The following is a 144,179-nucleotide window of genomic DNA, read 5'->3' on the forward strand; positions in this document are numbered from 1 at the left end:
AAACTCCAATCCAGGTAACACTGGAATGGCTAGTCTCCAAGTGGGATCAACAGTGTGCCCAGAGCAAATCAGGGTCCACACTGAAGCTACTCTAGTCTCTGAGGGTGGGGTGGATTTAGCCACACTAGCTGCCTGGCCCCCTAACATGCAAAAATACAGGCAGCAGCTCTTTATTAATGGGACAAGTGTAGAGGGCCTGAGGGATACAGGTGCCAGTGTCACCATGGTGACAGAGAAACTGGTTTCCCCTGGCCAATACCTGACTGGAAAAACGTATACAGTCACCAATGCTGACAATCAAACTAAAGCACATCCCATGGCAATGGTAACTTTAGAATGGGGAGGGGTCAATGGCCTGAAACAGGTGGTGGTCTCCTCAAACATCCCAGTAGACTGTCTGCTTGGAAATGACCTGGAGTCCTCAGCATGGGCTGAGGTAGAACTAAAAATCCATGCAGCCATGCTGGGTATCCCTGAACTGGTGTGTGTAAAAACAAGAGCACAATGCAAGGCACAGGGTGAAAAAGTAGAGCTGGAGTCTGGAAAAATGGCCCAGCCTACCAAGAGAAAAGGAAAGTCAGTTGGGAAGCCAACTGCAACACAGTCAGAAAAAGGGAACCTCTCTTCTCAGGAAGAAGTTCTGCCCTCTGAGGGAACTGAGCCTTTGGAGCTTGAACCTTATCAGGTTGAGCTCTTAGGCCCAGGGGGACCCTCAAGGGAGGAGCTGTGTAAGGGACAAGAAACCTGTCCCTCTCTTGAAGGCCTTAGGCAGCAAGCTGCTGAAGAGTCCAAGGGCAAGAAAAATGGAACACATAGGGTCTACTGGGAAGATGGACTCCTGTACACTGAGGCCAGAGACCCCAAACCTGGTGCCACTAGGAGAGTGGTAGTGCCTCAGTCGTTCAGAGAGTTTATTCTGACCTTAGCCCATGATATTCCCCTTGCTGGGCATTTGGGACAAACCAAGACGTGGGAGAGGTTAGTCAACCACTTCTACTGGCCCAATATGTCCCAGAAGGTTAAGGAGTTTTGCCTCTCCTGCCCCACCTGTCAATCCAGTGGTAAGACAGGTGGACATCCAAAGGCCCCCCTCATTCCACTTCCAGTGGTGGGGGTCCCCTTTGAAAGAGTGGGTGTGGACATAGTTGGTCCACTAGAACCTCCCCCAGCCTCAGGAAATATGTATATCCTAGTAGTAGTGGATCATGCTACTAGGTATCCTGAAGCTATTCCCCTTAGGTCGACTACTGCCCCTGCAGTAGCCAAGGCCCTCATTGGTATCTTTACCAGAGTGGGTTTTCCTAAGGAGGAGGTGTCTGACAGAGGTACCAACTTCATGTCAGCATACCTAAAACACATGTGGAATGAGTGTGGAGTGACTTACAAATTCACTACACCATACCATCCACAAACTAATGGCTTAGTTGAGAGATTCAACAAGACATTAAAAGGCATGATCATGGGGCTCCCAGAAAAACTCAAAAGGAGATGGGATGTCCTCTTGCCATGTCTGCTTTTTGCTTACAGAGAGGTGCCACAGAAGGGAGTAGGATTCTCACCCTTTGAACTTCTGTTTGGCCACCCTGTAAGGGGACCACTTGCTCTTGTTAAAGAAGGCTGGGAGAGACCTCTTCATGAGCCTAAACAAGACATAGTGGACTATGTACTTGGCCTTCGCTCTAGAATGGCAGAGTACATGGAAAAGGCAACCAAAAACCTTGAGGCCAGCCAACAGCTCCAGAAGTTTTGGTATGACCAAAAGGCTGCACTGGTTGAGTTCCAACCAGGGCAGAAAGTCTGGGTTCTGGAGCCTGTGGCTCCCAGGGCACTCCAGGACAAATGGAGTGGCCCTTACCCAGTGCTAGAAAGGAAGAGTCAGGTCACCTACCTGGTGGACCTGGGCACAAGCAGGAGCCCCAAGAGGGTGATCCATGTGAATCGCCTTAAACTCTTCCATGACAGGGCTGATGTGAATCTGTTGATGGTAACAGATGAGGATCAGGAGGCAGAGAGTGAACCTCTCCCTGATCTTCTGTCATCAGACCCAAAAGATGGCTCAGTAGATGGAGTGATCTACTCAGACACCCTCTCTGGCCAACAGCAAGCTGATTGTAGGAGAGTCCTACAACAGTTTCCTGAACTCTTCTCCTTAACCCCTGGTCAGACACACCTGTGTACCCATGATGTGGACACAGGAGACAGCATGCCTGTCAAAAACAAAATCTTTAGACAGTCTGACCATGTTAAGGAAAGCATTAAGGTGGAAGTCCACAAGATGCTGGAATTGGGAGTAATTGAGCGCTCTGACAGCCCCTGGGCTAGCCCAGTGGTCTTAGTCCCCAAACCTCACACCAAAGATGGAAAGAAAGAGATGAGGTTTTGTGTGGACTACAGAGGGCTCAATTCTGTCACCAAGACAGATGCTCATCCAATTCCTAGAGCTGATGAGCTCATAGATAAATTAGGTGCTGCCAAATTCATAAGTACCTTTGACTTGACAGCAGGGTACTGGCAAATAAAAATGGCACCTGGAGCAAAAGAGAAAACAGCATTCTCCACACCTGATGGGCATTATCAGTTTACTGTTATGCCCTTTGGTTTAAAGAATGCCCCTGCCACCTTCCAAAGGTTGGTGAATCAAGTCCTTGCTGGCTTGGAGTCCTTTAGCACCGCTTATCTTGATGATATTGCTGTCTTTAGCTCCACCTGGCAGGATCACCTGGTCCACCTGAAGAAGGTTTTGAAGGCTCTGCAATCTGCAGGCCTCTCTATCAAGGCATCCAAATGCCAGATAGGGCAGGGAACTGTGGTTTACTTGGGCCACCTTGTAGGTGGAGGCCAAGTTCAGCCACTCCAACCCAAGATCCAGACTATTCTGGACTGGGTAGCTCCAAAAACCCAGACTCAAGTCAGGGCATTCCTTGGCTTGACTGGGTATTACAGGAGGTTTGTGAAGGGATATGGATCCATTGTGACAGCCCTCACTGAACTCACCTCCAAGAAAATGCCCAAGAAAGTGAACTGGACTGTGGAATGCCAACAGGCCTTTGACACCCTGAAACAAGCAATGTGCTCAGCACCAGTTCTAAAAGCTCCAGATTATTCTAAGCAGTTCATTGTGCAGACAGATGCCTCTGAACATGGGATAGGGGCAGTTTTGTCCCAAACAAATGATGATGGCCTTGACCAGCCTGTTGCTTTCATTAGCAGGAGGTTACTCCCCAGGGAGCAGCGTTGGAGTGCCATTGAGAGGGAGGCCTTTGCTGTGGTTTGGTCCCTGAAGAAGCTGAGACCATACCTCTTTGGGACTCACTTCCTAGTTCAAACTGACCACAGACCTCTCAAATGGCTGATGCAAATGAAAGGTGAAAATCCTAAACTGTTGAGGTGGTCCATCTCCCTACAGGGAATGGACTTTATAGTGGAACACAGACCTGGGACTGCCCATGCCAATGCAGATGGCCTTTCCAGGTTCTTCCACTTAGAAAATGAAGACTCTCTTGGGAAAGGTTAGTCTCATCCTCTTTCGTTTGGGGGGGGGTTGTGTAAGGAAATGCCTCCTTGGCATGGTTGCCCCCTGACTTTTTGCCTTTGCTGATGCTATGTTTACAATTGAAAGTGTGCTGAGGCCTGCTAACCAGGCCCCAGCACCAGTGTTCTTTCCCTAACCTGTACTTTTGTATCCACAATTGGCAGACCCTGGCATCCAGATAAGTCCCTTGTAACTGGTACTTCTAGTACCAAGGGCCCTGATGCCAAGGAAGGTCTCTAAGGGCTGCAGCATGTCTTATGCCACCCTGGAGACCTCTCACTCAGCACAAACACACTGCTTGCCAGCTTGTGTGTGCTAGTGAGAACAAAACGAGTAAGTCCACATGGCACTCCCCTCAGGGTGCCATGCCAGCCTCTCACTGCCTATGCAAGTATAGGTCAGTCACACCTCTAGCAGGCCTTACAGCCCTAAGGCAGGGTGCACTATACCATAGGTGAGGGTACCAGTGCATGAGCATGGTACCCCTACAGTGTCTAAACAAAACCTTAGACATTGTAAGTGCAGAGTAGCCATAAGAGTATATGGTCTGGGAGTCTGTCAAACACGAACTCCACAGCACCATAATGGCTACACTGAAAACTGGGAAGTTTGGTATCAAACTTCTCAGCACAATAAATGCACACTGATGCCAGTGTACATTTTATTGCAAAATACACCCCAGAGGGCACCTTAGAGGTGCCCCCTGAAACTTAACCGACTGTCTGTGTAGGCTGACTAGTTCCAGCAGCCTGCCACACTAGAGACATGTTGCTGGCCCCATGGGGAGAGTGCCTTTGTCACTCTGAGGCCAGTAACAAAGCCTGCACTGGGTGGAGATGCTAACACCTCCCCCAGGCAGGAGCTGTAACACCTGGCGGTGAGCCTCAAAGGCTCACCCCTTTGTCACAGCCCAGCAGGGCACTCCAGCTTAGTGGAGTTGCCCGCCCCCTCCGGCCACGGCCCCCACTTTTGGCGGCAAGGCTGGAGGGAACAAAGAAAGCAACAAGGAGGAGTCACTGGCCAGTCAGGACAGCCCCTAAGGTGTCCTGAGCTGAGGTGACTCTAACTTTTAGAAATCCTCCATCTTGCAGATGGAACATTCCCCCAATAGGGTTAGGATTGTGACCCCCTCCCCTTGGGAGGAGGCACAAAGAGGGTGTACCCACCCTCAGGGCTAGTAGCCATTGGCTACTAACCCCCCAGACCTAAACACGCCCTTAAATTTAGTATTTAAGGGCTACCCTGAACCCTAGAAAATTAGATTCCTGCAACTACAAGAAGAAGGACTGCCTAGCTGAAAACCCCTGCAGAGGAAGACCAGAAGACAACAACTGCCTTGGCTCCAGAAACTCACCGGCCTGTCTCCTGCCTTCCAAAGAACTCTGCTCCAGCGACGCCTTCCAAGGGACCAGCGACCTCTGACTCCTCTGAGGACTGCCCTGCTTCGAAAAAGACAAGAAACTCCCGAGGACAGCGGACCTGCTCCAAAAAGACTGCAACTTTGTTTCAAGGAGCAGCTTTAAAGACCCTGCAATCTCCCCGCAAGAAGCGTGAGACTTGCAACACTGCACCCGGCGACCCCGACTCGGCTGGTGGAGAACCAACACCTCAGGGAGGACCTCCGGACTACTCTACGACTGTGAGTACCAAAACCTGTCCCCCCTGAGCCCCCACAGCGCCGCCTGCAGAGGGAATCCCGAGGCTTCCCCTGACCGCGACTCTCTGAAACCTAAGTCCCGACGCCTGGAAAAGACCCTGCACCCGCAGCCCCCAGGACCTGAAGGACCGGACTTTCACTGCAGAAGTGACCCCCAGGAGTCCCTCTCCCTTGCCCAAGTGGAGGTTTCCCCGAGGAAGCCCCCCCTTGCCTGCCTGCAGCGCTGAAGAGATCCGTTGATCTCTCATAGACTAACATTGCAAACCCGACGCTTGTTTCTACACTGCACCCGGCCGCCCCCGCGCTGCTGAGGGTGAAATTTCTGTGTGGGCTTGTGTCCCCCCCGGTGCCCTACAAAACCCCCCTGGTCTGCCCTCCGAAGACGCGGGTACTTACCTGCAAGCAGACCGGAACCGGGGCACCCCCTTCTCTCCATTATAGCCTATGCGTTTTGGGCACCACTTTGAACTCTGCACCTGACCGGCCCTGAGCTGCTGGTGTGGTGACTTTGGGGTTGCTCTGAACCCCCAACGGTGGGCTACCGTGGACCAAGAACCGAACCCTGTAAGTGTCTTACTTACCTGGTAAAACTAACAAAAACTTACATCCCCCAGGAACTGTGAAAATTGCACTGTGTCCACTTTTGAAATAGCTATTTGTGAATAACTTGAAAAGTATACATGCAATTGAAATGATTCAAAGTTCCTAATGTACTTACCTGCAATACCTTTCAAGCAAGATATTACATGTTAAATTTGAACCTGTGGTTCTTAAAATAAACTAAGAAAATATATTTTTCTATAACAAAACCTATTGGCTGGATTTGTCTCTGAATGTGTGTACCTCATTTATTGTCTATGTGTATGTACAACAAATGCTTAACACTACTCCTTGGATAAGCCTACTGCTCGACCACACTACCACAAAATAGAGCATTAGTATTATCTCTTTTTACCACTATTTTACCTCTAAGGGGAACCCTTGGACTCTGTGCATGCTATTCCTTACTTTGAAATAGCACATACAGAGCCAACTTCCTACACTGTCCCACTGCATTGACCCTGTCGACGATTCTCTGCCATAGCTCCATCTTCCTAGCAATGGATGTCTGCTGCACCTGTGATCCGAATAGCTGTGGCTCTACCCGGATGATTTCCTCCACCATGACCTGAGCTCCTCCTCAGAGAACCTGGGGTGTCTTTGAGGTGCCATGATGTGGTGTGGGTGATGTGTGAGGTGCTGTCTGTTGTGATGTGTGAGGGGATGTGTTGGTGAGTGTTGTTTGAGGTGCGTGGATGTTGTATAAGTGATGGTGTGTGAATGTGGATGATGGTGTGGTGTTAGGTAATTTCTCTCTCTGGCCCTCTTTCAAAATTTTGGTTGTAAGGGTTTGTGGGTGATGTGAGTGTGTGCTTTATATTGGATTGGGTTTGTGGGTGTGGTGTGTGTATGTGTGTCAGGTGTGTGTATTTTGAATTGTCCAATGTGGGGGTGTTTTGTAAATGTGTGTGTATTTTGAGCGTGGCGGTGTGTACCGCCAATGGATTACTGCGGTTGAAAGACCGCCGTGTTGATTCGTGGGTCGTGATACTGTGGGCATATTCCTGTTGGCGTGACAGTGTAGGTTTTTGTATTGCCAGTTTATCACTGACATTTGGTGTGGCGGACTTGTGTGGGTGTCTGTATTGTGGCGGATTCCGAGCTGTGAGTCATGATACCTGTAGCGGAATTCTGCAGCCGCAACGGTAGGTTGGCGGTCTTCTGCCCGGCAGAAAGCGTGATTTACTGCCAGGGTTGTAATGAGGGCCTTAATGTTTTACATGTCCTGGCATTGAAAAACCTCCAAAGTCATTTCTCACTGGGGTAAGGCTGGCTCCCCAACATGGAAGAACTGAGTTACATTATAATAATGTATAATGCTTAATTTCAGTTTGGGAGCAGGCAGAGAAATAGTAGTCATTTTAATTGCAATTTAAAATCCAAGTTATATTTTATATTACTATTAAGAAAAAACACTTTAGCAAGCTTTCCCTTTCCTGTCTAAAACAAAAGGCCCTTTTGCTGGTGTACAGCTGCCAGCTGACTACTGATGTCTCCTTTGGGGTGAGATGTGTATTGGTCCCAGACAGTGGGCAAGGGCCCGGGTTGTGGGGAGTGAGTTTCCCTCCTCAACAGGCTGGCCCGGAAGAGGGGGTTTTCTCAGCCCCATCCTGAACTCCAAATGTTGACAGCCTGTCACCGGCGAATGAAGCTCCACCTAGGCCTGCATCCATTTTCTCTTTCTAGTCAGCTGGCCCTAAACCCAGTGGGGGAATGTCCAGAACTGGTTTAGAGGGTGGACAATGGGTTGCCCCCACCAACAGACAGGCAGGGTTCATTAGACACAATTGTAGTGAAGACAGTGTCTTCCAGAGAGAATTGGACCAAATGAATTTGCGCTTCCGACAAAGGGGCTACCAACAAAAAACTCAAAATAAAGCAAATTACAAAATCAGCAATATCAAAAGAGCAGACCTTCTGACCACATCTAAAAGGAAGAAAACACATAGACAACTATCCCTCATCACTCCCTACAGTGCACTAAGTTTGCAGATCTACAGAATTCTACTCAAACATTGGCCTTTCTAATTGGCTGACAATTGGCTTAAAAGGGGTCTCACAAAAAACCCTAGTATCACTTACAGCAATGGACCCACACTACGGGATTCCTCATGTCATAGTTTCTTACCACCTACTACCACTGACAATTGGCTACCCAAACTACCTCTGGGATCATACAAGTGCAGTCACTGTAACATTCATTGCTACATCAAAGACAAGTTATTGCACTTCCAATACAACACTAGGGTCTCATACAAAATCAACAAATTCATCAACTGCAACACTAGATTTGTGGTATACTGTTTAATCTGCATTTGTTGTCGAATATACACTGGAAGTACCATCAGTTCATTGAAAGAGAGAATTCAAGAACACATTAGAGCCATACTCACAAACAACACAAACTATCCCTTTGCAGTACATTACAACACCACCCATGGCCAAAGCGAACTTTTAGGGATCACTGCACACAGTATAGATGTGGCTAACACCTCACCTCGTGATGGTAATAGAACTTTGGCTCTTAGGCGCCTAGAGAGTAATTGGATAATTAAACTTAGGGCAGTTGAGGAGGGACTGAACGTCGAAAAAGATTTACATGTTTTTTTATAATCAGAACACTGGCTTAACAATGCCCTCATTAGATATCTACTATGCAATATTCAGTTGTGTTTGACATTACAACGATGTATTTATTATACTTTTGGCTTCTCTTTAAGATCTCTGTGATTTGTATGCTATGGCCTTTGATGTTGTATGTCAACTTGGATAAACTGAATTACCCTTAATGTTCTACCACGTAGCAGGCCATAATGGTGATTTTCTCATTTCCAACCTTAAATACATATTCTTGATCAATACCAATTGAAATCGCGGTAGAGTATATATCTCAGGTTTTTCCCTGCTCTGAATCTTACTGGTCTTTCTTCATCTACCCATAGTGATGTTTCTACATCAACTTTTACAACGGGTTTTTTTGTTCTTAGTTCTCCAGCTTTCTCTCTTCTCTCTACTTGGTGGCCATCTCATTTACATACTCTAACATTCTGTATTTCTCGTTATTTACACTTCACTACATTACAAAATGGCACTCACGTTTCCCCTGGCTCTCCCAAGGCACGTTGAACTTAGTCCTATTTCCATTTCTCCTAACCGGGAGGTTTAAATCACCTCTGCCGGCACCACGCACTGGGTACAGTCGAATCGGACGCCTTGCGGCATGGACTAACTTTCTACGAGGTGAGCACTAACATTAATCCTACCTCTTCCACTCTGAAGTAGGAGATACACCCCTTACTCGCGCTTCCATGGGATTTGGAGAACATTTTTCAATTTGGGGGGCGTCGCTTGATACTGAGAGAGCGTAGCTTATATAATCAATAATTAACATGAAATGTTTATGAACTAATATATAATAATGACGCATGTAAAACTGAATTAAAATTTTTTGCTAAAACGTGCACTTGAAATTTGACCACGGGGAGTGGCCGCCAATGTATACGTGGACTAATGAAAATGACTAATGTTTATGAATCACTGCATTTAAATAGTTTTATACTGATTATTAATGATTATGTTATTAAAGTTTTGCTAATAAATCTTGTCGGCCTTAGTTAGCATGAGTTGAGGCCTAGCTGCCTGACTCTTATATTAAATGTACTTTTCTAACGTGCAGTGTGCTGACTCGCAAAAGGACATGAACTCTTTTTTTTCCCCTCCAAACTAGAAGCTGAATGTAACCATAGTAGATCAGTTCCCATGAAATTCATATTGCTTGTAGAAATGTACTAGCTAAATGCAACAGTGTAGACTAATGTTAAATACAAGGTCGACCAAACTGGTACAGACAATGGAGCTACTGACCGAAGATGCGCAAAGAATTACAAAAGGATGAAATCATACCGGACATTCTACCTCTGAAGACGTCAATCATATGGACCAATAAACTGCCTGAGAACTAATGCGGGGTGAAAGATTGAATAACATAGGTGGTCATTACAACCCTGGCGGACGGTTTTAAAGTGGCGGTAAGACTGCCAACAGGCCGGCGGTAAAAAAATTGCAATTACGACCGTGGCAGAAATCGCCAACAAAGACAGCCACTTTAACACTCAGACCGCCACGGTGGTACAAACAAACAGCGCGGCGGTCACCGCCAACAGACAGGCGGGAGACAATGTACCGCCCACACTATTATGACCGGCCAATCCGCCACCTTTTCAGGGGTGGATTCACCGTGGATAAAAACATGGCGGAAACAGGAATTTTCAAAGGGAAAACGCTCACCTCTACACACTCCACGAGGATACCATGGAACCGGAACTCCACATTCTCCCTGCGATAGTCTTCCTGCTCCTCTACCAGGAGCACGAACGCCGGCGGCGAAGACCATGGTGAGTACAGCTCCTACGACACAGGGGAGGGGGGAGGCAAGAAACAGGGACACACACACGCAACACCCCCACCCCCACCCTCACCCACCACAACACACACACTAATGTATATCAATACATCACAGTTACACCCCCAAAAACCCCCGGGAAGAATGCAAAGACCAAAGAAAATGAGTGTAACCATCGGAATATATTAAAAACAAGTAGGCAGAAATACATATATATATATATATATATATATATATATATATATATATATATATATATATATATATACACCATGTACAAAATAAATACCAGGCATAGTAGTCCAGGTACTGCACAAGGAAAGTCCGTGGAACACTGGGACCACACGGTATGGGCGAGGCCCACACAAGATCCCCGACCATGACGGAGAGAACACTGCAGGGGCATCAGACAGCAAGAAAACAGGCACCTCAGGGGGAGGGAAAGGGGGGCACGTCAGCCGCTTGAGTGCACGACGCCAAATCCACGAGGGGGCCACATGCCCACTGTTCAATCCTGGGGAGTGCAAAGCCACAGTCACCTCAAGTCTCTATAGTGGGTGGGTTGCCCACTGTTCAATCCTGGGGAGTGCAAAGCCACAGTCTCTCAAGTCTCTACAGTGGGTGGGTTACCCACTGTTCAATCCTGGGGAGTGCAAAGACACAGGCCCTCATTCCGACCCTGGCGGTTTGAAACCGCCAGGGTGGAGGGCAGAGGAAGCACCGCCAACTGGCTGGCGGTGCTTCCCGGGCCATTCTGACCGCGGCGGTAAACCCACCGGTTTACGCCTGGCCCAGCGAATCATCCATGGCGGCGCTGCTTGCAGCGCCGCCATGGGGATTCCGACCCCCTTCCAGCCAGCCTGTTTCTGGCGGTTTACTCCGCCAGAACCAGGCTGGCAGGAACGGGTGTCGTGGCATGGGCCCACTAACTGGCATGGGCAGTGCAGGCATGGGCAGTGCAGGGGCCCCCTAACAGGGCCCCACAAAGATTTTCAGTGTCTGCTTTGCAGACACTGAAAATCGCGACGGGTGCCACTGCACCCGTCGCACCCCTGCAAATCCGCCGGCTCCATTCGGAGCCGGCTTCCTCTTTGCAGGGGCTTTCCCGCTGGGCCGGCGGGCGATCTTTTGGAGATCGCCCACCGGCCCAGCGGGAAAGTTAGAATGACCGCCGCGGTCATTTGAACGCGGTGCGGTCTTTTGGCGGTTTCCGCCTGGCGGGCGGCGCCCGCCGCCCGCCGGGGTCGGAATGACCCCCACAGTCTCTCAAGTCTCTACAGTGGGTGGCTTGCCCACTGTTCAATCCTGGGGAGTGCAAAGCCACAGTCTCTCAAGTGGATGACAGTCTGCACTGGTTCTGGAGGGGGACTGGTGCCCAGAGTGCTTCATCCTGTGAAGGACAGAGGTAGTGGATGACAGTCTCCACTGGTTCTGGAGGGGGACTGGTGCCCAAAGTGCTTCATCCTGTGAAGGACAGAGGTAGTGGATGGATCTCTCCACTGGTTCTGGAGGGGGACTGGTGCCCAGAGTGCTTCATCCTGTTAAGGACAGAGGTAGTGGATGACAGTCTCCACTGGTTCTGGAGGGGGACTGGTGGCCAGAGAGCTTCATCCTGTGAAGGACGGAGGTAGTGGATGGATCTCTCCACTGGTTCTGCAGGGGGACTGGTGCCCAGAGTGCTTCATCCTCTGACAGACAGAGGTAGTGGATGGAACTCTCCACTGGTTCTGGAGGGGGACTGGTGCTCAGAGTGCTTCATCCTGTTAAGGACAGAGGTAGTGTATGACAGTCTCCACTAGTTCTGGAGGGGGACTGGTGCCCAGAGTGCTTCATCCTGTGAAGGACAGAAGTAGTGGATGGATCTCTCCACTGGTTTTGGAGGGGGACTGGTGCCCAGAGTGCATCACTCACCCCGTGACGGACCCAGTTGTGTCAGTGCCCCTGCCGCTCATGGGCTAGTGGTGCTTGATATGGCGGTGCCCTGTTCAGCGGTGCTTGAGATGGCGGTGCCCTGTTCAGCGGTGCTTGAGATGGTGGTGCCATGTTCAGCGGTGCTTGAGATGGCGGTGCTCTGTTCAGCGGGGCTTGAGATGGCGGTGCCCTTTTCAGCGGTGCTTGAGATGACGGTGCCCTGTTCAGCAGTGCTTGAGATGGCGGTGCCCTGTTCAGCGGGGCTTGTGCTGGCGGTCCTTCATGGCCCAGAGGGGCTTGTGCTGGTGGTCCTTCATGGCCCAGCGGGCTGGTGCTGGCTGTCCTTCATGGCCCAGCGGGGCTGGTGCTGGCGGTCCTTCATGGTCCAGCGGGGCTGGTGCTGGCGGTCCTTCATGGCCCAGCTGGGCTGGTGCTGGCGGTGGCCTCCTGGGCAGCTGAGCTGGTGGTCCTTCATGGCCCAGCGGGGGGGGGTGCTGGCGGTGGCATCCTGGGCATCTGGGCTGGGGCTGGGGCTGGCGGTGGCCTCCTGGGCAGCTGGGCTGGTGGTCCTTCATGGCCCAGCGGGGGTGGTGCTGTCGGTGGCCTCCTGGGCAGCTGGGCTGGGGCTGGCGGTGGCCTCCTGGGCAGCTGGGCTGGGGCTGTCGGTGGCCTCCTGGGCAGCTGGGCTGGTGGTGGCCTCCTGGGCAGCTGGGCTGGGGCTGGCAGTGGCCTCCTGGGCAGCTGGGCTGGCGGTGGCCTCCTGGGCAGCTGGGGTTGGCGGTGGCCTCCTGGGCAGCTGGGCTGGGGCTGGCGGTGGCCTCCTGGGCAGCGGGGATGATGGCGGTCTTCTACGCCGTGCTGCTCTTCCCAGACTTGCCGGGTTTCTTGTGGCCCTTCCCCACCTTGGAAGATGTCACAGCTGACTCCACACTCCCAACGGAACCCCTGGGAGCGGCTTTGGTGGCTGGATTCTTCCCCCTCTCCCGCCGTGCACTGGCCAACTTCTGATGCTTTACAAGTGGGGGACTGTTTGTGCTGTGGCTTTGTGCCACACTGGCTGTCCTGGTGGCCGGTGTACTCCACATACCGGTGACCACTGGTCCTGGAGATGTTGTGGCTGAGGTGCAACTTGGGGACCTATGAGATGGACGGGGTGGGGGAGGTGTGGGAAAAAGGTCAAGGGTGGATGTGAGAAAGTAGCCTCTTTCTAGCCTTGTTACCCCCACTTTTGGCCTGTTTGCGAGTGTATGTCAGGGTGTTTTCACTGTCTCACTGGGATCCTGCCAGCCAGGGCCCAGTGCTCATAGTGAAAACCCTATGTTTTCAGTATGTTTGTTATGTGTCACTGGGACCCTGCTAGCCAGGGCCCCAGTGCTCATAAGGTTGTGGCCTATATGTATGTGTTCCCTGTGTGGTGCCTAACTGTCTCACTGAGGCTCTGCTAACCAGAACCTCAGTGGTTATGCTCTCTCATTTCTTTCAAATTGTCACTAACAGGCTAGTGACCAATTTTACCAATTTACATTGGCTTACTGGAACACCCTTATAATTCCCTAGTATATGGTACTGAGGTACCCAGGGTATCGGGGTTCCAGGAGATCCCTATGGGCTGCAGCATTTCTTTTGCCACCCATAGGGAGCTCTGACAATTCTTACACAGGCCTGCCACTGCAGCCTGAGTGAAATAACGCACACGTTATTTCACAGCCATTTTACACTGCACTTAAGTAACTTATAAGTCACCTATATGTCTAACCTTTACCTGGTAAAGGTTAGGTGCAAAGTTACTTAGTGTGAGGGCACCCTGGCACTAGCCAAGGTGCCCCCACATTGTTCAGGGCCAATTCCCCGGACTTTGTGAGTGCGGGGACACCATTACACGCGTGCACTACATATAGGTCACTACCTATATGTAGCTTCACAATGGTAACTCCGAAAATGGCCATGTAACATGTCTATGATCATGGAATTGCCCCCTCTATGCCATCCTGGCATAGTTGGCACAATCCCATGATCCCAGTGGTCTGTAGCACAGACCCTGGTACTGCCAAACTGCCTTTCCTGGGGTTTCACTGCAGCTGCTGCTGCTGCCAACCCCTCAGACAGGCATCTGCCCTCCTGGGGTCCAGCCAGGCCTGGCCCAGGATGGCAGAACAAAGAACTTCCTCTGAGAGAGGGTGTTACACCCTCTCCCTTTGGAAAATGGTGTGAAGGCAGGGGAGGAGTAGCCTCCCCCAGCCTCTGGAAATGCTTTCTTGGGCACAGAGGTGCCCAATTCTGCATAAGCCAGTCTACACCGGTTCAGGGGACCCCTTAGCCCTGCTCTGGCGCGAAACTGGACAAAGGAAAGGGGAGTGACCACTCCCCTGACCTGCACCTCCCCTGGGAGGTGTCCTGAGCTCCTCCAGTGTGCTCCAGACCTCTGCCATCTTGGAAACAGTGTAACCATCGGAATATATTAAAAACAAGTAGGCAGAAATACATATATATATATATATATATATATATATATATATATATATATATATACACCATGTACAAAATAAATACCAGGCATAGTAGTCCAGGTACTGCACAAGGAAAGTCCGTGGAACACTGGGACCACACGGTATGGGCGAGGCCCACACAAGATCCCCGACCATGACGGAGAGAACACTGCAGGGGCATCAGACAGCAAGAAAACAGGCACCTCAGGGGGAGGGAAAGGGGGGCACGTCAGCCGCTTGAGTGCACGACGCCAAATCCACGAGGGGGCCACATGCCCACTGTTCAATCCTGGGGAGTGCAAAGCCACAGTCACCTCAAGTCTCTATAGTGGGTGGGTTGCCCACTGTTCAATCCTGGGGAGTGCAAAGCCACAGTCTCTCAAGTCTCTACAGTGGGTGGGTTACCCACTGTTCAATCCTGGGGAGTGCAAAGACACAGGCCCTCATTCCGACCCTGGCGGTTTGAAACCGCCAGGGTGGAGGGCAGAGGAAGCACCGCCAACTGGCTGGCGGTGCTTCCCGGGCCATTCTGACCGCGGCGGTAAACCCACCGGTTTACGCCTGGCCCAGCGAATCATCCATGGCGGCGCTGCTTGCAGCGCCGCCATGGGGATTCCGACCCCCTTCCAGCCAGCCTGTTTCTGGCGGTTTACTCCGCCAGAACCAGGCTGGCAGGAACGGGTGTCGTGGCATGGGCCCACTAACTGGCATGGGCAGTGCAGGCATGGGCAGTGCAGGGGCCCCCTAACAGGGCCCCACAAAGATTTTCAGTGTCTGCTTTGCAGACACTGAAAATCGCGACGGGTGCCACTGCACCCGTCGCACCCCTGCAAATCCGCCGGCTCCATTCGGAGCCGGCTTCCTCTTTGCAGGGGCTTTCCCGCTGGGCCGGCGGGCGATCTTTTGGAGATCGCCCACCGGCCCAGCGGGAAAGTTAGAATGACCGCCGCGGTCATTTGAACGCGGTGCGGTCTTTTGGCGGTTTCCGCCTGGCGGGCGGCGCCTGCCGCCCGCCGGGGTCGGAATGACCCCCACAGTCTCTCAAGTCTCTACAGTGGGTGGCTTGCCCACTGTTCAATCCTGGGGAGTGCAAAGCCACAGTCTCTCAAGTGGATGACAGTCTGCACTGGTTCTGGAGGGGGACTGGTGCCCAGAGTGCTTCATCCTGTGAAGGACAGAGGTAGTGGATGACAGTCTCCACTGGTTCTGGAGGGGGACTGGTGCCCAAAGTGCTTCATCCTGTGAAGGACAGAGGTAGTGGATGGATCTCTCCACTGGTTCTGGAGGGGGACTGGTGCCCAGAGTGCTTCATCCTGTTAAGGACAGAGGTAGTGGATGACAGTCTCCACTGGTTCTGGAGGGGGACTGGTGTCCAGAGAGTTTCATCCTGTGAAGGACGGAGGTAGTGGATGGATCTCTCCACTGGTTCTGCAGGGGGACTGGTGCCCAGAGTGCTTCATCCTCTGACAGACAGAGGTAGTGGATGGAACTCTCCACTGGTTCTGGAGGGGGACTGTTGCTCAGAGTGCTTCATCCTGTTAAGGACAGAGGTAGTGTATGACAGTCTCCACTAGTTCTGGAGGGGGACTGGTGCCCAGAGTGCTTCATCCTGTGAAGGACAGAAGTAGTGGATGGATCTCTCCACTGGTTTTGGAGGGGGACTGGTGCCCAGAGTGCATCACTCACCCCGTGACGGACCCAGTTGTGTCAGTGCCCCTGCCGCTCATGGGCTAGTGGTGCTTGATATGGCGGTGCCCTGTTCAGCGGTGCTTGAGATGGCGGTGCCCTGTTCAGCGGTGCTTGAGATGGTGGTGCCATGTTCAGCGGTGCTTGAGATGGCGGTGCTCTGTTCAGCGGGGCTTGAGATGGCGGTGCCCTTTTCAGCGGTGCTTGAGATGACGGTGCCCTGTTCAGCAGTGCTTGAGATGGCGGTGCCCTGTTCAGCGGGGCTTGTGCTGGCGGTCCTTCATGGCCCAGAGGGGCTTGTGCTGGTGGTCCTTCATGGCCCAGCGGGCTGGTGCTGGCTGTCCTTCATGGCCCAGCGGGGCTGGTGCTGGCGGTCCTTCATGGTCCAGCGGGGCTGGTGCTGGCGGTCCTTCATGGCCCAGCTGGGCTGGTGCTGGCGGTGGCCTCCTGGGCAGCTGGGCTGGTGGTCCTTCATGGCCCAGCGGGGGTGGTGCTGTCGGTGGCCTCCTGGGCAGCTGGGCTGGGGCTGGCGGTGGCCTCCTGGGCAGCTGGGCTGGGGCTGTCGGTGGCCTCCTGGGCAGCTGGGCTGGTGGTGGCCTCCTGGGCAGCTGGGCTGGGGCTGGCGGTGGCCTCCTGGGCAGCTGGGCTGGCGGTGGCCTCCTGGGCAGCTGGGGTTGGCGGTGGCCTCCTGGGCAGCTGGGCTGGGGCTGGCGGTGGCCTCCTGGGCAGCGGGATGATGGTGGTCTTCTACGCCGTGCTGCTCTTCCCAGACTTGCCGGGTTTCTTGTGGCCCTTCCCCACCTTGGAAGATGTCACAGCTGACTCCACACTCCCAACGGAACCCCTGGGAGCGGCTTTGGTGGCTGGATTCTTCCCCCTCTCCCGCCGTGCACTGGCCAACTTCTGATGCTTTACAAGTGGGGGACTGTTTGTGCTGTGGCTTTGTGCCACACTGGCTGTCCTGGTGGCCGGTGTACTCCACATACCGGTGACCACTGGTCCTGGAGATGTTGTGGCTGAGGTGCAACTTGGGGACCTATGAGATGGACGGGGTGGGGGAGGTGTGGGAAAAAGGTCAAGGGTGGATGTGAGAAAGTAGCCTCTTTCTAGCCTTGTTACCCCCACTTTTGGCCTGTTTGCGAGTGTATGTCAGGGTGTTTTCACTGTCTCACTGGGATCCTGCCAGCCAGGGCCCAGTGCTCATAGTGAAAACCCTATGTTTTCAGTATGTTTGTTATGTGTCACTGGGACCCTGCTAGCCAGGGCCCCAGTGCTCATAAGGTTGTGGCCTATATGTATGTGTTCCCTGTGTGGTGCCTAACTGTCTCACTGAGGCTCTGCTAACCAGAACCTCAGTGGTTATGCTCTCTCATTTCTTTCAAATTGTCACTAACAGGCTAGTGACCAATTTTACCAATTTACATTGGCTTACTGGAACACCCTTATAATTCCCTAGTATATGGTACTGAGGTACCCAGGGTATCGGGGTTCCAGGAGATCCCTATGGGCTGCAGCATTTCTTTTGCCACCCATAGGGAGCTCTGACAATTCTTACACAGGCCTGCCACTGCAGCCTGAGTGAAATAACGCACACGTTATTTCACAGCCATTTTACACTGCACTTAAGTAACTTATAAGTCACCTATATGTCTAACCTTTACCTGGTAAAGGTTAGGTGCAAAGTTACTTAGTGTGAGGGCACCCTGGCACTAGCCAAGGTGCCCCCACATTGTTCAGGGCCAATTCCCCGGACTTTGTGAGTGCGGGGACACTATTACACGCGTGCACTACATATAGGTCACTACCTATATGTAGCTTCACAATGGTAACTCCGAAAATGGCCATGTAACATGTCTATGATCATGGAATTGCCCCCTCTATGCCATCCTGGCATAGTTGGCACAATCCCATGATCCCAGTGGTCTGTAGCACAGACCCTGGTACTGCCAAACTGCCTTTCCTGGGGTTTCACTGCAGCTGCTGCTGCTGCCAACCCCTCAGACAGGCATCTGCCCTCCTGGGGTCCAGCCAGGCCTGGCCCAGGATGGCAGAACAAAGAACTTCCTCTGAGAGAGGGTGTTACACCCTCTCCCTTTGGAAAATGGTGTGAAGGCAGGGGAGGAGTAGCCTCCCCCAGCCTCTGGAAATGCTTTCTTGGGCACAGAGGTGCCCAATTCTGCATAAGCCAGTCTACACCGGTTCAGGGGACCCCTTAGCCCTGCTCTGGCGCGAAACTGGACAAAGGAAAGGGGAGTGACCACTCCCCTGACCTGCACCTCCCCTGGGAGGTGTCCTGAGCTCCTCCAGTGTGCTCCAGACCTCTGCCATCTTGGAAACAGAGGTGCTGCTGGCACACTGGACTGCTCTGAGTGGCCAGTGCCAACAGGTGACGTCAGAGACTCCTTCTGATAGGCTCCTTCAGGTGTTGCTAGCCTATCCTCTCTCCTAGGTAGCCAAACCCTCTTTTCTGGCTATTTAGGGTCTCTGTCTCTGGGGAAACTTTAGATAACGAATGCAAGAGCTCATCCGAGTTCCTCTGCATCTCTCTCTTCACCTTCTGCCAAGGAATCGACTACTGACCGCGCTGGAAGCCTGCAAAACTGCAACATAGTAGCTAAGACGACTACTGCAACTCTGTAACGCTGATCCTGCTGCCTTCTCGACTGTTTTCCTGGTGGTGCATGCTGTGGGGGTAGTCTGCCTCCTCTCTGCACTAGAAGCTCAGAAGAAATCTCCCGTGGGTCGACGGAATCTTCCCCCTGCAACCGCAGCCACCAAAAAGCTGCATTACCAGTCCCTTGGGTCTCCTTTCAGCATGACGAGCGAGGTCCCTCGAATCCAGCAACTCTGTCCAAGTGACTCCCACAGTCCAGTGACTCTTCAGTCCAAGTTTGGTGGAGGTAAGTCCTTGCCTCCCCACGCCAGACTGCATTGCTGGGAACCATGACTTTTGCAGCTACTCCGGCCTCTGTGCACTTCCGGCGGAAATCCTTTGTGCACAGTCCAGCCTGGGTCCACGGCACTCTAACCTGCATTGCACGACCTCCTAAGTTGTTCTCCGGTGACGTGGGACTTCTTTGTGCGACTTCGGATGAGCACCATTTCACACATCCTTGTAGTGCCTGTTTCTGGCACTTCTCCAGATGCTACCTGCTGCTGACAGGGTTCCCTGTCTTGCTCGACGTCCCCTCTCTCTCCTGACGCAATTTGCGACATCCTGGTCTTTCCTGGGCCACAGCAGCATCCAAAAACGCTTACCACACGATTTGCTGCTAGCAAGGCTTGTTGGCGGTCTTTCGGCGGGAAAACACTTTTGCACGACTCTCCACGGCGAGAGGAATCCGTCCACCAAAGGGAAAGTCTCTAGCCCTTTTCGTTCCTGCAGAAACCTCAGCTTCTTCTGTCCAGTAGAAGCTTCTTTGCACCCACAGCTGGCATTTCCTGGGCATCTGCCCATCTCCGACTTGCTTGTGACTTTTGGACTTGGTCCCCTTGTTCCACAGGTACCCTAGATTGGAAATCCATCGTTGTTGCATTGTTGGTTTGTGTCTTTCCTGCATTATTCCCCTATCACGACTTCTTTGTCCTTTGGGGAACTTTAGTGCACTTTGCACTCACTTTTCAGGGTCTTGGGGTGGGCTATTTTTCTAACCCTCACTATTTTCTAATAGTCCCAGCGACCCTCTACAAGGTCACATAGGTTTGGGGTCCATTCGTGGTTCGCATTCCACTTTTGGAGTATATGGTTTGTGTTGCCCCTATCCCTATGTGTCCCCATTGCATCCTATTGTAACTATACATTGTTTGCACTGTTTTCTAAGAATATTACTGCATATTTTGGTATTGTGTATATATATCTTGTGTATATTTCCTATCCTCTCACTGAGGGTACACTCTGAGATACTTTGGCATATTGTCATAAAAATAAAGTACCTTTATTTTTAGTATAACTGTGTATTGTGTTTTCTTATGATATTGTGCATATGACACTAAGTGGTACTGTAGGAGCTTCACTCGTCTCCTAGTTCAGCCTAAGCTGCTCTGCTAAGCTACCATTATCTATCAGCCTATGCTGCTAGACACCCTATACACTAATAAGGGATAACTGGGCCTGGTGCAAGGTGCAAGTACCCCTTGGTACTCACTACAAGCCAGTCCAGCCTCCTACAGTGGACAGGAAAAGTTTTTGGGACACACTGGGATGGGTAGCTGGAGGGGGTTTGGGAGTGGAGGAAGAGGTGGTGGTAGTAGGAGGTGTACGTTTCGTGACTTTGGGTGAAGGTGCATGCGCTGGAGGCTGTCGTGAGGTGGGTGGCTGTTGGGTGGGTGTGAGACTGCGTTTGTGTATCTTGGGAGGGAGCATCACAGACACACTGGGAGAGGACACAGGGGACGTGTGAATGGTAGTGGGGGTGGTGACTGCACGTGAGCGGGGTGTGCTGGTGGGTGTGCTGGTGAGGGACATAGTGGCTGTAGGGGTAGTGCATGCAGGTGTGAGTGTAGACGAGACTGGGAGGGAGGAGGGAGACGACGAGGAGGGTGTCACAGTGGAGGCAGTGGATATTGGTGTGTCTGCATGTGTGTGTTGCTTGCATGAGTGCCTGTGGGATGTGTGGTGCTTATGTTTGCATGAGCTTCCCTTGTGTGTTGAGGTGTGTGCAGGCTGGTCTGATGGTGTGCTTGGGATAGGCAGTGGTACAGGGGATTGGGCCTCGTTGGAGGAAGTTGGAGGGGGGAGGCTAGAGACGGGGACAATGGCTGCCATCAGTTCTGAGACCAGAGTCTGAAAAGCTAAGTGAAGGGCCGCCTGATCAGAATGAATGCCCTCCAGGAATGCATTTGTTTGTTGCAACTGCCTTTCTACACCCTGGATGGCATTCAAAATGGTAGACTGCCCAACGGTGAGGGACCTGAGGAGGTCAATTTCCTCCTCACTGAGGGCAGCAAGGGTGACTGTGGCAGGGCCTGAGGTGCCTGGGGCGAAGGTGATGCCCACCCTCCTGGGTGAGCAGGCACGGGGCGAAGGATGAGGGGCTGCTGGGAGGGAGGGTCTGGTAGGGAGGGTGGCGGCTGTACCTGTAGATGCGGGGACACAGATGTTGCCACCACCACAAGGGAGCTCCCATCAGAGAACGAGTCTGTGTCGCTGGTGTCAGCTCCTGTCCCCGCCGTGAAGCTCCCCTTGCCCTCCGTCACACTGGTGAATTCTGAGTGCGTAGTCTCGCCCTTCAGGGCCATGTGAGATGCAGCTCCCTCATGCTCCGGTGCCACTGCTTCTCCGCCTGATGATGCTAATGCACACAAGAACAGGGAGACCACAAAAAGGGGGGGGACGACAGAAGAAAGACATGTTGAGTGTATGGATTACCGCTACCATTGGTGGACACGACAGATACAGAAGCCCACTGCACTACGCCGCGCTCTTGGGCTCCACTGTTCAGCTCCTGGGAAATGGCCTACAAGGCTATGTACGACATCTGCACACATAGATGACACAGGGGCATGAATAGCTGTACTTGGCACTCTACAAAGGTGGGGTGGGGTGCCATATGGCCTGCCTTACGGAGGGGCCTTGCCTACGGAACTCGCCCTGGCCTAGGGAAACCCACAGCCTTCCTCCCACACCCAGACACCTGCACTGCGCGCAAAGTCAGCAGAATGAGAGTGTACTCACCCCCTTGCGTCTGCTGTGATGCCCTCAAGCGCCCATCCAACTCCGGGTAGGCCACAGCCAGGATCCGGACGTCTTTGGCGATGGCACGCCAAATATCTTTCTTCTGGTGGGCGCTGACCTACATGAAATGTACAGGGGAAGAAGAGAAGTCATTACCAACTGCACCGTCAAAGTGATTGGCCCCCATCCCTACCCTTGCCATGTGGCACATGCATTCACCGTCTTTCATGCACGCAGCACTCTGCCCCCTTCCTTCTTACATCCAGCACTCTCCACACAGGCATAGCCCATACAACATGCTCCCTGTGTACTTACCTGTTTGTCTGGAGGACCGTAGAGTAGGTGGTACTGGGGGAGGACCCCATCCACGAGTTTCTCCAACTCCTCCGATGTGAAGGCAGGGGCCCTTTCCCCAGACGCACAAGCCATTGTCTCTTCCAGACCGAGGTCACAGCAGCACTTGCATGGTAGGTCCTCTCCTGTCGAAGATCAGGTATCGAGTAATTGAACAGATAGAAAATGGCGGTCATGTCCGCGGCGCTGCGTACCGTCACCGCCGGCGTACATCGTCATTGGCTCCTGGGACCCATAGGTCCAATGTTAACCAATGCAGCATTGCGCCGCGGTCTTCGACTACCTACTGCGACGGTGTACAACGCCAGCGCAGTTACCTCACATCCCATTGTCCCACTTTAGAGGTCAGGCAGCCGCCATTTCAGGGGCTCACATGGCTTCATTTTCAACTGCCTCACACATACCTAGGCCTAGACTCAACACACATACAGGCCACCTTTTGTGTATGGATGGTGTTCTGTGTAAACTGTGGGTACGTACCTCTGAGTTGGTTGACTCTGTGCTCGCTGTTGTCCTTCATAGGCACCGTCCGGTGGGACATGTGAGGAGATGGCGGCATCCTCCGGTGTACCGACAGTTTGTGGACCTGTCGACAATGGAGGAGCGAAATTTGATAATCAACTACAGGCTTGACCGTGCCATAATCCAGGAACTGTGTACCCAGTTGGAGCCAGACCTGATGTCAGCAATCCGCCATCCCACAGGATTACCCCCTCAAGTGCACGTTCTGTCAGTGCTCCATTTCCTTGCAAGTGGCTCTTTTCAAACAACTGTGGCCATGGCATCAGGGATGTCCCAGCCTGTTTTCCAACGTATTTTCCAGAGTGTTGTCTGCCCTTCTGAAACACATGCAGAGCTACATCGTTTTCCCTCAGGTGGAGGATTTGCCTACAGTGAAAGGTGATTTTTATGCCCAGGGACATATCCCCAACATCATAGGTGCCATTGATGGGACCCATGTGGCTTTGGTCCCCCCCCACAGGAGTGAACAGGTGTACAGAAACCGGAAGAGTTATCATTCTATGAATGTACAGATGGTATGTTTGGCAGGCCAGTAGATCTCCCATGTGAATGCCATGTTCCCTAGCTCAGTGTATGACGCCTACATCCTGCGGAATAGCAGCATCCCTTATGTGATGGGTCAACTCCAGAGGCACTGCGTGTGGCTATTAGGTGAGCACCTGGAAGCAAGTCATTGGGAATGGTTTTCTGGGTCTGGGGTTATCCCTACAGGTTAGTGTGTGTCTAACAGTTGTCCCTCGCCATTTGCAGGTGACTCTGGTTACCCCAACCTGTCATGCCTACTGACCCCAGTGAGGAATCCCAGGACCAGGGCAGAGGAACGCTACAATGAGGCCCATGGACGAACTCGGAGGGTGATCGAGCGGACCTTCGGCCTCCTGAAAGCCAGGTTCAGGTGCCTCCATATGACAGGTGGATCCCTATTTTACTCACCAAAAAAGGTGTGCCAGATCATCGTGGCCTGCTGTATGCTTCACAACTTGGCTTTGCAACGCCAGGTGCCTTTTCTGCAGGAGAATGGTTCAGATGGCGGTGTTGTGGCAGCTGTGGAGCCTGTGGACAGTGATGAGGAGGAAGCAGAGGAAGAAGACATGCACAACAGGGAGTCAGTGATCCTGCAATATTTCCAGTGAGACACAGGTAGGAATCCAAACCTGCCTATTACATGTACTTTGACACTACTACCTCTCTCCTGACTGTCGTTTTCACCCAGTGTATGGTCACTGAGTTGTCACTTTCCCTTACGATTTCACAGATGTGGGTCCCACTGTGTGACATCTGCTTAGATTCCTCATGGACTAGAGCTATGTGACATAGGTATGTTGACATTACTATTTAAAAAACATTTTAGCACTGTAATTGCTAATACACTATTTTGAAATCACAGACAGATTCCAGATCGTTTTGTGCTTTAGGTGTGTTTATTTAAATGCTCAATATAGGAGGGGGGTAGTGAAATGGTGAGGGGTGATGGCGGAGGAGTGTCCATGGCAGATGCCAGTTTATTAGTCTTAATTATGGACAGGGTGACAAAGTGGGACAGTAGGATGACAATCAGGGTGGTCTCATTTCTTGGCGGGGGTCTTGGCATCGTGCTCTGTCTTTGTCCTGGATCTCAGGGACCGTTTGCGGGGTGGTTCTCCGTCTGCAAGAGGTGGGGTGCTGGTGTGGTGGTCCTGTTGCGGGGCGTCCTGTCCACTAGCCCCGGCGGAGGTGGTGGGCAGTTCAACGTCCATGCTAGTGTCAGCGGCCCCTTGTAGTGCCACAGTGTCCCTCCTGGTGTTGAGTAGTTCCTTCAGCACCCCTACGATGGTGCCCAGGGTGGAGCTGATGGTTCTGAGTTCCTCCCTGAAGCCCATATACTGTTCCTCCTGCATGCGCTGGGTCTCCTGATACTTGGCCAGTACCGTTGCCATCGTCTCCTGGGAGTGGTGGTAGTCTCCCATGATGGAGGAGAGGGCCTCGTGGAGAGTGGGTTCCCTTGGCCTGTCCGTCCCCTGTCGCACAGAAGCCCTCCCAGTTCCCCTGTGTTCCTGGGCCTCCGTCCCCTGGACTGTGTGCCCACTACCACTGCCCCCAGGTCCCTGTTGTTGTTGGGGTGGTGGGTTATCCTGGGTTCCCTGTAGTGGTGGACACACTGCTGATTGACGTGTCCTGGGGAAGGAGGTGTGGGCCCGCTGGGTGGGTGCTGTGCTGTGCTGGTGTTTCCAGAGGGGGGAAGGTCTGTGGTGGCCTGTGCCTGTGTGAGGGGAACCGACGGTCCAGAGGTCCCCGATGGTCCAGGCTGGTCATCTAGATCCAGTTGGACAGAGATGCTGTCATCACTGTGGGCCTCTTCTGTTGGTGGTGTGGACATGTGTGGACCCTCCTGTCCGGTGACGTTGGGTAGGGGTCTTGCAGAGGTATAAAAGGATGGTTATTAAATCTGTGTGTGTAATGGTGTGCAATGGGTGGGTGACCGTGTACCCCAGTGCTAGCATTCCTGTGTAGGAGCTTGCGTGATGATGGTTTAGGGGGGTGTATTGGTATGTGCAGTGGGCATGCTTTGGTGATGGGTGTCCATGCTTTGTTGTTGCATGCAGGGCTTGGTGTTGGGATGTGTGGTTTGTGATGTTGGGACATATGTGAGGAGTTGAGGTGCTGGGGGTGAGGGTGGGGGTATGTGATAGCATGCAGGTAGGGTGGGGGATGTAATAGTAAAGCTTTGACTTAGCAGAGTCCATTCCTCCACCTACTCCGGCGAGGCCCTCAGGATGCAGAATCGCCAAGACCTGCTCCTCCCATGTTGTTAGTTGTGGGTGAGGAGGTGGGGGTCCGCCGCCAGTCCGCTGAACCGCCAGGTGGTTTCTTGAGACCACGGAATGCACCTTCCCCATAGGTCGTTCCACCTCTTCCTGATGTCCTCCCGATTTCTTGGGTGCTGTCCCACTGCGTTGACCCTGTCCACTATTCTTCGCCATAGCTCCATCTTCCTAGTTATGGAGGTGTGCTGCACCTGTGTTCCGAATAGCTGTGGCTCTACCCGGATGATTTCCTTCACCATGACCCTGAGCTCCTCCTTTGAGAACCTGGGGTGTCTTTGCCGTGCCACAGGGTGGTGTAGGTGATGTGTGGGGTGGAGTGTGTGGTGTTAAGTGTGGTGATATGTAGTGGTGTGTTGTGTGAGGTGCGTGGAAGTTGTGTGGGTGATGGTGTTGTATGCCTGTGGATGCTGTTGTTCTTGCTGGTGGTGTCTCTCTCTGGCCTTCTTTCGGAATTTTTTGTTGTGGGGGTTTGTGGGTGATGTGGGTGTGTGTTTTATATTGTAATGGGTGTGTGGGAGTGGTGTGTGTATGTGTATCAGGTGTGTGTATTTCGAATTGTCCAATGTGGCTGTGTTTTGTAAGAGTGTGTGTATTTTGAGCGTGGATTCGTGTGTCATGATAGTGTGGGCGTATTTCTGTTGGCGTGACGGTGGAGGTTTTGTTTTCGCCAGTTTATCACTGACCTTTGGTGTGTCGGACTTGCGTGGGTGTCTGACTTTTAGCGGATTCCGAGATGTGGGTCATAATAGCTGTGGCGGATTTCCGCGGCCGCGGCGGTGTGTTGGCGGTCTTCTGCACGGCGGTAAGCGGCTTTTACCGCCAAATTTGTAATGACCACCATAATGTGTTTTTTGATTGGTTAAAGATAGTGGGGTGCAAACTTTGTCCAACCAGATTTTAGGGGAATGTACAACGAAAAGGGGATAAAAACCCCTGTCACCAGGAAGTGAATTAGAATTAGGAAGTAGGAGACTAGGAGAGGGAGAGATGCTGATGCTATATTTTATGATCCAGAAAGTTTGTCACTTTTATTAGTGACTGGCTGACTTATCTAGAACCATACTTGTCCATACTTAGATTGCCCATTTAAGCTTTACCTCCTTATGAGAGAAATGCCCCTTACTGAACTGGGAGCTGAATTCCTGACTGATGACGAATCAACTGATGTCCTGAAGACGAAGACCGAACCTGAGTGCTGACCTAAACCTTGGAGGGTAACTATATGACAATGAAATTGTGATTATCTGTTTGCTTTTCCTTTCTAGGTACCAACTGCTTTGCTTTTAACAGAGACCATAGTTAGATGTTTTCAAATTGGTGTTACTAAATTGTTTTGCGTGAGGCCCAACATGCCAATGCTAATTAGAGGTTAGGTGAGGGGTTTCCTAAAATTGACGCAAACGGACAAATCACTGAATCTATGCTTTGTTGAACACTGCGCTGATATACTTTGCTAATGATAGTCTATGTTAACACCGTGCTATATTCTGATGTTTGTGATTCTTGCTTTGATGAAATCTTATCAGAGTTGCCATATCGTGACTATGCTATTGTGTTTCTTGGCTTTGAGATTAATAAATCTGCTAGTAGTATTGTTATAAATAGGGAATAAAAAAATCAATAAATTCATACTAAATTGGTGTGTTTATTCATGCCTGCAAGGTCATGGTGGTGTCCTGAACTTGATTAATGTCTTTGACCAAAGTGAAATGCATTGTTGTGATAGATATTGATGACATTATTGACGTATTGATTGACATGTTGATTAGCTATCTCGTCCTAAGGTGTCTCTCAACAGGGTCAAAAGATTCATTGGCCTAAAACTAGTCCCAATATGTATTAATTTGTCATAAAGGGACACGTTAACAGTTCTGGTAGTAGAGCAACGGTTTAGGCCCTTTGGGGCCCTAGGACGGAGAATTATTGTTTAGACTGATTTTCTGAGATAATGTAAATTGGAGGTATGATGCATTTCTAAATTCCCCATGACTTTCCCGGGATCTCAGAAGCCTGCCTAAGTGAGTTGGGAATGTTCTCGGCATTTTAGTATGTGTGGTATAGAATTTGCGCTTGCTTAGCTTATGCATTTTGCAGGAGTTTTGTGAAGTCTGTGTGGTTTAAGCCAGGTAATGTTGTTTTAGTAGGAGTGGGCGTACTCCACAGTCTGAGAGTAGGGAAGTCGGCGTACTTCATATGAGTGTGGCACTTTATGCAAAAAAATGATCCACGTGGTTGGTTGGTAATGTACGGACCTGATGCGGTCTAAGACTCCGGAGTATATTGACAAGTGTAGGAGACACTTGGGTTTATGTTGTAATTTGTGCGGTTTAATAGGTCAATCGGGTGTAGTTGACAAGTCGAGTTTGAGTCAAATTGTGTGTCTGAAACCTTCGATGGAGATTTGGCAAGTTCTATAGTGCACTAGGACGAACCTTTGACAAGTCGAGAGTAGGATTTGCGGGTTGAATTCTGCTTGCGAGTGCGGGAGCTGAGAAGGAGAGATTAGCGGCCGAGGCTTCAAGTGAAATCTCTGTGAAGTTCTGAATTGAATGTGTTACCCTTCCTGTAGTAAACTGACAAATTTGAGTTGTTGTTATTGTTAAAGGGGCTTGCAATATATTGCATTAGTTTGGTGTTAATCCAGTGTGAGGAGGACAAGCCGCAAGACTTTGTCAGCTGCAGTGTGTGAGTGTGACATCAGTGGTGCCGTGCTGGGATAGGTCAGTTGCTGAGAGGGGTCTCGCACGGATTGGCAGCCATCCGTGAGAGGCAATGGGTTGAGAAGAGGTGGGTGAAGAGTGTCCTGGGAATTAAAGTCACTTCCTGATTAGATTCAAAACAAAAGTAAGAGACGCAAAAATGAATTTTCTTAAAGCTTTAAGGAGCGCTCTGAAAGGAGACGCATACATTATGGCGAGTGAGGGAGACCCGACACCGCCGGAAGGTAGTCCAGCTTATATAATAATGGAGGAAAAGGGAGTCGCGCCTTGCCTATGGATGAAACAGTGGCGCAAATTAACAGAGAATGAGGGATGTTTGGCATTTCCGGAACAAGGAACGTTCAATACGAGAATTTTAGAGAATTTGAGGTGGATGTTGAGTGTACAAAAGCCACCTCTGAGGCCAGCTCAGTATGAGGCATTAGCAGTCTGGGATTTAATGGCCATACGACAAAGAGAGCAGAAATTTGAAAGGAGAATGAAGAGGGCAGAAAAGACTTTAGCCGAGGCTAGATGGGACAATGAGAGTAAAATATGGAGAAGGGGAATAGTTGACGGACTCAAATGTTTTCCAGCAATAACACAGGAGGACGAAACACAGGGAAAGAAAGCTACTTGTGAGACAGATAAGGACTCTAATAAGCCTAAAGAGACTAAGAGGTCTTGGATAGATGAAGATGATTCAGACGATGAAGAGTTTCTTAGCCAGTTATTGCATGATCGCCCGCCACCATATACAATAGATGACAATGCCCCGAGCACTAATGCGGGTCCTGGGAACCAGATGCAGGATAAAGAAGTTACAAATACAGTGCAGACTAGTGATACGGTTTTGATACAGAATGGTGTCAGTGTACCTACTGCACCAGACATGCAGATACAGTTGCAACATCCGCCGCCGATACAGAGGATTTATCCAGACGTCCCAGTACTAGAGACTACTACGAGTTTGATGGTGCCACCCTATCCGATATATACAAAATCAAGGTTAGTGCACATTAATCCATCTCCGCAGTTGCTGCCCCAGCCTCAGAAACAGCTGATTCCTGGTTATAGTCCAGCAGCAGGACCTTCGTTTGTACCTGCACCAGTTTCAGTGAGCCAAGCTCTGGGAGTTACCGCTCCACGGAGTTTGGGACCAGGTCAGACACCAGCTGCCATATCACTACCTATTACGGTTGGTCCTGCGGTACATTTGTATAGGCAGGGTAAGCCTGGTATGTGTGATCAGGGAGTGATGACCCAAGAGGCAATAAGAGGAGGGTCCATAGGAACTCCCCAATTAATGGCACCAAGAGAGCAATCAGCTGAAGGACCCAGGTCCTTGATAGACCTTAGTCCGAGTGAAGCCCCTTTAGAGGCCATGAGACAAGCAGGGTTAGGTGTGATGACCCCACAGACAATAAGTACCAACTCGTCACAGTCGCCAATGATGCATGCAGGGAATATTTCACTGCAAGGTTTCGGTGCAACAATTGAATGAGTGGTTAGAAAAGACCTATGCTTCAGAAAATACTGCAGTAACTGCAGAGAAGCCAGAAAGGGAAGAATACCTAAATTTAGTGAGACTGGGAGTAGAAGCCGCAGAACTAGTGGAAGGAACAATGGGGATAAACAGATTGGAATCATACACAGAAGCAGAATTGAGATATCTGTGCCCCAAAATCACTAAAGAAGTGGGTAAGGTACATCAGAGGTTAGCGAACCTGGCAGACAAATACAATTTAGACATTGAGAATACTTAACATTTGAAAAAAAGCTACAGACTAGACTTTGACTCTAAGGATTTTGAGCACATGAGGTCTGCCGGAATGAAAGTGCATCTTAAAGAAATACTGCACAATGCACAGATCTGGGGAGCTTTAGAGAAGTGGGAAGGCAGATGGGCAAAGAAAAGAGATAAGGAGAAAAGTGACAGTCTGGAATCAAGTCAGACTAAAGCCACACCGGACACGGGAACAGTAAAGATGTTACTGATGAGAAAAACTGCTGGAGGGGTTCTGGTCCATGTACCATGGTCTAGGGGAGACATCCTGTCATTTACAAATGATTATCCCAGGTTGAGGGAGAAGCCGATAGAATGGTACCAGCAGACAGATAGGTTTGTGAAGCTTGCAAAATGTCTCTGGGAAGACTTGAATACCCTGTTTGAGATTATTGTGCCACCAGACTTATGGCTTGAGTGCAAAAGGGGTGTGGACTAGCCAACACAGGAGCCGGCAAGGGATGAAGTGACTGGAGCACAATCCGAGGAGGTGATGAAGTACTATCATAAAGTGATTGAGTTTTTTAAGCAGAAAGTGTCGCCAAAGGTGACTGATTGACAGAAAATCGATCGAACCTCACAGGAGGTTAAAGAGTCTATTCATGCTTACTATGAGAGGTTGTTGAAAGCGTTCAAGCATTACAGTGGCACTGAGACTATTGAGCCGAAAGACATGAACCATCTTGTGTTCAGATTTGTTGAAGGGTTAAGACCAGAGGTTAGCCAGATGATTAAGAATCATTTGATCTGTTGGCAAGCAAAGGCGATTGATGAGATGTTACAGTATGTGAAATACTGCAGTGATGAGATTGAGCTGAAGCAGAGAAAGTTGAAGGAAAAAGTGATGATAATGCAGATTAAGGCAGCACAGGCAGGTATGCAGAGGAATGGAATCCAACAGATTGTACAGCAGCAACCGCAAGGGAATGGCATGTTTCAGGCACAACCGAGAGGCCGAGGTCGGGGTTTTGTGAATCGCGGTCCAGACTTGAATACTGTTGTGGTTCAAAATGATGTGCAGGGGATGAAAAAAATTTCACCATGTCACGCATGCGGGGGCGTGGGGCATTGGAAGCGGGAATGCCCAAATGTGGTGCATGATGGTGTCGTTCAACAAAGCACTGATGTCGGTACATTTCAAAATATGAGGGGTCAAAAATCGACAGGTCAAAATCAGAACTTCCAGAATAACATGGTTCAGATGCAGGGGTTACAGCCCATGCAGCAAATACAAATGCAGAGTGTTCAACCAGCACAAATGCAGCAGGTACAACAGAAGGTTCCCATGGTACCTAGACAGCAAATGCAGTTACCATTAGCTCCAATGGGACAGCAACAGGTGATGCTTCCTCAGCAGGTCACAGGTCAAATGATGAGTCAAAATAACACAGTGCAGCAATTCCCATTGCGTGGTGAGGATGGATTGAATGATGAATGGTCGGATGACAGTTCTGACAGTGAGGAGTGCAGGCTTGCAGCGTCTTTAGAAGTAGATCAGAGGGGACCCTATGTAGAGGGTAAAGTGAAGGGTCACAAGGTTTCATTCCTAGTTGATACAGGAGCTACACGCTCTACAGTCAGAAGTGCAGAGGTTCCGAAATTACCACTTTCAGGGCGTATCATAAGAGTGGTAGGAGTAGCAAATCAGTACTTGACAAACCCGATTACAGACCCGGTTCAGGTTGAGATTGGAAAGTTCCAGGGACTGCATAAGTTTGTAGTCTGTGATTCTAGTCCTGTGTCCCTATTAGGAAGAGACTTACTGTGCAAGACGAAGTGTTCAATTACCTGTTCTAATGAAGGGATTGAGGTGCAGACAAACAGTGATGATGAGGGGGATAATGGGCAGTTGTCAGATTTGGAGACAGAAACCGTAAATGAGGATTACCCTTTGATAACCTTATTCCCGATGCTTACAGTGTCAGACTTACCAGCTGAGTTGCAGGGAACAGTAACAGAGAAAGTGTGGGACCTGACAGGAAAGGAAGTGGGACTGATAAAAGGAGTAGAACCGGTTAAAGTACAGGTTAAACAGAATGCAGTGTTTCCTCAGGTGCCGCAGTACCACATGGCACAAGATGTCCTCATCCAGGTGTCACAGATAATTGCAGACTTTGTAAAGCAGGGAGTCCTGAAGGAGGTATTAAGCAGCCCGTGTAATTCACCAATAATGGAGCTACACCCCCACTAAAGCCCTAAACGATAACAATAATTATCACTAGCAATAAACCAAAACAGCCTGCGTTACAAATGTCAAATCTAAAGATGACTAATACACCATACCAATGTCAGTTACTCAATCAACCTGCATAGTTACTCACAAAATATATGAAATGAGTTTCAAAATACATATAATGGTTCTTTTCAAATTGTTATACAAGCAAATTTATTTTAATGTATTTAGCACAAAATCCAAGTTCGTCACACGCTAATATAATGTCCAATTAATGTCCAAAAATCAACACAAAATCCTTAGCAAATTTCCATTATATCCATGGTTATGAGTTCAATCAATGCAGCCGTCCATTAAGCCAAGCCAACACGTGCTTCGTCTTGGGAGTGCCCTTTGACTTCCTCAGGACTTCCTAAACGGCATTTACATAGGATATGCATTAATTGCAAATTCACAAAAGTTATGAGTTCTTCTATTGTAAATTCCATGCTCTCTGTGTGGAAACCGTGAACTTTAAACCAAACATTTCAACCAATTAGTACAATGAATGTGCCACCCTAAAACATGCTGTAAGTTAATATTGTTAACCCAACGCATTATACTCCACTCATTATTGCCTATTAAACCTAAGTGCAATTATCCAATTAAAGGTGTACTGAAGGACTATAATGTGCCTATTTCAGTGCAGTCCCTGGCCAAACTGTAATCTGCATATTATGTTTAGACAAACAAGTCTCGCAACATACCTTCAAAAATGAATTTCAAGTTTTTACCCCTCTATTTGCATAAATTGTCAAAGTTTTCAAGCAGTTTATAAATCTAAAATAGGTGAAAAAGCTTGTTATCAGCAAGCGTAACCGTTTTAATTGTCAAAATAGATACAGGCATTTAGCCCGTGTACTCCGTCTTACCTTGAAGTGTAGTGTCGCATAGTAAATTGTTTGAAATGGTTTATAGTGATGCCGGCTCCGTCAAGAGTACGTTTGGAGCTTGATAGAGAAACCAGCCATGCTTCTCATCGGCGGTCAAATAGACGGCCTCGTAAACATGAAAAGAGGACTATTTGGCAAATAAAATAGAAAACGGACGAACAAAACGTACCCAACAATATGGACACGCTGAAATCTACCTCAGCGTGTGCCATATTTAAGAGCTGCTCAGTGCAGAAACCGAGCAACTTAATGCTTAATTCCAGGAAACTATGTTTTTAGAAGGCTTGTGATTGGAAACTAAATTTAATCTATAAAAAAGAAAGATTTAAATTGTTGATTATTACAACGAACAAATGTAACGCAATCAAAATTAAAAAAATTAGAAAAAACATTTTTAGAAAAAAAAGTTTTTTTGAAAAAAATTATTAAAGAAAGGAGGGTTAATTCATAAGAATTAAAACTTGCAAACTAAAAAATAAAACAAAAGGATAAAACAATATAAGGTAGGAAACAACCCATCTTATTAGTATATCCCAAAGTTACTAACATAAGCATATCCACATATTCTCTCGATTCCTACCTGAACCAGTCAATTGATACCAGTACCCATACCAGTACCAGAATATCAATGCTAAATAGGGCATATTCAAGATTACTACCCTAGACTCTATCCCTTAAATGAAATCTGTCTGAACTATTTCATCCATCAACAAGAAAGTACTCCAATTCATGATCGGAATTCAGACCTAATTCCACTGCCTCTAATCGCATTATCCACAACAATTCTTTCCTCCGTAAGGCCAACTCTCTGTTCCCACCTTGGGGGTTCTGTGCACAAAGATCAAAACCAAAGAGCTTATATTCTTTGTGAGTACCTTGTTTCTCACACATTTTCATATGGAGGGCAATAGGATACCGTTCATCCTCCTGTTTCATCGCTCTCCAATGTTCAGAAATTCTCACTTTCAAGGGACGTATACTGCTGCCAACATATATCTTACCACATTTGCAAGATAATGTATATATTGTAAATTTAGTATTGCAATTCAAATGTGACCTAATGTTCTACTCCTTACCTTTAGCATCATAAAAAGTATTTTTCGCTTGCCAAGCCCATTTGCACATGGCACAGCCACCACATTTGTAAAAGCCCAAGTTGTGAGAATCCAGCCAACTGGATTTAATAGTATCTGGCAATTAGCTGGGACTGAGAATATTACTAAGTGTACGGCCTTTTCTGTATGCTACCTCTGGCTTGTTGCCAATGTATTTGTGAAGAGTTTGGTCTTGTGTACGGCCCAATGTTTTTTCATAATCTTCAGTAGTGTATGTGAATTTTTAGTATAGTCTAAAATTATCCTGACTTTCCGAGAGTCCTTACTCTTATTCTCCTCAACCGTAGGACTATGATGCAGTAGTGTCCTAGATCTAGATATTTTAGAGGCCTTATGTTGTGATTTCGTTACCACATCCTCTGAATAGCCTCTATTGATAAATCTCCTTCCCATGTCCATGATACATTCTTGAAAATCACTGTGCAAACTGCAATTACGCCTAGCTCGTACCATCTCTCCAAAAGGGGTGGCTTCTATTTGATATTTCAGATGTGCGTTTTTCGCATGTAATATAGCATTGCTAGACGTTGGTTTACAATATAACTTGCTTTCAATCTTATCATTAACCACAAACAGTTCTACGTCCAAAAAATCTATACTAGTCTTGCTATAGTTGTATGTGAATCTGATATTGACATCATTGTGATTAAAATATTCACAAAATCTGATTAGTTTATCTTCTTCACCTGTCCATAGCATAAAACAGTCATCAATGTACCGTCCCTAATAGAGAATATCCGACTGCCACTCCATTGCTTCTGAACCCCATATCCATTTTTCTTCAAACCATCCCATAAAGAGGTTAGCATATGAGGGAGAAAATCGCGACCCCATTGCTACCCCCTGTTTTTGTTTATACCATGTCATAGTTTTTCATAACAGTCAGTGTCCCTTAGTTGTGTGTAGATCTCTTTTTCATAGTCAACACGATTCATCACAACTGTGGTTCCCCCTTTGTCAGCTTTTTTTTATAATTAATTCTTCATCAGATTTCAGCTCTTTCAATGCTAAATATTCACGATAATTCAAGTTCGGTTTCATAAATGTCTTTTTCTTGGTCTCCTCCTGATTCAGATCATGCCACACCAATTTAAAAAATACGTCTATATTATTATACAACACTTGTCTGGGTATCCAGGTGGATTTTCTTTTAAGTCCACTTGTAATATGGACATCCGATGCAATATCCAAATCCTGCAGTATCATAGAAATTGTTGTTGGATACTTCTCATAATCCGTGATTGACAGCAGCATCGCAGTATCATGTACATCCTGTATCGTTGTCTCATCAAGAATCAGTGCACTCCTAGGTATAACAGCTGCTGATGTCAATTGAACATCAAAATGTTTCTTTAATTTAAGTTTCCTAATGTATTTATACAGATCTATTTTAGACTTACAAATATCTCCCCTGGATGTTGGACAGAAACCTAGGGCCAGATGTAGCAAGCAGTTTTGCCCATTCTGTGTCTATGGGAAAATGTGTTCGTACATATGGCCCCTAATCCTTTATTTAATAATTGCAACATGTCTGATGAAAGTTCTTTCTTAGATAAATTCACAACATTATTTGTTACAGTCAATTGATGACCTATATCTTCCTGTCTCGAGATCTTGTTTTCATGCCCACGTATGGTTCGCCTCCCTCTACCACTTTTCCCTCTTCTTGTCCTCCTCCTCGACCTCTCTTTTGATTTTGTTCCCAATTGACCTGTTTTATCCTTTTGAGTTCCTGTAAAAAAGCGCCCCCCTGTGTGTCTCACCCCACTGATTGCACATCCCCTCCCTCTATATCACTAGTACTTGCTTCCACACTGCTCCTTGAGGTTGTTGCTGATTCTAAAGAACTTATAGAATCCAATGTTTTACTACATTCTTAATTAGATGATCATATTTCTTTGAAAATGTGAATACTCTCCCATTGCGATAATCTAACTCAGTGATATTCACCAATAATGGGCCTGAAAAAGCCTTGTTGGAAGGTTCGAATTGTGCAGGATTTGAGGAAAATAAATGATATTGTGGTAAAGTGTTGCCCCATAGTGCCAAATCCACCAGTAATCATGTTTCAGGTTCCGTGTGATGCAGAGTGGTTCACGGTTGTGGACCTGTCACAAGCTTTCTTTTCGGTGCCTCTTCATGAGGACAGCCAATTTCTTTTCAGTTTCAAATTCCTGGACAAGGTGTACAGTTGGTGCAGAATTCCTCAAGGGTTTTCTGAGTCACCATCCATCTTCAATCAGATATTGAAGAAGGACCTGGAGTCGTTAGAACTGCCTTTCAGTTCGACTCTGGTCCAGTGCATTGATGACTTGCTGATTGTGTCCAGAACAAAAGACGACTGCAGGCATGACACAATTGCCTTACTGAACCATTTGGGAAAGAATGGACATAAAGTGTCCCCAAAGAAGCTGCAGTACTGTCAGAAAGAGGTAAAGTACTTAGGGCACTTGATTGAGAAAGGGTCTAGGAGAATATCAAAAGAAAGAGTGACATCTATACTGCAGATGAATCCACGACAACAAAGAGAGATATCAGGATGTTTTTGGGAATGGTGGGTTACTGTCGCCAATGGATCCCCAACTTCTCGATTATCTCCAAGCCATTGATAAAACTAACAGGCAAGGAAATTAAGGATGACCCAAGTACCATAATTTTATCCGAGGAAGAGCTTGAGGCATTCATGGAATTGAGAGAGTGCATGTGCAGGGCGCCAGCTTTGGGTATGCCTGATTACACAAAGCCTTTTCTACTGTTTTGTAATGAACGTGATGCTTGTTCTTTGTCTGTCTTAACACAGGTCCATGGAGGTGCAAACCGCCAGTAGCATATTTTTCAGCTACTTTGGACCCAGTCACAGCAGCCTTACCGGGTTGTTTGCACGCAGTTGCAGCAGTTGGTCAGAGCCTCACACAGTGTGAAGGCATAGTGATGGGACATCCCTTGACAGTAATGGTTCCACATTCAGTTGAAATTCTGTTAACCCGAACCAAGACTAAACATATGACAAATGCTAGGTTAACGAGATATGAGACCATTATACTGCGGTCTCCAAATGTTTCTTTGAAGAGATGCACAATATTGAACCCGGCAACTCTACTTCCTATTGAAAATGCTGGGATTAGTAATACAGAGGAAGAGGAGCATGATTGTCTTGAGGTAACAGAACTATGCACCAAACCCAGACCTGACATTAAGGATACACAGCTGGAAGAAAATGATTACATTATATTTGTTGATGGATCATATTTAAGAGACTTACAGAATACAGAGAGCTGGTTATGCCGTGTGTACAATCATCGGTATTCTAGAAGCTTCCTGGCTTGAAAGAGTGTATTCCGCACAAGTGGCTGAAATAATTGCCCTTACTAAGGCATGCCACGCAACTGTAAACCTGAAAGTCACTATCTATACTGACAGCAGATTTGGAATTGTACATGATTTTGGCCAATTATGGTCACAGAGGGGTTTCATGACCTCTTCTGGCTCACCAGTGAAAAATGGCGAACAGATCAAGGACTTGTTGCATGCGATTCAGTTACCTCTCGAAATTGCTGTGGTGAAATGCAATGCTCATGTCAAGTCACAAGACTTTGGGGGTCATTCTGACCTCGGCGGTAAAAGGCTCTTACCGCCGGTCAGAAGACCGCCATCATACCGCCCCGGCCGCGGTAAACCGCCACGGTCATTCTGACCCACAACTGCCAAACCGCCAAAAACCCGACATCCACTGAAGCCCGCCTCATCAGTGGTCAGCGATAAACTGGAGATGACCAAACCTCCACTGTCACGCCAACACAAACACGCCCATGCCATTACGACCCACGAATCCACGTGGCGGTCTTTCAACCGCGGTATTCCATTGGCGGTACACACCGCCGCGCTCAAAATACACACACCTTTACAAAACACAGCCACATTGGACAATTCAAAATACACACACCTGATACACATACAAACAACACACCCACACACCCATCACCATATAAAACACACACCCACATCACCCAAAAACCCCACAAATCGAAATTCAGAGACAAGGCGCAATACAGAGAGAGAGAGCACAGGGAACGCAAAGCACAACACACACAGGAACCCAACATCATCACCCACACCACATCTACGCACAAAACACCACACACCACCACACTCATCACCACAAACACCACCCCACACCTCATCCACACCACCCCATGGCACCCCAAAGACACCCCAGGTTCTCGGACCAAGAACTCAGGGTCATGGTGAAGGAAATAATGAGGGTAGAGCCCCAGCTCTTCAGCACACAGGTGCAGCACACCACAATAGCCAGGAAGGCGGAGCTATGGCAAAGGATCGTCGACAGGGTCAATGCTGTGGGACAGCATCCCAGAAATCGGGAAGACATCCGAAAGCGCTGGAACGACCTACGAGGGAAGGTGCGGTCGATGGTGTCAAGACACAACATCGCTGTGCAGAAGACTGGCGGCGGACCCCCACCCACTCCACCCGAATTCACAGCATGGGAGCAAGAGGTCTTGAACATCCTGCATCCTGAGGGCCTCGCTGGAGTAGGCGGAGGAATGGACTCTGGTAAGTCTAATCTCAACTACTTCACCCCCCCCAACCACCAGCATGCCAACCCACACCCCCACCCTCACCCCTAACCCCCCAGCACACATACTCCCTGTTAATGTCTCACCAGCACAACCCACCCAACCCAACCCCAACCCCTGAATGCCAACACAAACCATGGACACCTATCACCTAAGCATGACTACTGCACATACCCATCCCCCCCACAAACCACCCTCACAACTCCTCCCACATGGGACTGCCAGCACTGGGGGACAAGGGCACCCACAAATCGCACGCCATGGCACACACAAAATCAATAACCATACTATTTTATTTGGTAGTGGGCACACCGTCCAGGGGACAGAGGGCCAGGAACAAAGAGGAACTGGGAGGGCTGCTGTGCGATAGAGGGAGGACAGGCCTAGGGAACCCACTGTCCAAGAGGCCCTCACCACCATCATGGGAGCGTACCACCACTCCCAAGAGACGATGGGGACGGTCTTGGCCAGGTTGCAGGAGATCCTGCTTCTGCATGAGCAACAGAATATGGGGTTCCGGGAAGAACTGCGCAGCATCAGTTCCGCAATGGGTACAATGGTGGTTGCACTCAACCAGATTGTCACCACTTTGCGGGACCATGTGGCCCCCCAAAGGGCCCCTGCCACTAGCATGGAGGAAGAACAGCCCACCACCTCCGCCGGCGCTAGTGGTCAGGAGGCCCCGACACAACAGCAACGGCCCTCCCGGACCCCACCCCCTGCAGAACAAGAACCACCCCGCAAGAAAGGCCTGAGATCTAGGAAGAAGACAGAGTAGGATGTCAAGACCCCCGCCATGCACGGAACCCCCCGGATCTCATCCCACTGTCCCACTTGTTCACCCTGTCCAACCTTGAACTGCCCCTGCTCCACCTTCCACAGGCATATGGACAATGGACCTGTAGGAACGACAGTTTGGACACTGCCATGGACATGCCTCCACCATCACCCTTTTTGAACTATACACCTATTTGAAAACTTCAATAAACACAATTATTGCACAAAAACCAACTGGATTCTGCTATCTATCTATTTATTTAAACCAAATGTATTCGATATAACCAACAAAACATTTCTATTTACATTGTGATGAGAACATACCAGTGTCACACAGCGGTAGTCCATGGGGAAAAAAACCAGAGGGCACTCCGTGGGGATCAGATCACTGAAATAGGAAGTGATATACACAACTAAGTTACCATACATTGGGGTGAAAGGTCAGACAGTAGAGAGCCACTACAGTTACAGATATAATACAATGCAGGAGTAGATTATTACCTGTGTGTCACTGGAAATACTGCAGTATCACTCTGTCCCTGTTGTCTGTGTCGTCCTCTTCGTCTTCCTCCTCTTCACTCTCCGTAGGCTCCACAGCGGCCACAACACCACCATCTGGACCATCCTCCTGCAGGAAAGGCACCTGGCGTCGCAAAGCCAGGTTGTGAAGCATGCAGCAGGCCACGATGATATGACACACCTTCCTTGGTGAGTACATTAGGGATCCACCAGTCATATGCAGGCACCTAAACCTGGCCTTCAGGAGGCCGAAGGTCCGCTCAATCACCCTCCTGGTACGCCCATGGGCCTCATTGTACCATTCCTCTGCCCTGGTCCTGGGATTCCTCACTGGGGTCAATAGCCAAGGCAGGTTTGGGTAACCAGAGTCACCAATTAGCCACACACGGTGTCTCTGTAGCTGTTCCATCACATAAGGGATGCTGCTATTTCGCATGATGTACGCGTCATGCACTGACCCTGGGAACTTGGCATTTAAATGGGAGATGTACTGGTCAGCCAAACAGACCACCTGGACATTCATCGAATGATAACTTTTTCGGTTCCTGTACACCTGCTCATCGTCTTTTGGGGGAACCAAAGCCACATGGGTACCATCAATGGCACCAATTATATTGGGAATGTGTCCAAGGGCATAGAAATCACCCTTCACTGTAGGCAAGTCACCCACCTCAGGGAAAATGATGTAGCTCCGCATGTATTTCATCAGGGCAGACAACACTCTGGACAACACCTTTGAAAACATAGGCTGAGACATCCCAGATGAAATGGCCACGGTAGTTTGAAATGATCCACTGGCAAAAAAATGCAGTACTGACAGCACCTGCACTAGAGGCGGAATCCCTGTGGGTTGGCGGATGGGTGACATTAGGTCTGGCTCCAGCTGGGCACACAGTTCCTGTATAGTGGCACGGTTGAGTCTGTAGGTGAGTATGACGTGTCTTTCTTCCATTGTCGACAGGTCCACCAGCGGTCTGTACACGGGAAGATTCCTCCGTCTCCTCGCAAGTCCCAGCGGACGATGCCTAGGAAGGAAAACATGGAGCACAGATTCAAGCAACCCACAAGTAAGTGCCCACAGCATGCACAGTACACGAATCTCTCGGGATTGAATGGCTAGTATGATTGTCGGTGCAAGGCCTAGCCATGTGTGACGCAGTAGGAATTAAGCCATGTGGGCCCTTGAAATGGCGGCTGCATGACCTGTGAAGTGTGACAATGTGAAGTGAGGTCATTGCGCAAGCGTGGCACACCGTGGCGGTAGGCGGTCGCAGTCCGCGGCGCAAAGCTGCATTGGACAACATTGAACCCTATGGGTTTCAGGAGCCAATGGCGGTGAGCGCCAGTGGTCGCGGTACGCACCGCCGCGGTACGCACCGCCGCGGCCGTAACCACCATTTTCTCTCTACTTGATCACACGAGACCTGAGCATCCACAGGAGAGGACCTATACTGCAAGTGCTGCTGTGACCTCGGTCTGGAAGTGACAATGGCTGCTGCGACTGGGGAAAGGGCCCCCGCCTTCAGTTCCGAGGAGTTGGAGAAGCTTGTGGACGGGGTCCTCCCCCAGTATGCGCTACTCTACGGGCCTCCAGACCAACAGGTTTGTACACGGGGGGCAATGCATAGTGCCCAATGCCTGGGTTGAGTGGGGAGGATGTACGATGGAGGGGAGGGCAGCGAATGACGAATGCATGGCACGACAGATGAGAGCATGTGCCACATGGCAAGGTTGGGGAGGGGGGGCCACTCACATCGAGCATGCAGAAAAGTGATGATGTTTCTCTTCCCCCCCTGTACATGTCACATAGGTCAGCGCCCATCAGAAGATTGACATTTGGCGTGCCATCGCCAAGGACGTCCGGGCCCTGGGGGTCCACAACAGAAGGGGCACCCACTGCCGCAAGAGGTGGGAGGACATCCGCCGCGGGAGCAGGAAGACCGCGGAGGCTCTGCTGGGGATGGCCTCCCAACCTAGGAGGGGTGCCAGTCGTACCTTGACCCCCCTGATGTCCCGGATCCTGGCGGTGGCCTACCCCGATTTAGATGGGCGCTTGAGGACATCACAGCAGACACAAGGGGGTGAGTACCAGCACATTCAGCTATTTTGCGCGCAGTGGAGGTGCCTGGGTGGGGGAGGAGGGCTGTGGGTATCCCTAGGCCAAGGCGATTTCTGTAGGATAGGCCCGTCCGTGAGGTATGGTCCTGTGCCCCCGCCCCCCACCTCTGTAGGGTGCCTAGTAACGCGATTCATGGACCAGTGTATACTGTGTGGGCAGTTGTCGCCCATAGGCTTGTAGGGCATGTCCCAGTGAATGAGTAGTGTACCCCAAGTGCGCAGCGTAGTGCAGGGGGCTTCTGTGTCTGTCCTCTCCGCCAACGGTGTCCCCAATGTATGCACTCAACTTGTCTTTATGTTTTCCACCCCCCCCCATTTTCTTTGTTTTTCTGTGAATGTGTGCATTAGCATCATCAGGCGGAGGAGAAGTGGCATCGGCGCAAGAGGGAGCTGCATCTCACATGGCCCCGGAGGGCCATGCAACGGACTCCGACATGACCAGTGAGACGGAGGGTGAGGGGGGCTCCACCACGGGGACCCGTGGAGACGTAAGCGCCACCGACACGTCCTCGGAAGGGAGCTCCCTTGCGTTGGCGGCAACATCCGTGCCCACCGATCCTACAGGTACAGCCGCCACCCAGCGCACCAGCTCCGCCCTCCCAGCAGCCCCTCGGCCTTCGGCCCGTGCCCGCAAGGCCAGGAAGCCGGCCATCTCCTTCGCCCCAGGCACCTCAGACCCTGCCCCAGTCACCCCTGCTGCCCTCAGTGAGGAGGTCATTGACCTCCTGAGGACCACCATTGTTGGCCAGTCTACCCTTTTGAATGCCATCCAGGGTGTGGAGAGGGAGGTGCATCAAAGCAATGCATACCTGGAGGGCCTTCATTCGGGTCAGGCTGCCCATCAACGATCGTTCAACGCTCTGGCCTCAGCACTGACGGCAGCGATTGTCCCTGTCTCCAGCCTCCCTCTTCTGACTCCCTCCACTCAGTCCCACTCCCCTGTTCCTCTTCCTATCCCATCCACACAGCCAGACCAGCCTGCACACACCTCAACACCCAAGGGCAGCTCATCCAGACATAAGCACCACAGGACACACAAGCATTCACCCAAGCAACATCCAGATGCAGACATGCCAACAGTCACTACCTCCTCTGTGTACCCCACCTCCTCGTCTCCCTCCTCCCTCCCTGTGACGTCTCCACACACACCTGCAAGCACACCACCATCAGCCATTGCACCCATCACCAGCACACCCTCCAGACCAGTCCGCACACGTGCAGTCACCACCCCCACTGCCATGTACACGTCCCCTGTGTCCTCTCCCAGTGTGTCTGTCACCCCTGCTTCCCAACCACACAAACGCAGGCAGGCACCCAAACAACAGCCATCCACCTCACGTCAGCCTCCTGCCCAAGCACCTGCACCCAAAGACAGCACACTTGAGTCTCCCACAACCACATCCTCTTCCTCCACTCCCATACCCACTCCAGCTACCCTTCCCATGGCTCCAAAGAAAATTTTCCTCTCTAAACTTGACCTCTTTTCCTCACCTGACCCACCCCCTCCATCCCGTAAGAGTTGCACAAACACCTCAGCCACCACCAGCCCAGCAACTCCCAAGAACGTCGTGCCTGGTTTTTGGAGTCCGCCCTTTCCTTGGGCTGGGACATCGTCCAGCCGCAAAGGCACAGCCAGCCCCCCCCCCCCCTGGGAAGAGGAGCAAAAAACTGAAGGGCAGGCGCGACAGGCCTGATACGCCTGCCCCCAAGGAGGGTAGCCTTGCTCCGTCACCTGCCACATCGGGTAAGGGAGCCAAGGGCCACGGACAGTCTGCCAAGGAGGGCAAGGGCAGCAAGGAGCAAAAGGCAGGGAGCAGCCGACCTGGCCATGAGGGCCCCACCAGCCCCATTCCGGGGGTATCGGAGGAGACCCAGGGCCCCAGGACTCCATCACAGGAGGGCCCCGCAACGGAAAGGTCCGATGCAGACTGAGCGGCAAGTATTGGCCAGGTGTGGTTCACTGGAAACACAAGACAGGCACCGCTGAACAGGGCCCCGCCGTCTCAAGCACCGCTGAACAGGGCCCCGCTGTGAGAAGCACCGCTGAACAGGGCCCTTCCTGTCCGCTGGGCCCTTCCTTTCAAGCACCGCTCCGCTGGGCCCTTCCTGTCAAGCACCGCTCCGCTGGGCCCTTCCTGTCAAGCACCGCTCCGCTGGGCACCGCCGTCTCAAGCAACGCTCCGCTGGGCCCTTCCTGTCAAGCACCGCTCCGCTGGGCCCTTCCTGTCAAGCACCGCTCCGCTGGGCCCTTCCTGTCAAGCACCGCTGAACAGGGCCCTTCCTGTCAAGCACCGCTCCGCTGGGCCCTTCCTGTCAAGCACCGCTCCACTGGGCCCTTCCTGTCAAGCACCGCTGGCCCATTGGCAGTCCCGGTTCTGTGTCGGGCAGGCCTTCACGACGCACTCTGCCCACCATGCCTCCTCCATGACCAGTGGTCTCTGTAATCCACCTGATGGACTGTGGCTTTGCACTCCCCAGGATGTAACAGTGGGCAATCCACCCACTGTAGAGACTTGTGAGACTGTGGCTTTGCACTCCCCAGGATGGCACAGTGGGCAATCCACCCACTGTAGAGACTTGTGAGACTGTGGCTTTGCACTCCCCAGGATGGCACAGTGGGCATGGAGGGCCTTCGTGGATCTGGCGTCGTGGACTCATGTGGCTGAGGTGCCCCCCCTTCCCTTCCCCCTGAGGTGCCTGTTTTTTATTTTAGTGATGCCCCAGCAGTGTTCTCTCCAATGGACTCGATCTCGTGTGTGGGCTTTGCCCATGTGTTGCTGCACATTGGCCCACGGACATTTGGACTTTGAAAGACTGGGCCGGACTTTTGCTACTTGTATGGATATAGTTCTAGATGTGTATTAATTCTTCATATATTGCTAAGCTCGCTATACTTTATTGTTGCAATAATATAGTTCTACTTTTACATTCATTGCCTTTTGTCTTTGTTTTTTTGGGGGGGGTTTGGGGGTGTCACTCTGACTTTTTTATCTGCATAGGTGTGTAAGTATTTCGGTGGGGGTGAGGGTGGGGGTGGGTGTGTGGCGTATGTGTGTGCCCGTAACCTTTCCTCCTCCCCCCTCCCCTGTGTCGTAGGTGCAGTACTCACCGTTGTCGTCTGCGGCGAGGTTCGTGATCCTGGAAGAAGAGCAGGAAGGCAATGGCTGGGAGGATGTGGAGTTCGGGTTCCATGCTGTTCCGATTCCACGTGGAGTGTGTCGAGGTAAGCGTTTTCCATTGGAGATGTCTGTTTCCGCCGTGTTTTTATCGGCGGGGCTCCCGCCCCGGAAAAGGTGGCGGATTGGTGAGTCATGATAGGGTGGGCGGTACATTGTCTGCCGCCTGCCTGTTGGCGGTGACCGCCGCGCTGTTTATTTGTACCGCCGTGGCGGTCGGAGTGTTAATGCGGCGGCCTGTGTTGGCGGTTCCCGCCAGGGTCAGAATTCAATTTCTTTGGCCGCCAGCCTGTTGGCGGGTTGGCCGCCGCTTTAACACTGACCGTCAGGGTCAGAATGACCCCCTTTGTGTCAATGGGAAACGGCTATGCAGATCAAGTCGCAAGGTTTTGCGCATTGAACTGTATATCATTCAAGGAACAGTGGGAACTACTACCTGAAACTGAAAATGAAACATGTTTGAATTTTGCATTAAGGGTGATTGATACATTAGACGAGCTAAAATCACTGCAGGGCCGTGCTAGCAGAGAGGAAAAACGCTCTTGGCAGAGAATGCAATGCGTACAGAGGGCTGACGACTTGTGGGTCTCGGAAGAGGGGAAGTTGGTTTTGCCAAACAGTCTTTTGTCACAGTTTGCAAGGCTTTACCATGGTCAGGCTCACCTTGGGAGAGATGCGACGATCAGGTTGTTCAAAATCGATTGGTTCAATCTGAAATTCAGACAAGCTGCAGAAGTTACCTGTCACAGGTGCATCATCTGTCAACAGATGAATGCAGGAAAAGGGTCTTGTGGTGACTTTGAGCCACATAGGGAGAGCTGGAGGTCCGTTTAGCAAGATGCAAATGGATTTTATTGAGATGCCTGTGTGTGGAGGCTTGAGATACGTGTTGGTGATTGTGTGCGTTTTCAGTCACTGGATTGAAGCATACCCTACACGTAGAAATGACAGTCTCACAGTAGCAAAGCTGTTGCTTAGAGAGTTAATACCACGGTTGGGATTTCCGGTCTCTTTAGAATCAGATAGAGGCAGACACTTCGACAATGAGGTGATTAAGCTATTGTGTGCTGCATTAGACATTGAACAGAAGCTGCATTGTAGCTACCGCCCGAAGCATCAGGACTAGTGGAACAGATAAATGGTACCTTGAAGTCGAGAATGGCAAAAATGTGTGCAGCTACCAATATGAAATGTCCAGATGCATTGTACTTAGTTTTGATGTCAATGAGAAACACACCTGATAAGAAGACAGGACTATCCCCCCAAGAGATGCTCATGGGGAGAACTATGAGGTTGCCCGCAGTACCTGCAAATGCTCTTGTGAATATCACGGATGATATGGTGTTGGACTATTGCAAGGGTCTGGCTGATGTGGTCCGCTCTTTTTCTCATCAGGTGGAGGCTAACACATTGCCACCGATCAGTGAACCAGGTCACACCCTGCAAGCCGGTGACTGGGTGGTTGTCAAGAAACTCGTGAAGAAATCGTGTTTGGAGCCGAGCTGGAAAGGGCCATATCAAGTAATACTGACAACAACCACTGCTGTGAAATGTGCAGGCGTTCCAAACTGGATACATGCCAGTCACACAAAGAAGGTAACATGTCCGACTGATGAGGAACTTGAAGTTTCCGTTTCTGCAATTCCAGAGAAGGAAGTCTCAGGGCCGGAGAATATTCAAAGGGGAACAGAGACTGAAGGAGAGCCCACTGAGGACGGTTTAGTCCCTCAAGCAGTAAACGAGTTCGAGAGAGGTGACAATGAGCCTATCTCAGTAGAGGCAGCAGGAGAACTAAGTCAAGGAGAAGTTCTCCCAGAAGTAGATGGATACGGGTTAGAACTTGAGCCCGTTACAGAACCTGAAGACGAGGGGGAAGGAGCAGAAGGAGGTCAAAGTACATCAATTCCTCCTGAGCCACTTGCAGGTCCTTCAAGAGAAAACACCATAGCACAAGAGGAGGGTTCTGTTCCACGTGCTGAAGAACCAAGCAGGAAGAAAACGCATAAAGGTGATAATTGGCCAAAGAAACAAGTTGCAAGAGAAAAGGTTGTTCCAGGTGAAACAATAGAGGAAGAAATTGATACAACCAGAAGGGAGGATCTTAAGGCCAGATGTAGGTAGCCTTTTGCGCCTCGCAAACGGCGAAAAACGCTGTTTGTGAGGCGCAAAAGGCCTCACGCGATGCAGAATCACATTTTGCGAGTCGGTACCGACTCTCAAAATGTGATTCCGACTCGCAAATAGGAAGGGGTGTTCCCTTCCTATTTGCTTGCGACTCGCACCGCGATGTAAAGTTGATTTGTGACCGCAAAAGCGGTCGCAAATCAGATCGCAGTTACCATCCACTTGAAGTGGATGGTAACTCATTCGCAAACGGGAAGGGGTCCCTATGGGACCCCTTCCCCTTTGTGAATGCTCACAAAAATATTTTTTCAGAGCAGGCAGTGGTCCTATGGACCACTGCCTACTCTGAAAAAAACCGAAACAAAATGGTTTCGGTATTTTTTCTATTTGAAGCTCGTTTTCCTTTAAGGAAAACGGGCTGCAAATAGAAAAAAAAACCTGCTTTATTTAAAAGCAGTCACGGACATGGTGGTCTGCTGTCTCCAGCAGGCCACCATCCCCGTGAGTGCCTAGACTCGCTATGGGGTCGCAAACTGCGACCCACCTCATAAATATTTATGAGGTGGGTCTTTGCGACCCCATAGCGAGTCGCAGAAGGTGTCTGAGACACCTTTCTGCATTTCCTTTTGTGAGTTGCAAATTGCAAGTCGCCGGGACTCGCAATTTGCAACTCGCAAAAGGAACCCTACCTACATCTGGCCCTTAGTGAAGGAGAGTTGCAAAGCGAACGCAGACTGAAAAGGAAAAGAGTCGCGAACAGAAGGTACGCAGGTCCAGAATGGGCATGTGCAACGACATCTGAATGTCAACAAGAATTCTTAGCGTTCTCTTTTGATCGAGAGGTACCAGGCCAATACTACGGTGCCTGAATTCAAACAGAGAGAGACTGTGTTCAATAGAGAAATTGAAATTGAAAGCTGAAAAGCTGAGAAAAGAGACTTCTAAATTACCGGATGTGACACTGATAACCCAATTTGACTTTGGAAAACCAATTATGACAAGCTGCTAACCTAATTTGACAAAAGGGTCCTGGGGTGAGTGAAACGCTGTAAATACACACAGAGAGAAAGAGAGATTTTGCACTTAAAAAAAAAAAGAGCTTTAAATCGTCCTCAAGTTGATTTTTGTTTTTGTAGGAGGCTGGACTGGCTTGTAGTGAGTACCTAGGGTTACTTGCACCTTGCACCAGGCCCAGTTATCCCTTATTAGTGTATAGGGTGTCTAGCACCATAGGCTGATAGATAATGGTAGCTTAGCAGAGCAGCTTAGGCTGAACTAGGAGACGATTGAAGCTCCTACAGTACCACTTAGTGTCATATGCACAATATCATAAGAAAACACAATACACAGTTATACTAAAAATAAAGGTACTTTATTTTTATGACAATATGCCAAAGTATCTCAGAGTGTACCCTCAGTATGAGGATTGCAAATATACACAAGATATATATACACAATACCAAAATATGCAGTAATAGTCTTAGAAAACAGTGCAAACAATGTATAGTTACAATAGGATGCAATCGAGACACATAGGGATAGGGGCAACACAAACCATATACTCCAAAAGTGGAATGCGAACCACGAATGGACCCCAAACCTATGTGACCTTGTAGAGGGTCGCTGGGACTATTAGAAAATAGTAAGGGTTAGAAACATAGCCCACCCCAAGACCCTGAAAAGTGAGTGCAAAGTGCACTAAAGTTCCCCAAAGGACAAAGAAGTCGTGATAGGGGAATTCTGCAGGAAAGACACAAACCAGCAATGCAACAACGATGGATTTCCAGTCGAGGGTACCTGTGGAACAAGGGGACCAAGTCCAAAAGTCACAAGCAAGTGGGAGATGGGCAGATGCCCAGGAAATGCCAGCTGTGGGTGCAAAGATGCTGCTACTGGACAGTAGAAGCGTAGGTTTCTGCAAGAACGACAATGGCTAGAGACTTCCCCTTTGGAGGACGGATCCCTCACGCCGTGGAGAGTTGTGCAGAAGTGTTTTCCCGCCGAAAGACTGCCAACAAGTCTTGCTAGCTGCAAGTCGTGCAGTAAGGGTTTTTGGATGCTGCTGTGGCCCAGAAGGGACCAGGATGTCGCCAATTGTGTCTGGGGACAGAGGGGGCGTTGAGCAAGACAAGGAGCCCTCTCAGCAGCAGGCAGCACCCGGAGAAGTGCCAGAAACAGGCACTACAAGGATGCGGGAAACAGTGCTCACCCGAAGTCGCACAAAGGAGTCCCACGTCACTGGAGAACAACTTAGGAGGTCGTGCAATGCAGGTTAGAGTGCCGTGGACCCAGGCTGGACTGTGCACAAAGGATTTCCGCCGGAAGTGCACGGAGGCCGGAGTAGCTGCAAAAGTCGCGGTTCCCAGCAATGCAGTCTGGCGTGGGGAGGCAAGGACTTACCTCCACCAAACTTGGACTGAAGAGTCACTGGACTGTGGGAGTCACTTGAACAGAGTTGCTGGATTCAAGGGACCTCGCTCGTCGTGCTGAGAGGAGACCAAAGGTACCGGTGATGCAGTTCTTTGGTGCCTGCGGTTGCAGGGGGACGATTCCGTCGACCCACAGGAGATTTCTTCGGAGCTTCTAGTGCAGAGAGGAGGCAGACTACCCCCACAGCATGCACCACCAGGAAAACAGTCGAGAAGGCGGCAGGATCAGCGTTACAGAGTTGCAGTAGTCGTCTTTGCTACTATGTTGCAGTTTTGCAGGCTTCCAGCGCGGTCAGCAGTCGATTCCTTGGCAGAAGGTGAAGGGAGAGATGCAGAGGAACTCGGATGAGCTCTTGCATTCGTTATCTAAGGAATCCCAAGAGACAGAGACCCTAAATAGCCAGAAAAGAGGGTTTGGCTACCTAGGAGAGAGGGTAGGCTAGCAACACCTGAAGGAGCCTATCAGAAGGAGTCTCTGACGTCATCTGATGGCACTGGCCACTCAGAGCAGTCCAGTGTGCCAGCAGCACCTCTGTTTCCAAGATGGCAGAGGTCTGGAGCACACTGGAGGAGCTCTGGACACCTCCCAGGGGAGGTGTAGGTCAGGGGAGTGGTCACTCCCCTTTCCTTTGTCCAGTTTCGCGCCAGAGCAGGGCTAAGGGGTCCCTGAACTGGTGTAGACTGGCTTATGCAGAAATGGGCACCATGTGTGCCCATGAAAGCATTTCCAGAGGCTGGGGGAGGCTACTCCTCCCCTGCATTCACACCATTTTCCAAAGGGAGAGGGTGTAACACCCTCTCTCAGAGGAAGTCCTTTGTTCTGCCATCCTGGGCCAGGCCTGGCTGGACCCCAGGAGGGCAGAAGCCTGTCTGAGGGGTTGGCAGCAGCAGCAGCTGCAGTGAAACCCCAGGAAAGGCAGTTTGGCAGTACCAGGGTCTGTGCTACAGACCACTGGGATCATGGGATTGTGCCAACTATGCCAGGAAGGTATAGAGGGGGCAATTCCATGATCTTAGACATGTTACATGGCCATATTCGGAGTTACCATTGTGAAGCTACATATAGGTAGTGACCTATATGTAGTGCACGCGTGTAATGGTGTCCCCGCACTCACAAAGTCCAGGGAATTGGCCCTGAACAATGTGGGGGCACCTTGGCTAGTGCCAGGGTGCCCACACACTAATTAACTTAGCACCCAACCTTTACCAGGTAAAGGTTAGACATATAGGTGACTTATAAGTTACTTAAGTGCAGTGTAAAATGGCTGTGAAATAACGTGGACGTTATTTCACTCAGGCTGCAGTGGCAGGCCTGTGTAAGAATTGTCAGAGCTCCCTATGGGTGGCAAAAGAAATGCTGCAGCCCATAGGGATCTCCTGGAACCCCAATACCCTGGGTACCTCAGTACCATATACTAGGGAATTATAAGGGTGTTCCAGTAAGCCAATGTAAATTGGTAAAATTGGTCACTAGCCTGTTAGTGACAATTTGTAAAGAGAGAGCATAACCACTGAGGTTCTGGTTAGCAGAGCCTCAGTGAGACAGTTAGGCATCATACAGGGAACACATACCTATAGGTCACAAACTTATGAGCACTGGGGTCCTGACTAGCAGGGTCCCAGTGACACATAACAAACATACTGAAAACATAGGGTTTTCACTATGAGCACTGGGCCCTGGCAAGCAGGATACCAGTGAGACAGTGAAAACACCCTGACCTACACTCACAAACAGGCCCAAAGTGGGGGTAACAAGGCTAGAAAGAGGCTACTTTCTCACAGTTTTGAGTTATTCTGCTATCTGATTCTTTACAGATCATCGCTTAAACCAGAGGTAGTAGTAAAAAGGGTAAGGTGTGCGGTTGGTTAAGTGTTATCTTAGGTACTGTGTGTGCAATAATAATCGTAGGTGTGATTGTGGGAATGCCATGGTTGGATAAGAAAGTGACTAACAATGCTTCAAAAGCTGAGACTGCTACACTAACACCGTGGGAAACGTTTGAGCAAGATACAAGATATTTGCATGAGGGAACTAATTCAAAGGGGGAACTTTCTACTAATGTCTTCTATCGCTTACTGAATGAGTATGTTGATACTATGGATGCGAGGAACTGTTATGTGTGCACAAAGATTCCTTCATCAGTACAAGAAGGGGTTACCTACCATAGCCTGCCACTAACCTATGGGATAAGCTGTAGTTTGCTGCTAACAAGATTCTATGACCAGGAACATGTGCAATATTTTTATTCTAATTTAGATGTAGTATTTTCCTTTGTGCCTGTGATTGAGTTTCTGAACAAATTAGCTAAGGAGCATAGCATAAAATTAGTTAGAGGATTCTTTGAGCCGACACTAACCTTTAGCACAGCTTATGCGCATCGCAATAATTTGACTTGCTTACTAACGCCTGTAGAGAAAAGCTTTTTAGATCACACTGATGATAGACGCAAAGCACTGAAGGAAAGGCTAGAAAAGGGATTAGAGAAACACACACATATGCAAATGATTACGCTTACACTGCAATAAAGACGCAGGGCAAATTAGCTATAGATGCATTACATGTAGGAAGGCTTTGTATATATATATATGCCAAAATCTGAGCATGACACTTTATTTGTGGGAACGAGTGAATGCAGGCATGTGTTTTTGTTTCAGAGTAAATGGACATTCATGTTAAATGGATAGGATCCAGCGATCCCTGGGATCTATTATATATGTGGACTTAATGCTTATTACCGTCTCCCTAAGGGATGGTATGGGACATGTTATTTGGGAATAGTTTTCCCAAAGATTTACCAGATTGATGACTTAAAGCAAGTACCTAAAATGTCTGAACTACAACATGCTAGACAAAAACGAGAGACAACGGCTGCTGTCGGTGACATATTTGGAGCCATAATTCCTTCAGTAGGGGTTATCTTAAACTCCATAAAGATTCGAAAGTTGTCTACTATTGTGGGTAACATGCTGACAAATTTTACAGGGGCTATACTCCTAATGGATACTGAACTTGCTGCGGAAAGAGCTATTACTCTTCAAAATCGGCTTGCTTTAGACATTCTTTCAGCAAAGAGCAGTGGAGTCTGTAAGATGCTTAACGAGCGTCATTGTTGCTCGTTCATTCCTGATAATAGCAAAAAGATTAGAGGTATGCTTACTAACCTAACAATAGATAGTGCAGATTTGAAGGAACCTGGAGTCTGGGAGAAAGTTTGAAAGGGAATTGCCAGAGTAGGGAGCTGGTTTAGCAATATTTGGAACGGGGTACTTGCAAAAATATTAGGGGAACTATTAATTGTCTTGATCTGTTTATTGGGTTTATGGGGAGAATGCAAAATTAGTGAAAGAATTGAAAGAAATTGGACAAAACGAAGCAAAAGAAATGAAGAAAACGAAAGGGAGAAAATGTTTAATGAAATTTGGGAAAGTTCACACAAGGGGCAAGATGTTGAAATGCGTGTTATGCGCAAGGTGAAAAATTGAAAGTGAAACGTTAAAAGGAGAAAGGTTTGTGTGATGACTATGGTCATCACAGGAGGGACTGAGAGAGCGTAGCTTATATAATCAATAATCAACATGAAATGTTTATGAACTAATATATAATAATGACGCATATAAAACTGTATTAACATATTTTGCTACAATGTGCACTTGAAATGTGACCACGGGGAGTGGCCGCCAATGTATACATGGACTATTGAAAATGACTAATGTTTATGAATCATTGCATTTAAATAGTTTTATACTGATTATTAATGATTATGTTATTAAAGTTTTGCTAATAAATCTTGTAGGCCTTAGTTAGCATGAGTCAAGGCCTAGCTGCCTGACTCTCATATTAAATGTACTTTTCTAACGTGCAGTGTGCTGACTCGCAAAAGGACATGAACTCTTGTTTTTTTCCTCCAAACTAGAAGCTGAATGTATCTATAGTAGATCCGTTCCCATGAAATTCATATTGCTTGTAGAAATGTACTAGCTAAATGCAACAGTGTAGACTAATGTTAAATACAAGGTCAACCAAACCGGTACAGACAATGGAGCTACTGACCGAAGATGCGCAAAGAATTACAAAAGGATGAAATCATACCGGACATTCTACCTCTGAAGACGTCAATCATATGAACCAATAAACTGCCTGAGAACTAACGCGGGGTGAAGGATTTAATGACATAATGTGTTTTCTGATTGGTTAAAGATAGTGGGGTGCAACCTTTGTCAAACCAGATTTTAGGGGAATGTACAACGAAAAGGGGATAAAAACCCCTGTCACCAGGAAGTGAATTAGAATTAGGGAGTAGGAGACTAGGAGAGGGGGAGATGCTGATGCTATATTTTATGATCCAGAAACTTTGTCACTTTTATTAGTAACTGGCTGACTTATTTAGGACCATACTTGTCCTTAGATTGCCCATTTACGCTTTACCTCCTTATGAGGAAAATGCCCCTTACTGAACTGGGAGCTGAATTCCTGACTGATGACGAATCAACTGATGTCCTGAAGACGAAGACCGAACCTGAGTGCTGACCCAAACCTTGGAGGGTAACTATATTACAATGAAATTGTGATTGTCTGTTTGCTTTTCCTTTCTAGGCACCAACTGCTTTGCTTTTAACAGAGACCATAGTTAGATGTTTTCAAATTGGTGTTGCTAAATTGTTTTGCATGAAGCCCAACTTGCCAATGCTAATTAGAGGTTAGGTGAGGGGTTCCCTAAATTTGACGCAAATGGACAAATGACTGAATCTATGCTTTGTTGAACACTGCGCTGATATACTTTGCTAATGATAGTCTGTGTTAACGCCGTGCTATATTCTGATGTTTGTGATTCTTGCTTTGATGAAATCTTATCAGAGTTGCCATATCGTGACTATGCTATTGTGTTTCTTGGTTTTGAGATTAATAAATCTGCTAGTAGTATTGTAACTGTGATGCTATTAATTGTATTTGACCAATGACTTTGTGTTTCACCACTGCGCATATTAGTTGCTCAGTGCTCACTAGTAGCACATTGTATGTTTTGTTCAGCCTAGCCGCCTATTGGCTTTGACATGGCATTAGCCATTCTATTTTGTATTCAGTTCAGCCGCCTATTGGCTTTGACATGGCATTAGCCATTACATTCTGTATTCTGCCTATTGGCTTTGACATGCTGTATTCAGTTTAGCTGCCTATTGGCTTTGACATGGCATTAGCCATTACTTTTTGTATTCAGTTTTGCCGCCTATTGGCTTTGACATTGCATTAGCCATTACATTCTGTATTCTGCCTATTGGCTTTGACATGCTGTATTCAGTTCAGCTGCCTATTGGCTTTGACATGATATTAGACATTACATTTTGTATTCAGCTCAGCTGCCTATTGGCTTTGACATGATATTAGACATTACATTTGATATTTAGGTTAGCTGCCTATTGGCTTTGACATGACACTAGACATTACATTTGATATTTAGGTTAGCTGCCTATTGGCTTTGACATGACACTAGACATTACATTTGATATTTAGGTTAGCTGCCTATTGGCTTTAACGTGGAGTTAGACATTGCAGTTAAAACATCGCAGATGTCTGTATTCTTCCAAGCTGTGTTTTTCCACAAGATGAACCAAGCTGTTTTCTTTACACCAGACTAGACCTGATAAGAGAGAGTACATTTGGTGTTTTCCTTTCTGCTCAGCCTTGGGAATAGGAGAAGTCTAGGAGATCTGGCCAGTCTCCAAAGGCTTGCGTAGTTTTCCCAAGTCTGAGAGGAGGGGGCACGCTTTTGTAAGGATGACTCGGGGCTAAAGTGAGTTAGATTCGAATCTGCTTGACTTCAAGCTGGAACTAGACGTCAGTTGCCAGTCTCCCGTTTGGGTAGATAATCTCTTTCTCGCAGTTGACCGGAGTCATCAACTTGCAGACCCCAGAAAGATGAAGCTGAATATGTAGGCCCTGCCGCCTTGCTCAAACGGTGATGAATTTGACTTTTATGCTTTGCTATTATAATCATATAATATATATCTGCTGTGTACATTGCAACTGAGAAGTACTGTGATATATTTTGTTTTCTTGCTGCGACTACGTTGTGTGCTTGAAATCTATTAATTCGTCTCTCAAGAACTTGTGGGTGGGGAAGAATTAACAACAATAAAGGTCTTCTTTGAATTCGGAAGTGCATTCCAGAGAGGTTCTGTAAGCTCTGATATGAGATAAGTAGGAAAGCAGAACAGTAACAAATAGGGAATAAAAAAATCACTAAATTCATGCTAATTTGGTGTGGTTATTCATGACTGCTAGGTCATGGTGGTGTCCTGAACTTGATTAATGTCTTTGATCAAAGTGAAATGCATTGTTGTGATAAATACTGATGACATTATTGACGTATTGATTGACATGTTGATTAGCTATCTCGTCCTAAGGTGTCTCTCAACAGGGTCAAAAGATTCATTGGCCTAAAACGAGTCCCAATTTGTATTAATTTGTCATAAAGGGACGCGTTAACAATACTTATACTAAGATGCCCTCATTCTGAATACCCGAACAGTGCTCCGTTAAAAATATTGGGCATTGGTGTGCTGCTCACAAAACCACCATTTTCTAAGTGCTTTGATATGCCTTACCGCACCCGCCACTTCTGGGTCCAAACAATAGTCTTTGCAATAAGCATAATGAGCACATACGGACAGCACTTTTTAAATTTATTGCCTGTTTTTTTCTGGTACAACTACGGTCATACAGTCACCGGACCAAGGGAACACACTTGTTTTGGTTCCCTTCCATTCTCTAGTTAATTATTTTATTATCATAACCTCCATTTACGTGATTTGTCATAACACACCTCATGATACTATCCCATCCTGTGGCTCAACATTCCCACCACCTCCATCCTTTCTTATTCCATTTGGACTTCAACCATATTTTTAACGACCTTTCTCCCAATAGGTATGTTTCCATTGCGCTTTTCTTCATCACTCCTCAAACTAGTTTTTTCTTTAAGTCTCACTAATGGTGGCTTGCGGCACAGCATCTCAACTTTTTAACATGCTCCACTATTTCTTTTCATCTTTACACACAACTTGTTAGACTTTTCCCAACTCCTACCTCTTGTTCGAATAGATGCACTCCATATAACAAATCTTAATATGCACGGTTCATTCACTATGTGACACAGCCAATTTCTTGTCTGGCAGTCTCAATTACTGGTTTTGATTTCCTTGCTATTTTTCACCTCTATCATTTCTTCTATGATCCCTGTACACTAACAGACATGTATCTGTCATTCTATGCTTCTTCGTTGTTTCATTTGACTTGCAGCCTTGATAAAGTCAATGTGACAAAACACTTGTTGGCTGTAGCTGTGGATGAAACTCTTTTTGGACAAGAATACATTCGATCTTTACTAACTACGTGAGCTTGGACTTTCATTTATTTTCCACTTGGATCTACTTCATTGGACTACCTTTTTGGTGTGCCCTGGTTTACACCATTAGCGGTCATTAAGGTGTCTGCCCCAGAACTCTGCTCAGAACACTCCTGAACTGGAGAAGAATCACAAAAGTACTGTTCTGTTTATCTGAAGAACCAGAGGGAAGACTGGACCTGCTTGCCTGGAACCCAGGACCCAAGAAATTACTCTGAAAGTCAGTTTTCTGACCTCCTGTTTGTGCCAAAGGGCTAAAATAAGCTTCCAGAGGCGTGCTCCTGCTTTTGAGCTGACAAGTCCCAATTAGACCTAACCTGGTCCTCTCTGCTGGCATCTGTGAGAATGAATCCTGATCCCAAAGTACTGGATTCTTGGCTGTGGTCAGAGTACATTCCACCCTGCCTAACTAAAAGCTTCACCGAACCCAGCGCCGAGCATCAATGCCAACAACCTTCATTGACTGCTCCACCAAGTCCTACATTGAGCAGCCTCCAATCAACTTCAAGACCTCATATAGTAGATAACTGTCATTGTCGAGCCCTTCCTCTGATTCAGTCAGCAACTGGCCCTGCTGAAGATTTTCTACCTCAATAACGTTTTCTAAGACCAAAGATAACTTTCTGACGGGCGCAGACCTGATCGCTTTATCCAACCCACACTCCATCACAGTTGGCCTTAATTTTTGACTTTGCTCCTGTCTTGTACAACCAGATAGCCACAGTCGGAGCTTCCTGTTTGCTGATGTTATTTTTAACTCAAACTTGGAAAATTTATATCTCCAGTTCCAGTTGTTGGATTTTTGGCATTTTGCTATAATTTTCTTTATTACAATTTTTTAAAATATTTTTCAATCAATCAGGAATTTGTAAAGCACACTACTCACCTGTGAGGGTCACAAGACACTGAGGAAGGGAGGTGGGAGAAGGTGGGGGGAGGTGCTGCTACTGCTCGAACAGCCAGGTCTTGAGAAGTTTCCTGAAGGTAAGGAGGTCTTTGGTCTGGCGCAGGTGGGTGGGAAGAGTGTTCCACGTTTTGGCAGAGAGGTGCGAGAATAATCTACCACCTATTGTAGTTCTGTGGACGCGTGGGACGGTTGGTTTGAGATTTTACTTGTGTTGTGACTTCAGTTTACTTTTTGAGCCCTGCAACCCTTTACACATTGTCTCTAAGTTGATCCTGACTGCTCAGTACCAAGCTACCAGAGGGTTGAAGACACATTTACTTACTCATTCTACTGGTTCACCCTGAGCTGGATTGTGGTTATTCTTTGAGATAGCTTCTCACCCCCCTGGATCAAACAATCCACTTTCTTACAGACATTCATCAAAATGCAATTGGTTGTGATAACACGCCATTTGACCTCACTGACATCGCAGACTGTTTTGTTCAAACACATAATTATGTAGTGTGGTCAGTTTTATGTATCCTTTGCGCGTTAGCTTCAGGCTTTAGGCCTTTGTGCACTTTGCCCTGGAAGTATTTTGTTCCTTTGCTCGCAGCTTAGAGCCTCTGTGCACTTTGCTCTAAATGCTTTTTATTCAGCTTCGTACTGTTATTTTTCAAATAACCAGTTCTACGGTCTTGTTTTATTTTTTATATCACACTGTTTAGCCTACTTCAGCACTGGAGTCCTCAATAACACATTCTTGTTCACTCTGTGCTTTAGTCAAGGATACAGTCTGGTACATTGCCGATAGACGTGGTAGGAGTTTAGTCTTTGGCATTCTTGCGTAGGGACATTTTGTGATCACACTGACATGTTAGTTATAAAAACACTTCCTTGTCCCAATACACGCAAGAAGGAGATTCCGACCAGGGAACCACAACTAGACGCTGACTGCCTCGTTGCAGATGCTGAACCAGATCACAGGCCTTTGCTCAGGTATGAGAGGTTATGGCTTCCCAGGGAATCTGAAAGGCAAGTTAGAAGCTTAACATGCTGTGCTCGAAATAGAACTAGCTGAGAGAGAGTAGAAATTATTAACACCATGATAGCGTTATTCTTATGTTTCACTCTCCTCGTGAATAGTTCAATCCTACTGTGTTGTATGGTTCTGGTTATTGCGGCTCACGCCTTAATATCTAAAATGCAGTCATTTTACTAAAACAATCTATAAAACTCAAACTGCCTTTGTCATTTGTATATGAGATCGTACTGTAAATGAGAGAGCTGGTTTGGATCTGAGTGACCACGACTTCCCTGAGAAGTTCTAAGATGTCATGCACTCGGCTGCCAAATCATCCCTTCCCCTTGGGAGAGATGAGGCACTGCTAGTTAGCCAGAGCAAAACCGGATTTAGGGTGACAGAGGTCCTTCCAAGTGGGTCAGACTCAGTCCCCCACACCGTGAACGATCCTGCTACCTAGAAATCCAGTAGTCTCATTTAGGATAATGAGAGCCCACGCGACAATTACATGTGGCTTAGAGAAACCTTTAGCAGTTTTAGCACCCTGATGTAATGAAAACAAATATATATATATATATATATATATATATATATATATATATATATATATATATATATATATATATATATATGTCATGAGGTCTTCCTGGGCCCACATTGGTTCTCCCTTTTAGCTTTGTTTTAAATTTTATATGTTTTAGCTGACATCATGTTTAGCAGTGACATTTTATCCATGCAGACTTGCACAATATTATTCCGTGAATACACTAAATATGTTGCTTGTTTTTAATTAGCCTTTCTCTGTATGTAATCTGTATACTCTGTTCAAGGCTAGGAACACAGTAAAAGATTTCCTAATGCCTGTGTTGCCCTTTCGGAGACAGCTTCCAATATCTTGACATATCATTTCATCACAGCTTTACCTCTAGCACTGTGTTGTTTGTAATATATAAAGAATACACTGACCCAAGGGGTTGGTCTTAGGAGCACTCCAGCTGCGACCAACCAGGGGGTTGGTCAGAGGAGCACTCCAGCCGTGACCAACTTGGGATGAATGGTGTGTTCAACATGTAGCTCTGCCGGGCACTGATCTCCCAGTTTGCAGAAAAGGTTTGCCATCTATACAACAGGCCAATTTCCTGGTTCAGTTCTCCAGGTGTCAGAGCAAAGGCTATTCTCCTAGATCTGGCAAAGGCAGAGGGTACACTCATAATACTCTCAATATAGGGGTAGTGATAGGTAGTAAGATATAGAAATCATTTGCCATGGTTGGACTGTTTATTCTTTTCAGCATGTTAATAATGCTGGTAACATTGCTTTGTTTCATCTGCCTAGTTATCACAGCTCATTCTCACTATACAAGACTATGATTGTTTCAATATATGTATTGAACAAGTATTTCAGATCTCTCTTGTGTTTCACCTTGGCATGCATGGGTAATAGAATGAAAGGATAAGATCTGTTTTCATGATTCCCTTGTGGATCAGAGTATCATGTTTAGGTTGCCATAATCACCTTCCAACACAGTAAGGTTAGGGTTTGGGTGAGAAACAGTGAGGTAGTCAGGAATTGGGCTGACATATTCTGATGGTGTGGGCAGACTCAGTCTCCACATTCTGAAGTTCTGTCTTTTTTATATACAGTCCTAATAATTTAGTAGAAACAGAGGAACTATATAACCCATCCAGGGCCTTTGGGTCTGCTCTCTTTGCCCACTGGTCTGTCTGCTAGTCAGTCACATTTTGCTCCAGTCAATTGCTGCAAATCAACAGTCTGTCACATTTTGCTTCTGTCCACAGCTGCATGCAGCATGGAATAATGGGTCAGCCTACTTTTTCAGCCTACTTTTTCTATTGTCAGCCTTGCCTTGTGAGTGGCAACATTTTAACTGATCACATATGCACATCTGTAAAAAATAATGTATATTTCAGTGCCAGGGATGGTGGGCCAACACTCCTATGTGTTTGAGCTATGTATTAAGTTTATAGTACCTCAAAGGCTATGGCACTTTTTATATACACCAATAAGTTTACATTTTTTCTACCTGAGCATGCCCCACCATTGCTATATAATAAGGAACTATATTGTTCTATTAAAAATGACTTCCCTAAAGGTCTGTTCTAAATAGCAAAGAAAGCACACTTATGGCCTGGAGAAAAGTGGTTTAGAAAATTAAGGCCCTTATTTCAACCTTGGCAGTCGGACTAGGCCGATCACAATTCAGCCGCCCATGCGGCCGGAAACCCGCCAGCCGCATTTGGACCTCCCCACTGGGCCGCGGGCAGAAACAGAGTTTCTGCCCACCGGCCCAGCGTGGATGTTGGCCGTAACATTGCACCCGGCTGCTAATGGAGCTGGCGGCAATGTGGCGGTGTGGCGGGTCCAGCAGCACCCTTCACGCTTTTCACTGTCTGCCAGGCAGACAGTGAAAATCGTGATGGGGCTGTGCCTGGGGGCCCCTGCACTGCCCATGCCAAGTGCATGGGCAGTGCAGGGGCACCCATGGGCCCCGCGACTCCCCTTACTGCCAGCCTTTCCATGGAGGTGTCTACCGCCATGGACAGGCTGACGGTAAGGGGAGTAAAAATCCCCAGGGCAGCCCGGACCTAGGTTGGAAAATTGGCGCAGCATTAAGATCCGGAAACCAGTGCGCCGCAGAATACTCTGGCTGCTTCCTTTTTACCCCAGCCCCCAGCTCGAGCTACTCCTGTGGGCCACAAAGGCCTGACCCCCTGTGCACTGCATGCATGGTTGAGGCAAGCACCAGATGGCACCTCCCTAATGGCCAGATGAGACCCAGCAGGGGATGCCGCTTTTAAGTCCCTCTGCCACTGAGGGGGAACCTAATACAGAGGACATCTCCAGAAGGATTCATGACTAGAGTGATAACTGCAATGGGTCTCTGTCAATTGACCCCTACCCTAGTGAGAGACTGAACTCACCTCCTATTCTTGGGGGGTTGGGGAGGGTCATGAATACTTGAGTGGTAGTGACTATTGATAAGCTAACTTGATCATATACAGGGATCTACACACTGATAGTAACAAACTTGCCTGTCTTCACTGGGAGGAGCGGTCTAACCCCTCTGTTTAGTATTCCATGGGTGGGGCAACAGGCGCTCTGCAGTTTGGGAGCATACCATAATTCCCAGGAGACCATGGGCACGGTAGTGGCCAAGTTTCAGGAAAACCAGAAGCTGCAGGAGGAACAATACCTGCGGTTCAGGGAGGGCTTGAAGTCCATCAACACCACCCTGGTCACCATTGCAGGGGTGCTGGCAGACATGGCCAACACCATGAGGGACACAGTGGCACACAAACGGGCCCCTGACACTAGTCTGAATGATGAAGAACCCTCCGCTGGTGCTAGTGGACAGGCTGTCCCGCCACAGGACCAACAGGCCACCAGCACCCCACCTCCGCAGAAGGAGAACCAGCCCGCAAACGGTCCCTGAGATCCAGGAACAAGGCAGAGAACATTGCCAAGACCCCCGCCAGGAAATAACACTCTCTTGATTGTCACCCTTTTGCCCCACTTTGTCACCCTGACAACTTTGAACTGCCATTACTCCACTTCCTATGCCTCCTTGGACAATGCACCTGTGATGCCAAGAGACTGGACTCTACCATTGACATTCCTCCACCATTTCCCCAGCCCATTGCACAGCCCCCTCCACTTATTAGCACAGAAATAAACATCCTTGAATCAAAAATCAATCTGGAGTCAGTCTGTACTTTCACAAATGTGTAATTGCAACCTCTCAGAATTATAGCAATGTCAATGTTCATGTTCACATAACAATGTTCAACAGTTGTTGGGCATCAGTAAACATATCAGAAGGCAGAAAGTGTGACCCGGATCTGTGAAATGGAAAGCCAAAGTGACATGTCAGGTTCCATACACAGAGGTAAAAAGGCAGATTCAGGCAATGTCCAACAGTAGTATGATATGAGAGGAGCAGTTCCAGTCTCTTACCTGTGTTTCACTGGAAGTATTGCATGATGATGTTGTTTCGGGTTGTCTATATCTTCTTCTTCTGCCTCCTCTTTTTCACTGTCCACAGGCTCCACAGCTGCCACAAGACCAACATCAGGCCCATCCTCCTGCAGAAAAGGCACCTGGCATAGCAAAGCCAGGTTGTGCAACATACTGCATGCCACAATGATCTAGCACACCTTCTTGGGTGAGTAGTATAGGGAGCCACCTGTCAGATGGAGCCATCGGAATCTAGCCTTCAGGAGGCCGAAGGTGCACTCTATTATCCTCCTAGTTCTCCCATGTGCCTCATTGTAGCGTTCCTCTGCCCTTGTCCTGGGATTCCTCACAGGGGTCAGTAGCCATGACAGGTTGGGGTAACCAGAGTCACCTGCAAATATTGAGGGACAACTGTTAGACATCCCCCAACCCTTAGGGACTTCCCCATACCCAGGCACCTATGTCAACTGTGTTGGGACCTTGGGCTCACCTGTTAGCCACACACTGTGCCTCTGAGTTGCCCCATCACATAAGGGATGCAGATATTCCTCAAAATGTAAGCATCATGCACTGAGCTAGGATACTTGGCATTCACATAGAATGGTAGCTTTTGCGGTTTCTGTACACCTGTTCATTCCTGCGGGGTGACAAATGCCACAAGTGTACCATCAATGGTACAAATGATGTTGGGGCTATGTCCCAGGGCATAGAAGTCACCTTTCACTGTGGGCAAATCCTCCACTTGAAGGAAAACGATGTAGCTGCGCATGTGTTTCAGCAGGGCAGACAACACTCTGGACAACATGTTAGAGAACATTGGCTGTGACATCCCTGATGCCATGGCCACTATTGTTTGAAAGGACCCACTGACCAGGAAATGGAGTACTGACAGGACCTGCACTAGAGGGGGCATTCCTGTGGGATGGCGGATAGCTGACATCAGGTCTGGCTCCAACTGGGCACACAGTTCATGGATTGTGGCACGATCAAGTCTGTAGGTGTTAATGATGTATCTGTCTTCCATTGTCGACAGGTCCGCCAGGGGTCTGTATACCGGAGGATGACGCCATCTCATCCCCTGCCCCAGGGGACGTGCCCTGTGGAGGAGAAGGGTGATCAGAGGTCATACACCACATAGGTTTCACAAGTGTGTTTAGAACAATCGTGATGTAATCGGTGTGTTGCGCTGTCTGTCCGTAGTGCTGTGACGCAGTTAGTTGCCCTGCCATGTGCCCCCCTGAAATGGCAGGTGCCTGACCTGTAAGGAGGGACAAGGGGAAATGAGGTAACTGCGCTGGTGTTGTGCAGCGTTGTGGTAGGCTGTCAAAGACCGCAGCGCTAATCAGCATTGGTTATCATTGGGAGCTATGGATTCCAGGAGCCAATGACGATGTACGTCGGAGGTGACGGTATGCACCGCCTCGGACGTGACCGTCATTTTCTATTTGTTCACTCACTTGATACCTGACCTTCAACAGGAGAGGACCTACACTGCAAGTGCTGCTGTGACCTGAGTCTGGAAGTGACAATGGCTACAGTGTCTGGGGAAAGGGCCCCTGCCTTCACCGTGGAGGATTTGGACAAGCTGGTGGCTGGGGTCCTCCCCCAGTACACGCTACTCTACGGTCCTCCAGACAAACAGCTGAGTACACTGGGAGCATGATGCATGGCACATGAATGTATGGAGTGGTGTGGATGGAAGATACAGGGGGGGGCAGAGGCCAGCATGTGAGGATGGTGAGTGTATGTTTTTCTGGGCCAGGGTGGGAGGTTTGTGGCCAATGACTAAGAAGAACCAGACGGGGGAGTAACATCCATTTTTACTTCACTTTTCCTCTAGTTCAGCACCCACCAGAAGAAGGGTATTTGGCGTGCCATCGCCAAGGAAGTGTGGACCCTGGGGGTATACCATAGACAGAGCACCCACTGCCGCAAAAGATGGGAGGACCTGCGCCGCTGGACCAAGAAGACGTGGAGGCCCAGCTGGGGATGGCCTCCCAACGTGGAAGGGGTGCCCGTGGCGCCAAGACCCCCCTGATGTACCAGATCCTGACGGTGGCATATCCTGAGTTGGATGGGCGCTTCAGGGCATCACAGCAGCCACAAGGGGATGAGTACAGTCTCATTCAGCTGACTCTGCGTGCTTTATGAGGTTTCTGGGTGGGGGAGGTGGGCTGTGGGTTCCCCTAGGCCAGGGCAGACACGCCAAGGTAGATCCATTGTTTGGCAGGCTCAGCTGCACTGAGTGGTAGTGGCCCTCTACACCTAGTCAGGCTCCTGTGGGTTCCAGCTGTGATTCAATTGGGTCTAGGCAGAGTTCCTCCATGGGCATGTGCTTTTCCCCTGAACTGTTAGTGCATGGGCTAGTGCATAGGGCTGCTCCCTGTGTGTTGTGTCCGCCAACGGGAGTGGTGTTGCAGGCATTGACCATGTGTCTCTTCTGTCTTTCCTTCCCCTTTTCTTTTGTCACCCTGTCGTTGTGTGCATTAGCATCATCTGGCGGAGGAGCATTGGCATCGGAGCAGGAGGGAGCTGCAACCCACATGGCCCTGGAGGGTGAATTTACGGAGTCTGAAGGCACCAGTGGGGCGGAGGGCGAGGGGAGCTCCATGACAGGGACAGGAGGAGACACCAGCGACTCCTCCTCTGATGGGAGCTCCCTTGCAGGGGCGGGCACCTCTGTGCCCACCGCATCAACAGGTACAGCTGCCACACCCCCACTAGCACCTCCCTCCCAGCAGCCCCTCAGCATGTTTCCCGTGTCCGCTCACCCAGGAGGGTGGGCATCTACTTTGCCCCATGCACCTCAGACCCTGCCCCAGTCAGTCCTGCTGCCCTAAGTGAGGAGGCTATTGACCTCCTGAGATCCCTCACTGTTGGGCAATCAACCATTTTGAATGCCATCCAGGGTGTCGAGAGGCATTTGCAGCAAACAAATGCATATCTGGACGGCATTCACTCTGGCGTGGCAGCCCAACAGAGAGCATTTCAGGCTCTGGCCTCAGCACTGATGGCAGCCATTGTCCCTGTGTCCATCCTCCCCCCTCCAATTTCCACTACCCAGAACCAATCCCCTGTACCTCAGCCTATCCCAAGCACACCATCAGACCAGCACGCACACTCATCAACACACAGGAGTGGACATGGCAAACATAAGTACCACACATCCCACAGGCACTCAAACAAGCACCACCCCCATGCAGACACGCCAACATGCATTACCTCCACTGTGTCCCCCTCCTCCACGTCCTCCTCCTCCCTCCCAGTCTTGTCTCCACTCATACCTGCATGCACTACAACCTCAGCCACTACCTCAATCACCAGCACGCCCATCACCACACACCGCTCACGTGCAATCACCACCCCACTACCATTTACACGTCCTCTGTGTCCTCTCCCAGTGTGTTTGTGAGCCCTCCTCCCAAACTACACAAACGCAGGCACACACCCACGCAACAGCCATCCATCTCACAACAGCCTCCAGCCCATCCACCTTCACCCAAACTCAGCAGACGTACACCTCCTACAACCACTACCTCTTCCTCCACTCCCAATCCCGCTCCATCTTCCCATCCCAGTACATCTAAAAAAATGTTTCCTGGCTAACATTGACCTCTTCCCTACACCTCCCCCCCATCCTTCCCCTAGGGCCAGGATGTCCAGATCCCAGCCCAGCACCTCAGCCACCAAATCCTCCAGCACTGTGGTCCCTGCAAGTCCAGTAACATCGCGGGCGGCACCCATCAGGGCTGCCAGTGTGCCACCTAGCGAGGCCAAGGATCACCCTATTCCACCACCTGACAAGGTGAAGAAGGGGGCCCACATGCTGGAGGGAAAAGATGCACCAACCACCCAGCAAGGCCTCCTCCAAGACAAAAGGAGACAGTGCCAAGGTTCCAGCAGCGACTTCCAAGGTGGGGAAGGCACACAAGGCTAAAGGGAAGTCAGCTCAGGGCACGGAGCCTCCGGCTGAGGGAAAGTACTGATTACATTTAGGTTTACATTTAGGTGGTCATTACGATCTTGGCGGTGTGGCCCACCATGCCGGCGGTGGAGGGAAAACCCGCCAGCTGTCATGGCGGGCCAGACTGCCACATAAACACCATGGCAGCCCTCACTCACCGCCAGGCTGCCTCTGTCAAGCAGCCTGGCGGTGGTCGGAATCATTATCCGACAGGGCAGCAGTGCTTCCCCTCGGATAATGATCCCCAATCCTTGAGCCTTTTCCCTGGTGGGGAAACCTGCCAGGGAAAGGTTGTCGGAGGGGGTGCCCCAGGGCACCCCTGGAGGCCCCTGCACTTGGCATGGGCAGTGCAGGGGCCCCCGTGCTGTGCCCCATTGCGCAGGTCACTGACCAATTTTCGGGCAGTGATCTGCACGACTGGTGCAGCTGCACCTGCCGTACAGAGGCATTTGCGCCGTCACTGTGCAGGCGAGGCATTCCTTTGGGCCGGCGGGCAGAAACAATGTTTCCGCCCCACGGGCCAGAGGAATATTCCTAATACGGACGGCGGGGATCCGGGGACGCTGGCGGTCAGTAGTTTGACCGCCAACATAAACACGGCAGTTTCGACCACCGTGTTCATAATGAGGGCCTTAGTGCAAAGACTAACTAAACAAGCAGCTCATTCTTTATATTCCTAGAATAAAAGCAAGTTGATAAAAGTATGACAAGGTCATTGTTAAAAGCATTCATACTAATTTGAATAAAATAAAACTCTGTAATATGAAGCTAAATGAAATTAAAACAGGGGGAACCAACATAGGTCCAGGAGGTCCCCACAACACATGTCACTGTCAGTGACCTGACTACATAAGGCATGAAAGAGCTAAAATTGGATCATCAACACAAAACTGTTCTGAACAGGGCCCCAAAATATGTTTGGCCCATGGCCCCCAAAATCCTTAAGATATCGATAAGGGCTTAACCCCTACTACCTTAATAAATACATTTTTGTCAGGAAACACACAGTCCTGAGAGTATCTTTGTTCAACGCCTGCAACAAATTGAACAAGTAGAAGGCAATTCCTCTAGGCATGCATGTTAAATTCAGGCAGTGCCCACAAATGTAAAGTAAAGAACATAAAAAAATTAAATTACCAAACCAATTTGGAAAAAAGAATAATATTTTAATGAACACATCAAGATCATGTAAAGTGAGTAAGGAGAACCAGAAAAGTAAACCTGGAAAAAGTAAAGTACCATCTGTGACAGATATCCCATCCACTGAAATATAAATCCCATTTCCTATAGGATTTATATTTTGGCAGACGCAATATCCATCACTGTTGTGACAGAGTAACCCATCCACCAAAATCTAAATCAGGCCCCTAGGTCCTCATTACAACCCTGGCGGTCGGTGTTAAAGCGGCGGTAATAGACAGGCAGAACACAATGTACCACCCACTGTATTACAAGGCACCAATCCGCCACCTTTTCGGGGTGGTACCAACGCCATCAAAAGCACGGCGGGAACAGTACTTGGAATTGGAACCACTCACCTCTTGACACGCTCTGAGGAACCAGGATGCCATGGAGCCCGAGTTACAGGTGTTACCAATGTTGATTTACCTCCTCTTCTACCAGGAGCAGCAAAGACGGGGGCGAAGACCACGGGGAGTACTGCACCTAGCACACAGGGGAGGGGGAGGAAAAAGAGAGTGACACACACACGCAACACCTCCACCCCAATCTTCACCCACAACACCATACACACAAATACATGCAGCAGCATTACAAATGCATACCGTAACCCTCTGGAAGAACGCAAGGACAAAAGGAAATGATTGTAACGAGTGTAATCATCGAAAATTCAGATATGGAAACAGGTCTGTAACAGATCATTATATACAAATATGTACAGCAACTACACAAGTCCGGATAGTGTTCCAATCATTGTCCGTGGACCAGTGGTCCCAAAATGCATGGGCGAAGCCCACACACGATACCTGCCTCTAAACGAAGAGGACACTGCTGGGGCATCAGGTCGAAAATAAACAGGCACCTCAGGGGGAAGGGGAGGGGGGGCACCTTAGCCGGATGAAGGGGCGGTGCCACTGCTCCACGAGGGGGCTCCATGCCCACAGAATGGTCCTGGGGAGTGCAAAGCCACAGTCTCTCAAGTCTCTCAAGTGGGTGGTATGCCCACTGATGGGTTCTGGGGAGTGAAAAGCCACAGTCTCTCTAGTGGATGCTTTTCTCCACTGGTTCTGGTTGGGGATTTGTGCCCAGAGTGCTTCATCCTGCCAAGGACTGGGTGAGTGGATGCTGTTCTCCACTGGTTCTGGAGGGCGCATGGTGCCCAGAGTGCTTCATCCTGCCAAGGACTGGGGTAGTGGATGCTATTCTCCACTGGTTCTTGAGGGGGCATGGTGCCCAGAGTGCTGCATCTGGGGTGTGGCAGTTCCCATTCCCTCATCTGGGTGTGTGTGCAATGAGATTTCCTGGGAACAGGTAGCATGATACTCCATGGAGTCACAGACACACTCCACCCTGATGCGACTTTCCCTGCCAACTGCTGGTACTAACAGTGCTGGTTGTGGTGCCTCATGTAGTCTGGGCAGGGTCCAGGACGTCTCCCTCAGCCTCGGATGGCTGCCTCCTGGGGATGTTGCTGGGGACTGTTGCTGAGGCAGCAGATGTGCAGGTGGCGGTGAAGGTGGTGGTGCAGCTGACGGTGGTTGCGGAAGTGTCCACTGCCTTACAGGTTGCTGTTCCAAGGCTAAGAACACTGTAGACAGTAAGTTAGTTAGTGTTGCCTGTTCAGGTGACAGCTTCTTACATCTAGACACAGCATCACATCTGTATAGTTTAATATGTAAGTAATGCACTGACCCGGGAGGGGCAGAGGGCATTCCAGCCATGACCATCCTAGGAAAAATGCTGTTTCACATGCTGTTCAGCTGGCATTAATCAACCAACCCATAAAGGATTGCCATCCACGCCACAGGCGAACTCCTGCAACTTTGCTTAGGCATGGGGCTGCGGTTAATCCCTTAGATAGGGCTGGGCAGAAGGGTACACCCACTATGCTCTTAAGTATAGACTTAAAGTTCTGTAGGAACTTCTAGAACCTCCAGGATATCTATTCACTGTGGTTACATTGTTTATTTTCTTTACCATGCCTATAATGCTGATTATTTTGCTTTGCTTCATCGTAGCTCATTCACTTTACGCTAAATTGCGATTGTTTAAATAAATGTACTGAAAACTTCTCTTACATCAAAGAGAACCTTCCTCAACAAAAACCCAACAAAAAAAAAATGTGAGGGAATTTTGGCAAAATATGCCACACATATTGGGAACGTTACTGAGGAACAGGACGTGCTAGACAGCACAGCAGAGGTCACAATAGTTCACCAGAATCTTCAAGACTTTCTAGATGTGAGACCAACGAACGACTACATAGAATTCAAAACCGCAGGCAGGCGAGTTGTCCCTCCAGACCACGTCTAGAAATTAAACACACAAATTGAGGGGGACAAAATTTGCACATTTAAAGTAATTTTCTGGAAAACAATAACAATAAGCTATGACATTTTCTTGGCTGAAAAAGACTGGCCGTGGGAGTTAGTTAGAACACTTCTACAAGGGGAAGATGGGATTTTACTGTCTTTCTCAGTTCTTGTTTCTGAGCAAGTAATGCAAGGGTACGCTGCAGATTGGGCTCTTGCACAAGCCTCAGCACTGCACTGTAACCATGTGGGCTGGGATAGGGACTCTCCTTTCCATGTAATACTCATAAGGCCCGCATGTGCACCCACAATATCCCATAAAACATGAAACAAAATCCCCTATGAGGGAGACTCTTACACAACTTGAATACCAGGGAGTAATAGAACCATGTGTATCCCCAGTGAACAACCATTTGTACCCAGTAGCTAATCTAGTTGATTTTTCTTTTTTTTTTAGAATACTCCTAAATTACAGTCATTAAAATAGTCACACACGCCCATTTGCAATACAAAACTCACACAGTGCAGATTTAATGAACAACATTGTCAATAAAAAGTACAAAACAACCTGGGATATTTCCAACAGGTTCTTCTGCAAAATATAGTGTCAGAAAGCAGGGATATAAGCTCTTTTTCCACACTCAGCTTTCATGGCCATTTTTGCTGGCTCCCCCAAGGGTATAGGAACAGTCCATGGCTGTTCTCTGGCCATGTAACATGAATATTACATGATATTGAACCAGACGCTTTGTCCTATGTCAATGACTTATGCTTGATTGACGATGACTTAAACACTCATTTACCCAGAGTAGATTACATTGTTTTGGGATTTGGTGAACGTGGTTACAGATTAAATTTAAGAAAACGAAACATGTCTATCTCAGTGTCCTGTTTCTAGGATACAAGCTGTCAAAGGGACGAGCCTGGCACCACACTTCCCTGAAAAGTGTGCAAAATTGCAAACACTATCAGAAAATTACAATCCTTGCTAGGATTTTCAATGTTGGCAGAATTTACATACCAGATTATGCACAACACATAAAACCATTATACAAATTATTCACCCAGATTTTCACAGCAAACATTCAACATAAGGACACAGACAAACACAAATACTCAGATCATTACAGACCGACATGCGTGAAATAAAACACTTGCATACATGTGTAAACAAAACAAATGTAGTCATCCGGATACCCCCGGGTGTCATTGGCTTTACTTATGTCACATTTAATGGAGGTGACACAGTGCCGATTGCATGTAAATAACATTTTTATTCTAATGCTGAAATGTGTTTTGTGTCCACTGAAAAAATATTGACTTCAGGTGTTTATAAAGGTAAGACCACTGGCTCAGGGAAAATGCATCATTGTTGTCACCCCAGTCCAAGCCTTAGAGGCTGTCTCAAAGGCTAGCATTCCAATTACAAAGTCCCGACATCCTAGTTGGATACAGTGGGACACTTCCTTGACTGCCAATGATGTACAATGTGTGTTTGACTCTAAATTTCAAGCTCAAGAATGTCTCCAGTACCAACTGGAATATGCCATGGCCATTAACGTTTTGCTTCTTGATCAGTATAAATATATTATTTACACTGATGGCTCAGGTCAACACGCTGTAGGTACCAAACATAAATACTCCACAGCTTGTACAGCTGCTAATGGAGTAATGAGGGATGGAGAACACCCTCAATACGCTTTCACAAACTCCACTGGGGATTGCACAGCTAGCTGAATTAAAAGCTTTGATTCTGGCACTGGGACATACAAATATGAAATTCCACACTGGGTGTGATTTATATTACTGTGTCTAGTCTTTTTAAATAACACTTGCACTACTGGCACCTGAATGGATTCAGAGATTGTAAGGGATATACTATAAAGCATAAAGGCCCATATTTATACTTTTTTAGCGCTGCATTTGCACCGCTTTTTCACGCAAAAACTGCACAAACGTACAAAATACATTTGTATTTTGTAAGTTTGCGCTGCATTTGTGTAAAAAAATGCTGCAAACCCGGTGCTAACAAAGTATAAATACGGGCCAAAGTGCTTTGGGGAAAGGTGGCAGAACTCAAAGACAAGCTGCAATGGGCTCATGTAAGACATACATCGGGTCACTAACATGTTGGAATGCACCTTGTAATGAATTAATTGGCTGATGAGACAGCCAAATCTGCAGTCATTACTACAACAGTAGCTGTGATTACTTGTTCCAATACAAGGGTGGATGAAGAAATACTAGCTGCCATGAATGTTTTGGCTATTGGCGAACATTTACCTAAAGCAATCAAGCAAAATATTCCTACCACCTAAGTGCTCAAAACATTCCTTTTATGCCCATCCCAGATTAGAATTAATTAAAGCAGCACATAAGGAGGCAGCATCCACCCATGCTGGTGTGGTGGCTACTGTTTCTTTACTACTCGTTACTACAAAAACGCTATTGGTGGTCTGGTCTGTAAAAACAGACAAAGCTGTATATCCATAGTTGTGACATCTGCCAACAAATTAAAGGCTCCAAGGTCAAGCATGTACTTCAGACACCCCTCCTAGTTTCTAGCAAACCCCTTCGGTGTGTATACCTTGACCAATGCAGACCATCAAATTCAGGTGGTGTATTCAAATGCGTCTTTCTTGCTATAGATTCTTGTGCCAGATTTCTTTGGATGTAGCCACAGCGATCAGCTGATGCTTGCACTGTTATGAAGCTGGATCCCACATGAAGCAGGGCCCTGCTTTTGCCTCTAGAACACACAGGGACACCAGGGAAACCCTAGGTGTAGCTGTGCATTAATCTTCCCCCATCATCCCAAAGTAAATTCGATAGTGGAGTGGAAAAACCGAGATTTAAAGCAAACCGTAACAGCTAGAGTATTACGTTCAGTTCACAGTTGAATCCACCACTATATGGAGTCCAGAGACCATTAAATTATCTGCCTAGAAGATATCTGGGTAGCCATACCCCATATGAAATCCTGTTTGGCATCCTGCAGTGTGTCCTGTAGGAAGCTGGTTCTGTATGTACCATACCATAGTAGCGTATAGTGTGTACAGAGTCCAGTGGATTCCGAGAGGCTTTACAGAGGTCAAAGTAGATAATACTAGCGTTCTCTTTTGTGGTACTGAGGGCAAGCAGTTAGGCTTATCAGAGGGTAGTCCTAAGCATTTGTTGTACACACACAGGCAAGAACTGAGGCACACACCCAATGATTAACTCCAGTCAAATGTTTATGTATCAAACATGTAATTTGTTACTTTATTTGTACAACCAAAAGGATCTTTATTGCAGGTAAGTACAGATCCAAGAATGTATCACTTACAAATATGAAATACACGTTGTTTGTAAATCACAGTTAATACAAGTTTCAGGTAAGCAATACTTTTCAATAGCAAAAGTAGACAGTGGAAAAATAATTGAAGGCAAAGGAGACCTAGGGGAGGTAAAGTACAAGTACAGTTTACAGGTAAGTACTCAACTTACGGTCCCAGTCTTCAGGGGTTAAGGTGTCCACAGGGCAAGGTTCAAGGGGACACCTATAGTGCACCACCAGCAACACTGGGCCGGTAGTGTGCAGAGGTCAAAGCTGGTGCCAGGCGCTCAATGAAAACCAATGGAGACTGGGGCAATTAGGAAGAAACAGTTTGCAGGTAAGTACCCAAAGCTTCGGCACCAAACATACACCCTCAGCTGCACGGGGGCAGCCAAGTGCAGGGTGCAAACACAGCGTTGGGCACCAAATGCAATTAAATGAGGATCTCCAGGTTCACAACGAGTCTGCAGACTTGGTCCAGGGAGTCGGATGAAGAAGACCAATGACTGGACAGGTAAGTAGACATCCCACTAGACATCAGTGGACCTTCAGCTGCGTTCCCCTAGGCCAGGGGGCTAAGGATGCAGGGGTACCTTTAGGCATTGGTGTAGGAGGCTGGCCTGGATTATAGTGGGTACCTTGTGGTACTTACACCTTGTGCCAGGTCCAGTTATCCCTTATTAGTAGATTGGAAGTGTTCTAGCAGCTTAGGCTGATCGAGGTAGCTATAGCAGAGCAGCTTAGGCTGAACTAGAAGACATGCAAAGCTCCTACCATACCACTTATATCACTTAGCACTATGTCATAAGAAACACAAATCTCAGAGTTACTAAAAATAAAGGTACTTTATTTTAGTGACAATATACCAAAAGTATCTCAGAGGATATACTCCCTTAGGAGGTAAGTAAAATACACACAATATACACACAAACCCAAATCAGGTAAGTAAACAGTTAAAAAAGTAGTGCAAACACTGTAGAACACAATAGAATGCAATAGGAGACAATAGGCCTAGGGGCAACACAAACTATATACTCCAGAAGTGGAATGCAAACAACGAATGGACCCCAGGCCTAGTGTAGTGTGTAGAGGGTCGCTGGGAGTGTAAGAAAACACTAAGGGTGTCCAAGATACCCCACCCCAAGACCCTGAAAAGTAGGAGTAAAGTTACCCTACTACCCCAGAAAGACAGTAAAGTCGAGATGGGGGATTCTGCAAGGACAACAACTGACTGCAAAGCACTGAAGACGGATTCCTGGACCTGAGGACCTGCAAAGAACAGGGACCAAGTCCAAGAGTCATGCAAGTGTCCAGGGGGGGCAGGAGCCCACTAAACCCCAGATGAAGGTGCAAAAGGGCTGCCTCCGGGTGGAAGAAGCCAAAGATTCTGCAACAATGGAAGGTCCCAGGAACTTCTCCTTTGGTCAGAAGATATCCCACGGCATGCTGGAGGATGCAGAGTTGTTTTCACGCAGAAAGACCGCAAACAACCTTGCTAGCTGCAAGAGTCGCGGTTGAAGGTTCTGGGTGCTGCCAGGGCCCAGTAAGAACCATGAGGTCGCCCCTTGGAGGAGGAGACAGAGGGGGTGCTCAGCAACACAGAGAGCCCATGCAGAAGCAGGCAGCACCTGCAGAAGCACCTGAACAGGCACTTAGAATATCTGAGCATGACGGTTGACTCAGCACAACAAAAGGGGGTCCCACAAAGTCAGAGTCCAACTCAGTGAGTTGGGCAATGCAGGACGGAGTGCTGGGGACCTGGGCTAGGCTGTGCATGAAGGAAGTCTTGCAAAAGTGCACAGAAGCCCTAGCAGTTGCAGTTCACAAAGTACACAGAATTACTGTCTGGCGTGGGGAGGCAAGGACTTACCTCCACCAAATTTGGACAGAAAGGCACTGGACTGTCCAGGACACTTGGACCCAGTTCCTGTGCTCCAGGGACCAGAGGACCGGTGATGCAGACGTTTAGTGCCTGCGTTGGCAGGAGGACGATTCCATCCACCCACGGGAGATTTCTTCTTGGCTTCCAGTGCAGTGTGAAGGCAGACAGCCCTCAGAGCATGCACCACCAGGAAACATTCGAGAAAGCCGGCAGGATGAGGCGCTAAAATGTTGCTGGTAGTCTTCTTGCTACTTTGTTGCGGTTTTGCAGGCGTCCTGGAGTAGACAGCGGTCAGTCCTTGGCAGAAGTAGAAGAGGAAAGTGCAGAGGAACTCTGGTGAGCTCTTGCATTCGTTATCTGATGAGGTACCCACAGGAGAAACCCTAAATAGCCCTCAGAGGAGGACTGGCTACAGAGAAAGGTAAGCGCCTATCAGGTGGGGTCTCTGATGTCACCTGCTGGCACTGGCCACTCAGAGATGTCCATTGTGCCCTCACACCTCTGCATCCAAGATGGCAGAGTTCTGGGACACACTGGAGGAGCTCTGGGAGGTGCTGGTCAGGAGAGTGGTCACTCCCCTTTCCTTTGTCCAGTTTCGTGCCAGAGCCAGACTGGGGGATCCCGGAACCGGTGTAGACTGGCTTATGCAAGGAGGGCACCATCTGTGCCCTTCAAAGCATTTCCAGAGGCCAGGAGAGGCTACTCCTCTCAGGCCCTTCACACCTTTTTCCAAAGGGAGAGGGTGTGACACCCTCTCTCAGAGGAAATCCTTTGTTCTGCCTTCCTGGGACTGGGATGCCCAGGCCCCAGGGGGACAGAAACCTGTCTGAGGGTTGGCAGCAGCAGCAGCTGCAGAGAAAACCCCAGAAAGTTAGTTTGGCAGTACCCAGGCTCTATGCTGGAGCCCCGAGGATGCATGGAATTGTCCCCCCCAATACCAGGATGGTATTGGGGGGACAATTCCATGATCCTAGACATGTTACATGGCCATGTTCGGAGTTAACATGGTGATGCTACATATAGGTATTGACCTATATGTAGTGCACGTGTGTAATGGTGTCCCCGCACTCACAAAGTCTGGGGAAATTGCCCTGAACAATGTGGGGGCACCTTGGCTAGTGCCAGGGTGCCCTCACACTAAGTAACTTTGCACCTAATCTTCACTAAGTGAGGGTTAGACATATATGTGACTTACAAGTTACTTAAGTGCAGTGTAAAATGGCTGTGCAATAACGTGGATGTTATTTCACTCAGGCTGCAGTGGCAGTCCTGTGTAAGAATTGTCTGAGCTCCCTATGGTTGGCAAAATAAATGCTGCAGCCCAGAGGGATCTCCTGGAACCCCAATACCCTGGGTACCTAGGCACCATATACTAGGGAATTATAAGGGTGTTCCAGTGTGCCAATCAGAATTGGTAAAATTAGTCACTAGCCTGCAGTGACAATTTTAAAATTAGAGAGAGCATAAACACTGAGGTTCTGGTTAGCAGAGCCTCAGTGAAACAGTTAGGCACCACACAGGATCCGAGTGACACATATCAAACATACTGACAACATAGGGTTTTCTCTATGAGCACTGGGCCCTGGCTAGCAGGATCCCAGTGAGACAGTAAAAACACTCTGACATATACTCACAAACTGTCCAAAAATGGGGGTAACAAGGCTAGAAAGAGGCTATCTTCCTACAATTGGGAATCTTCACTGGAGCCGATCGGGTCCTCTGGATTCACGCTGCAGGCGTTGTTGTGTTGGTCAGGATGAGTTAACTCAGGGTGAACTCAAGGTGGGAATCATCTGGGGGCCTTCTCTGGACCAGTGGGCCACCTGGACTTGGGTGGTGGGTGTTGTGTGCGATTGGGAAGAACTCACAGATCTGAAGGCCTCTGGAGTCCTTGTTGGAGGATTCTTTGTGGACAGGGCAACTGTCCTCGAGAGCTCCTGGTCCTTAGGGTAAGCAGGCAGTCCTCTTGGGGTTTGTAGAGGTCGCTGGTCCTGCAGGATGAGTCATCTTTTTGTAGCAAGAGTCTTCAAGCTGTAGACAATCCAGCAGGGCTGGGACCAAGTCAACTGGAGTCTTCACTGCTGGTGCAGCTCTTTAGCGCTTTATCTTCTTTAGGTCACCAGGAATCTGAAGAACTAGGTTCATGGAGTGCCTCTAAATACTAGATTTAGGGACGTTACCAGGGTCAGAGGGCAGTAGCCACCGGCTACTGTCCCTAAGGGTGGCTACACCCTTCATGTGTCCACTCCCTTTGGAGAGGGGGGCACATTCCTAACCCTATTGTCTAACATCTTACAAAACAAGATGGAGGATTCTGGAGAGAGGGGTTCACCTCAGATCCTAGCATCTTAGGGGTTGTCCCAGTTGGGTGGGCACTCCTTCTGTAGTTTACTATTTTTTCCACCAGACCTGCCATCAAAAAGTGTGGCTTGGTCTGGGGGCGGGCATCTCCACTGGCTGGAGTGCCCTGGGACAGCATAACAAAAGGCAGGAGCATTTGATGCTCACCGCCAAGTGTTGCTGTTCCTGCACTAGGAGGTTTGAAGCTCTTACACCCGCAGTAGGCTTTGTCCCTGACACCAGAAGACACAAAGGCTCTCACCCCTTGGGGGTCAGAAACCTGTCTGGTGGTGGCAGGCTGCCATAGACCAGTCAGCCACACACTAGAAAGTTGGAAGAATCTAAGATGTCTTCTTTGTGCATTGTTCAATAAATCTAATACTGGCATCAGTGTGGGTTTATTGTCCTGAAAAGCTTGATAGCAAACTTCCCAGCATTCATTGAAGCCATTATGGAGCTGTTGAGTTCATAGTGACAACCTCCCAGCCCATGCTCTTAATTTGGCTACACTGCACTTAGAATGTCAAAGAGTGGACTTAGACACTATAGGGACGTAATGCTCATGAAGCTAATCCCTCATCTGTGGTATAATTAGGGTAGTAGGGCCTGCTAGAGGGGTGACTTACCTATGCCACATGCAGTGTTTTGTAGGCAGGCAACCCAGGGAGGGGTGCCATGTTGACTTTACCTTTTTCTCTCCACCAACACACACAATCTGCGATGGCAGTGTGCATGTGTTTTGTGAGGGGTCCATTGGGGTGGCATAATACTTGCTGCAGCCATTAGGGACCCTCCCTGGTCATAGGACCCTTGTTATCACTGGTACCTTTTACAAGGGATTCATCTGTGTGCCAGAGGGGTATCAATTGTAAGAAGCAATCTTACAGATTAGGGAAAGAACACAGGTGCGGGGGCCTGGTTACCAGGATCCCAGCACACACTCAGTCAAGTTAGCAACAGATATCAGGCAAAAAGTGTGGGGGGGGGTGACCATGCCAAAAGGGGCACTTTCCTTGACAGCCCTGGTGAAGTGGTGGCAGAAACATATTTTCACATACATGAATGTCTCTCTGTCTCACAGGAACTCCAAGACTTCCATGTGTGTTCTACTACACAGGCTGCTGCTATGGGAATCAGCATCAACAGGTTGGATTCCAAAAGTTAGAGATCTAGTCTGAGACAAGATTGCAGTAAAGAAGGAATTCAGCCCATTATACAGTGCATCAGTACCTGTCCTTGGAAGTCAAGGTAGCAGAACTGTGATTTTGCCACTGCTTGCTGGTTGTAAAGAAAAATGCTTTGTCTCCATTGATCAAAGCAAATTGCATCATGGGGCTGATCCTACACAGTAGGCCTTGAGGACTCCTGGGTAGGGGATTGCTCCCTTTCCCTTCTCACTACCATACAGGAAATACCTCTTCAAGAATTCAGCAACACCAACATTGTTTCTTTTGGGTAGGGGAGACCAGAAAATATGCTTCTGATGATTCCAGTTGCTATTACACGTAATAGAAAACCATCAGACAAAAGTTTACAGTTCTCCACAACTACTCAAACAAATGGAGTTGGTCATGAAAAATAACATTTAGAAGCTTCTACCAGTTCTTTTTCATCTGCCGAGGCTCCTGTTTTTAAACAGACTGCTTTTGGGTATTTTGTTGACAGTGATGACTTATGTTCAGATTCTACTGGCACTTCTCTTAATGGGATATCTAACCTCTTTCACTGGCTTAAGCACACTAATCTGGTCAATCCACGGTCCTACTTATGGATTATACTTGCCTTGTTTGCCCTTCTCCTGTGGATTGGATTTGTGATTGTTTTCTTCTTGCTCATAAATTGCTATTATCTTCTTGAACACTCTGCTGTTGAACTTGTAGACGAGGTGCTAAAGGCTCATTTGTATTCCAATAAAGTGCGAAGTGACTAGTCCCTTGTGAACATTTCTGCTATTCCATTTCCTGATGGTATTGTTTGGGATAAGGTTCCATATGGTATTTGTGGTTCCACAAACACCATTCAAATTTCCTATGTTATTTAAAAATTTCAATAGACAATTTAATTACACCTGGGTCTGTATCTGATGATTGGGATGTGAAAACAGTTTCTTCAGTGCTTTCTGAGCTTGAAATTTTATACTGTATTTCAAAGGGAGGACATGTACTTAAATTCTGCAAATTATGGTGAAATGTTCTGTTATCATCACTGTTAACACCATTACCTACATAAAGCTAGCACCACATGTACAATTTTTAATTGTAAACAATGGAAACATTGCCTGACTCCACCAGTGGGGAGCTCTAAAACATGTTCAGTCATTTTCCTGGGCATGATACTTCAAACCCTGTATACTATTATTTCAAATTGCCACTAACTAAAACAAGAAAAAATATGCTGACCGATACCAAAATAATTTATTCAGATACGTTTGTTTCCCAACTGGTCATCAAAGGCTACAAATATTGGTAAGAAACTATTTGTTTAAAATCTGTTTGGGGAACAAATGATGGTCAAAGTCTGATTCCATTACAGATGGTTTTTCTGAATGATACTGTTCAACAGACAACTTGTCTAGGTCTAGCAAAAATTAAAGAACTGAATATGCCCAGTATACCTTCAATTGCAAAATGTAACAACTGACAAAGTTTTGTGAATTGCACATGTTAGAAATGGGGTCTTTGGTTGGCAGTCAGGTTACCCCCTGTCCAAGCAAGGACCCTCACTCTAGTCAGGTTAAAGGAGAATCACACTCAGTTATTCCCTGCTCATCCCCTTTTAAGCTTGGCCTGAACATGCAGTCTTAACTTAAGACGCAAGGTATAAAGTATTTGTAGTAACTGAGTGAAAACACTACAAAATGACACAACACAGGTTTAGAAAAATAGGTAATATTTATCTAAACAAAACAGGAACAAAACGACAAAAATCCAACATACACAAATCAAGTTATGAATTTAAAAAGCAAGAGATTTAAATCCTTTAGAAAACAGCGAGAATGTTGTTAGCGTACTAAAGTACCTGGGTAGCATCAAAATAAAGCTGCACGGTCGAGTGTGCATCGAAAAAGGCCAGCGATGCGTTGATTCCTCACCTGCTAGTGAAAACGTACATCGTTCCTTCTCTGGTCAGGTCGTGGTACGTCATTTTTTCTCTACCGCTGGAGATCGATGTTTCGATCCAGACAGGCACCTCGGGTCCAGGCAGGCTTCGCGTTGATTTTCCGTGCCCAACGATGCATTGAAATCCGGTCGCACAGTGTTAACAGCAGCTCCGTGGGTGATGCGCGTTGTTTCTTCAGCCGTGTTGCGTCGATCTTCTGCCCAATGTAAATGTTGCATCGATGTTAGCCGTGAGGCCAGTGGCGCATTGTTTTTCAGTCTCAAGGCGTGTGGCATGTGGAGAGTTTCCCCGCACAGTGGTCTTTGTGTGGATTTCTGTCCTTTTCCACCAGCTGCACCTTTCAAGGGCCCAGAGACAGGTTAGGGTTCCACTTGGCAGGCAGGACTCTCAGCAGAAATCCCAAGTGCTGGCAGAGAGAAGTCTTTGATGTCTCTGAGACTTCGACAATAGGAGGCAAGCTCAGTTCAAGCCCTTGGAGATTCTTCACCAGGGGGAAGTCACACAAAAGTCAGTCTTTGTCCTCTCTCAGGCAGACACAGCTCCTGCAGGTCAACCCAGCAAAGCAGTCACAGGCAAAGGGGTGGTATTCCTCCTCCAGCTTCCAGCTATTCTCCTTGGCAGAAGTTCCTCTTGGTTCCAGTAGTAATCTGATTTTTAGGGGTTTTGGGTGCTCTTCTTATACCCTTTTCTTTTGTTTTCAAGATCCTGCCTTGCCCAGGCCAGGCCCCAGACACACACCAGTGTACTGGAGACTGCATTGTGTGAGGGCAGGCACAGCCCTTTTAGGTGTAAGTGACCACTCCTCTCCTCAGTCCAGATGGCCCATCAGGATGTGCAGGGTACACCCCAGCCCCCTTTGTGTCACTGTCTAGAGGAGAGGTGCAAACAGCCCAACTGTCAAACTGACCCAGACAGGATATCCACAAACAAGCAGAGTCACAGAATTGTTTAAGCAAGAAAATGCCTACTTTAAAAAAGTGGCATTTTCAAACACATGACCTAAAAACCAACTTCACTAAAAGATGTATTTTTAAATTATGAGTTCAGAGATCCCAAACTCCACATGTCTATCTGCTCCTAAAGGGAATCTGTGCTTTAACAATATTTAAAGGCAGCCCCCATGTTAACCTGTGAGAGAGATAGGCCTTGCAACAGTGAAAACTGAATTTGGCAGTATTTCCTGTCTGGACATTTAAAACACATGTCCCACCTTTAAGACACACTGTGCCCTGTCCATGGGGCTACTGAGGGCTTACCTTAGGGGTGCCTTACATGTATAAAAAGAGAAGACTTAGGCCTGGCAATTGGGTATACTGGCCAAGTCAAGTTGGCAGTTTAAAACTGCACACAGACACTGCAGTGGCAGGTCTGAGACATGTTTACAGGGATACTAGTGTGGTGGCATAACCAGTGCTGCAGGCCCATTAGTAGCATTTGATTTACAGGCCCTGGGCACCTCTAGTGCACTTTACTAGGGACTTACTAGGAAATAAAATATGCCAATAATGGATGTCAGTGTACACATACAATTTATACAGGGAGCACTTACACTTTAGCAGTGGTAAAGTGTCCAAAACGAACAAAAACAGCAAAAACAGAGACCAGCACAAAGAAGCAACCTGGGAAGCAGAGACAAAAAGTTAGGGGAGACCATACCTAACAACACAGAAGAATGGTACAGTTAAGAATCACACACTTAATTTAACACTTCCATAACCCAACGGATGGTTAATGTGGCCAGTGGACACAAAGGGTTGGCATGCAATGTTTATAACCTCTACACAGGGTTTTAAAACAAGCAGTCCAGACCCTCGGCGTATTGAGACACAACATGCCAGAATTGTAACTACATACAGAAATTGTGTTAGCTATAGTTTGATCACTCCACTTTGAAAACTATAAAAGAGCACTTCTCACTCTTCTTAGATGACATGGATTCAATGATTTCTTGTTAGGTTCTAGATCACCACGCATCAAAAGGTTTTTTACAAAATTTACAATGAAATATGAAAGCTTTCTCACCTGAACACTGCTTCTCTTTTAAGGCAAAAAAGATTGCGCTAATTTGGAAAAGACATTGGCTGTAATTGATAATGAAATGAACAGCTTGTCCACTCGTATTTACACACTTACCAACATTGTGTCTTCTGCAATTGACATCATACAGAATGACTCTTTTTAACAGCATGGACAAAGTCAGTTTAGATCCATAATGCAGATGAATTGGACATTACAGTTTCTAAAATGGAAGCACATCAACCCTTAAGAGATGTTCTTTCCATTTAAGCTGACATGCAAAAAACAGATGGAGAAAATTTAGGAGAAAATGTTATACATGAGGTGTGGGACTTGTCTTTTGATTACACATTTATGAGTGGAAAAAGGAAGTCTTTCATCATAGGAAATGATTGTAAAACTTCTGTAAGCCACTCAATGATTTGCAAACAGGTGATTTTGCCCGGCCTATGAAATGCATCAGTGGCCAATTTAACATGTTACTTGAAGGGAGTTCCCATCTCCTTCATTCGCCCAGTATTTCAGTTACTTTCAAATGGAAGTTACTAGATGTTGAGTGATCAAGGCTGTTGTGAGATGAGCGCAGATGTTTCATATGTGCCTTGTGTTTCCTTGTGTTTCTCAAATAGTCACCTATTATGTAACACATGAGTTTAGTGTAGCAAGTTTCCTTCCATTCGTACCTTTGACAAGCTGAGCAAACTAAAAGCACTATTGTTCTAAAAACACATGGCGCTTACATCTGCCCATGAAACATTTAAATTGCAAGGGGCAAAGTCATCTGCTGAGCTACAGTCACTTTTGAATATCAGTTTTCCATGGCACTTCAGTAAATTTGTGAGCCACCTTTTTAATGCCTCGAACACCACAGGTGTTGTACATCTTTTTTTAAACAAATGGGTCTGATTTTGTCAGCACTCTCCAGACTGTCTTTGGAGTGATTGCATCCTTTATACACTCTCTGTTTGCAAGTGTATTTCGAGGCATACGACTTGTGTTGTTCTTAACTGGTGGTATTTTGTTACAGCTTTTTCTGCTCCACAACTGATTTCCCATTTCAAAGCCAAAAGGTGATAGAAAACCCACCTGTCCACCTGTGTTGTAAACACATAGGCCCTCATTATGAGTTTGGCGGTATTCAGGCAAGACCGCCGTGCGAAATGGCAAAATGGCGCCACCATACTACCAGAAGTGGCGGTACAGCGACCGCCGGACTACTAGTCACAAAACACAAACTGCCAAAATACAGACACAAAACCAACACTGCCAGGCCAACCCATGGCTAACGAGTGGCTGATCAATCGCCGGCCCCGCCACACCAACACCATTCCGTCCGTCACATTATGAATCAACCTCTAGCACAGGGGAACATGCATGGCAGACACACTAGGCAATTCGCACTGTGGTGGAACAAAAAGGAACAGTGGAAAGTAGCCAACACCACATTGGCTAGTTCAAATATCCCACACCTGATAACCATACACACACCACGCACACCTGACCACTCCACCATATAACCCCCCCAACAAGCTACACTTAGACTAAGCACACACTAGACACAGCAAATAAAGAACACACAGTACATATTGCACAAATCAATACCGTAGCTCACTGGCACACACAGCCAAACACCCCAACATCACCAAACACCCTGTACTATACCCGACACGTACAACAAATACCACCTGTCAACATGTCACGCCAGAAGCACCCATGGTTCACCGACAATAAGTTGCAGGTGATGGTGGACGAGATCTTCAGAGTCGAGCCACAGCTCATGGGAGTCCAGGTTCAACAAACATCAATAGCCAAAAAGACGGAGTTATGGCAGAGGATCGTCAACAGGGTGAACGCAGTCAGCACATCCCATGCACAAGGGAGGACATCAGAAAGAGGTGGAACGACCTCAGGGGGAAGGTCAGTTCCATGGTGTCCAGTCAGAGGATAACTAGTAATAAGACCGGGGGTGGGCCCCTCCTCCTCCCCTCCAGCTGACAACCTGGGAGGAGAAGGCCCTGGATATCATGTATCCTGAGGGCCTGACTGGCAACAGCAGATGGGCTCAACACTGGTAAGTCAGCAATACCCCCAAGCACTTACCAACCATACCCAGCATGCCTTCCCACCACTTTCCAACCCACTGCAACCCATCCCACTGACCCCGTCCCAAACACCCTACACCCCTCCTCTGCATGCTACACCCCCCACTCCCACCATCCCTACTCACACACCCAGAATGCACGGATATCAACCACAATGTGAAAAACCATAGCTCCCACAATCCAATCCAAACTGATGTCTTCAGTACAGCAGCTGACATTGACATCACTGGGAAACAAGCCGAGCCACTGCATGCATCACAACAGGGACACAACAACAACGGTCATACAACTAACATCCACCATATCCATCCACAGATACCCCTGCCACTGACACCCTGCAGAGGATCCAAGGCTCAGACAGCCGTCCCCAGGATAAGGGCCCCACAGGAAATCTGGATGAGGATGACTTGCTTGGGCCATCTGAGGCCATTGGGCATTCCACCAACGGCACACTGACCCTAGACCCACCGGAAGACCCTACCCTTGTGGCATCAACACCACAACCAGACCCTGAACCCCAAGCTGTGCTTCAGGGACCCATAAATCAGAGGTGTGCCCCATAATACTGCGGCAAGAGTCAAGGGCACCTACCCCAGACAATGACAGCCCTGCTGCTACTGGGAGTGGGCACACTGTGCCAGGGGCACAGGCACAGGGGACCAGCGATAGTGGGAGGGAACCGTGACCCAAGGGTTTGAACAGCTACACCAACTGACTGCCCAGGAGGGCCTCAACCAAGTCCTGGATGTATACCAGCACACCCAGGACACAGTGGCCTAGATGCTCACCACCGTGCAAGAGACTCAGCGGTTGCAGGGGCAATACCATCAGAGGGCCATGCAACAGAGGCAGGCCCACAATACGACCATGGCCTCCCTGGTAGGGGTGCTCAAGGACCTGACCGCTGTCATGCATGAGTCCACCACTCACCAGCAGGCCCCTACCATTGGCCACATCCATCACAGCCCTCCACGTCAGCGGCATGGAGGCCCTGCCACAGGTCTCGCAGGACACCAGAACCCTTACCCCTGTAGCTGAGGAACCCCCACACAATTGAGGACGTCTAAGTAGAAACCTAGCTGGACATGCTGTGCAGACTATGACCATCACCGGGAAGTGAAACTCTCCTGAACATTCTCCCTTGTGTGTGTCACCCTGTTGACTGTCCAGTCCCATATCTCCATCTACCCATGGCCAGCAGATGGACCTGGACTACCTTCAGCTGGCCTTACCATTCTGATGATCACCACCGCCATGACCCCACTCATCACCCCTTGCACTTGTACATCACAAATAAACAACAACTGAGCACATTCCATGTCTACATGTTTATTTGCCATGAGTATGTATGGAACTGCCAATATGTGTACAAGTGTCAACGCATCGCCCAGCACGTTCACAGGAGGGTGACAGCGGGGGAAGCAAAATGGCAGGAGGTCGATCGTGGAGCAGGCAGTGGTTGGAGATATGTGTCAGTGGAGGCAACAGCCCAGGCAGGAAGCACAGAACACCACAACATCATCCTGAAAATACAGCAAGACAGAGACAACAATCACTGTAGAAGTCACAGATGCCAACTCCACATAAATGCACTGTAGGAACAGGTATTTAGGGCAGATATGCCATGCAGTTCTAAGACCATATGGCAATTTCCAACACACTTACACAACACATACCAACCCAATGGTCCCACCCTCATATCACCCAGCGCAAGACCTGGCCCCCTACCAACTGCTGCCTACAACAATGTTGCACTGCCACACAATGTCGACTTCCAGGATGGATGCTGCACAGATGCAACAACCCTGTGTGGCACACACATAGCACTTGAACTGGCAATTCAGGGAACATTCCACATACACACAGATGGCACTAGTGCATCAGCACAGAACCTGCCGGACCATAGGCCTGACCTGTGCTCTGTGACTACCTCAGTCATGGGCACATGTGACCCCCCCCACAACCCACCCAGAGTCAGAGCTGCAACCAGTACCGTCAGTGGTCACACACAACAGGTGGCATCAGGGACATGACAGACAGTTGTAGAGGACACATACCATAAAGTTTGCACATACCTGCATCTCAGCTGAAGTAATGTCGAATCAGCTCTGCCCTGGAGTCAGCTGCATCCTCATCATCCTCCTCATTATCACTCCCCATATCCCCTTCATCAGCCACTGGCACAGCTACCCCCTCCTCTGCATCCAGCAGTGGGATGTGACACCTCAGGGTCAGATTATGCAGCATGCAGCGGGCCAAAATGATCTGGCATACCTTCTGTGGGGTGAAGAGCAGGGCACCCCCGGAGACATGCAAACACAAGAACCTGGCCTTTAGCAGGCCAAAGCATCTCTCAATGACCCATCTGGTACAACCGTGGGCCTCATTGTAACAGTCCTCTGCAACTGAGGATGGATGCCTTGCGCATGTCAGGAGCCAGGACAGGTTGAGACAGCCAGGGTCACCTGTGTGCATAGAGGGAAGAGGCATGTCAAGACCAGGAGGGCAATCGGGCAGGGACACAAGGATGAAGTGAGTGATATGTAGGGGTAGATACCAATGAGCCAGGCCCGGTCCCTCCGGAATGATGCCATCATGTGTGGAACGCTGCTGTTCCACAGGATATAGGATCATTGCACAGAGCCTGGGTACCTGGCCATCACCTGGGAGATGTACTGATCCACAAGACAAACCACCTGCACATTGACCGAATGAAAGTTTTCACAGTTTCTCTACACCTGTTCATTCCTACTGGATGGCACCAGGGCATTGTGGGTGCCGTCAACTGCCCCTATGACATGTGGGACATGTGCCACAGTGTAGAACGCAACCTTGACAATGGGCAAAAATGTAAGTCGGGGAAACCGGATGCAGCTGGCCATATGTTTTATCAGGGCACACAGTACATCCCTCAGGACGTTGCTTAACATGGGTTGCGATATCTCAGCAGGCATTGGGATGGCCAATGGTAGGCAACAGATCCGGCTCCAACTGGGCCACTAGTTCCATGGTGGTCACACTGTTCAGGCAATAGGTCTGGATGATGTGACGCTCCGCTAGGGTGGCAAGGTCGACTAGTACCTGAGAATAGGGGAGAGGTGATAACATGTCATGCAGCATAGACGTATGACACACTAAATTTTACACACATCACACATTGTAAATGTGAAATGGCTGCCGCCTGTCTGCATGCATGGGACAGCTGGAAGTGAGATCATCCTGCCAATGTAAAACGTCATGGCGTTAGACGGTCATGGCCGCCGTGCTACTCACCATTGGCTCACACTGTTGCCAATGGGAGGCAGGAGCCAATGGTGATCGTCGCTGGCGGTGACGGTGATATCTGCGGCGGTGACCGCCATTTCATGTGCTCATGCTCACTTGACTCCAGATCCTCATGCACTGAAGACCTCCACTGCACGTGCTGCTGTGTTCTGACACTGGTAGCCAAGATGCCGTATCCTGCAGGAGACAGGGTTCCAGCCTTCACACAGGAAGAGGTGGAGAGGCTTGAGGACGGGGTCCTGCCCCTGTATAGGCAGGTGTATGGGGCACCAGAGCAGCAGGTGAGTCCATTGTCACTGTCCTGTATGTGAGTTGTGTGCATGCGATGGGGGGCCTTGGTATGTGGCAGTGTGAATGGCACATGGACATGGGTGAGGGGCCGAGGGCTACATTGAGTGACATTGTGTGTGTGTGGATGTCTGATGTGTGCTGTCCACTACTATCCCAGGAGTGCCACCCTACATGACTGTTCTTCTGTCTGTGTCTCTCATGCAGGTCAGCACCCATCAGAAGAAGGGGATTTGGTGTACTATCGCCAAGCAAGTGCAGACCCTGGGAGTCCATGCCCAGAAGAGAACCTACTGTAGAAAGAGGTGAAAGGACCTGAGACGTTGGGCCAGGAAGACCTCGGAGGCCTAGCTGGAAACGTCCTCCCAATGAGGGAGAGGTGCCCATTGGACCCTGACCCACCTAATGGCCCACATATTCGCGGTGGCCTACCCTGAGGTGGATGGGCACTTGAGGTCAGCACAGTAGCCACATGGGGGTGAGTAATCATTCTCACTTGTGACATGTGTTGATATGATGGCTCTGGGTGGGCACCACTGGGTAGCTGTAACGTGGATGCTAGATATACTGATGTCCATTATGGGTTGTGTCCATCTGGGCAGGATTGACATCACAGGTGTATGTAATGCCATGCAGTCAGTGTTAGCGGGGCAGAATCCTTCAATGGAGGACTGTGTGGCCACCTACTTGCAAGATCTGTTTGCCTGCACATGGCAACTGGATCCACAGAACTGGGGTGTCAGGGCATTGTGATTGGTCCTGACCAACCACTGTGGCAGGGGTGTATCCATGACCTCAATCAGCTGGCTGGCACTGCATGTATGGTGGGGTGTGTGCACCAAGTGGTGACAGTGCTTCTTGGCAATAGCGAAGGGGACCTGCCAACTAGCCATGCAGGAGCCTCTTGGGTGTCCAGTCCTTTGCCTGCTTGACTCAATGGCCATGGGTAGTGGGCAGGTACTGTACAGGTGTGTGGGTATGGCACTCCTTATGTAGAGATATGCCTCAGTCAGACCATAAATGGTTGACATGTACATTGTTGTAGTTTCCCCCATGGTGTCACCAACTAGTAGAATATTCAGCGGTGGGCATGATGTATGATGGCATGGCATCAAATGCTGATGTTCTACCTTGTGTGACCATTGTACTGGCATTGACCGATTGCACCCTGTCTCTCTCTCTCTCTCTCTCTCTCTCTCTCTCTCTCTCTCTATCCCTGTCCTCCTCTCTCTTTTTGTGCATCAGCATCATCTGACAAAGGAGAAGGGGCACCAACGAGTGGCGAAGCTGCAGCCCACAGGACCCAGGAGGCTGACCCCAGCAGAACCGAGGGGACCAGTGGGACTGAGGTCAAAGGGAGTGCCACAGAGAAGATCGGATCGACCACTACATCTTTGGATTCCTTCTCCGATGGTGGCTCCCTGGCGGCGGGTGCAGACCCATCTGGGACCACCCCAGCACCATCCTTGTCTGCAACCCCCATAATAGCACCTCCCTCCCTGTAGCTCCCTACCCAGTTGCCCGTGCCCACCCAACCAATAGAGTGGGCATCTCCTTTGCCACAGCCACCTCTGCCCCTGCCCCAGTCAGCCCTGCTGCCCTCAATGAGGAGGCTATTGACCTCCTGAGGTCCATCTCTGTGCAGCAGAGAACTATCGAGAATGCCATCAAAGGACTGGCATCCCAGATGCACCAGTACAGTGCATTCCTGGAAAGCATTCACGGTGCCTTGTCTGGCCTACAGAGATCGTTTCAGGCTCTGGCCTCCTCCTTGAAGGCAGCAAGTATCCCTTTTTCTTCCATCTCCTCTAGCTACTTGTTCCCAATCCCACATCCCTCTCCTCTCACCCATCCATGGCACACCTACTGACCCACATGCATCCACATCAACAAACATGGTACGCAAGGACAATCATAGGGACCACAGACACCACCAGCGCCATGCACACAATCAACACACATGTGCAGACATATCAACATCCACACCCTGCACAGACTCCCCAGCCACCTCTCCCCTCACAGTTGACACAACACTCACACCTGCAGTCAGCATCCCATCAGTCAGTGTTCCTGTCACATGTGCCCTCACTGCCACCATCACCACATCTTCTGACCCCCATTCATGCACCCCATTCACCACTGGTGCAAACACCACAGCTATCAACTCACCCACATGCAACACATTCACCCTACTTGCAGACACAACCCCAACATACACTCACACTTCCCCCTTCATTCTCCCTGCATCTCCTCCCCACCTCCTCTCAGTACATCTAAACACACACACTCACCCACACAACAGTCCCCCAGCACACACATTTCATCCACCCATGCACCTGCACCCATGGCACATCCATGTAAACACTTTACAACCATACCCACTCCCTCCACTTCCAAATGTCCTTCCAGTGACATCCCATGTGTTCCCAAGAAACATTTCCTATGAGAGTTTTCCCTGTTCACCACCACTGACCCATTCCCTGTTCCCCAAAGCGCCCTGCTACCCTTCCTCTGCCCCAGCCTTTCGCATCCCAGTCTTCCACTGCCCCTGCCCCTCCTCCACCTGGCACCTACCCCCCTTTCACGTCCACTGCTCCTGCTGCTAAACCCAGAGCCAAGCACACTCCCTCCTCTTCCCAGGCTGAACTTGCTCCTTCCACTTGCAAGGCCAAGCCCATACCCATCTCCCTTGCTAAGCCCCCCATCCGAGGGCAAGCCCAAACCCCCACCTTGTTAAGCTCCACCATCCAAGGGCAAGCACAACCCCGTTGCATAGCCTCCGAATCCAAGGGCAAGCCCAGGGACACCCCATCTAAGGGCACCCCTAAGGGACACCCCTCCAGGCCTAGACAGAAGAACCCCCCCCTCCAAGCCCAAGAACCCCTCCTCCGCCCCCCATCCCCACTCTCCCCTAAGGTGCCTGCATTCCCCATTGATGCCCCTGCCCTGTGGAGGTCTGCACTTTGCAGTCAGGAATCATGTTGGGGTGTCATCTTGGGCCCAGTGAGCTCGGGGTACTATGCATTCTGGACTGGACCCTGGGCCTGTATGTACATTGTTGCAATATATGGTTATCGTGCAGCACTACACTGTTGGTGTTGTTCTTACCTACCTAGTCCTGGCTTTAATTCACCATGTATGTGTGGTGGTTGTTGGTATTGGTGTATGTGTGTTGGTATGGGTGTTTGTTTGCATGTATGTGTGGGCATGACTTCCTGTGTTGTGTGTGTGTGTGTACTAACATAGTGCCCTCCTGTGTGTGCTAGGCTGTTGTACTTACAGTTGGTGTTGTGGTCACCGTCGCTGATCTGGGAGTTGCAGGGCCAGGTAGAGGATAGGAAGGAGATGCAATTCATGTGCCATGCTGCCTACAGACGTGCCTGTGTTCCTGAAGGTAGGTGCTCCCTTTATATTGTTTGTTTCCGCCAGGCTTTTGATGGCGGTGATTTCGCTCTGGAAATTCTGGGGGTGTGCTACCTCGTGGGATGCTGCCTGACCACCAGGCTGGAGATGGCTGCTGCCTGGAGCGCCTGCACTTCCCCTGTGACGGGCCGAACAGTGACTTGGCTGTGTTCTGCAAATACCTTTCCAGGACTTGTGATAGGGTGGTCTTCACCGCCAGGCCCACGGCACTGTGGCCGACAACTCTACCGCAGCGGTACACTGACGACCAAATTCGTAATGAGGGCCATAATACAGTATTTTGGAGTACCTTTGTTGGAGGAACTAAATGACAAATGATCTTTGTCTTTATCAACCAGTATGGTTCTACTGCGTGCATCCTGTGTTCAACTGTTTTGGGTGCCCTTTCAAGTACGCAATGGATGTGTGTCTTGCAACATAATTAGTACTATCTACAAATGGATTCTATAACTTTCCAGTTGAGGGTTCATTGCCGGTGTTGTCCTATTAGACTATGGTTGCTTCAAGATGCTTTTATGAGCCACCTTACATGGATGTGGGCACTACGGCTCCCGGAGTGCATTGCTCAGGATGCTACTTCCTTGGTGGAGGTTAAGGCTCTTGATCATGACTGTTCCTTTGACTTCTCACTGAGGCTTTGGCGGTTATGTAATCTAAAGATAAATCATCTCTCTTGGATTCCATCCCCGATGATGTTTTGGATGACATCATTGATGCCACTGATGACTTTTAAAATTCAGCCTTCTGTTTTTGAGTAATTTGATGTTCTAATTATCTCATTTTTATTTTGTTTACTCTGCTTGTTGGTGTAAACATTTTAATGCCTTTTGTGTTTTATATTTTTTTTAATAATCTGTATTTCCTGATTGGCAAGGGGAGGGTGTCAGGAATAGCTCTTGAACCCATGTTGGGTCCCCCTGTTTTAGTTTAATTTTGCTTCATTTGATATTTTACTTGTTTAAGCAAGGCTGCTTTTGCCAATTCATTTTTATAATCTATTATCAGATTCCTTTTGTCCTAGGAATATAAAAAATGAGCTGCTTGTTTAGTTAGCCTCTGCACGACACGAGAGCAGTACTTTCTGTCCAAGGCTAAGAACACAGTACACAATATGCTAGCTTGTGTTGCCCATTGAGACAACAGCTTCTAACATCTAGACACAGCATTACATCAGGACTGTGTTTCTAATATATTATAGATTATGAAATACGTGATACACTGACCCGGGAGGGGCAGAGGGCATTCCGGCCGTGACCATCTTGGGACGAATGCTGTTTGACATGCTGTCCAGCTGGGGTTAACCTACCAACCTTTGAGAAGATTGCCATCTACACCGCAGGCTGACTTCTGACACCATCCTCAAGTATGGGGCTCGCGACAATTCCTTAGATCAGGCCAGACAGAGGGGTTCACCCACTTTGCTCTAGGATATAGTCTTAGGGATAGGTAGGAACTTCTAGAACCTCTAGGACATCTAGGATCACATTCACCATAGTTGGATTGTTTATTTACTTTACCATGTTTATAATGCTGATTACTTTGCTTTGTTTCATCTGCCTAATTATCCCAGCTCATTCTCTTTACGCTAGATTGCAATTGTTTCAATAAAAATATTGAAAACTTCTCTTGTATCGCTTTAGTCTCTTGCCTGGGCATGCATGAGTAATACAACAAAAGGTTTGTTTTGGATTCAGGTGAGGAACTGTGACCTAGCAAGGAATTGGGCTAACAGTTCTGAGGTCTAGATGGACTTCCGCAATCCAAAGTTCTGTTGCCCTAATACGCAGTCCTGTTATCATAGTAGGAATCGTGTAACACATGTACACTTGTCGAAATTCTAAATGTGTCTACATCTAATATTCGGGGAAAGTGATGTGTGTTTTCAATATTGTAACAGAGCAGGAGCTCTCAAATGTTGCCACAAATAATCTTTGTGCCACCCTCCCATTTATCATATGTGAGGTCTTGTTTTGATCCAAAATAAACTTTTGTTTATGAATGTTGCATGAAACATAAACACAACATTTCTCTGCAAAATGTCTTTAGTAGACTCTCACACATCACCTACAGTAAAAAATAAATTAATGGAAAATGGTACGTAAAACAATCTGTTTTAGAATTATTCAAGGTCATGTGGGCAAGACTCTGCAGAATAGAGCTGACTCTATCAGGGCGCCAAAGAAAAGGCTGGGGCCCTGTACCAGAGCCCACTTTCACATGCCTAAAAACATCTCTGTAAGCTCTTTCAAATTAAGAACCCACATTCTGAAAAGGACTTTTAGGTCACTCCACTGTGTTGGGCTAATTCCAGTCTACCCATTTATTCCCACTCCTTAAGTGCTCTGTTGCCACCATCCCAGTGGTTAGTAGAGCTCAACAACAACTCCTAAATAAATAACAAAAAAATAACATCAATGAATAAATAAGTAAAAATTAAAATAAACAAAAGATGTTCACTGATGAAAATATTCCATATTGGCAGAACAAGTAGCATCTAGAGCCTAGGGCTTGATTCTTCTAGTAAAGGGGCAAGAGAGTTTGCTCCTATAAAATATTGCGTCAAGAATATCACAAGGCATAAAAATACTTTAAGACAGAATATCGCAGTTAAGATTATTATATTTTAACTATTTTAATATCATTGTTAAAAATATTGCAGTGTGTTACACGTTGTAATATATATCTTTTAATTCTTGTACTTGCAAAATGATTTGATATTAATATATTGGTTTTTTTAAATGTTTGTGTATTTTAATGATTTTAAGAGCGGGATGTTGGGCTACAGGGGAATAAGGCATAATTTTGTTATAGTTCAAATTGTTGCATGTTTCTTTTGTTTTCAGTTTCAAATTTTAAAATACTATTTATGTTTGCATTGATTTTGTCATTCAATGCTTAAAAAAAGAGTACATTTTTTAAATCCTTCAATTGTATTTTTTGTATCTACATTTTTTAAAATGTTTTTTTGTTTCTTTAACTAGTTTTAATGTGTATGTAGTTCAGTAGTTCAATATTTTATTTGCATACTTTTATGATTATACTTTTTAAACATGTTTTGTTCCTCATTTACATTAAAATTTGTTTTAAATTTGTATATAATGTTTGGAGTACATTAAATAACTTACATCTTTGGCCAATGTGTTTGTATATTTTCGACTGTACTGTTTTTTTTCAAAATAATTATATTTATATTTTATTAAGTAAAATTATGAGGGGTATTGTTATATTAACACGTCCAATTTAGGAAATGTATTTAAAGTGTGTTTTTAAAGTAAAATTAATTCCTTGAAAGTACTATCTTTAGAAAAATGTTTTTGTTTAATATTGTAAGTGTAGTTAATTACAAACCCTCCAAGTTCAACACTTCCCCTCATGTGGATAAATTTAGAGTGAGAATAATAAATTTGACCAACGTGGTTACATTTTGATCAGGAATAGTAAATCCGATACCCCCATCTTGAAGTCAAAAATGTGCCCTAATGTATGTAAGATTGCCACAATATGTCTTAATTTGAACTGGGATTAGTAAATTAGGTCTTCCCCAATGTACTACATTTTTTTTCCAATAGGGCTAAGTAGAAATAGTAATTTGTGATATCCAAAAGTGCTAGCAATATTTTGAGTTTTGACATTTTTAGCAATATTTGGGTATGTCAATATTGTTTTTCCTACTATATTGTCATACAGCCCATTAGAGAGCCTCTAGGGATGTGGGCACCAGCACCCCTTAAATGGAGTAGAGAAATAGAAAGTGATTATCCATTACAAAATAGAAATAACCTAACAGATAAATTCAATAATTAGATGAGGAGAAGGAAACCTGTAATTACATTAATTAACATGCTACAATTTAGAGAAGTCTCTAGAAAATGTTCTGTTACATTGTACACAACCACATGTTTAGTTCTTAGTGCTGAGAGTAGTGAAGATACATGACAATTTAGGAAGATAATAGTGTCAGTTCTAGGGCCTCAAACACAAAACCTAAATCCCTAAACTTACCTTTGTCATGTGTAAATGCCTCACATATGAAACTGGCAGGTCTCACATCATCTTCCACTGACTTCCATGCAAAGGGCTAATCGGCGGTAATAAAAGTCTTCACTCATTCTGAAACTTTGTCTAATTTTCCGCACCTTTTCCACTCCACTTCTTGACATTCTCCATTCAGGACCATATCAGTTTGACTCAACATATATGCAATCTCTCCATCAACAACTGTCTTCCACCAACCTTTCATCTTTCATTGATAGCTTTGAAAGTAAATCTGCAAAAAAGTTATTTAACCCAGGAACATATTCCAACCAGTACAGGATAACATTGTAACCAATTTTGTCATCTGGCAACTTGTGATGTCCCCCTACCTCGACCCTTGGTACTAAAAAGGTGGCTTAGTGATTTATGAAGCATAGTAAAAAGGTCAAACCTCACATGTTTTAAAATATCTTGCAACTAACCATATAGCCAAGGCTTCTTATTCCGGGGTGTAACGTCGTCATTAAGATTGGAGGGAGTTTGAGCTTCAGATTTTCTGACAACCAGACTGACATATTGTAAGAAAGCAGGCTTTTTGCAAGGTTCCCCCAGCTTTTTGCCCCATTTTTGGACTACTGGCTGCTGGTTTTCAACTTTGAGAGTGCACTGCAGCCTGCTGTCCAGACCTCAGTGACAATGTTGTGTTCCCTTCTAAAGTGTTTTGTTGAATTGGGTACTCGCAACTGGCATATGCTGATTTACTTATAAGTCTCTAGTCTATGGTACCCAGGTGCCAATGGGATGTAAGAATGGCTGCCAACACAAGAGCTACATCACTGGTTGTGGTACTCTGTGCCATAGCAGACTGAAGAGGCTGTGCATGCACTGCACACACAACTTTACCATTACCACTAATATCAAAGTCCACTAGTCCCTTAACTGTATACGTAAGTGTCCTCTAAGGTAGGCCTATGAAGCCCTAAAGTGTCAGATGTTTTCAGAGGACAGTTAACTAGCCTTACAAGGTAATTTCAGAGGTAATGAATGGCACTCCAATGCATCTTACTTCAGACAGAGGCTACCTAACCCTGTCATGTAAGATATCAAATTAAAGAGGGCAACAAATGCAGCTCAATGGCGCAGTCAATACATATGTCTATTAATGTTGGGCACTTTGCAAAAGTTGCCATACTTTGACCCAGTTAGTCGAGTAACTTGACAGAGGCACAGAGATTGAAACAGGTTTCTGCCCACCTGTGGAGACATGTGGATGACTCTCAGGTCGAGAACACAGGCTGTTGCCGCACAGGATGGACTGCAAAGAGTGATAGTCCAAAAGGCAATCATCAAAAGGTGATACTGCCTTTGAAGGGCTGATATATCAACACTCCTGACCAGGAACCTTTTGTTTCCCCTAGACAGGGTAGAGCTAGAACCAAGAAAATAAAAAATAAAAAAGAGCCAGTTCTCCATGGGTGCACTTCCCATAGTAGCCACACTCACAGGAGTGGGCTACTGAGGTCCTCAAACTCGAGGAAAACTTCAACCATGCTGGTTGTAGGATACAAGATGCACTCCGGGATAGCCAGATTCCACACATCACTGGAACTGTGTCATCAAGTAGGAGGGGACCTATTAGCCCATTGGTTAGAGATCACATAGTCCCCATGGGGCACTTTACTGGGATATAATGGGCACCCCGGCACCTGAGATTTCAGTACTCACTGTATTTGGACCATGGATGAGAAGAAGACCATTCTGCATGGTTGAAAGTGCACAGAGACTGCGATGCCAGAGCAACTGCACTTTAGGCTAGTGGAGTTTCGACCCTGTTCTGCATACCTGGTTCGGGGAAAAGTTCATTCACTTTCCGATGAAGGGACTATAAGTCTCAGTTGTCTGGCCACCCAGAATGGCAATGGGGACATAAAAGCTTGAAGAGCGCAAACTGCATTTGTGATAGCTACCCCAGTTGTCTGGCACTTTGAAAGACAATTTGAGAATTGCCAGAAGTTGCATCGTCTGCTTGACCCGTGGGTGTTGATTGTGACCGGATTTGTCCACCCTAAGGAACACCAGCCCCCACCAAAGGATTGCACTGGATCTGCTGTCTTGCAAGAAGGGTAGGTCTGCATTGGCATCTCTTTGACCCCTGCATAGAGGACTTTGTGGGATCCGGAGTCGTGCCCATTCACCTGTGGACCAAAGACTCAACCAAAATTCACCCCTATGGACCGAACAGCATCTGGAGCATCCTTTGTGCATTCTTAAGCCTGCATCCTTCAGCATCAGGACCACTCCATAGAAGTCAATGCCGTTTGTCCTGTAAAGTTTGGAACTCGCTTTTAAAAAGCTCTGGTGACCAGGTGACTTTCCAAAGTTTCCTTTTCAGGCTCCTAGGCCTCTGTTCTGTCAGATTTTGGTCACCCTACCCGTGTCGGAGTCGCCAAACTCAGTGTTTCAATCTTTTCCCAAGTTTTCAAAAGTTTACAAAGTTTTGACTTGCCAATGCTTGTTTCCGCATGTTGTTAAAGCTTTTAGATGCTTTCAAAATTCCTATCCCCGGAACTCTCCTGTGGATTTCAGTCATCAAGGACCCTAAAAATTCATAAAAATAAACTTTATTTTTATAAATTGTTGTTGTGTCTCTTTCTTGTTTGGTGACTTTCTTATTTTATTGTTGAGTGCTGTTAAATTCTTTACATATTGTTTCTTTGCTAAGTCTTGCTGGCTACCAAAGTGTTGAGCTGAGGGCTGAGCAAATTACTCTTACTGCATGACAAGGCTCCAACCTTGACATGCAGTACACTCATTTTCTTACACATTTAGGGCCTCATTACGAGTTTGGCTGTCCAAGGATTGCCATGTTGGCGGTGGCAGTCTGACAGCCAACAGGCTGGCGTAGATGGCTGCCAAATTAATGCATTATCGGTGATATACATAGGATCCCGCCAAAGCACCACCGGCACCGCCAGTGTGGCCAGACCACTGCGGTTGAAGGTGGAAGGGATGGACTTGGGGAGGGAAACAGAACTTTTAATGGTGTCACGATTGAGGAAGAGCAGGAATATGTCAAACTCAGAAAGGAAAACTTCCTTGGACACACAGGATGGTCATCTGAAGGGGATTTCAGTGTGGATGGTGAGGGATTGGTTGTATGATGTGGCGGTGTGGATATTTTAGGTGCGTTTTTGAGGGAAGTGTGCTTGTCAGTGGTGGGTGTATGTTGGGTGGGCATTCATGTTTCTTGGGCTGAGGGGGGTTGGGGTGCTGGAGTGGCATGGTAGGTGGGTGGCTGTCTGTTGGGGTGGTGACTGCAGGTATGGTGAAAGCGCTGCTTGTAGGTGTGTCAGTGGCTGTGGTGTCTGAGGGTATGGTGACTGGGGTAGATGTCTGGGGGTCTGTGGGTAAAAGAGGTGTGGCGACTGGATCACTAAACATTGGTGTGGTGTCTGCAGGTGTGCCAGGTGTTGTGTTTGTGATGCTGGGAGAGGTTGGGGTGTCAGGGCAGGTCGTGACTGTTGTTGTGCCTGCAGGTGGATGTTGTTTGTATGCGTACACGTGGTGTATCTTGTGGTGCTTATGTTTGTCTGTGCTACCCTTGGATGTTGATGTGGATGCATGCCTGTCTGTTTGTGTGCTTTGCCCAGGTCAGGGAAGGGGGAATTCGGAATTCGAAGAGGAAGGTGGAGGGGGGGCGGTAGACATAGGGTGACTGGCTGCCATTAGTGTGGAGGCCAGAGCCTGAAATGATCTCTGTAGGCCTGCTGTTGCACCGTGAATGCTCTCCAGGAATGCATTGCTCTGTTGGATTTGAGTTGCCAGTCCCTGGATGTCATTCACAATGGTCAACTGACCCACACAGATGGACCTCAGCAGGTCAATAGCCTCATCATTCAGGGCAACAGGGCTAACAGGGGCTGGGGCAGAGGTTCCTGCAGTGAAGGAGACACCCACACTCTTGGGTGGGAGGGCACGGCCAACTGGGTGGGGAGCTACAGAGAGAGCGGTGATAAAGTAGGGGGTAGCAGACAACGAGGAACTGGGATGGTCCCCAATGGGTCTGCCACCACTAGGGAGTGGCCACTGAAGGAGGATTTCAAAGAAGATGTACTGGATCTGGTCTCCCCTGTGGTTCTCCTCTCGCCCTCCTCGCTGTTGGTGTTCTTGTGACTGGAGGTCCCGTGGCCAGAAGCTTCCCCACTTGGCTGTCCACTGTCTCCTTTGCCTGCTGTTGCAGATGCTGAAAAACAGAAAGCCAGGTATTGTCATCACATTCATAAGTTAACATCATACACTACACATAAGTCACATTACATCCTGGTCACCAATACCCCAGGCAGTGCCAGTAAAGTGGCAACACCATGTCACTACAAATTTTGATGGAAGTCCCTCAATATGAACATTGTCAAACACCAGCTAAGCTACATAACTGATACCTATAATACCATGAATGAAATAGACCAATCACACTAACCAGGTCATTACAAGGTCACTTTGCCACATTATACATATTCCCCATCCACACCAACATGTCAAGCACCATTGAAGCAATAGTTTTGGAAAGTAATATTGCACAAGACTGATCATGAACACATACTCAACACATACTAATACTTTTAACCTGATGTTGTGTACCAGGCTATGACTCATATTGAAAAGTAAAGGCAAGCAAGCCTGCTGCAGACAAGCCAAACCTACTTAATTTCACATGCAGATACATACACAATGGAAACATTCTAACATGTAAGACCTTACATTGCCATACATTGCAGGTTAAGGTAAAGGAGTCAGAACACACCTGCACCAATATTGATGTATCATGGATTGAAAAACATAGTGGATTAACTCATCTAGGTCATTGGTCTTGAGACAATGAACATCATCTGCCAAGTAAGGGGCAAGTTGCCTCTGACCTATGTCCCACACACTACCACAAGATATCAGTCAGAGTTTACCAGAAATAGAGACACCTAACCTGTGGTGTTAGCTGACAAGACCTACCTCATCATGCAATTAGTCAATTTTTGGCCCACTGAAGGAGGGGGTACATCACACCACACACATCAGACATGCCAAGCCTTACAGCTGTCTTTGGAGTGTTCTGTGGGCCAAAGCACATGTGTTGTTGTTAACATGACATGCACACCTACCATGATGCAAGCCTCAAACCCAGATATACTTATGTCACTACTCACATGTGTTTGTACACTACCACACCAGTACCACATAGATATATATGCCAACATAAGTCTTCCACACATTTTGGACTCATTTGCCACATCCTTCATAGCAAATGCAAGTATACATAACAAATTGCAATCTTTATTCTTCCATGAACCTTTCAAATGTTACATGATGATGACACATATCTGTCAAGTATGTACATGTGACTAGGCTACCATGTGTAATGCCTACAACAGTATGCACAAGTACAATGATCTATGGCCACTTTCCACTCACAGAACATTAGCAAGGTTGTAACATTCCTAGTTTCTGATATCAACATATGTATGCACCTAGAAATGTTGGAACATGCATGTTGTCTACTCTGATGAGGCATCGCAAATGCCTATATACACCCCTCACTTACCAAGAGGGAGTACCTTATAACAGGTGTGAAGATGCAAACCATGTATGCCATGTAACTTGTCAAGTGGACGTCACAGCGTCACATGCTGCTGAACCTTATCAGTAAGCATTAGTAAACTAGTGATGAATAGTATATGTCTGCCCTATGTTGCATATCAAGAGGAATAAATAGACATTCAAGAGGATAGAGTACAAGGACCAACACACCTTATCACCAATACATGGGGTGGAATTACCTGTTGGTGGGTATCTACAATCACCAAATTACAACATGCAGTATACTGGGACACATATGACACAGTCATCTGTGCACCATTATGTGCAATTCTACTGAGGGAACAACATTATTGAGTAACATGCCTCTATGTGCACACCTGTGTGCCATATATGGTTATGGTACACCAATGTGTACAGTGGAAATCTGTGACACAATGCACTTACCACATTGTCAGAGCCAAAATCCAATTCCCTCACTCAATCACCTGGTAAAGGTAAACATGACTTAGATCTGTACTTATCCTCTTGTGGCTGCCGTGCTGCCTTAAAACACCCTTCCAACTCAGGGCAGGCCACTGCCAAATTGCTGGCCATTAGAGAGGTCAGTGTCCGACGGGCACCCCATCCTCATTGGGAGGAAATCCCGAGTTGGGCCTCTGCGGTCTTCCGGACCCAGCATCTCAGGTCCTTTCACCTCTTCGGACAGTGGGTGCTCTGCCAGCTGCGGACCCCCAGGGTCTGCACTTTCTTGCCGATGGCACACCGAATCCCCTTTTTCTGATGGGCATTGACCTGCATGGATGACATAGAAAAGGAAGTATGTCATGTCCACATGTACTATACTACAACAGGCAGGATTAAAACTAGTTGCTACATCAAGCCAAACACAGACTATCATTAACATCCCCTGCACTGGTAGTTGAGCATATGCAGTCGGGCCAGATGTGTGGTGGAAACAGGCAGACAACATGCATCTCCAGCACCAGCTGACATGTCAAACACATTTAAAAATATGCAATATCAAGAGTCTGTTATATCAACTACCCTCACCTTGTGCAACAGTTACAAGTATGTTCAGGGAATATACATCAAACACTCTCCACAATGTCTCAGGACTCACAGTCTGACACCAAATGTCGGTACATGACCAGGTACTCATATCATTCAATCACAACTTTGCTACCCTACAGACATGAAACACACATTCAGAAACATTGAACATCAGACTCAGCTTAGTTGCACAAGGTATACTAGAGCTAAGAAAATATTTGTGCACTTACCTGCTCCTCTGGTGCACCCTAGAGCTGTTCATACTGGGGTAGTACCCCCACCACCAGCTTCTTTAGCTCCTTGGGTGAGAAGGAAGCGGTCCTATCACCTGTAAAATATGGAATTATTGCTCCCAGAGGCAGTAGACAGCAGTTCAATTTTTGAAGGTCTTGCTCACAGCAGTATCAGGTGTTAAGTGAGAGATGAAGTATGAAATGGCAGTCACATCTGCCACGTAGGATACCATTACCGTCAGCAGACATCCCCATTGGCCCAAGACCGCGAAAGGCAGCAATGTGTTCCAATGGCAAATCCCACGTAGTAGTATCTGCCTACTGCCATGACGACTTCTGCCGGCGGACGTGGGTCATTGCCTAAGGTCCAGTAGAGTAGCTTTGGCAGCTGTCATTTTAAGGTCCTTAGATGGTCAGAAAAGTCCTAATAAAGATGCGTCACAAGGTCACAAACATATGTACACAACAGTATTTAGTGCTGGCTGCGAGCAACCATGTGTTTGACATCCAATTAAATATACGTGTAGTGAGATACATGACATGTGAGTCATGACAGTGACTCACATGTCATGACAGTGGCATGCTCTGCACCCTCATGGCAATTGGATAGATGGTATTACTGTCTATCATGTGTGAAACATGTAATGAATGCCATTACCACTGAGACTTTCAGTAACATACATATCCATTTACCAGTCATAATCGAGGTAAAGGGATGACATTACAGTAATAGGCCTTCATTTATCTGGGTATGTCCTGTGTACCATGTGTAACTATGTCATATGGCATGTCCTCGCATCATGTGTGACATATGTGCATTCACACTTACAATGTACTCATTGACTGATAGACATACCTTCTTGTATTCCTTCATCTAGTTACCCTGGAATTAGAAAGGTCAGACAGCCTCCAGTGTACCATCCACTAGCAGACTTGCAGACCATGGAGTATCAACATGTCATCCCGATCTACTGCCTGGATAGGCAGACAATCATGGATCTGTTGTAGCACTTGGAGCCAGATCTGATGCCTGCCATTCGTCATCCAAATAGCATACCAACCATTGTACAAGTCATGTCAGTGCTGCATTTCCTAGCCACAGGGTCCTTTCAGAATACCGTGGGCCTAACTACAAGCATGCCCCATCCTATCTTCCATCTGGTCTTGAAGGATGTACTCTCTATAATGTTAAAACACCTTGACAGCTACATCAGATTTCCACAACCTATGGATTTGGCCCACGTGAAGGCAGGTTTTTATACTTTGGCACACATCCCACTTGTGGTGGGAGCCATTAATGAATGCATGTAGATTGGTTCCCTCAAGTGGCAATCAACAGATGTATCAAAACAGTGAGAACTTCCACTCTATGAATGTCCAAGTTTTCTGTTTGGCAGACCTCTACATTTCCCATATATGTGCAAAGTACCCGGGTTCTGTTCATGATGCCTCCATCATAAAGAGCTGCAATATCCTGCAGATGATGACACAACAGTACTCAGAGAGGGCCTGGCTGGTTGTTAAGTCATATATGTGATAATTGTCAGTATCTGATGTCTGCTGCCAATTTAAGGATGTCCAATATTACTGTCTGCACACATGTAATGGTTCCTTCCAGGAGATTCTGGCTACCCAAACCGTCCTTGATTGTTGACACCAGTGAGGTACCCAACTACGCCATGGGAAGTTTGCTTCAATGAGGCCCATGGAAGGACAAGGCATGTCATGGAGTGGACATTTGGGCTCCTAAAGGACAGATTTTGTTGCATTGACAAGTCAGGTGGAGCCCTCTTCTACTCACCCGCCAAAGTCTGCAAAATCATTGTTGCCTGTTGCACGATCTACAACCTCACCCTTAGACGTCAGTTACCATATATACCAGATATGGGGGAGCCAACAGTTCCAGCTGGTGAGAATACAGATTTGCCAAGTGAGGATGACTGTGATGAGACTGAAGGTAGAGACAGCAGTGCAGATCTCATACATCACTTCCTCAGCTGACTGTAGGTATGTGTTGTTCTGCATAATACTTCACTGAGTGGGTATTTGGGGGGCTTAGAGATGTTTGTGAAGGGTCTTAGTAGGGCCATCAACAGCTCATTAATTGCTTAGCAGTACATAGTTCAAGTGTGCATGCAAAATTGGAAATGGAGTTGTGCTTTCCTGATGAACTCATTTATTATTGATTATGACTGCACAGTTAGTTTGACAATTGTACTTCGAACATGTTTTTATGGGTCTTCCTTACCATTGCCTGTCTCTACCTTTTGTATTACATTTTTACTTTGCACAACGTCATCCTCATGTGCTCAAATTGTGTGACAGGCTGGTAGGATTTGCAGGTCTGACATGTGAAGTGAACATGGATAGATTGAGGTACTGTATGGCATCTTATTGGTGGTGTATGAGTTCCATGCCCAGAGTGTCAGGGCAGTGGGATGGTAGTGTACTGTTCCACACAATAGACCTGTGTGCCATGTTGCCTAGGTCCAAAGTTTTCATATGTGTGGACTTGTGTCTCTGACACTTGTCATTGTTTATACTCCATCAACTTAACCTTCTCATTGGTTTGATAATAATACTATTTAACTTCTATGTAGTTGTCACTGTGTTTCCTCATTGCAAGCCACTGTGTATGTGTGTCAAGACTGATGTAGGTGGGTACCATGGCTACATATCCCTGACCATGGTAAGTGGAAGGTTCCATGACTGGGGGTAACAGTTGTACTGACCTCTGCCAGTAATTTGGGATATGGTTATTTGGGTGGCATGGTGTGGGAATGTGACAAGGCTTTGGCTGATGAAACATTGAAGCAATCTGTTTGTCTATTTGGATCTGCCACACATGAGGGGAACCAATGTGTAAAGGATCACTTCCTGGCAGTGGTTGAGGTCTTGGCATCTGCTCCTCCTGGATGTTTAGGTGGACGTCCACATTTGCTGGGGGTTGTTCAGCTACAGAGGCAGGGATGTCGAGGAATGTCTTTCCCCTTGCAGAGCCTCCATTCCACTGGCTGCCACAGATGTAGAGGAGCCTGATTTAACATGGTCAATGGAAGGGGTCTGCTGTGGTGGACATAACCTATTCAGGGTGGTGTTAATGTCTCTCAGCACCCCATTTAGGGAGGCCATATTGGCATTGTGTGCCTCCCACTTTGCATGACTTCCTATTGGTTGTCCCTCTGCAGCTGCTTGATCTCCCCATCATGGCAAGTTCCTGGCCCATCACGCCTTGGGTCTGTTGGTAGGCACCCAAGATTTGGGAGATAGTGTCCTGGCCAAATGTATCCCTTGCAGCTTCAATCCGTTGGCCCCCTGCATCCCTCCCACACCTCTTGCCACCACATGCCTGTGCTCTTGGCACTGTTTGCCCACTCCCACTGGTGCCAGATCCTTCACTGTCTGGGTTCCATAGTGGTGACTCTGGTACCTGCACTGGGGGCACATTATGGTATCAACTGTCCTTGCAACTCAGGTTTGCCTGGGATATTGAAGCAACAGGGCTGGGAGGAGTAGTTGTGGGCATGGATGAGGCTGACAGCTGTAGACTGGCCAAGTATCCTTCATGGCCAGAGTCATCATCATTGTCCTCACAAGCAGGGGTGTTGTCCTCACTGAGGGCTTTATCCGGTGCCCTCCTCATGCTCACAATGGTGTTGGAAAAGTAGAACAGTCTGTTCCAGATTGTCATGCAGCATGTGGTATCATACTTTCATATGTGGATATGCTTTGAGCCATGTGCAAGAAGACTTTACCAGATCCCCTGATATGACAGTGACACCTGCTTTCAAATCTTGGGGATATCTAAATGGGATACATGGACTTCATATGTCATACACCTTGCTACAGGGTATCAGATTAGCTTGGTAGTTGGATGCCTGTCAATAGAATCATGTCTTGGCAGCTGTATAGGTTGATGTTATTCAAGGTACCTCCTAGTTAGCAGTAGTTAAGTGATAAGTCACCAGGCAGCTGAAGAATATAAAGTGAACACTGACTGTCCATCAGCATAGGTGTAACCATAGTACCTAGCCATATATACAGGATACACCTGGTATAGCACACTGCAGATATATGTGTACCCCCAGGTGAGTATCTATCAATGGGTGATGAGAGGTAAGTGGACCATTTTAGCAGAGGACATAGCAGTAGCTGTGTGTTGGTGGTATTGTACTGGCAGATGCCCATAACATTACTGCCATTGCCACAGGCTGTACAACTGTACAATTATTGAACATTCAGGTGGATTGAATTGTTTGTTAGTTTAACATGCAAGGCTATTTTAATTGTAATACACTGTTCTGGTTTTCTTAATGGTGGAACATTGCCTGCTGGGAGTTGTTGCGCTATCAGTCCCTGTACTACACATGCCATACACAGGCACTGGGTCCCCAGGTGAGATTAGTTGAAATGTGGTATGGCAAGGAGAGTTATTTGGATAGCTGGTCACAGAGGTGGTGACTGTGCTGGCTGTTAAGATGTCCAAAGGTGATCAGTGAGCATGCAAGATAGAATTTTAGGGTGACATTTCCAGTGTTGTGACTTATACGACTTCACTCCCCCAGGTACTCCTGTCAAGCCCTCAGGATGCAGAATGTCCAAGACCTTCTCTTCCCATGATGTGAATGTTGCAGACCATCAGCTGGTGCCTGGCGGCCATGAAACATACATTCCACCTAAGGTCATTCCACCTCTTCCTGATGTCTTTCCTTGTGTGTGGATAGCTGCCTACAGCATTCACCCTGTCAAGTATGTTTTGTCACATCTTCGTTTTCCTGGCAATTTAGGTTTTTTGGATTTGGGCTCCAAAAAGGTGTGGCTCTACCCTGATGATTTTGTCCACCATGACCCTCAACTCATCATCTGTGAAGCAGGGATGTTTTTGTGGGGACATGATAGTGGTGGACAACACGTAAAGGTAAAGAAAATTGGGTAATGAGGTGTGGGTGCTGTGTTGAGAGTGGGTGACATGTGGTGTCTGATGTGTGGAGGAAATGTTGTGTGATATATATGATGTGCAGGTGTGGGATGAGTGGTATTTGGAGTAGTGAAGGTTTGGTCTTTTTAAATGGCGCCCTGCCTTCTGTGTGGCGTTCTGGTTGCAAAGGATTGTGGTGTGTGAAGGGGCGTGATTTATAGTGCAGTTTGCAGGTGAGTCGGTGTGTGAATGTGTGTCAGGAAGGTGGAATTCAAACTTTTCAATGCAGTGTAGTATATTACTGTGTAGACCGCTGACCAGCGTGATTCTCACCGCCATTGTTTTTTTGCCATGGGAGAACTGCTATCGTGATTTGTGGGTCATAATTGGTTCAGAGGATTTCTCACGGCTGGCGGTGCTGGTGGTGGAACTGCCTCTTTCCTTCCTTACAGAGTCCTGGCAGTGTCAGCATTTTGGCAGGATTTATGTGGTCCTGCCTGTGTAACTCGTAATACTGTGATCTGCATGACTGCCAACATGGCGATCTATTGGTAGCCGGTACCACTGCAGTCATAACGACATTTCCTCAAACTTGTAATGAGGCTCATAATGTTTAGATAAATTATACCACAAGCAGGGTGCACGAGAAGGGCCTAAGGAGCAGTGTAAATGGGGAGAAATACAGATTGATAGGAGTATTAAGAGAGAAAGCTCAATACTGTAAAACAACCAATACTTTTAGGGTTTTCAAAACAGAGGGAGAGCGCATTTTTGTCTGCATGTATGTAAGGGTTCTTGGTGAAATCCAACAGACATTTCACCATACCTGACTGAAAACATCTGTTCGCAACTATTTATCAGAAAATTCATTTATTAGGGGGGTGTAACACCCTAAACCTCCCCCCTTGAAGCTACACCCCTGCTCTTATTCTATAGTGGAATAAGTCGGTTCTGCCACATGTATTGGTCAGAGCATAAATGCCACTATGCGCTTTATCCGCTCATTCATCCTTTGTGTCAGAACTACTCCTATGCCATGACTGCTAACATCTGTCATTATGATGCTCATTTACCTTGTGTCAATGGGTCTTAGTGGCCATGTTTTCATGAGTTCACATTTCACATACTTAACCACTGCCTCACACTCTCCATTTGACACATAACTTTTTTGTAGGAGTTTTTTCAATGTTTCAGTTTGTAAACAAGGTGTGGTATTACTTTTGCATAATACTTTAATACCCCAAGGACATGCTCAAATAGTCTTTGTTTTTTTGATCATGACCCTTTTTCTGTTACCTTTCACAATTCAATTTTAATTCCTTTGGTAGATTATGCGCTAATAGTAATAGTATCAATTAAAGTATATTTAGACCTTAGTCTATTCAACTAAATTAAAAAAAACACATACAATAAATATCTTGCACCCAAATGGCTAACATATTTAAACTGGCAGTAAAATAGCATGGTAATTAATTTCCTACATGTTAATATTATTAGCACAAACAATAATTCACAATTTCAATCATGATAAATGTGAATGAAATCCAGTATAAACATTATTACAAAGATAGAACTTTCTTCCCTCCCTCTTTTTCAAGCTGATTACATCCGCAAAAAACCTACCTCTAGAGCAAGGTACATCTAAAATATGCATGTCATATAAAAATTGTAAAGCTTCCAGCCTCTTCCTTACACCATATTTAATTAAAATAGGCATTATCAACTGCTGTAGAGTTCCAATTAAATATACTCAGTCCATACACACTTCATCCTACACCATTCGAGGGCAAAATGTGTAAGTCCTGTGTCTAACCCCTCGCAGAATTTCTTAAGCTCCCTTTGCCACACTGGCTTTGGAAGTTCTGAGACATATGGGAAGTTTGAGCCTTCCAACCAAGAGTTTCTTAGGAACAATATAGAGCTCTTTGTGTTGAGATAACTCACATACCTAAACCTTGACTCCATGGTAGACTTTTCCCGTAGGTAATTTTTGGTTATTTTATTAGAATATTGCATCTAAAATGGGCAGTTCATTTAGCCAAGATCTTGAATCGCTTATCTAACACAATTCACTATGGAAGATTTCTTCCATACAAAGCATGGACTCTTTTGCATTTGAGCACATTTGGATTATGTGCCAAACGTGTAAAGTTATATTTTCTGCTGTAGTATTCTAGGAAGTTATACCAATTTCTGCATGAATAACTTTCTTCATGAATTATAAAGGAAGGCTTATGAGATTGTTTAGACAATGGCCCTCCATTTTGTTTCAATCTCATCTTAAACTTAGGCATGTGATTTCTGTGCCATATAGCATTTGAGGAAGAACCATCACCTTATTTGTCGTGATCACCAGGGTTATTGATGGTCCACCAAAATCTCTATAAAATGTCTTCAAGCCTCCCACGGATGTACAATCTCTGACTTTTAAATAATTTAAACTAATTTTCCACTGTATTTTCTTGGTAAACATCATAATAAGATATTTATATGATGGTTTTTATTGCACATGTATATCTCCAATGGTCCACCTACAGGCTTAAGTTTTTTCCCCATAACAAATATATTTACCTCTTCTCTATTTCTCTTTTTATGATTAGATCATTTGCCTTACAGTAGTTATTAAATGCTCACATTTTTTTAAACCCACCCCAGTCACATCTAATATATAAAGGTCACCTGTATACATTAAACATGGTATCTGATGACTACCTATCTTATTGGAAGTTGGGAAGTTGCTGGAAAATCATATGAACCATATGGACATTATTTGCTGAATCTAATGAGATGCTAAACCCATCACAGACAGGTTTCAACCCTCAATACAGTACTGAGACAATCCTACTTGTTAAGTCTGGATCGAGGGGGCTCTACAGCAGTCATACTAATGGATCTAAGCACAGCATTTGACACTCTATCCTACTCAGTACTCATACAGACACTTGGGAGTGTGGATGTAAGGGATTTTGCTTTGAACTGGCTCACTTCATTCCTTGAACATAGATACTTTCAAGTATTTGATAAACCTTTCTACTCAGAGATATTCCTCCTGAAATACGAAGTGCCTCAGGGATCGTCACTAAGCCTGATATTATTTAATCTTTATGTGCACCCCTGGCTAGTCCAAATCTTTGGTCTTTCAATAGTTACATATGCATATGACACAGAAATAATAATGTCCCTCACACCAGAACACTAAGGAAAATTGTATCAACTTGGACCCTGCCTAAAGAAAGTGGCAGATTGATGGCCCACTCCCGCATCAAGCTCAAAGGTGACAAAACTGATGTTTTGGTGGTCAGGTACGACTTCAACAGCTACTCATTAGTTTGCTGGCCAGAATCTTTAGGAAGCACTCCTATCCCTTAAAACTCCATACAAAATCTAGGCATCTGGTTGGAATTAGAAAACCAGGCCAGGAAGGTTGCATAGAACGGTTATTGCTTGCTTAACATGTCCAGTAAAATATTGGACCTTCTACCATTCCACTCTAGAAGGCTAATTGTACAGGTGCTTGTTTTGTCATAACCTTGACCCTGGAAACACCCTCCACTTAACGCCCACCACAATATGGCCCATTTCCATCAGCTAGTGTCAGGCCCATTGGCTTCCTTACACTGGCTACCAACTGAACTGGGGATACAGTTTAAAACCCTCTGTATTGCTCGTAGAGCTTATCATGAAGTGAGCCGTCCACTGATATGGTCTTTACTACAGCCCTATACACCGGCCAGGGAGTTAAGGCCCGCTAGGGAACTGCAGATGGCATTTCCAAAAATCTGCAAGGCAAGGGGAAGATGCTGCTTCTTCTCCTATCGGAACCCTAAGCTAAGGAATTTCTTACCCATCAGGATTCACAAAATCAAAAACAAATTAAGCATTAGGAAGATGTTAAAGACATGACTGTCTCTTAACTAGGTATGGCTACTTGGAGTCTGGAATATGGATTCACTTCTGGATTGAAGTCTGGTTGGCTGTTTTTAGAACTGGGAGGCCCATTGGGCATCCATGTACATTACAAATTGGCTAGAATAGAATAGAATCATTTGAGAGAAAGAATGCAACCTATTTAAGTTACTTGGCAGATCAGATACATATAGGTTGAAAAACACAGGGTCAAGAACACAACCCTGCCTCAAACCATTCAGTATTGGGAATTTCCTTTAAAGCGCCCCATTAGTATCTAGCTCCACCCTGGCCTAATTATCATGATGTAACTCTTTCAGCACCATCAGGAGGTCCTGCGGAAAACTCATCGCCAACAATTATTCCCATAGTGAGCTGCTACTGAACAGGTCAAATGTCAAGTGAAAGCCGACAAAACAACAAAAAAGATTCCCTCCTATTTATATTGCTTTCTGGCCCACTGCCTAGAGACTGAAATAATGATCTATCACCCTGCTCAGTGGATATTACCTTGTTGATATCAGTCCAGTCTTTCAAATACAAATGGTTTACTTGGTGAATAGTTTAGTCCCCACATCAGTCAAACTAATTAGATGATCATTTTTTAGATCAGAGGGATCATATATTTAAAAACTGATTTCATTATAGCACATTTTCACCTCTCCAGAAATGTCCCTATTTTCAATAATACATTAAGGGCCAGATGTACCAAAAATCTGGATTGCGACTCGCAAATTGCGAGTCAGACCGACTCGCAATTTGCGAGTCACAATCCAGAATGTTGGATGGTGTCCCTGACACCATTTGCGACTCGCAAGGGGGTCGCAAAGGCCCACCTCATTAATATTAATGAGGTGGGGTGCAATTTGCGACCCCCTTGTGAGTGGCGGCACTCACAGGGATGGTGGCCTGCTGGAGACAGCAGACCACCATGTCTGTGACTGCTTTTAAATAAAGCAGTTTTTTTTTGTAATGCAGCCCGTTTTCTTCAAAGGAAAACAAGATGCATTACAAAACTAAAAATGTAAATGCTTTCGGTTCATTTTTTCAGAGCAGACAGTGGTCCATAGGGCCACTGCCTGCTCTGAATTTTTTTTTTCATGCCATTCACAAAGGGGAAGGGGACCCATGGGCACCCCTTCCCTTTTGCAAATGGGTTACCACCAGTGTGACACTGGTGGTAACTGCGATTGCTTTGCGACCGTGTTCGCGGTCACAAAACAATACAGCATTGCGCTGTGACTCGCAATTAGGAAGGGGACCCCCCCTTTCCTAATTGCGACTCGCAGTCCCATTTTGCGAGTCGGTAACCAACTTACCGACTCGCAAAACGGGGATTGGGCATCACAATCTGCTTTTTGCATGTTGAAAACAGCGAAAATCGCTGTTTGCGACGTGCAAAAAGTTTTGTACATCTGGCTCCAAATGTATTGTGAAGAAAACTGGCCCACCAGACAGGACTGGCTATAAATACATTGCAGGGACATTGTCTGAGCCCACCACCCTGGTAAGATTTAAAACCACTGTTGGAGTATGGCACTCTCTGAAGGGTCACCGCAAAATTTGTCTTCCTCTTCCTCTTTTTCTGACCTCATATTTTTGCTGAACGAAGAGAAGATGCAATCCTCAGCAGCCAGTGCTGAAGTGCAAATCTCATTCATTACTTGACCGGGCATTTCCGCCTGCATGCACAAGATGCGTTCCATTCAACAAAGTGCTACGGGCATCTCGTAACAATAGGGAACAGTTGGTGAGCACTATTAAGGAGGATTAGGCCTTCAGGGAGAATTTTAAGTATTGTTTTCCAATGCACATCAGCCCTGACTGAGCTATAAAAAAGACTTTCTATCAGCATTGCTCTCTAAGATGGAGATACAAAACTTGTGAATAAGCTTAGCTCCCAGTTCTTTGTTTTTCCAAACTGGTGCAGAACCTGAATTTTTATTCTTCAAGTGGATGTATCATTGTATGTTTGTAATTTGTATTACTGTGATGTGTTTTATATGTTATTACTGTTTTTGCAGTGCCAAATCACTATATTAAGCACTTGCATATTGCAGTTTTAGTCTTTTCCTGTGCGACAAGTACATTTGATATAATTAAAAAAACTTTATTTGGATAAAGTCATAAATTAAATTGGGTGAGTGGTAATTTGTTTTCCAAGCATTTACAGCGCTGGGTTTTGTCTTTTGTGTTTATTTATATTGGCCTAGCCTCGTGGCTTTATAGGCCTGATCATTTTTCTATAATATTCCCTTTAGACAGTTGCCATTTTCTTACTTTAGCGAGTTGGTGCCTACTTCCTGTCTCCAATACATGTCTAGGTTGGGGTGAGAGCGGTGGGGTGACAGCTGGGCTTGTGCATTCCCTCTAGACAGCCAGACAGAAACAGAGCTTCCGTGTAACTGTTAGGCCATCAAAATACTAATGGGCCATCCTGGGCATGATGGGCTGGACAGGCTGACACTTACACCTGAAATTGCAGTGTCCTGCCACACAACAAAGCTGCATACCCCTCTGTAGTGAGTATGGAGCCAGTGTAGGAATAAAGGGCCGTTGTGCACTTCAAAGACTTTTCTTTGAAGTCTCCTCCACTTCAGAGGCACAACCGGGTATAAGTACTGGACCTCTGACACCACCAACTTAGTACAACTTAGTACAACTCTGGACCTGTAGATACTCTGCCAGCAAAAAGGACTGCTGTGCTGCTACAAGGGCTACCATTTTGCTGGACTACTATTTTGCTGAGCTGACCTACTGCTTGCTGCCCACCCACCTGGAATTTTGAAGAATTGTACTTGCATCTATCCATCCCAGAACAAAAGTGTCTCCAAGGGCTTGCCTCCTTTTTTAAGTCTCTGGGACACAAAAGACTCACAGTACTCCTGCTACAGCTCCTGGCCCAATCTTGAACCAGTTGTTGGGCCCCTAGAGGTGCCCCTCCTGTCCTGGGACCTTAAAAGTGGTTTTGTGGCTCATTAAATCTGGCTTTTGGATCTTTGTGATCGTGCAGGGCCCACTCACACCGGAACCTCACCACTCACACAAAGAATCAGTGTGAGGCACCACAAGTTCATTTCTTTGCAGAGCAACTATCAATGCTCAGGACCGGGAGGCTCCAGCCCACCTGTCCACAAGGCCAACCCTTTGCGCCCACGGATGACTGGCAATAATGCTCTCCTTGCTCCTGGTGAACTTCTCCCCCAATGAATGGGTCTCTTGGCTCAATTCTGAGCTGGCAAAACTTAAGCAGAACTAACCTGGGGCTGTATCCAACCCTGCTCCATCTCAGTTGGCCTGAACTTTTGGATTTACCCCACTCAAGTCCGATCAGATATCCCTGGTTGACACTTTATGCTTTTTAGCGCTATGTTGACTACTACTTATTGGATTTTTGTTGTTTTAGTCTTGTTTTACTCATAAAATTGCGCTCTACTTTTCCAACCAGGTGTAGTGTCTTTTTGTGGTGTTTTCACTGTGTTATAGTTTGAAGCATTGCACAAATACTTCACACATTGCCTCTTAAGTTAAGGCTGACTGCTCTGTGCCAAGCTACCAGAGGGTGAGCACAGATTAGTTTATGGTGTGTATGCTTGACTAGGACTGTGGTTTCTGCTTGGGCAGGGTGCATACCTCTACCAACCATCAACCCAATTACTAACACTCACTATAGTATTTTTTGTATTCCTGTCTTAGTGCTAGAATATGTAAGGTCTTCATCTGGGCCAATCCAGTCTCCCTAAACTACCTCTTTTTTGCTGTATAATTCTGATGAAAAGCCAACCCAACCTTCTTCAGAGATCCTTTAAGTGCCTCCCTCTTCTTATTTATGCCTTTGTTCACTAATACCCAAAAGCTAACACTTGGCATTCTATTCCAGTTTATAGTATTTCATCAACCTCTCCCTAATTATCTTGGCATACCTAATTTTGTTTCTGAATGAGCTTTTCCCTTTGACCGCTTACTTCTACACCCTTATATTTCCTATGTTTCCTCAACCTTTTAAGAACATGTCAGTCTGAGTCAAACCAAACAGTGAGTTTTTAGTTATTTGTGAGTTTGGTCTGAAATTATGATTTTTTTATTTAACTTAAACCACCAGACAGTCAACCACTTTATTTACTATTTTGTCATATCAAACCAGTCTGTTCTTCATTTTAACATTATAATTTTCAGGGTCCTCAGAAAGTTGCATTCTAGCTAATAAGACAAGATGGTTGTCATTTATAAGAGTAGTCAAACATATAGGGTAACCAATTTCCAGCAGCAGAACACATTCCTTAGACTGGATCCCTCCTTTTTTGTCCCGCATACAGGGACCAATTATCGCTATCATTCATCTTCAAGATCTGAAAACTCTCACACAGGTCAAAGAACCATATCAAAATGAGTACATAATCATTAGGGCCTTTTCAATTGGCTGTTGACTATCTGCTATAAATCTGCCATTTAAACAAACATTATGTCCCTGGTAGGCCACCCGATCCGTAATAAAATTGCATTCATTTTTCTTTGGGAACTGACTATTTTCCCTCAATATGTCAAAATCATACACAATGTCTCATCTTGTTCAATATGATTTTCAACATGCACCAGAATATCACCCTGGTACACTACCCTATTTAAATCTGTGTACAATACTCCGTGTACCTTTGAAACACAGAGGACAGCAATGCTATGCAAAAGCCATGCACTTGTAGCTCCCCTCGTGGTGTAGGAAAGAATGAGATATGTCATGACAAATATAATTTGATGGCATGCTGCAGAAATCTCCATAGATGTTACCAAGGCAGTGCTTCTAAATGTCAGAAGAATTTTCAAAATGGATAGGCTGACAATCTGTCCATATGTTGTGATTCAACTTGCATTAGTCCATATGTAGTCACAAACATTTGTCTCGTGTGCACTAGATAAGCAGACGCAAATCACTTAAACTTTCAATTGCTTGTGTATTCCAAAATTATGGAGATGGTCCAATTTTTTAAAGCTCATCACATAAATATGACAGCACTGTGCAAGGTCTTTGCACAACTGAAGCAATATTTTTTAAATATAGTTTTATTCTGGAATCCCTTGAGCTTGACTTAACTAGCTCCTCATGATAGTTCACAATCTTTGTGAACACCAGATGACACCTGCCAGTTGTCATACTGGCTCCTGAGTCTCTCACAGTTGTCATACTGGCTCCCTTGACAGCCTCCACTCTCTGCTATTGATGGTAGGCCACCTGTACTTTTTGGTATTATCATGTATGTGAGCTTTGGGTACCATCTCTTAGTCACACAGGGACACTAGAGTTATCGCTGCACTGGTCCCAAAGCTAACTGGGGCAGTTTTCTTCCCCTGATCCCTGATGTAGGTCCACCGGCAGGTGCTTCCTCATGGGACAGATAGTATCTCCCCTTTTGTGCCTTCACTTGAGGCACTCATAGCACAATAGATGGTAGGGCCCCTGGGGATTCTTGCCATTAAAATCTCCCCTCGTGTGGTATGAAAAGGAATGGGGCTCCTTTCCTATAGCACGTTTTAGGGTGCCTCCTCTGTGGGTATTTCAAACCAGTTCTAAGGACAGTTCCCTCCCTTCTGGGATTGGAGAATGGCTGAGTGAACAACAGAAGGGGCCTGTCCATATGTTACTTGACACCTGTATTTAACAGGGGAGGCCCCTTGGAGGTACATTAAGTTCCTGGGCACTTTATCAATGCCATCCTGCCAGATGAACAGAAACACCTCTCCACACAAAGGTTTTTGTCGCTGCCCCACGATTGGTTTTCACAACGCATTCAAGGCTGAAACACTCAGCAGTAGGAGGCTAATACAAATTACCATCCAGAGGTTTCAGTAAGAGAAAGGTAACTTTCAAAAACGACATTTCCCTTAATATGTGTTACAAATCCAACTTCACTGGTTTGTTGAGCGTTTAATGAATATTACAAAGAGTCCAAACATGAAATATCTAGCAGTTTCCTAGGAGAAGATAGCATTCACAATTAGCGCTCACTTCAGTATTTTCAGAAACCCCAGCTGTAATTTTGCTGCTCTCTACTGATGAAGGTCAAAATCCAGAAACATATACATGTGTCTAGAGATGTACAGCACTATCTGCACCAATGCTGGAGAAAATCTACAGTCAAATTTGAAGTAAGCACAAATTTTGGACCATATTTATCATAATGTAAAGGGAAGAACTGTGCTGGGATGTAAGGCAGGGGGTGCCTGTGAGTGGTACTATGACTTGTGAAGATTTAGATACCATTTCTCGCAACCCAGATGTAATTTTGCTGTACCCTACTGATGAAGGACAAAATCCATAAAAACATAAGGGTCTACAGATATACAGCTCTATCTGCACCAACTGCGGTGAAAAACTACAGCCACATTTGAAGTAAGCACTAATTGTGAACCCCACTTACCATAATGCAAAGAGGCAAACTATGCTGTAATATGAGGCGGTGTGCTTCCAACCACCCTTATGTTTAATACAGGATATATTCAAATGTACACAATCCATTATTCTATGAAACATGAGGAGTGGGATGAACAGAGGACACATGAAAAGGAATTTTCCACAACATTGGCAGGAGACAGGTACTCTGTTATCACGCCAAGCTCTAAAAACAAAGGTAACACTAAAGAATGTATACAGTAAAAACATAGGCACTAAAAGGAACTATCTTGTCAGTGAATATGCTAATTGTGAGAGAGCAAAAAGCAGTCCATCAAAGTAAAGTTAACCACTGGCTTAAATAGGTTGACCCACTGCCCCTTGCTGTATGCTGTAGTGGGCTTCAGCGAAATAGAATGACATAATAACACATCAATGGATGAAGAGTTGGTTAAAAGCCCCTTTAGGTTAGCATATCATACATATATTTTTAGTAAAATCAAGGGGATCATTTAAGAAATTATTTCAACATGAGTTAAGTAGTTATACCAGAGAATTAATCTAGAGACATAAAAATAATTGTTCTAATAATTGATTAGGGGACCGAAAGCCTACTGGTATGCGGAGAGACTGCTTAATGCTCTCATTAGATATCTAAGCAGAGCTGCACTTAGCAACCATTCAAGTCCAACTTCAACTACACATTAAATAAGCTCTTACTTGAAAAACTTATTTTGCTTAACATAATCTATAACTATAAGCTGATTAGTACCACCTACATTTGTTCATTATTGTGGGTCAATGTGAAACTCCTTTTGCATTTATAGTCCTGAGAATGTGCTCACATACTTGTGACATAAGAAACTGAAACGTCGATCTTGATCCACTTCTCATACATTAATGATTGCACCCCTGAATTCATGGATACATACAAGGGACTGCTTCCAGTTTTCAAGGGAGTGGAATTGACATGCATTAATCTTTGAGGTTTTAATAACATCACTGATTTAGTGTACATATGTTAGAAATTGGGTCTCTGGTTGGCAGTCAGTTGGCACTCTGTCCAAGCAAGGACCCTCACTCTAGTCAGGACAATGGAGATCCCCACTTATGATAACCCCTGCACACCCTCTTGGTGGCTCGGCAGAAGCAGTCAGGCTTATCTAAAAGGCAATGTGTAATGTATTTGTACCAACACAAACAGTAACACAGTGAAAACACCACAAATTGGATACCACACCAGTTTAGAAAAAGAGTCAATATTTATCTAAATCAAACAAAACCAAAACGACAAAAATCCAACATATACAAGTAAAGTTATGAATTTTCAGAATATTAGAATCTTACTCCATAAAAAACAATGGAAAAGTTGTTACACAAAGCACCTGGCTTGCGTAAAACATAAAGCTGCACGGGCGAATGTGCACCGAAAGAGACAGCAATGCGTTGATTCCTTTCTCGCAAGTGAGGCCGTGCGTCATTTCTTCTCTGGCCAGGTCGGCGATGTGTCATTTTTCTCTCCCACAAGAGAGCAATGCGTCAATTTACAGATGGGGCACCTCAGATCCGCGTAGGTTCAGGTTGATTTTGATGTCCAGCGATGATGCGTGCGAAATCCGACTGTGCGGTGATGGAAAATATCACTGCTTAGGGTTTGTGTCATTTTCAGCGGCCGCAAGCGGTTGTTATGTTGTTTCTCCAGCCACAATGCAGGTTATGCATTGATTTCCCAGCAGCGAGGCAGGTAGTGCGTGGATTTCAGCCGTGAGGTGGGTGACATGTCATTTTTACAGCAGTGTTGCAGGAGGGGCGTTACAAATTTCCCCACACATGGATTTCAGTCCTTGTTCTACCAGCTTCACCATTCAAGGGCCCAGGGACTGGATAGGGCATTACTTGGCAGGGGTCTCAGCAGAGAGTCCAGGTGCTGTTAGAGGAAGCCTTTGATGGCCCTGATACTTCAAAATAGAAGGCAAGCTTAGTCCAAGCCATTGGAGACACTTCACAAGAAGGAAAATACCACAAAGTCCAGTCTGTATCCTCTTTCAGGCAGAAGCAGCAACTGCAGGCCAACCCAGCAAAGCACAGTCACAGGCAAATGGGCAAGACTCCTCCACCAGCTCTTCAGCTCTTCTCCTCGGCAAAGGTTCCTCTTGGTTCCGGAAGTAATCTGACAATCTGGGTTTTTTGTCCACTACTTATACCCCTTTCTGCCTTTGATGTAGGAAAGCTTCAAAGGAACGTCTCTGCTGTTCACAAGATCCTGCCTTGCCAAGGCCTGGCCCCAGACACACACTAGGGGGTTTAAAAGATCTATTTTTAAAATGAGAGTTCAGAAACCCCAAACTCCATATCTCTATTTGCTACCAAAGGGAAACTCGACTTAAAAGACATTTAAAGACAGCCCCCATGCTAACCTATAAGAGAGATGGGCCTTGCAACAGTGAACGCTTAATTTGCCAGTATTTCACTGTTAGGACATGTAAAACACATCAGTACATGTCCCACCTTTAACATACACTGCACCCTGCCATAAGGCTACTTAGGGCCTATCTTAGGGGTGCCTTAAATGTACAAAAAGGGAAGGATTGGGCCTGGCAAGTGGGCACACTTGCCAGGTCAAATTGACACACACAGACACTGCAGTGGCAGGTCTAAGCCATGTAACCAGCACAAACAAAGTCCAGCACACAGTCAAAACATAGGAAGCAGAGACAAAAAAGACAGGGAAGCCTACGCCTAGGATGCCAGATCTAACAACATGATTAATGTATGCTGGGTTTTCTTGTCCTAATGTAACCTAGAACTCTGATGTTTTCACAATTTCTTTGTGAATACGTATTTTCCTTTTCTTCTCTTTCTGGATTTATCAGAACAATTATTTTAGTATTTCTCTATTTTACTTCACTGGGACAGCTAGTTAAGTCATGCTTAAATGATTTCATAAATGACCCCCTTGCTAGCAATTTACATTTTAGACTACTGAAACCCTAGCTCCTGAGGGTTTATTGGGTTGTTCATCTTGTTTGTTGTAAGACCTAAAAAAGGAACACCCCACCATAACTGGCCTTCGTAAATCAACTTTGTAATGGTGCTTTAACCTGGCATTGTGCCAGCCCTGTAGTCACTTTTTGGGGGCATTTATAACTGCCCATAAATTACTTCAGGCAGCATCATTTTTCCAAACATCCTCAGGCAGGTACAGTTTGGGCCATGTACCTCAAGAGGCTGTACTGTGTATAACTGCTGCATGACCACCCTGCCCTTTCACAGGTCGTCCCTGGATAGGGTGGGATCCTCAGGCATAACTGACCCCACCCATTTCTGTGATGAGTTGGGAAAGTTAGGGATTTTTTTATATTGCTTTCAACGTTATTACAGTAATCACTGCACTTTGTATTGTGCTTTCAATTGCATTTGACCTGATGTCACAGTCATGATACCCAACTCATGCCCCTGTGAGGTCGAGTCACATGCTACATAGACTAGCACGACACAACAGCAACAAGTAGCACACCAACCCTGGCCTGGGCTTGTCAGTCCGCAGAACTGACTGGGACAGAAGCAGCCTGGCACAGTAAGTGTAAATTATTACCTATTTTACTTTTTAATTATTTAAGCATATTGCATTGCGATGTCTATGTTTAGCAGGTCTATCAGGAATACATTTGAACTCTGCATAAATAAATTGCAACAAGGAGAAACATGGCATTATATCTATTCTGCTCAATTGTTTGTAAAGTCTGCACTTATATCTTATGGGGTTAAGACACCTGTTTTAGAGGTCTTTGTGTGCTCAGAATTTCTCAGTAAATAATAACCCTGGGGGTTAGCCCATTTGCTTGTGAGATCACTGTTTTATCTAGTCTCAGTTTTGAATCAAACTAGCACAGAGGGTTAATATGTCTCCTGCAAAGCAGATCCTGTCACATGCAGATGACAGACTTTTATTTTATGTAGCTAGATAAGTGGGTTACTGCTTTTAACACAGATATCCTTTTGTTATTTACAGTTCCTAAATTGTAATTCTTCTAATATAGCAGAGCTCGCTATGAACAACATGTGACTCTTATACCTTGTAACCCTCCCTGCCTTCTCTAACACATCCTGTACAGTGATTTAACATATCCTGCACTCAGATTTAGTGACAATATATAAAATGTACATGCTATCTAAAGTGCTCTGACACCCTACATATGGATGAATAGCACCATAAAAGAAATAAAAAACAAAATAGTGGGATTTAAATTATTTGTGTAAATGCTGTAACAAACCAGCACATCTGACATTATTATAGTGCATGCATATCTCTTATATACAGAGACTGAACAAAGTATTTTGTGAATGCCTATCGGAACTGTATTTTAGCCATTTATCACAAAAATAGTGCTGCAAATTGTGCCAAAATATACCAATTTTTAAAACATTTCTTAGTGAGAGATCCCTCCTGAACCCCCCTTATTAACGTTGGACTAACTCATTTCACTCGCTCGCTAAGGTTGATTGATTCATTCCGCTTATGCCCCACTAGTTTCTAATTCCACCAGCCTCCACTGGTTTCCATATGTCCTTCGAAATGTAAAGCGCCATTGTTAGACTTCTGTTCCTTGGCGTGGTCTCCCTTAACTTTTTGCCTCTGTTTCCCAGGTTGTTGATGTGTGCTGGACTCTGTTTTTGTGGTTTTTGTTACTCTGGGCACTTTACCACTGCTAATCAGTGATAAAGAGCAAGTGCTCCTATACAAAATGTGTATGTGATTGGTTCATCCATGATTGCCATATTTGATTTATTAGTAAGTCCCTAGTACAGTGCACTAGAGGTGCCCAGGGCCCATAAATCAAATGCAACTAATGGGTCTGCAGCACTGGTTCTGACGCCCACAATAGTCCTAGGACAGTACCAATGACATCAAAAGCATGGCAAAAACAGAATACAGAAGTCAAAGGACTCACCTCTGGATACTCAGGGAACAACCACGATGCCATGGAGCCTGAGATGCACATTTTCCGCATGCTCGTCTACCTCTTCCTGCATTACGAGCAGCGACGCTGGCTAAGATGACCACGGTGAGTACTGCCGCCTAGCACACAAGGGTTGGGGGAGGAAAAGAGAGTGGCACACACATGCAACATGCTACACCCCCACCCCCAACACCATACACACAACCAGATGCTGCAACATTACATAATCACCCCCTACCCCTCAGGAATAATGCAAGCACAAAAAGATTGGAAGAAAGTGAGTGTAATACAATAAAATAACAGGAATAAGTGCATCAAAATCCAAAAGTATATACATATTTACAAATGGAGGGACACTGTCCAGTCTTCAATATCCGTGGGCCAAGAAAGAACACTGCAGGATCATCAGGCACCTCATGGGGACGGGGAATGGTGGGGCGCCTCAGCCAGAAGATGGTACAAAGCCACTGGTCCCATGAGGGGGCTACGTGCCCTGTGGGATGTCCTGGGAAGTACAAGGCCACAGTCTCTTAAGTGGCTTTTTTGCCCACTGCTTGGTCCTGGGGAGTGCAAGGCCAGAATCTCTCAAGTGGGTGGTTTGCCCACGTCTTGGTCCTGGGGAGTGCAAAGCCACAATCTTTCAAGTGGGTGGTTTGCCCACTGCTTGTTCCTGGGGAGTGCAAGGCCACAGTCTCTCTAGTGGATGGCTTATCTGCTGGTGCTGGAGGGGGCCTTGTGCCCAGTGTGCTTCATCCTGGGAAGGATGGGGTGAGTGGATGGCTTCTTGCACTGATTCTGGAGGGGGCATTGTGCACAGTGTACTTCATCCTGGGAAGGATGAGGTGAGTGGATTGCTTCTTCCACTGGTGCTGGAGGGGGGCCTTGTGCCCAGTGTGCTTCATCCTGGGAAGGATGGGGTGAGTGGATGGCTTCTTCCACTGGTTCTGGAGGGGGCCTTATGCCCAGTGTGCTTCATCCTGGGAAGGATGGGGTCAGTGGATGGCTTCTTCCTCTGGTTCTGGAGGGGGCCTTGTGCCCAGTGTGCTTCATCCTGGGAAGGATGGGGTGAATGGAGGGCTTCCTCCATTGGTTCTGGAGGGGGCATTGTGCCCTGTGATGCAGATCTTGGGAAGTGCAAGGTCACAGTCTCTCACCTGGGTGTCACACCTACAGGATTTGCAGTGTCCAGGATGCACTACAGCCCATGGAGGCAGGACTACACACTGCCCGCCTGTGGTGATGGCTGCTCAGTGGTGGCAGTGGCGGGTCTGGTGTCGGGCTGGCAGTGGTGGGGGGAGGCTCCAGTCCATCCCCCGCAGCCTCGGATGGCTGCCCACTGGGGCTGCTGCTGCTGGTAGGGGGGGTCTGGTGTCGGGGCTGGCAGTGGTGGGGGAGGCCCCAGCCTATCCCTTGCAGCCTCAGACGGCTGCCCACTGGGGCTGCTGCTGCTAGTGGCGGTGCAGGTGGCGGTGCTGGCAGTGGTGCTGGTGGTGGTGCTGGCAGTGGTGGGGGGATGCTCCAGCCCTTCACCTGCAGCCTCGGATGGCTGCCAACTGGGGCTGCTGCTGCTGGTGGCAGTGCAGGTGTCGGTGCTGGCAGTGATGCTGGTGGCGGTGCTGGCAGTGGTAGGGGGAGGCTCCAGCCCTTCCCCTGCAACCTCAGACGGCTGCCCACTGGGGCTGCTGCTGCTAGTGGCGGTGCAGGTGGCGGTGCTGGCAGTGGTGCTGGTGGGGGTGCTGGCAGTGGTGGGGGGAGGTTCCAGCCCTTCACCTGCAGCCTCGGATGGCCGCCAACTGGGGCTGCTGCTGCTGGTGGCAGATCTTCTGGCGGTGCTGGCAGAGGGTGCGGGAGGCTCCAGCCCTTCCCCTGCAGCCTCGGACGGCTGGACCGCCATGGGTGGTGGTGGAGGCTCCGAATTAGTCCCAGTACCAGGCCTCCTTTCCTTCCTGCCTCCTGGTGCTGGCCCCTTGCCCTTCCCTTTTGCAGCTGGTGATACCTCCTTGCCCATCGCATTGGCAGCTGGTGGTGCCTCCTTGCCCTTCACTTTCACAGCTGGTGGTGCCTCCTTGCCCTTCCTTGATGCACCTGGTACATGCACACTTCCAGTCCTGCTGGCTGGTTCCCGGGATCCTCTCCCACCCGCAGTAGCTGTCGACACTACTGTGGCCGTGGACTGGGTGGCTGAGGTGCTCGTCTGGGTTCTGACCACCCTGGCCCAACGTTAAGGACGGGGGGAGGGGGAGGGATGAGGTCAGCGGTGGAGAGGAAAAGCTTGTTAGGGACATTGGTGCGGGAAGAGGGTGAAGGTTTGGGAGTGGAGGAAGAGGAAGTAGTTGTAGGAAGTGTCTGTCTGCTGTGTTTGGGTGCAGGTGGTTGGGCTGGATGCTGTTGTGAGGTGGATGGCTTGTGGGTGTCTAAGTGCATGCGTTTGTGTACTTTGGGATGAGGGGGCACAGAACAGTGGGAGAGGACACAGGGGAGGTGTGCATGGATGTGGGGGTGGTGACTGGCAGGGAGGGGTGTGTAGTGATAGGCGTGATGGTGATGGAGGTAGTGGATGAGGATGTGGTGCATGCAGGTGTGAGTGTAGACACTACTGGGAGGGAGGTGGACGAAGAGGAAGAGGAGGACACAGTGGAGGCAGTGGATGTTGGTATGTCTGTATCGGGATGGTGTTCGTGCAAGTGCCTGTGGAATGATGTGTGGTGCTTTTTGTTTGTCTGAACCACTCCTATGTGTTGTCCTGGGTGCATGCTGGTCGGCCTGTGTGCTTGAGATAGGTTGGGTTAAGGGGAATAGGACTGGGTAGAGGAAGTTGGAGGGGGGAGGCTAGAAACAGGGACAATGGCTGCAATCAGAGCCTGGATTGATCTCTGTTGTGCTGCCATGCCAGAGTAAATGCTCTCCAGGAATGCATTTGTTTGTTGCAAATGGCCTGCCAGCCCCTGGATGGCTTTCACAATGGTTAACTGCCTAACAGAGATGGATCACAGGAGGTCAATGGCCTCCTCACTCATGGCAGCAGGGCTGACTGAGGCAGGGCCTGAGGTGCCTGGGACACAGGAGATGCCCACCCTCCTGGTGAGTAGGCACGGGAAACTCACTGAGGGGCTGCTGAAGGGCGGGGCTGCAACGGGGGTGGCGGTTGTACCTGTAGTTGGTGTGCGCACCACTAGGGAGCTTCCATCGGAGGAGTTATCACTGTCCGAACTGTCCCCTCCTGTCTCCGCCATGGTGCTCCCCTCACCCTCCATCCCACTGGTGCCCTTTCCTTCGGTGGATTTGGCCTCCTGGGCCCTGTGGGATGCAGCTTCCTCCATCACCGGTGCCTCTGCTCCTCCACCAGATGATGCTAAAGGTCATAAGGACTGGGTGACAAAACAAAAAGGGGGGGAAAGACAGAGGATACACTGGGTCAATGGCTGCTCCAACACCACTGTTGGCGTGCACGACACACACACACACACACACACACACAGACACGGAACAGCCCACACATTAGGCAATGCACTACCAGTCAAAATGCTAGTCACCAGCCCATGCACAGTAATACCTAACACAACTAACAGCATACCAGAGACCCACAGACCCCTGCCCAGTAGTGGATGGCTACTAGCTTGGTTGGAGGTGGTTCACATCATACCCTGCCCAACATGGGTCTACCCTGCAATGTCCGGAATGGCCTAGGGGCACCCACAGGCCCACATCCCCCACCTGGAGACCACCCACTAGGCGCAAGTAGTATATTTGGAAACTGTACTCACCCCCTTGTGGCTGCTGTGATGCCCTCAAGTGCCCATCCAGCTATGGATAGGCCACCGCCAGTATGCGGGCCATCAGGGTGATCAGGGTTCGACATGCACCCCTTCCTCATTGGGAGGCCATCCACAGCTGGGCTTCCGCTGTCTTCCCTGCCCAGCGTCTCAGGTCCTCCCTCCGTTTTGCGACAGTGGGTGGTCCGCCTGCCATAGTCCCCCAGGGTCCACGCGTCCTTGGTGATGGCGCGCCATATACCCTTTTTCTGATGGGCGCTGACCTGCAGAAAAATACACATAGAAAAAAGGTATCAGTCAGACCGTCCGGCCTGTTACACTCATGTCCCACCATGGCCTTCCCATCTCCTTACGCACAGACATTGCCCACCATATATGCAGCACGCTGCCCAGGACCCTTCCCCCAATCCCCCCTTACACAAGGCCCTCACACACAGCACTCCATGCATCGTGCTCACAGTGTACTCGCCTGTTGGTCTGGAGGCCCATACAGCATTCGGTACTGGGGTAGGCCCCATCCATCAGTCTCTCCAACTCCGCAGCGGTGCAGGCAGGGGCCCCAGTCACAAGAGCCATGGTCAATTCCAGACACAGGTCACAGCAGCGCTTGCTTTGTAGGTCCTCTCCTGTTGAAGGTAAGGTAGCAAGTGGGTGAACAGATAGAAAATGGTTGTCACATCCGTGGCGGTCCATACCGTCACCACCAGCGTACATCACCATTGGCCACTGTAGCCCATAGGGCCCAATGGGATCCAAAGAGGAGTTGCACAGCGGTTTTTGATCGCCTCCTGCAACGGTGCACAATGTCAGCGGAATTACCTCATTTCCACATGTCACTCCATACAGGACAGGCGGATGCCATTTTAGGGGGAGGGCAAGTCATGGCCCCTAACTGTGTCACAGTCCACATATGCACCATTTGGGCCTATACAACAATCTTGTGTTACAGTTACTGCATGCAATGCAGTGTAGTGTTTTGAAATATGGGATACTGACCAGCTACTCACCGTTTGCCCCCTAGATTGCAACCGCTGCGGATGAATCGGAAATGGAGACATCCCTCCATGTACAGGCCCCTGGTGGACTTGGCAACAATGGAGGACAGGCACATTATCCTCACCTATAGACTGGACAGGGCCACAAATACAGAGCTGTGTGCCCAATTGGAACCTGACCTGATATTTGCTATCCGTCACCCCACCGGGATCTCCCCTCTTGTGCAAGTCCTACCTGTGCTCCATTTCCTGGCTAGTGGCTCCTTCCAAGTGACAGTGGGCTTGGCAGCAGGAATGTCTCAGCCAATGTTATCAATAGTGCTGACCAAAGTGTTGTCTGCCCTGATTAAACACATGCACAGCTACATCGTTTTTCCCCAGGTGGAGGATTTGGCCACAGTAAGAGCTGATTTCTATGCATTGGGTCATATCCCCAACAATATTAGGGCAATTGATGGTATATATATTGCATTTGTCTCCCCCCCCCCCGAACCCCTGGAGAAATGAACAGGTGTTCAGAAATCGAAAGAACTTTCACTCCATGAATGTGCAGATAGTGTGCCTGGGGGACCAGTACATCTCCCATATCAGTGCAAAGTATCCTGGGTCTGTACATGATGCCTTTATCCTAAGGAATAGCAGCATCCTGTATGTGATGGCTCAACTCCAGAGGCACAGGGTGTGGCTAATAGGTAAGCCCTGGTTCTCACCCACTGGATGTTGGTGTATTGGTATGGTGTGGGCCCTAAGGGTTAGTGTGTGTCTAACAGTTGTCCCTCGATATTTTCAGGTGACTCTGGTTACCAGAACCTCTCATGGCTACTGACTCCTGTGAGGAATCCCAGGACAAGGGCAGAGGAACGTTACAATGAGGCACATGGGCAAACAAGAAGAATAATTGAAAGGACATTCAGCCTCCTGAAGGCCAGGTTTTGTTGCCTCCATCTAACAGGTGGATGCCTATACTACTCACTCAAGAAGGTGTGCCAGATCATCGCGGCATGCTGTATGTTGCACAACCTTGCCTTACGTCACCAGGTGCCTTTTCTGCAGGAGGAGGAGGCTGGAGATGGGCGTGTGGCAGCAGTGGACCCTGTGGACAGTGAAGATGAGGAGGCAGAGGATGAGGATGAGGACAACAGAAGTGCTCTTATAAGACAGTACTTCCAATGACACACAGGTAAGACACTGTAATTACACTTTACATTGACAGTTTTGTATTTGACATTGTCACTGGCAGGATAATTTTCAAAATTCTATGCCCACTTACTGTACCCTTCGGCATCTCTATTTTCAGATATTTGTGTCCCACTATCGCTCCTGGTGTGTTGACTGCAGCCAACTACAGGTCATTCCTATGTATACAATACTTTACAGTTATACTGCAGTGTTTAAAGCTTGTTAAACAAATAGATAGTTAAATGATATGACAGACTCTATACATGTTTTTTTTAAAATAGTGTTTATTTAAGTGCTAATGATTAGAGGGGGATGTGCAATGGGCTGGGTAAATAATGGAGGAAAGTCCAGGATAGAGTCCAGTCTATTTGTATCACAGGTGCATTGTCCAAGGGGGCATGAGAAGGGGAGCAATGGCAGTTCAAGGTGGACAGGGCGACTGAGTGGGACACAAGTGTGACATTCAGGAGAGCTATATTTCCTGGCAGGGATCTTGGCAATGTGCTCCGGCTTCTGCCTGGATCGCAGGGACCGTTTGTGGGGTGGTTCTCCTTCTGCAGGGGGTGGGGTACTGGTGCTCTGTAGGGCCTGTGGCGGGGCCTCCTGTCCCATAGCGGCAGAGGAGGTAGAAGACTGTTCATCGGTTTGGCTAGTGTCAGGGGCCCAGTGGTGTGCCACTGCCTCCCTCATGGTGTTGGCCATGTCAGCCAGCATCCCTGCAATGGTGACCAGGGTGGTGTTTATGTCCTTCAAGTCCTCCCTGATCCCCAGGTACTGTCCCTCCTGCAGCCTCTGGGTCTCCTGCAACTAGTTCAGTATCTGGCCCATTGTCTCCTCGGAATGGTGGTATGCTCCCAGGATATTGGTAAGTGCCTCCTGGAGAGTCGGTTCCCTGGGCCTGTCCTACCCCTGTTGCACATCAGTCCTCCCAGCTTCCCTGTTGTCCTGTCCCTCTGTCTCCTGAACCGTGTGCCCACCACCACTGACCCTAGGTCCCTAATCGTCCTGTGTTTGTGAGGTGGCCTGGGGTCCCTGTAGTGGTGGACACACTGCTGATTGACGTGTCCTGGGGACAGAGGTATGGGCTTGCTGGGTGGGTACTGTGGTGGTGTTTCCTGAGGGGGAGGCTCTGTGGTGATATGGGACTGTGCCTGGGTAACTGACTGTCCGGAGATCCCTGATAGGCCAGGTTGGTCATCCAGATCCAGGTGGCCAGAGCTGTTGTCATCACTGTGGGCCTCTTTTGTGATGGCATGCAGGTAGGGGGTTGATAGTAATAGAAATTTGGCTTACCAGAGTCCAGTCCTCCTCCTACTACTACCAGGCCCTCAGGATGCATGATCGCCAAGACCTGCTCCTCCCATGTTGTTAGTTGTGGGGGAGGAGGTGAGGGTCCACTGCCAGTCCTCTGTACAGCTATTTGGTGTCTTGCTGCTGTGGAACGTACCTTCCCCCGTAGGTCGTTCACGATTCCCCACCATAGCTTCATCTTCCTTGCAATGGACGGCTGCTGCACCTGTGATTTAAGTAGCTGTAGCTCTACCCAGATGATTTCCTACACCATGACCCTTAGCTCCTCCACAGAGAACCTGGGATGTCATTCTGGTGCCATGGGTGTATTGTGAGTGGTGTGGGTGAGGGTGTGTGGAGTGCTGTGTTGGGGTGTGTGATGCGTGGGTGTATAGGTGATGGTGGTGTGTGTCTGTGGTCTTGTCTGTGGTCTTTCTTTCTCTCTTGTGGCACTTGTTTGTAATGGTAAAGGGTCGTGGGTAATGTGTGTGTGTGTTTTATAGTGGTGTGGATGTGTGGATGTGGATGTGGTGTGTGTATGTGTGCCAGTTGTGTGTAGTTTGAATTGTCCAATGTGGTGTTGTTTTATATGTGTGTGTGTATTTTGAGAACAGCGGTATGTACTGCCAATGGTTTAGCGCCATTGAATGTCTGCCGCAGTGATTCGTGGGTCATAATGCTGGGTTCTGTTGGCGTAACGGTGTGGGTTTTGGTACCGCAAGTTTATCAGGGGCCATAGTAATGTGTTTTATATGTCCTGACAGTGAACAACTGCTAAATTCGTTTTCACTGTTGCAAGGCCTGTCCCTCTTATAGGTTAAGATGGGGGCTACTTTTAAATATAATTAAAGTGTAGATTCCATTTGGGAGCAGAGAGACATGTGGAGTTTGAGGTCTCTGAGCGCACAATTTAAAAATACATCTTTTAGTAAAGTTGATTTTAAGATTGTGTGTTTGAAAATGCCACTTTTAGAAAGTGAGCATTTTCCTGCTTATACCATCTCTGTGACTCTGCCTGTTTGTGGTTTTCCTGTCCAGATCAGTTGGGCTGGTTGCACCTCGCACTAGAAACAGTGACACAAAGGGAGCAGGGGTGTAGTCTGCATTTCCTGGTGAGCCATCTCTGCTAGGAGGGGAGGAGTGGTCACTAATACCTGAAAGGACTGTGCCTGCCTTCACACAATGCAGTCTCCATCCCCCTGGTGTGTGTCTGGGGCCTGGCCTGAGCAAGGCAGGATTTCACAATCAAGAGAGACTTTCCTTTGAAGTAGGCCTACTTAAAAGTGCAAAATGGGTATAAGAAGGGCACCCAAAACCACAGACTTTAGGACACTTCTGGAAACCAAGAGGAGCCGCTGCCTGGAGAAGAGCTGAGGAAGAAGAGCTGCCCTGCCTGTGCTTAGTGGAGCTATCCTGCAGTTGCCTGTGGAAGAGGACAAAGACTGGACTTTGTGTTGCCTTCCTTCTTGTGAAGATCTCCAAGGGCTTAATTTAGAGCTTGCCTCCTGTTGTTTCAAGTCTCAGGGACAGCAAAGATTTCTCTCTGCCAGCACTTGGAGCCTCTGAAGAGATTCCTACTCTGCCAAATGGTGTCTATCAAGTTACTGGGACCCTGAAAGGAGAAGCTGGCAGCCCAAGAGTAAGAAATCCACACACAGAACGCCGTATGGGAAAAAGATCAACGCAACTCTGATCTGCAGCTGAAAAACCGAGCAACCCAAAGATCGACGCCTGGGGCTGGAGAAACGACACACAGCATCGCTGACGGAGGCTGGTGAGATCACAACTCGCACTGCGTGGTTTTTGAATTATCGTGCACTCTATTTCCGACGCAAACACCACTAGGCATGTAAAAAGGACACATGGCCTGCCAAGAACCGAGAGTGCTGACCGGATCGACGCATCGCTCTTCACGCCGACCCGACTAAAGGAGGAACGCCACAAGGTCCTGCTCGTGAGTATAAGCGACGCATTGCAAGCCAAGAGCAGGGGGCGAGCAAGCGGCGGTGAACTACAGTGGGAGGCAGCTGCTAGAAAGCTCGTCTGTGACCTGTCACCTCCCAATGCTTTCCAGAACCTCCCTTACCTCTTGATGGTGCTACCCTCACCCATGGAGCCCATTTCCCAGGCCCATGAAGGAGTGCTGGTGGCCATGTGTGTGTGCAACTTGGCTCCTCTGGACTCTGCAGGACTTTAACCCTGAGACCTTGGGCTTACTGCCACCGTCAGCTACTGATGCCTAACGGACCACTGACGGGCACAGTGCTCCCTATCTCAATGTGCAGCCCCCTCCAGCACTTCATCTGCCCCACGCTATCCTTCACTATCAGTGTAAAGGCTTGGGGCACCACATATGCAGGAGTATTTTTAGACCACAGTATCACCAGAACGCAGAGGAGTGAGGAGTGAATAAAGTGTTTTATGCGCTGACATATGGTTGAGTTTTGCAGGAGTGCAAAAGGGGGTGGCTCGGAAGTCGGTGCTGCTTGCAGTCCTGCTATTCCCCTGTTCTGTTCCCTCCCCGCTGTGATACTGTGAAGTAATTGCTGTTTACACTCTTGCAGCCTTTACTGCCTGCATATCCAGCAGTCATGCCTGATATGTATGCCTGATATTGACAGTACCAGTTTTTACAGCATGCTCAGATATTTTTTTTCGAGGTACTCTCTGCACCTCAGTCTCTTGTCATTCCATCCCCCCCATTCAGTGGCTCCTGTGAGACATAGTCAAAAAAACAAGCAGATTGCCTGCATTAAAAACTCATCAGTCTAAGCCTGAGATGAGCTGCGACCAACACCAAGTGGAGGGGGCATATGGCCTAGTTTCAGTTCATCTGCTCCACCAGGATGATTGGTCTTTAGCCATTGTGAAACAGAGAACAATAAGATCCAGCAAGATCCAAGATGCCCACCCGCCCAGTAAACAAAATTGCAGGGTCAAAAATGAAAACAAAAATAAAAGTAACATCAAACAAGAGCTGTGGGAGGAGGTGGGCATCAGAACCCAGGGAGTGGCCTAGGGATTCTAATCAGCATTCAACTGAATTTTTCGATGCCACCGACTAGGACGATAATAATACTAGCCATCTTCACCAGGCTTTTTGGTGACTTCACAAAATACAGTGCAATCCATGAAGGAGAGGTTTCTTCAGACAGGCAAATCCCCTCAAACAGTATGTCAAAGACCAGTGCTAATAGCAGGGTTGTATCTCATGGGGGTCCCATCCTGTTGGAAGTAGATTTAGATGATCCTGTAGACTCCCTCATATTACAGGAGATGGGATGGATTCTGCTCAGCCACTTTGGGCCGCCAGAGCTTAGTCTGAGCAGGACAAATAAGAGGGGGCTTATCGCAGATTCCAACCATTTGCTGAGTCTAATAAAACTGTGACTCGCAAAGCCTTGTATTCCACTTGGCCAGCCAACTCAAGAACATCTAAATCAAAACATTATTGATCAGCTTAACAATATTTTCTGGACTACATCTCCCATCCACTCCAGGCCTCTGTAGCCAGGTGAGTTAGATGCCACTGTGACTGCGGCAAGTGAGAGAGATAGGCCACTTGCCCACATCAGCAACTTCTCCTCAATGACATTGTCTCTTTGGGCTTTCCTCTTAAAACACTTCGAAGTGATATCTTTGGCTCTCAATTTCCATTCCAAGTTTGAGCTCCAGGTGGATCTGCTCAATGCATTAGCAGTTCATTTATGGGAATAGATAATAAACTGAAGGAGTTAAATGAATTAGTCCACAGAGATCAAGCTGACCCGCCTACTGGCTATCACACCTGCTCATGCTCATCTACGCTTGACCCGCTTACTCCTTTCCCATATATTTTAACTTCTATATTGGAGGAAGTTAAATCCCCAAGGCCATAAGCTGATATTGTCTCCTCAAGAAGAGCAGCAAGAAAGCAACAATGCATGAGGTGCAACCAACAGACTAAACGGATGTAAATATATTTGAGACTGACCAACAGCAAATATGTGTGACAAAATGACCCCAGCTAGCGAATTACAAGTAGGAGTGGGTGACAGCCAGCGGAGTGAGTGAAATTTTGCCCACTATGCATTACGCTTGTAACACGGAGTTCTTGCCAATTTCCAACAACTGCCACGTAGCGGCTGCAGAGTTGTTTCTCATAAGCGGCTTACCAACGGTAAGTTGGTGGGTACAAGTGAGAATTGGAATCCCATAGTGTGAATTTTGGGCACTAATAGGGCACCTGGCAAGAGTTTCCCAACTCGTGCTGTCACTACCATTCACTGTGAGAAACCTGCAGCTTGAGTAGAAAATCTACTCAAACTGCATCAAAATCAGCTTGAGCAGCAGCACCCTCGGGTTTGCCTTGTGGTGCCGTTTGTGCTGATTTTTCAGCGTGGTTCAATCTCTGGCTCTAAAAATCACCACGATGTGCCAATTTCCACCCATTCATGTAACTCTGAAGAATCTTGCTGAGTTTTCATGTAACTCTGTGGAATTCCATGGAGTGAAACTCTGTGAGTTCCACCCAGATTACAAACTGGTACCAGGTATCCTAGTTCCATCATCTGAATCCTGGGAACATTTCTTGTCACATCATCTGTACTTCAAAGATCGCTTTCAAAGAAGGAAAGAAAATGGCTGAGAAAAGTGAGGAATATTCGGGGGAGTCAACTTGGACAGGACTGTGTAGGCTTGTCAATATAGCCCCTACCATCTTTATAACCCCTGCCCCAGGCTGATATGGATTCCATCTTTGAAGCTTCATCAAAAGGAAAGTTGCCTGTTATTGGAAAAGAGAATCATTTAATTTCTCTATTTAAAATAGCATTAAATGCTGGACAGCCTCAAGATCCAAGCACTAACCTGCACATTGCCCGATGGATACTCAAGTTCTCTTGGGGCATCCTTCTCTCTGAAGACAACACAATCCTTTCTGGCACCCTTTAAGAGTACTGATAATGTCACCTTCAAGGAAACAGCATTTTGGATAACATCAGTTCAGTCCAATTGCAACGTAACAGGCTGTTGCAGAGCTCAAGGTATAGGCAACCTGGTATCTTCATATCTGCAACTAGGTCAGCAACATAATTTATTGAAATTAAACCACATAACCCCAAGGGATTTTGTGACCTGCTCCATGGAACTAAGGCCAGCAGCCGTTGTACTCACATCACTAGGGTCTGATGCGAGCAATAGCCCCTGTCTGCAAACAAAGATACTCAAGATATTTCCAACCTATGTGTCCAGAGGCGAACATAACATCCCCAATAGGGAAGCTCCATTCTCAAATTGGTTGGTTCATTGAAAGGCCTGGTTCAAATAAACTCTAATTACCTTGAAAAGAGTTTAAACCCCATTCAACGGTGCAAGGGAGGGAAATTACAGTGACTTCTTGGTCCTCCTGGGATATTGCCTATCATGTCTGGATGTTCAGGGAAAAGTTTTTTGAGTGGGGTATTGAGGTCTCGCAACAGGCCCCTTGCAATATCCCAGCCCCTTATTGCTAACTGCTTCTAATCTCACATTATCGAATAGAGGCATTCTCAAAGGTGCTAGAAGTAGTAGATTTGAACACTTGTAGGCTACTAGCGCATTAATGGATGGCCTCGCCATCAAACTGACATCTTGCCTACCGTTCCTCATGAAGGCAGCCCAGGGACCAGGCCTTCATGGGTGCTTCCCAGTGCATGAAACTTTCAAGTGTCTTCTATGTCTCTGAAACCGAGGGTCATCTTTAGTCATAAGCCTGGGGAATTGAGATTGGAATGACTAATTTGCACTGATTCATCCTCTGTTTCTGAGACAGCTAATGGCCACAGAGATTTTAACCCAACAACTCAACTTGTGCATGTCATCGTGGACAAAAAGACTAACCCGGAATAGAGCGGTGGGCCTTCATCCCAGAAGGCGGGTGTGCCCTTAAACATCTCGTCCAAATCACGGGCACTGTATCCTCTGGTTCAGAAACTTTTTCATGTCTAAACCTGAAGAACAGAAGCTGACCATCCTCCTTTGGAATGTGGCGGGTATCAGGGCCAAACATGAAAATGAATCCTGGATTAGATTTATTGGACACTTCCACAATTACCTGCATGCAAGATCCTGCTCGGTAAAACGGTACATCTCAACGGATTCAAGACTTACCATCTTGATACTACTTTATCTTCTTCTGGCTGCCCGATGGGTGGACTAGGAATCTACCTCTCTGTCATGGTTAGCACTAGAATCTTCTCATCTAATGCCAGTTCACCCTTTTACCAGGTACTCAGCCCCACCACACTCTGAGATGCTTGAAGGTTTCTAGATGTGGATGGATGGTCTCGGACCCATTTTGTACATGATTTGTTGGTAGAAATTTTTATTTGATTTATTTGATTATGATGACATTTTTACAAGGTTTGCAAACAAAACGAGTAATACCAAAGTAATAACAAAGTCCCTTTCTCCAACATGTATGTGGGTAAGGGAGAGGGTTCCTTTATAGATTTTATCTCTCCTGCTGGCGACTTCTCCGTATACACAAGCCCAATCAGCGATCACTTGCTTTAAAGCCTTTCAATTAATACCCCTGAACAGCAGGCCATCTACCACCGACATAGGTATGTCTGAGACATCGTGGTCCACAGGAGTTCAATGGGAGTCTGTGAACATTGTGGCTCTTATGTCTAAATCCGTAGAGGACTATCACATTCTGTCTAATGTCTGCCTAAACGATGAAATGGTCCACAGTGGCATTACAGTGGCCTTTTTCACCTTAACCGTAGCAATCGAAGATGACCTCAGCAGGCCAATCAAATAGCATTTAGGGAATAGAAAGGGGTGATTTATTAAAGAGTGCTCAGTATTCATAAAGTGCCCATGCGTGCTTTGCAAAAGACCTACAGGACAACACAAGAGATGCCCAGTGCCGGAAAGCTTATAGGAAGGCTATAAAGGCCAGATTTTTTTTTAAATGAAAGCATGGGAAGAGCTTGAGGAAGCTAGTCGTAAGAAAGTCTTTATTCACTTTGGGGCACTGTGATTCAGTCATTTGTGAAAGAGGCCAAAGCGCCTTCCATCAATACGGCTATATCAAGGCAGGAATGGGCATGTTTCTGTGGGTTGGTCTACACCCATGAGGACAGGGAGGAAGGGCGGAGGGAGCATAACATACTTTTGACACCGGCGCCATCTCAAAGTGAGAATTTTTGCCAAAATACCTCACTATTTTAGACAAGGTAACGTAGGCCATTAAAACAAGCCCCAGCTGTAAAACCTCGTGCCCAGCTAAGATTAATTTGGACTTATTTAAGAGCCTCGTTTAGCTTTCTGCCGCTCTGGTGATGTTGTTCCAGCAAATATGGTCCTGATCTATAATTGTCCCTACTTTTAAAAAGGAAGATCGAAAGGACATTGGTTGTTACCGCTGAATCCCTCTCCTTGACTCAACAGTGAAGTCCCTGGGCCATGTTCTATTGTCACATCTTGAGGCATGGGCTGAGGAGACCAGCACGCTATCAGACATTCAATACAGGTTGAATGTCAGGTAGGGTAACTGATTCCTCGGAAAAACTAAGGGGCATATTTATACTCCGTTTGCGCCGAATTTGCGTAGTTTTTTTCGACACAAATTCGACGCAAAACTAACTCCATATTTATACTTTGGCGTTAGACGCGTCTAGCGCCAAAGTTCATGGAGTTAGCGTCATTTTTTGGCGTGTGCACCTTCCTTGCGTTAATGAGATGCAAGGTAGGCGTTCCCGTCTTAAAAAATGACTCCCAGGCATGTGCGTGGTATTTATACTCCCGGGCAAAAATGACGCCCGGGAGTGGGCGGGGCAAAAAACCCCGCATTTGCGCCTCTTTTTAACGCCTGGGTCAGGGCAGGCGTTAAGGGACCTGTGGGCTCAGAATGAGCCCAGAGATGCCCTCCCCTGCCCCCAGGGACACCCCCTGCCACCCTTGCCCACCCCAGGAGGACACCCAAGGATGGAGGGACCCATCCCAGGGAAGAAAAGGTAAGTTGTGGTAAGTATTTTTTTTAATTTTTTTTGTGGCATAGGGGGGCCTGATTTGTGCCCCCCTACATGACACTATGCCCAATGACCATGCCCAGGGGACAGAAGTCACCTGGGCATGGCCATTGGGCAAGGGGGCATGACTCCTGTCTTTGCTAAGACAGGAGTCATGTTAATGGCGTCTGGGCGCCCAAAAAAAATGGCGCAAATCGGGTTAAGACGATTTTTTTGCCTCAGTCTGACTTGCCCCATTTTGGGACGCCCAAACGCCATTTTTCCCTACGCCGGCGCTGCCTGGTGTACGTCGTTTTTTTTCACGCACACCTGGCAGCGCCGGTCGGCTAACGCCGGCTAACGCCATTCAATAAATACGGCGCCCGCATGGTGCTTCAGAATGGCGTTAGCCGGTGCTAATTTTTTTAGCGCAAAACTGCGTTAGTGCAGTTTTGCGTCAAAAAGTATAAATATGGGCCTAAGAATCCTTAACAGGCTGTCAATTGAGGCCTGCCAGCATTCCATAGACCCAGATGATTTCTCGATTGAGGGCTTGGTTTGCAATTTCACCTGGCAAATTGCTGATTCACAGGCAATTACAGAACCATCCATTATGCTAAATAATAGCAACCTGTCTTTGCAAATTCGACCAACTCATCTGTGGCAAATGTATTCAGTCGACTGCAGGTCACTCCCAAAACACAAAGCAGAACTGTTCCCTTCTTAGAAGAATCTCAGCCGGAAGCACTCTTCCTGACAGAAACCTAGCTCATGTGAGGACTGCTAGCCAGACACCGCGATAGCCTTTTTCACCCGGATACATAATCGCCGGGTGTCATGGAACTAAAAGGGTGCGGGGAGGTGTTGTCATAATTACTAAAAAGGATTTAGAATGTAAAGTTAAACCAGTCACATTCCCAGGTTGTAAGATACTCGATCAAACTCTTGCATACATTTCCCTTCTCAGAGATGCTGATTTACCACCCACCAGGCTCTGTCACAGAGTTCTTACAGATACTCGCAGATATATTGGCAGGTCAGTGTCCAGACAGCTAATTTCACACTACTAGGAGAATTAAATATCCATTTGGAGGATACTACATGCATGCAGGTGATTAATCTGTTGCAAGACTTTCAATCACCCATCTATCTCAGCGGATTCCCTCCCCAACACATATCAAGGAGCATATTCTAGACCCTATCTTTACTAATTTACCCAACATGGCAGTGAACCCACTATGCCAGTCGTTTGTACAGATCACTATATGAATCTGTTTGCGATTCCAAACGAAGGAAGGTCCACATTTAAAGTCAAATATTCCAAGACACTCAACAATAGGCCAAACTGGATACTGCTAACAGAAAAATGACTTTACCGAATTCCGTGCCAAATCTAATGCAAAAATGCTCTGAAAAAATATCAGTATGCCATTCGTAGAGCCCTTTCCAATTATCTGGCTGAGTGTATCACTCAAGGTTCTAATGCCCCAAAATAAATCTACACTATTGTAAATACTTTTTTGAAACGTGAAGTATTAGGATCTGGTCCCTCCCCATCCACTGCACGTTGTGAGTAAAGTATTTTCTTGAAAAAGTAAAGACCATTTGCCAAGCCCGTTCGGGCTCGGCGGTTCAGGATTATAGAGAAGTGGTGTACTACCAGCAAAAATAATGCGTTACTCTGCGCTTTTCCACAAAGAGATAAAGAAGTTATGGCTGTAGCAAAGACAGTCAAGTCAGGTTCACTGCTCGATTCTACCCATTAGGCATTCTATTGAAAGGGTAGGAAGTGATGCTTTCCACCGTGACTCAGCTCTATAAATCCTCCTTAAGCAACAGCAGTGTTCCGGACACATGGAAGCACGCCCTCTGCTGAAGAAATCTAATTGGGACCCTGAGGTTGCATGAATTTACAGACCCATATCGCTGTTTCCTACGGTCAGTAACATCTTAGAGAAGATTATAAATAGCCACCTGGCAGAATACTTAGATGCTAACAACATCCTGCACCCTACACAGGTTTTTGTGCAGGATGTAGTAATGAAACCATGCTTCTGTTAGCTACAGAAAACTTTAAAATGTTTTGGACCAGGCTGGATCAGCAGCCACTGATTCTGCTCAATTTAAGTTCTGCTTTCAACACAGTATTTTATCCCATCATTTCTGCTGTTGGGGAAAAATGCAGCTCTCTAATTTGGTTTGGGTCATTCCTAGAGAATTGGAGCTTTCAGGTCAGCAAGGGTCCATTCTCCTCTGCAAGACACCTGCTTGAATGTGGAGTTCTGCAGGGCTCTTCTCTGAGCCTACACTGTGCAACCTTTATGTTCAACCTCTTTCGGATATAATCTGCTCATTTGGTTTCTCCATATTGTCTGTTATGCAGATGATACACAGATCATCATTTAATTATCTTCCAATGCAGATTCCACTTCTCTAAGACTGAGTAACTGCCTTCAAAAGAGTGTCCAGCTGGATGGCAGCTAGCTGTCCAAAACTAAGCGGTAATAAAACAGAGGTTTTGGTAGTTGGTAACAACCCATCACTCTGGGAGTAAATTAATTGGCCTCTGTTCCTTTGGGAGCTCCCCCTCCAAACCTGGAAGTGAGAATCCAAGGGGCCATATTTGACCAGCAGCTTTTAATGCTATCGCAGGCAAAGAGGGTAGCAGAATTTAGTTTTGGCCTCCTTAGAGCTCTAAAAAAGGTATTAGAATGGCTCCCAATCGAGGACTGTTATTCAAGGGCTCATCTTAGCCCGTTTGGAATATAGCAAGTCGCTTTACATGGGAAGCCCAAAGGCTGTCATTAATAAACTTCAAATCATCCAGAATGCCACTGATCATACACTGCTGGGTATTCCAAAAATACACTCCACTAGTGCAGCACTCAAGACATAGTGTTGTTTGCCAATCAGCTTCAGAATACAGTTAAAGGCACTGTGCACAACACACTGAGCTGAACATAAAAATGGCCCTAGTATCCCCCATGTTGCCTCAGCCCAACAGAGAACTCAGACCAAATAATTCAGGTCTCCTTGTTATCACCAGGGACAAGAAAGCCAGAGGCAAAGGTCGCTCCTTCACACATCTTGCTTCTAAACTCTGGAACTCTTTACCACTTAGTCTGAGATTAAACAACAATCGAACCACTTTCAGGAAACACTTAAAAACTCATCTTCATGCCTGTTTTTTCTTATTCTTCCCTCCATTGAGGACAGCCAATTCTGGGTAGCCCACTACAAGTAGCTATGTGCTTTACAAACCCTGTGAATAGAATAAGTTCAGGTGAGGGCTTGGCACAGAGGACCAGTGTCTCAATCTCTCCTTTTTGTTGGTCAAGTATACATTGCCAAACCTTCATCTGTCACAAGGAGCTATGACTTTTCCCTGTGGAGGACAAAATACGGACTCACCCTTTTATGTTATGGCACAGAGTCTGGACCAGTGAGGCATCAGCACGAAATAGATAAATTATTGAGGACTGCCTGTGTCTGAACCGCAGTCTGGAGATTTGTTGGATGAGGGAAATATGGGCATGGCTAAGGGCCTGTCCAGAACGGATCTGTTCAAAGACCCTGTAATCTTGTCCTCCCTGGGCAAAAGGTCAATGTGATATATGTGCTACTCATTGCTTGGGGTGGCGAGGTGGGTGAAAGCCAGAACATTGCCGTTTGTTACTTCCTACCTTGTGTTGTCCATAATGATTGCCCCCAGCCCTTTTTGCTATTAAATGCATAGCACTACCAGGCACTTTATCCTACTGAGGTTCAGCTTAAACCTATTTCATAGGCTAGTCGCCTTTCTACTCTGTAATAAGTGGGAGGCTTACTTGACCTGTGCCCCTCCGATCTGGTCCCCCCACAAAGCACTTTACGCATAATGTTCTTCTGTAGTTATTATTATTCCAAATCTTGAAATTGCACTATCAAAGCACTCCTGATTAAACAATCCATTAAGCAATACACACAAGGACTTTACTTCCTTCAGCGTTTTGTATGGGATGAAAGAATAGCTTGTATATAGCTATGTCCAACTTGTGATCAAGATCGAGACCTATTTATTGGAAGCTTTTTGTTCTCCTCTGCTCGCCCTGCTGTTTCTTGAATGTGTTTATCTGTGCAGGAGGCCCATGAATCTGTATTTGCATGTGCCACTAATATATTTTAAAAGACGGCGTTTGACGAAATCAGGAGTTGTTAATGCATTATGTCATTTCTCATCTTATTATTTTTAATTTCTTGTCCTATTTCATTTTTATGTTACTGTATTTTCATGTTTAGCAATGTACCTTTATGGCCTAGTTTTAACTAGACAGAGTAAAGTAATCTGAAACTTGAAACTTGATGTTGTGTCATTGTATCAATCAGGTAAATTCATCAAGAACAAACAGCGATCTCCATTACAAGCTTTACATTATTTTGCATCTGAAGTCATACACAAGGTCTACTCGAAAACATAATGGGAACATATAACCATCCACAAAATGCATAGGCTTCATGACTACCATGTTTAAACATTCAGCCTCAGAATGGAAATCAAGTGAAAAACATTGGGTGAAAGAGGTTGACCCAAATTTTTCAACCATAAAATTACTTTCTTACAACAATCCACGACAGGACATGTAAATTGCAAAAATATCAGATATGAATCAACATGCTAACAGCATCCTTTGTCAACTTCGAAGTTAGGCACATTTGTATTTCGGATGTAGTGCATTGGTGGTGTGAGAAATTAAATGTAATCAGAAAAATAAATGGTTAACATAGGTTTGGTTCACTTAGAATAGCAACACCTCACAAGAAAATGATGAAAGCTGCATAGTTAAATGCTGTACATGAGGGTTGTTTTCACTTAGCGCACTTTAAGCTTCTTTGCCACTCTTACTTAAATTTAAAATTCATATCTTCGATTCCCTTTATTCGATTTTTGTAATGTTGGCATCATTTTGTTTTTTTAATTTAAATAAATGTTCCCAATTTGGTTTGGGATATCTATTCTGATCTATTTCAACTTTATTACTTTTTGGGTACTGCATACTTTACACCCTGCACTAAGTTAAGCCTGTCTTTTCTGTGCCATAGCTACCTTGGGTGTTGGGGGATGGGAGGTGGTGGTATAATCTCAGGTTAATTGTTTGGAGTGTTTACCCTAACAACCTGACAAGTGTTGTGATTCTTTCATTGAGGTGGGTAGTCACTCACACCAAATAATAATCCATTTTCTTGTAAATACAACATCAGCACTTGTTATTGTCCCGTCAGTGCTTTATCTTTTGAAAAGGAAAAGTACTTCTATTATGCACTCTCTACTAAATACTATGCAATAAACTACAAATGTGAAAATCAAGTAGATGGAAATGCGGTTG

The sequence above is a fragment of the Pleurodeles waltl genome, chromosome 4_1, assembly GCF_031143425.1.
Source record: "Pleurodeles waltl isolate 20211129_DDA chromosome 4_1, aPleWal1.hap1.20221129, whole genome shotgun sequence".
NCBI lineage: Eukaryota > Metazoa > Chordata > Amphibia > Caudata > Salamandridae > Pleurodeles > Pleurodeles waltl.